This window comes from Kogia breviceps, chromosome X (genome assembly GCF_026419965.1).
Source record: "Kogia breviceps isolate mKogBre1 chromosome X, mKogBre1 haplotype 1, whole genome shotgun sequence".
In the NCBI taxonomy this organism is placed as follows: Eukaryota; Metazoa; Chordata; class Mammalia; order Artiodactyla; family Physeteridae; genus Kogia; species Kogia breviceps.
Window position 1 is genome coordinate 114,605,070 of NC_081330.1, and position 135,739 is coordinate 114,740,808.

The following is a 135,739-nucleotide window of genomic DNA, read 5'->3' on the forward strand; positions in this document are numbered from 1 at the left end:
ACGCTTGCTGCCATTTCTAGCAACATACTGTGAATTTGAATTTTATGATTTAATATAAATAAAAAGTAAGAAAATAACTGGATGCGAAGCTCAAGCTTCACATGGAGCCAGGTAAAGTTTATAAATAACCACATTTCATGTCACTTGAAATTAAACTATAACATTTTTCTAGTTTTAACTTACACATTTTAGGTAACACATACACATTATATAAAGTTATAAAATAGACACAAGAATAAAAACATAATATTCTGTGGTAGACAGAATAATGGGCCCCCTCAAAGATGTCCACGACCTAATCCCTGGAACTATTTACATGGCAAAAGGGATTCTAAAGATATGACTAGGGACTCCCCCGGTGGTTCCGTGGTAAAGAATCCACCTTCCAACGCAGGGGACGTGTGTTCTATCCCTGGTCAGGGAACTAAGTTCGCACATTCAGTGGGGCAACTAAGCCTGCACGCCACAACTACGGAGCTCTTGTGCCTCATCTAGAGCACGCGTGCCGCAAACTACAGAGCCCATGCGCTCTGGAATCCACACACCACAACTACAGAGCCCACACACCACAACTAGAGAGAAGCCCGCACACCACAACGAAGAGCTCACTTGCCACAATGAAAGATCCCATGTGCCTCAACGAAGATCTCAGGTGCCACAACGAAGACTCAACACAGCCAAAAATAAATAAATAGATTAATTAATTAATTAATCTTTTTTTTTGGAATTTCATTTAATTTATTTTTTTATACAGCAGGTTTTTATTAGTCATCAATTTTATACACATCAGTGTATACGTCTCAAACCAAATCGCCCAATTCATCACACCACCATCCCCACCCCCTCGTGGCTTTCCACCCTTCGTGTCCATACGTTTGTTCTCTACATCTGTGTCTCAAATTCTGCCCTGCAAACCAGTTCATCTGTACCGTTTTTCTAGGTTCCACATACATGTGTTAATATACAATATTTGTTTTTCTCTTTCTGACTTACTTCACTCTGCATGACAGTCTCTAGATCCATCCACGTCTCAACAAATGACCTAATTTCGTTCCCTTTTATGGCTGAGTAATGTTCCACTGTATGTATGTACCACATCTTCTTTATCCATTCGTCTGTCGATGGGCATTTAGGTTGCTTCCATGATCTGTCTATTGTAAATAGTTCTGCAATGAACATTGGGGTGCATGTGTCTTTTTGAATTATGGTTTTCTCTGGGTATATGCCCAGTAGTGGGACTGCTGGATCACATGATAATTCTATTTTTAGTTTTTTAACGAACCTCCATACTGGTCTCCAGAGTGGCTGTATCAATGTACATTCCCACCAACAGTGCAAGAGGGTTCCCTTTTCTCCACACACTCTCCAGCATTTATTGTTTGTAGATTTTCTGATGATGCCCTTTCTAACTGGTGTGAGGTGATACCTCATTGTAGTTTTGATTTCCATTTCTCTAATTATTAGTGATGTTGAGCAGCTTTTCATGTGCCTCTTGGCCATCTGTATGTCTTCTTTGGAGAAATGTCTATTTAGGTTTTCTGCCCATTTTTGCATTGGGTTGTTTGTTTCTTTAATATTGAGCTGCATGAGCTGTTTATATATTTTGGACATTATCCTTTGTCTGTTGATTCATTTGCAAATATTTTCTCCCATTCTGAGGGTTGTCTTTTCGTCCTGTTTATGGTTTTCTTTGCTGTGCAAAAGCTTTTAAGTTTGATTAGGTCCCATTTGTTTATTTTTGTTTTTATTTCCATTACTCTAGGAGGTGGATCAAAAAAGATCTTGCTGTGATTTATGTCATAGAGTGTTCTTCCTATGTTTTCCTCTAAGAGTTTTATAGTGTCCGGTCTTACATTTAGGTCTCAAATCCATTTTGAGCTTATTTTTGTGTATGGTGTTAGGAAATATTCTAATTTCATTCTTTTACATGTAGATGTCCAGTTTTCCCAGCACCACTTCTTGAAGAGACTGTCTTTTCTCCATTGTATAACCTTGCCTTCTTTGTCATAGATTAGCTGACCATAGGTGCATGGGTTTATCTCTGGGCTTTCTATCCTGTTCCATTGATCTATATTTCTGTGTTTGTGCCAGTACAATATTGTCTTGACTACTGTAGCTTTGTAGTGTAGTCTGAAGTCAGGGAGTCTGATTCCTCCAGCTCCGTTTTTTTTCCCTCAAGACTGCTTTGGCTATTCGGGGTCTTTTGTGTCTCCATACAAATTTTATGATTCGTTGTTCTAGTTCCGTAAAAAGTGCCATTGGTAATTTGATAGGGATTGCATTGAATCTGTAGATTGCTTTGGGTAGTATAGCCATTTTCACAATATTGATTCTTCCAATCCAAGAACATGGTATATCTCTCCATCTGTGTCATCTTTGATTTCTTTCATCAGCGTCTTATAGTTTTCTGCATACAGGTCTTTTGTCTCCCTAGGTAGGTTTATTCCTAGGTATTTTATTCTTCTTGTTGCAGTGGTAAAAGGGAGTGGTTCCTGAATTTCTCTTTCAGATTTTTCATCATTAGTGCGTAGGAATGCAAGAGATTTCTGTGCATTAATTTTGTATCCTGCAACTTTACCAAATTCACTGATTAGCTCTAGTAGTTTTCTGGTGGCATTTTTAGAATTCTCTATATATAGTATCATGTCATCAGCAAAAAGTGAGTTTTACTTCTTCTTTTCCAACTTGTATTCCTTTTATTTCTTTTTCTTCTGTTATTGCTGTGGCTAGGACTTCCAAAACTATGTTGAATAATAGTGGCAAGAGTGCACATCCTTGTCTTGTTCCTGACTTAGAGGAAATGCTTTCAGTTTTCCACCATTGAGAATGATGTTTGCTGTGGGTTTGTCAAATATGGCCTTTATTATGTTGAGGTAGGTTCCCTCTATGCCCACTTTCTGGAGAGTTTTTGTCATAAATCGGTGTTGAATTTTGTCAAAAGCTTTTTCTGCATCTATTGAGATGATCATATGGTTTTTCCTTTTCAATTTGTTAATATGGTATATCACCTTGATTGATTTGCATATACTGAAGAATCCTTGCATCCCTGGGATAAATCCCACTTGATCATGGTGTATGATCCTTCTAATGTGTTGTTGGATTCTGTTTGCTAGTATTTTGTTGAGGATTTTTGCATCTATATTCATCAGTGATATTGGTGTGTAATTTTCTTTTTTTGTAGTATCTTTGTCTGGTTTTGGTATCAGGGTGATGGTGGCCTCATAGAATGAGTTTGGGAGTGTTCCTTCCTCTGCAATTTTTTGGAAGAATTTGAGAAGGATGGTGTCAGTTCTTCTCTAAATGTTTGATAGAATTCACCTGTGAAGCCAACTGGTCCTGGACTTTTGTTTGTTGGAAGATTTTAATCACAGTTTCAATTTCATTACTTGTGATTGGTCTGTTCATATTTTCTGTTTCTTCCTGGTTCAGTCTTGGAAGGTTATTCCTTTCTAAGAATTTGTCCACTTCTTCCAGGCTGTCCATTTTATTGGCATAGAGTTGCTTGTAGTAGTCTTTTAGGATGCTTTGTATTTCTGTAGTGTCTGTTGTAACTTCTCCTTTTCATTTCTAATTTTATTGATTTGAGTCCTCTCCCTCTTTTTCTTGATGAGTCTGGCTAAAGGTTTATCAATTTTGTTTATCTTCTCAAAGAACCAGCTTTTAGTTTTATTGATCTTTGCTATTGTTTTCTTTGTTTCTATTTCATTTATTTCTGTTCTGATCGTTATGATTTCTTTCCTTCTGCTAACTTCGGGTTTTGTTGTTCTTCTTTCTCTAGTTCCTTTAGGTGTAAGGTTAGATTGCTTATTTGAGATTTTTGTTTCTTGAGGTAGGCTTGTAAAGCTATCAACTTTCCTCTTAGAACTGCTTTTGCTGCATCCAATAGGTTTTGGATCGTCGTGTTTTTATTGTCATTGGTCTCTAGGTGTTGTTGTTTTTTTCTTTTATGGTACGTGGGCCTCTCACTGGTGTGGCCTCTCCTGTTGTGGAGCACAGGCTCCAGACGCGCAGACCCAGCGGCTATGGCTCGTGGGCCCAGATGCTCCACGGCATGTGGGATCTTCCCGGACCGGGGCACAAACCCGTGTCCCTTGCATCGGCAGGCGGGCTCTCAACCACTGCACCACCAGGGAAGCCATCTAGGTGTTTTTTGATTTTCTCTTTGATTTCTTCAGTGATCTCTTGGTGATTTATTAACATATTGTTTAGCCTCCATGTGTTTGTGTTTTTTATGTTTTTTCCCCTGTAATTCATTTCTAATCTCATAGCATTGTGGTCAGAAAAGATGCTTAATATGATTTCAATTTTCTTAAATTTACTGAGGCTTGATTTGTGACCCAAGATGTGATCTATCCTGGAGAATGTTCTGTGCACACTTGAGAAGAAAGTGTAATCTGCTGTTTTGGGATGGAATCTCCTATAAATATCAATTAAATCTATCTGGTCTACTGTATCATTTAAAGCTTCTGTTTCCTTATTTATTTTCATTTTGGATGATCTGTCCATTGGTGTAAGTGAGGTGTTAAAGTCCCCCACTATTATTGTGTTATTGTTGATTTCCTCTTTTATAGCTGTTAGCAGTTGCCTTATGTATTGAGGTCCTCCTATGTTGGGTGCATATATATTTATAATTGGTATATCTTCTACTTGGATTGATCCCTTGATCATTATGTAGTGTCCTTCTTTGTCTCTTGTAACATTCTTTATTTTAAGGTTTATTTTATCTGATATGAGTATTGCTACTCCAGCTTTCTTTTGATTTCCATTTGCATGGAATATCTTTCTCCATCCCCTCACTTTCAGTCTGTATGTTTCCCTAGGTCTGAAGTGAGTCTCTTGTAGACAGCATATATATGGGTCTTGTTTTTGTATCCATTCAGCAAGCCTGTGTCTTTTGGTTGGAGCATTTAATCCATTCACGTTTAAGGTAATTATTGATATATATGTTCCTATGACCATTTTCTTAATTGTTTTGGGTTTGTTTTTTTAGGTCCTTTTCTTCTCTTGTGTTTCCCACTTAGAGAAGTTCCTTTAACATTTGTTGTAGAGCTAGTTTGGTGGTGCTGAATTCTCTTAGGTTTTGCTTGTCTGTAAAGCTTTTGATTTCTCCATCAAATCTAAATGAGATCCTTGCTGGGTAGAGTAATTTTGGTTGTAGGTTCTTCCCTTTCATCACTTTAAGTATATCATGCCACTCCCTTCTGGCTTGTAGTGTTTCTGCTGAGAAATCAGCTGTTAACCTTATCGGAGTGCCCTTGTATGTTATTTGTCATTTTTCCCTTGCTGCTTTCAATAATTTTTGTCTTTAATTTTTGCCACTTTGATTACTATGTGTCTCAGCATGTTTCTCCTTGTGTTTATCCTGTATGGGACTCACTGTGCTTCCTGGACTTGGGTGGCCATTTCCTTTCCCATGTTAGGAAAGTTTTCGACTATAATCTCTTCAAATATTTTCTCGGGTCCTTTCTGTCTCTCTTCTCCTTCTGGGATCCCTATAATGCGAATGTTGTTGTTTTTAATGTTGTCCCAGAGGTCTCTTAGGCTGTCTTCATTTGTTTTCATTCTTTTTTTCTTTATTCTGTTCTGCAGCAGTGAATTCCACCATTCTGTCATCCAGGTCACTTATCCGTTCTTCTGACTCAGTTATTCTGCTATTGATTCCTTCTAGTGTAGTTTTCATTTCAGTTATTGTATTGTTCATGTCTGTTTGTTTGTTCTTTAATTCTTCTAGGTCTTTGTTAAACATTTCTTGCATCTTCTCGATCTTTGCCTCCATTCTTTTTCGTAGGTCCTAGATCATCTTCACTATCATTATTCTGAATTCTTTTTCTGGAAGATCACCTATCTCCACCTCATTTCATTTTTCTGGGGTTTTACCTTGTTCCTTCATCTGGTGCATAGTCCTCTGCCTTTTCATCTTGTCTATCTTTCTGTGAATGTGGTTTTTGTTCCACAGGCTGCAAGATTGTAGTTCTTCTTGCTTCTGCTGTCTGCCCTCCTGTGGATGAGGCTATCTAAGAGGCTTGTGTAAGTTTCCTGATGGGAGGGACTGGTGGTGGGTAGAGCTGACTGTTTTTCTGGTGGGCAGAGCTCAGTAAAACTTTAATCTTCTTGTCTCCTGATGGGTGGGGCTGGGTTCCCTCCCTGTTGGTTGTTTGGCCTGAGGCGACCCAACACTGGAACCTACCTGGGCTCTTTGGTGGGGCTAATGGCAGACTCTGGGAGGGCTCATGCAATGGAGTATTTCCCAGAACTTCTGCTGCCAGTGTCCTTGTCCAGTCGGTGAGCCACAGCCACCCCCCAACTCTGCAGGAGACCCTCCAACACTAGCAGGTAGGTCTGGTTCAGTCTCCCCTGGGGTCACTGCTCCTTCCCCTGGGTCCTGATGCGCACAATACTTTGTGTGTGCCCTCCAAGAGTGGAGTCTCTGTTTTCCCCAGTCCTGTCGAAGTCCTGCAATCAAATCCCACTAGCCTTCAAAGTCTGATTCTCTAGGAAATCCTCCTCCCGTTGCTGGACCCCTAGGTTGGGAAGCCTGATGTGGCGTTCAGAACCTTCACTCCAGTGGGTGGACTTCCGTGGTATAAGTGTTCTCCAGTCTGTGAGTCACCCACCCAGCAGTTATGGGATTTGATTTTATTGTGATTGTGCCCCTCCTTCTCTCTCATTGTGACTCTCCTTTGTCTTTGGATGTGGGGTATCTTTTTTGGTGACTTCCAGTGTCTTCCTGTCGATGATTGTTCAGCAGTTAGTTGTGATTCTGGTGTTCTCACAAGAGGGAGTGAGAGCTTGTCCTTCTACTCTGCCATCTTGGTTCCTACCTCCAATAAGTCTTTAAAGATGTGATTGGGCTTCCCTGGTGGCGCAGTGGTTGAGAGTCCGCCTGCCGATGCAGGGGACACAGGTTTGTGCCCCGGTCCGGGAAGATCCCACATGCCACGGAGCGGCTAGGCCCATGAGCCATGGCCACTGAGCCTGTGCATCTGGAGCCTGAGCTCCGCAACAGGAGAGGCCACAACAGTGAGAGGCCCACGTACCACAAAAAAAAAAAAAAAAACAAAAAAAAAACGATATGATTAAGTGAAGGATCTTTTAAAAAAAATTTTAAAAATAAATTTATTTATATTTTATTTATTTCTTTTTGGCTGTGTTGGGTGCAGCCTGGTGTGCGGGCTTCTCATTGTGGTGGTTTCTCTTGTTGCAGAACACGGGCTCTAGACATGCAGGCTTCAGTAGTTGCAACATGTAGGCTCAGTAGTTGCAGTGAGTGGGCTCTAGGGCGCACGGGCTTCAGTAGTTGTGGCACGCAGGCTCAGTAGTTGTGGCTTGCGTGCTTTAGAGCACAGGCTCAGTAGCTGTGGCACACGGGCTTGGTTGCTCTGTGGCATGTGGGATCTTCCTGGTCCAGGGATCGAACCTGTGTCCCCTGCATTGGCAGACGGATTCTTAACCACTGCACCACCAGGGAAGTCCCGATCTTTTAAAATTATTATTATTTATGTATTTATGTATTTATTATTTGGTTGCACCAGATATTAGTTGCAGCAGATGGGCTCCTTAGTTGTGGCTCATGGGCTCCTTAGTTGTGGCTCGTGGACTCCTTAGTTGTGGCATGCAAACTCTTAGTTGCAGCATGCATGTGGGATCTATTTCCCTGACCAGGTATCAAACCTGGGCCCCCTGCACTGAGTGCCACCAGGGAAGTCCCTATGTGAAGGATCTTGATGGAGAGATGATCCTGGATGATCTATGTGGGCCCAATGTAATCACAAGTGTTCTTATAAAAGGGAAGCAGGAGGATCAGAAGGCAGAGAAGGTGATGTGATGATAGAAACAGATACTGAGTGATGTGCAGTCAGAGCCAAGGAATGCTAGGAGCCTCTAGAAGCTGGAAGAGGCAAGGAATGGATTCTCCCCTTGAGACTCCTAAAGGAACCAGCCTCACAGACACCTTGATTTTAGTCCCATAAGACTCATTTTATACTTCTGGCCTCTAAACCTGTGAGAGAATAAATTTGTATTGTTTTAAGCTACTATTCTGTGGTAATTTGTTTCAGCAACAATAGGAAATTCATAAACAACCCCCTCCCCCGCCAGCCAAAACAAAGATCCACCATTGTTAACACCTTAGTACCTGTACTTCGAGATATTTTCCTATCCTATAATATGTGTGCGTATGTATTTTTTACAAGAATGGATCACAGTGTACATGCTATATTATAGCCTGCTTTTTTAAAGTCAACAAACTCCGTCTTTCCATTTCATCAAATACCTAGACTATATTAAAAATTTCCCAAATAACACAAAAATGTCCTTATCAGTTGTTTGGTCCAATCATGATCTGTTCAAGGACCACCCATAGCATATAATTATTAGGTAACTTTCATTATAGTGTTGACTATTGGAGAGATGGTCCTACAGTTGTTCTGAGGATATACCACCTTCTGGGTTTGTTCAGTTGCTACCTCTTGGTGCTATTTAGTTTGTTCTTCTATTTGTTATTTTCTGTAACAGTCTTATTAAACATTTTTGGCTAGACTATTTTATAGGCATGGGTATTCATATTGAATTGCATCAGGGGAAACACATAATATATGGTTAATCCATTAATAATTTTGAGATTGATTACTTGATTAAAGTGATGACTGCTTAATCCCTCCATTTTACAATTATATTTTTGCCCTGAAACTAGGAAGTGACCATTTTACTTTTGCATTTTAAAAACATCCAATGCCATCCATTCATTTTAACACCAGTTGATAACCATTATGATGATGACAGTGATCCTGATAATTTCATTAAAGTTTGTGATGTTTTTCAAAATCTATCATCTTGTCTACTTTTGCTAATTGGCATTCATCTGTGAAGTAGAGCTTCCCTCATCAACTGGGGATATTTGGTTACCTGAAACACAGATTCTACTGAAAAGGCAGGATAAAATGCTTACTTCTTTACTATTAACTACCAATTTTCATAGTAAGCAGTTGATTTAATAGCTGCCTCAAATGGTGACAAATAAAATTTTTCAGACTTTCTCTATTTTGAACACCATTATCAAATCACGGGTTTTCATAGAATCCATTTGTTTCAATTAATTGCCACCATTCGTCTTTATAATGTTCTAAATGTCATGGCTGTGGCCAGTGCAACATAATCCCATTGATCTTTAAGAACTTTATGGATTTCTAGCACAACAAAATGTCCCTAGCTCTCCTTGTACTTTCCGTGTCCCAGCCCTGGAATAAACTACTTCTCTAAAAGCACCCAGCTTCCCTTTAAGGCAGAATGGCTTTTCAGAGGCCACAACCTGAGCACGAGGGGGTGTTCGTTATTACTGAGGTGACGTTGCTTTTAGGTCATTTCAACGGACAGAGCTAAAAAAAATACACATATTGTGGCAGACAGACTTTAGGGTGGCCCCAATGAGCCCTGTCTTCTGGTGTTGATATTTTTGTGTGCTCCCCTCCTCCTGAAAGTGGGAAGAACTATGACTTTCTTCTAGTCAGTAGTATATGCCAAAGGTGACAGGATGCACATGATTATACACACACACACACATACACACACACACAAATATATATATGATTATAGTATGTATGATCAATGCCAGCCTTACAAGGAGACTATCTCCCTTGCTGGCTTTAAAGAAGACAACTGCCATGTTGTAAGCTGCCTATGGAGAAGGCCACTTGGCAAGGAACTAAGAGCAGCCTCTGGCTGACAGCCAGCAAGAAACTGAGGCCTTCAGTTCAGCAGCCTGCAAGGAATGAATAAACCTGCCAACAACCATGTGAGCTTGGAAGATGTGATCACAGCCTCGGCTGACACCTCGACTGAAGCTTTGTTAGTCCCTGAAGCAGAGAGTCTAGTTAAGCTATGCCCAGACAGCTGACCCACAGAAAGTGTGATATAATAAATGTCTTGTGTTAAGCCTCTAAGTCTGTGGAAATATTGCTATGTAACAATAGATAACAAGTACACTATTTAATGATGGATTTACATGAATATTTTCAATTCCATTTTAATATTACAATGTTTTCAATTTCTTGGATTTTATCCTAAAATTTTTACCAATAATGGAACTACTGGTCCTATCCCCTGGAGGACTGCACACCAAATTGTGAATGCAAAAATGAAAATGAGGGATCTCCTCTCCTTTCTATTTTTCCATTCTTCCTCTCTTTGAATGGGAACATTTATTCATTCATATTTTTTTGTCTTATGGCCTTGCTCATTTAAGTAAACTAAGTCTATGAAATCACTTCATAATACTTTTAGCCCTAGGATTCCTTTAAATTGTTATTACAAACTGTAATATTTCCTGTTAGTATAGTACTTCATGGTTTAAAACAAATTTGTTCATGTATAAGTTTCTCTACTAAATTTTTGGAATAGCATTAAATTAACAGAAATTTGATTTAGACAAAATTATCATACAAATTATTTGCTTCTCACTAACAATATCTATTTCCCCAAACAAGGCACATCTATGCTTCAAAAAAAATTTTTAACAGTTAAATACACTTTGATTCTTCATATTTTTAATTAGCATATTAAACAGAAATTCAAAGTCCAAGCGCTAAACAACCACTTATGATGAATAAAGATGTCCCTAACCTAACATCAACTTCTTTGTTTTTGTTTTGTTTTGTTTTGTTTTTTAATTTTTTTGGCTGCGCCGCATGGCATGTAGGGATCTTAGTTCCCCAGACAGGGATTGAACCCGTGCCCCCTGCAGTGGAAGCATGGAGTCTTAACCACTGGACGGCCAGAGAAGTCCCCACAACCTTTGTTTTGAATATTTGGTAACAAATATTTAATTTTCAAAATTATACAAGTACATTTATATTTCTATCTGCTCAAAAATTAAATGTTGTCAAACGTCCACTTGAAATGGTATTATTAATACTCATCGAAGAAAAAACTCAGATTCATTTTGAATACTTGTCTATTAATACTTTCAGGTTCAACACAAGATGTTATAGAACAAATAATTCAGCCTGACAAAACAACATTTCCCAACAGTACTACTTCCAGTAACAATTTCTCTGCTGAATGAGACTTGACAGTAAATATTGTAAAATATCTCACAAGCATCCTGCACATGGATCAATATTACTATAATGTATTTTTATTTATTTATTTATTTATGGCTGTGTTGGGTCTTTGTTTCTGTGCCAGGGCTTTCTCTAGTTGCAGCGAGCGGGGGCCACTCTTCATCACAGTGCGCGGGCCTCTCACTGTCGCGGCCTCTCTTCTTGCGGAGCACAAGCTCCAGACACACAGGCTCAGTAGTTGTGGCTCACGGGCCTAGTTGCTCCGCGGCATGCAGGATCTTCCCAGACCAGGGCTCGAACCTGCGTCCCCTGCATTGCCAGGCAGATTCTCAACCACGGCGCCACCAAGGAAGTCCTACTGTAAAGTATTTTATAGAAAGTAGCAGGACTGGCTTTATAGAAGATTGAGGAACAAGTTTCTCCTGACCAAAATTATCATACCCACTAAGAAAGAGATTAAGTTATTTAATACACATTTATTTTTTAAAATTAATTAATTAATTAATTTATGGTGTGTGCGGCTTCGTCGCTGCACGCAGGTTTTCTCTAGTTGCGGTGAGCAGGGGTTACTCTTTGTTGCGAAGCGCAGGCTTCTAACTGCATTGGCTTCTCTTGTTGGGGAGCACGGGCTCTAGGCGCGCAGGCTTCAGCAACTGTGGCATGTGGGCTCAGTAGTTGTGGCTCGCGAGCTCTAGAGCGCCAGCTCAGTAGTTGTGGTGCACGGGCTCAGTTGCTCCACGGCATGTGGGATCTTCCCGGACCAGGGCTTGAACCCGTGTCCCCTGCATTGGCAGGAGGATTCTTAACCACTGCACCACCAGGGAAGTCCCCAAATTATTTAAATCAAAGACTTTCTGGCACAGCTTCACATGTTCCTTAAAACTCTGTTCTACATCATGAAATTTCTCTCTGGATTAATAATGCATTGAAGAGGCTGAGGGAACCCTGAGAAAAGGGTCTGGGTTTTATTTAGTTCTGTCCCCTGGTCTAGTATAGAAACTGGCATATTAACTCAATTAATGTTAAATAAATGAATGGATAATTGGGAGGAGGGAGGCAAATGATCCAATGAGATGGCTTTAAGTTACTCTGAAATATATTTAAATACCTTAAATGGAATAAAGAAATACAAAGCAATTAAGGACTGAAGGAAGCTAGCCAAAACCTTAAGCGAAAGCTGCAGATTTCCATGAATCAGTGAAAGAAATAGGGATTAATAGGCTATAAACCCAGAAATGAAGATTATATGGTCTGCAGATACAACCCCTACTTTGAAATTTTGGAATCCATGTTATTTTGTCTATAAAAAGGGAATTAGTCTAGCCTTTGAGACCATGAGAAACTGGAGATCTACAGCCCAGATCTCACAACCCAGCCAGTCTATGATCAAACAACCTCAGTCAAGAGACAGTTTTCTCAAAAGTGCTATGGGCTCAACAGGGACAATACTGCCCTCTAGGGAGAATTTTAGAAGCTTGTGGGTACTTTTTCTTTGATAAAGGGAATCTTGAAAGCCAGAAGAGAAAAAAGGCATTACCACTAAGAAATGAAAATCAGAGTATCAGCAGACTTTGCATCAACCATCAACTGATACCAGAAGACAGTGGAATGATATTTTCAAAGTGAAAAGGGAAATTATTAGCAACATAGGATTTTATACCTAGGTAAATTACCATTGTAGAGTAAAGGCAAAATAGAGATATTTACAGACATACAAAGAAGTAATTTACCACTCACAGACTCTCACTAAAAGAAATATTGTGGATGTACCGATTTCTGCTGACAGTCAAGATAGAGTAAGCCCACTACAGTCTATCTCTCCCACTTCAAGCAACTAAAATCTCTGGGAAAAAAACAACACAAAAAGCAACTACTTGAGAATCCTGAAAAGCAAAGGAGGTAAATTGAGAAGGGAAGTCAAAACTTGAAGAAGTGTCTCATACAGGGGTGATTTACCGAATTTTAATCTACATTCTATCCCAACACTGATCAGAGAAGTCTCTAGCAGAGCTGCTGTAGGCAGTACAAGGAGAAAAACTCCAAGGAACCCCATACTTCTGGCCAGAGGTCTGAGAAAACGTGCCCCCGAAAGCTGGAAAGTGTAGAAAGAATCACAAAGAGTGAGCTGGAGAAGGGGATCCATTAATTCTGTGTATGAACCAGCAGAAATTCCAGGCTCACCTGTGAGCTGAGCATGCATGGGGCAGACCGAAAGCAACATAGCAAAGACTTTGAGAACTGAACTACTATATGAAACACCACTCAAACTAACCCTTGAGGAGCGCATATGTAGGATAAGCCCAAAGTATTAGCGCAATGGCTTTGAAAACTGAACTGACGCTGGGACCACTATGCACAGAAGGTGAGCAAGAACTTGTAGACTGAACCTAACTAGGTTGATTGCCTGCTTTAAAAAAGAAAAAATCTCATCCATCAGAGGACTTTAACAGGACCCAGATTCTTATTTTAGGTTCAAAATATCCAGTATACAATCCAAAATTACTTGACGTACAAAGAATTAAGGAAAATGTGACTAATTCCCAAGGGAAAACACGGTCAACAGATGCCAAATCCAAAATGATACAGATGTTGAAATTAACAAAGACTTTAAAGCTGTTATAATTATGCTCTGTGAGGTAAACACACCGTTCAAACAAATGAAAAGGTAGTTCTCAGCAGAGTAAAAAGAAACTATAAAAACTAACCAAATGGAAATTTTAGATGATAAAAATATACAAAATTAAAAATTCACTGGATGAGCTCAATAGAAGTAAATGTGTAATACATATATAAAAATATATATGTATAAAATCCTCATTATATATATGTGTGTGTGTATATATATATATATATATCACATATCTACTTCTACTGAGCTCATCTAATGAATTGTGTTTATATAAAATGAGGATTATGTGGATTGCAGGTACATCCCCTAGTTTAAAATTTTGGAATCCATGTCTATAAAAAGGGGATTAGTCTAGCCTTTGAGACCATGAGAAACTGGAGATCTACAGCCCAGATCTTACAACCCAGCCAGTCTCTGATCAAAAAGCAACCTCAGGGCTTCCCTGGTGGTGCAGTGGTTGAGAATCCGCCTGCCGGTGCAGGGGACACGGGTTCGTGCCCTGGTCCGGGAAGATCCCACATGCCGCGGAGCGACTGAGCCCGTGAGCCATGGCCGCTGGGCCTGCGCGTCCGGAGTCTGTGCTCTGCAACGGGAGAGGCCACAACAGTGAGAGGCCCGCATACCGGAAAAAAAAAAAAAAAAAAAAAAAAAAAAAAAAAAAAGCAACCTCAGTCAAGAGACAATTGTCTCAAAAGTGCTATGGGCTCAACGGGGACAACACTGCCCTCTAGGGATCATTTTGGAAGCTTGTGGGTACAATTTTTTGATACATTGGAGTCAAACTGCAAAACATCAGTGATAAAGAGAATATATATATATATATATATGGAGAGTGAGACAGAGAGAGAGACAGAGACAGAGAGAGGGTTTGATTGACTGATTTTAAGGAATTGGCTTAAGGCAATAATGGGGGCTGCCAAATCCAAAATCTTCAGGGAAGGAGAGCAGGCTGGAGACCCAGGGAAAAATTGATGTTGCAGTCTTGAGTCCAAAAGCAGTCTGGAAGCAGAATTCTTTCTTCCTCAAGGAAGGGCAGTCTTTTCTCGAGGCCTTCAACTGATTAGATAAGACCCACCCACAATTATAGAGATAATCTTTATTCAAAGTCTGCTTATTAAATGTTAATCACATATTTTTAAATATCTTCACAGGAATAGCTAAACCAGTTTTTGACCAAACACTGGGTACCATAACCTAGCCAAGCTGACACACAAAATTAACCATTACAGATGACAGAGGAGTTTGTGAGCTTGAAGATAGATCAATAGAAATTGTCCAATCCAAAAAATGGAAAGAAAATTGAAGAAATTTAGCAGAACTTCAGGTCTGTGAAAAAAATATCAAAAGGTCTACCACTGGGCTTCCCTGGTGGCGCAGTGGTTGAGAGTCTGCCTGCCGATGCAGGGGACGCAGGTTCGTGACCCGGTCCGGGAAGATCCCACATGCCGCGGAGCGGCTAGGCCCGTGAGCCATGGCCGCTGAGCCTGCGCGTCTGGAGCCTGTGCTCCGCAACGGGAGAGGCCACAACAGTGAGAGGCCCATGTACAGCAAAAAAAAAAAAAAAAAAAAAAAAAATTCTACCATTTGTAACACTGGAGTCCCAGGAGAGCAGAAAGAGATTAGTACAGGAAAAATATTTGAAGAAATAATGGTTGAAAATTCCCCAAATTTGAAGACATAAATATATAAAGATCAGCAAACCCACAGATAAACTCACCAACAAAAAAGTTTTGTTCATTCTTCTCTATTACATATAGAGCATTTATAAAAAATGACCAGAGATAAGTGACAATTGAAGTCTCAACAAATTTCAAATAATATTAAACTGACCTCAAACTTCCCTGGTGGAGCAGTGGTTAAGAATCTGCCTGCCAATGCAGGGGACATGGGTTTGAGCCCTGATCCGGGAAGATCTCACATGCTGTGGAGCAACTAAGCCCATGCGCCACAACTACTGAGCCTGCGCTCTAGAGCCTGTGAGCCACAACTATTGAGCCTGCATGCCACAACTACTGAAGCCCATGCACCTAGAGCCCATGCTCTGTAACGAGAGGCCACCATGATGAGAAGCCCACCACTGCAACAAAGAGTAGCCCCTGATCGCCGCCAACTAGAGAAACCCTGTGCGCAGCAACGAAGACCCAACGCAGCCAAAAATATAATTTATTAAAAAATAATTAAATAGACCTTACTCTTTGATGGTTTCAAAAGAACTATAAAAAGAAATTTTAAAAATTTTTAGCCAATTACACTCCAATAAAGCTGAAAACATTGTTTAGAACACTAAAATGCTACTACAGAACTCATGGGGGACTTCCCTGGTGGTCCAGTGGGTAAGACTCTGAGCTCCCAATGCATGGGGACCGGGTTGGATCCCTGGTCAGGAAACTAGACCCCCCTTCCATGCTGCAAGTTAAGAGTCCGCATGCCACAATGAAGATCCTGCGTGCCACAACTCAGACCTGGCACAGCCTAAATAAATAAATAAATATTTTTAAAAAGAAAAGAACTCATGGGTTTAACAATAAATCATGGTTTGGCAAAGGATTCTTAGATGACACCAAAACCATGAGCCACAAAAGAAAACACAGATAAATTGGACTTCATCAAAATGAAAAACTTTTGTGTTTAAAATGACACCACCAAGAAAATGCAAAGAAAGGGGACTTCCCTGGCAGTCCAGTGGTTAAGACTCCGTGCTTCCACTGCAGGGGGCACGGGTCCAATCCCTGGTCGGGGAACTAAGATCCTGCATGCTGCACAGCATGGCCCCCCACAAAAATAAATAAATAGAAAAGAAAAAATAAATTAAGAAAAAGAAAATGCAAAGAAAACCCAAAGAATTGGAGAACATGTCTGCAAATCATAAATCCGTTAAAAGATTTGTATCCAGACTACATAAAGAACTATTACAACACAATAAAGACAATCCAATTTGTTTTTTAATCTTATTTATTTTTTATACAGCAGGTTCTTATTAGTTACCTATTTTATACATATTAGTGTATAAATGTCAATCCCAATCTCCCAGTTCATCCACCCCCCCCCACCGGTTTCCCCGCTTGGTGTCCATACGTTTGTTCTAAAGACAATCCAGGGCTTCCCTGGTGGTGCAGTGGTTGGGAGTCCGCCTGCTGGTGCAGGGGATGCGGGTTTGTGCCCCGGTCCGGGAAGATCCCGCATGCCGCGGAGCGGCTGGGCTCATGGGCCATGGCCGCTGAGCCTGCACGTCCAGAGCCTGTGCTTCGCGGCGGGAGAGGCCACAGCAGTGAGAGGCCCGCGTACAGCAAAAAAAAAAAAAAAAAAAAAAAAGACAATCCAATTTTTAAATGAGCAAAGGATTTGAATAGACATTTCTCCAAGGAAGATATAAAAATGACCAATAAACAAATGAAAGGATGTTCAAAATAAACAAATGGGACTATATCAAACTTAAAAGCTTCTGAGCAACAAAGGAAACCATCAGCAAAATGAAAAGATAACCTACTAATGACAGAGGATATTTTCAATTCATATATCCAATAAGGAGTTAATATTCAAACTACATAAAGAACGCATACAACTCAACAACAAACGACCCCATTAAAAAATGGGCAGAGGAGTTGAATAGACATTTTTCCAAAGATCACATACAGATGGCCAACAGGCACATGAAAAGATGTTCAACATCGCTTATTATTAGAGAAATGCAAATCAAAACTACAGTGAGATATCACCTCACACCTGTCAGAATGGCAACTATCAAAAAGGCCAGAAACAAGTGTTGGCAAAGATGTGGAGAAAAGGGAGCCCTCATATACTGTTGGTAAGAATGTAAATTGGTGCCACCACTATGGAAAACAGTATGGAGATTGCTCAAAAAATTAACAATAGAACTATCACATCTATCCCACTTCTGGCTATTTATCCAAAGAATACAAAAACACTAATTTGAAAAGATATATGAACCCCTATGTTCATCACAGCATTATTTACAATAGCCAAGATATGGAAACAACGTAAGTGCCCATCAATGGACAAATGGATAAATAAGATGTGATATATACATGTATACACACATATAAATACAATGGAATACTACTGAGCCATTAAAAAAAGATGAAATCTTGCTATGTGCAACAATATGGATGGACCTTGAGGGTATTATGCAAAATGAAATAAGTCAGAATGAGAAAGACAAATACCGTATGATTTCACTCATATGTGGAATATAAAAAAAAAAACCTAAAAAAATGAATAAACCAAACAAAAACAAACACATAGATACAGAGAACAGAAGAGTGATTACCAGAGGGGAAGGGGGTAAGGGTGAAATGGGTAAAGGGGGTCAACTGTATGGTGATGAAAGGAAACTAAATTTTTGGTGGTGAGCACATCATAGTGTATACAGAAGTCAAAATATAATGTACACATGAAACTCATACAATGTTATAAACCAATGTTACCTCAATAAAGAATAAAATGAAAAAATAAAGTTCAACAGCATTAGCCATCAGGGAATGCAAATCAAAATGATAAGGGATACCACTTCATACCCACTACGATGGCTAGAATCAAAAAGCCACAATAAGCAACAGGAACTCTCATCATTGCAGGTGAGAAAGCAAAACGTACAGCCGCTTTGGAAGATAGTTTGGCAGTTTCATACAAAACTAAACGTACTCTTATGTGATCCAGCAATGACTCTCCTTGGTGTTTACCCAAATGAACTGAAAACTTATGTCCACACAAAAAATTTGCACATGAATGTTTATAGCAGCTTTATTCACAACTGCCAAAATGTGGAAGCAATCACGATGTCCTTCAATAGATGAATGGATAAACAAACAGTGGTTCATTCACACAATGGAATATTATTCAGTGATAAAAAGATATAAGCTATCAAGCCAAGATGACGTGGAGGAACTGGTGTTTTTTTTTTTTTTTTTTTTTTGCGGTACACGGGCCTCTCACTGTTGTGGCCTCTCCCATTGCGAAGCACAGGCTCTGTACGCGCAGCCTCAGTGGCCACGGCTCACGGGCCTAGCCGCTCCATGGCATGTGGGACATTCCCGGACCGGGGCACGAACCCGCGTCCCCTGCATCGGCAGGCGGACTCTCAACCACTGAGTCACCAGGGAAGCCCGATGTGGAGGAACTTTAAGTGCAGATTGCTGAAGTGAAAGATGCTAACCTGAAGAGGCTACATACTGTAGAATTCCAACTATGACATTCTGGAAAAGGCAAACTATGGAGAGTGTAAAAAGATCAGTGGTTGCCAAGGGATGGAGGGGAAGGAGGAAAGGATATGAGTAGAGGAGCAACGGGATTTTTAGGGCAGTAAAACTATTCTGTATGATAGCATAATGGCAGATATATGTAATTATACAATTGTCAAAACCCACAGAATGTATAACACAAAGAATGAATCGTAACGTAAACCACAGACTTTAGTTTAAAAAAAAAAAACTGTTGTAGCGTAGATAATGTAAAATAAAAAGAATATAGCCAAAGGAGAAAAAAGGTCATAATAATAAGTTTGGTAAGATGTGGTGAAATAAGAACGCTCACACATTGCTGGTAGGAATACAAAATGGTGCAGCCACTTTAGAACACAGCCTGGCAGTTCTTCAAATGATTCAATATAGTTATCATTTGACTCGGTAATTCCATACCTAGCTATATACTGAAGAGAATCAAAAACATGTCTACACAAAAACTTGCATACAAATGTTTATAGCAACATTATTCGTGATAGTCAAAAGATGGAAACCCAAATGACCATCAGTGGATGAATGAATAAACAAAACGTGGGGGCTTCCCTGGTGGCGCAGTGGTTGAGAGTCCGCCTGCCGATGCAGGGGACGCGGGTTCGTGCCCCGGTCCGGGAAGATCCCACGTGACGCGGAGCGGCTGGGCCCGTGAGCCGTGACCGCTGAGCCTGCGCCCCGCAACGGGAGAGGCCACAACAGTGAGAGGCCCACATACCGAAAAAAAAAAAACAAAAAAACAAAAACGTGGTATATCCATACAACAGAACATGATTCAGCAATAAAGAGTAATGAAGTACTTACTGATGGATGCTACAACATGGACGAACCTTGAAAGCATGCTAAATGAAAGAAGTCAGTCACAAAAGTCCACATATTATGACTCTAGTCATATGGAAGTTTAGATTGTGGAAATCTAAAGAACAGAAAGTAGATGAGTGGTTGTTGAGTGCCGTGGCGGGGGTGGCTTTCAGAGGGAGGGGATGATAGCTAGAGGGTACAGGGTTTCTTTCTGAAGTGATGAAATGGTTCTAAAATTTACTGTGGTAATGACTGCATATATCTAATAATATATTAAAAACCACTGAATTGTACACTCTAAATGGGTGAATTGTATGGTATGTGAATTACATCTCGATAAAGCAGATTTTTAAAAAGTAATGAAGTACTGATACCTGCTACAACGTGGATGAATCTCAAAAACATTACACTAAGTGAAAGAAGCCAGACACGAAAGACCACACGTAATTCCATTCACATGAAAGTCCAGAATAGAAAAATCTATAGCGACAGAAAGTAGATTAGCAGTTATTAGGGCTACAGAGTTGAAGAACAAGGGAATGAGAGTGGGTGAGTGATAGCTAAAGAGTATGGGGTTTCTTTTTGAGATGATTTAAACTTTCCAGAATTTACCATGATGATGGCTGCACATTTCTATACATATACTAAAAAACCACGGAATTAAGTTTTAAATGGGTGAATTGTAGAGTATGTGAACTATATCTCACATATATGTTTTTTTTAAAAAAGAGTAAATAGGGACTTCCCTGGTGGCACAGTAATTAAGAATCCACCTGCCAATGCAGGGGACACGGGTTTGAGCCCTGGTCCAGGAAGATCCCACATGCTGTGGAACAACTAAGCCTGTGCACCACAACTACTGAGCCTGCGCTCTAGAGCCCATGAGCCACAACTACTGAGCCCGCGTGTCACAACTACTGAAGCCTGCACGCCTAGAGCCCTTGCTCTGCAACAAGAGAAGCCACCGCAATGAGAAGCCCATGCACCGCAACGAAGAGTAGCCCCTGCTCGCCGCAACTAGAGAAGGCCCACGTATGGCAACGAAGACCCAAGGAAGCCAAAAGTAAATAAATAAAATAAATTTATAAAATAAAATAAATAAAAATAAGAATAAATTTTAAAATTACAAAATATTTATAGCTGATTTAGAATTTAAGTACTACATACTAAAATGTATGGGGTGTGGCAAAATCAGTATTTTTGAGATAACTTTTTGATCCTAAAATGGATTAATTTTAAATAAAAAAGGAAAGCTCCAGAATGGCTGATTCCAAATCTGGGAAGGAAATGTACAAGGCAAACCTGGGACAACTTGCAAGGATGCTACCAGGATGGCACAGGAGTCACACTGAAGGGGCCCCACTGGCCAAAAAGAATGAGAGAATTAGAAAATCAACAGCTTGCCACCCCTAATGAAGTTATGGATTTACGTTACAATTATCCGTGGAGGCTAAAACCTCTAGATGAGAGGTGAAAGGGAAATTTTATAATGGAGAGATCATACTGAGAACACCTAGGTAACACATACTTGATGCACAAAGATTAAATGTTTTACCCCTACAAGCCAAGAAACATCAAAGATTGCCAGCCAACTACCAGAAGCTAGGCAAGAGGTCTGGAACAGATTCTCCCTCACAGCCTTCTGGAGGAACCATTCCCGCTAACACCCTAATCTCAGACCTTTAGCCTCCAGAACAGTGAGACAATTAATGTCTGTTGTTTAAGTCATCCGTTTTGTGGTAATTTGTTATATCAGCCCTAGGAAACTAACCCAAGTACTGACACAGGCTATAACATGGGTGAATCTTGAAAACGTTACGCTAAATAAAAGAAATCAAGTGTAAAAGGCCGTATATTATATGATTCCATATATATTAAATGTCTAGAACAGGCAAATGCATAGAAACAGAAAGGAGATTAGTGGTTACCAGGGGCTGGAGCTGGGAATGACGGCCTACTGGGTATGCGGTATGGGGCTTCAGGTTTCGGAATGACATCGTGATACTAGTTGTACAACTTCGTGAATATACTAAGACCCACTGAATCACACACTTTAAGTGGATGAGTTTAACAATATGTAAATTATATTTCAATAAAAAATAATATAAACACCCTGCGCCTCAAGGAACAGGACAGTTCCAGTGGCTGCTCCTGGGGAAGGGGCTTGATTTAAGAAAAAAAAAGTTGCAAAATCGAAGATAGGAAAGCCTGAGAATAAATGAGTTCCATATTCAGTTCAGGACCCTGGGGTGAAGAAAGTAAACCCAAAAGAAGTAGAAAAATGAATATAAAAATAAAAGATAAGGGGAGTTCCCTGGCGGTCCAGTGGTTAGGACTCTGTGCTTTCACTGCCAAGGGCACGGGTTCGATCCCTGGTCAGGGAACTAGAAAGAAAAAAAAAAGAAAGAAAAGAAAAAATAGGAAAAAATGTATGTAAGGGCACAAATTAGTAATACAAAACAAAACAGTAATCAATAAAACCAAAATCTTCTTCTCTGACAAAACTACTAAACTAGAAAAAACTCCGGGAAGTCTGCTTATCAGAAAGAGAGGAGAGAGTGAGAAAACAAACAACATTAGGAACAGAAAAGGAAGTATAACAAACAGTGACAGCAGATCTTTTTAATAACATATGAGAATACTATGAATAACTTTATTCCAGTACATTTGAAAACTAGGAAGACATGGAGAGATTTCAAGAAAAATATAAATTACCAAAACTGGAACTGACAATCAAATGTCTTCCATGATAAGAAATACCAAGCCCACAGTTTCACTAAAAAGTTTTACCAAATCTTCAAAGGAAAAATAATCTTTCTATATTAAACAACATATTTCATAAAACAGAAGAAGTGGAAAAGTTACTCAGCCCATTTTATGAGCTAACATAAACTTGATATCAAACCAACAAAATAGTAAAAGAAAATAACATTTTAGATCAATCTTGCTTATTAATATGCATGCAAATCTTCTGAATAAAATAGTAACAAACCAAATTTCAGCAGCGCATTAAAAAAAGTAATGTGCTCTGACCAAGTAAAACTTTTTGAGGAACGCATCAAGAAGAGTTCAACATCGGAAAATCTAGTAATATGATATTTTATAGATTAAAGGCAAAAATATAGTCATTTCATGAGATAGAGAAGAGACGATGAACAATTATTCACTACTTAAAATAAAACAAAAGAGGAAATTCCTTGGCACTCCAGTGGTTAGGATTCGGCGCTTTCACTGCCATGGCCCGGGTTCAATCCCTGGTCGGGGAACTAAGATCCTGCAAGCTGCGTGGTGCAGCCAGAAAAATAATAATAATAAATAATAATAAAAAATAAAACAAAATAAAAACTCTTAAGAGAATGAGAATTAAAAGGAAACTTCTTTAACCTAGAAAAAGAAAGTTATGTTTTAAAAAAAGACTACAGTAGAGAAGGGAAGGTGAAAGACAAATTCTTTCCCAGAAAAGCAACCATAAAGTTGGATAACATTGACAAAAACCATTTCAGTGTTCTAGAAATCAACCGAAGAGGGGAAAGGGAGGGAGGACACAAACTACCACTATCAGGAATGAAACGGGATATGACTACAGACCTTAGAAACATAGAAAGGATGATAAGGGAAATTACAAACAATTCTACACACAAAAACTTGACAACTAAGAGGAAATGCACCAATTCCTCAAAAAAACCACCATACTACCATAATGCACCTAATATGAAATATATAATTTTAATAGTCCTGTAACTCTGAAACAAATTGAATTTTTTTTTGCGGTATGCGTGCTTCTCACTGTTGTGGCCTCTCCCGTTACGGAGCACAGGTTCCAGAGGCGCAGGCTCAGCGGCCACGGCGCATGGGCCCAGCCGCTCCGCGGCATGTGGTATCTTCCCGGACCGGGGCACGAACCCGTGTCCCCTGCATCGGCAGGCGGACTCTCCACCACTGTACCACCAGGGAAGCCTGAAATTGAATTTTTAATCTAAAAATCCCCCAAAAAGAAATCTTGAGGCCTAGATGGCTTGATTAGAGAATTATACCAAACTTTTAAAGAAGACTTAACATCAACTACATACAATCTCTTTCAGAAAACAGAACAGGGAACACTTCCCAATTCATGTTATGAAGCTAGTATTTCCCTGACCAAAATAGTACAAAAAATGAAAACTACTGCCAATATCTCTCATGAATATAGTTGTAAAGTCATTAATGATATTTAGCAACATATAAAAAGAATTACATAGGTTCTAGTATCAGAGTATATTTAAAAACCTTCTACAACTCAACAACAAAAAGACTCACTTAAAAAATGAACAAAGGACTTGAATAGACATTTCTCCAAAGAAGATATACACATGGGGACTTCCCTCGTGCCGCAGTGGTTAGGAATCCACCTGCCAATGCAGGAGACGGGGGTTCGAGCCCTGGTCCAGGAAGATCCCACATGCCGCGGAGCAACTAAGCCCGTGAGTCACAACTACTGAGCCTGCGCTCTTGAGCCTGTGAGCCACAGCTACTGACCCTGCGTGCCACAACTACTGAAGTCCCCACGCCTAGAGCCTGTGCTCCGCAACGAGAAGCCACCACAATGAGAAGCCTGTGCACTGCAACGAAGAGTAGCCACCGCTCCCCACAACTAGAGAAAGCCTGTGCGCAGCAACAAAGACCCAACGCTGCCAAAAATAAAAATAAATAAAGTAATTTTTAAAAAAGATATACACATGGCTAACAAGCATATGACAAAATGCTCAACATCATTAATGATTAGGAAATGCAAATCAAAACCACGAGACACCACTTTACTCCTACTAGGGTGGCCATAACAACAACAGCAAAACAAAAAATAACAGGTATTGATGAGGATGTGAAGAAACTTGAACCCTCCGTCATAGATTCCTGGTGGGAATGTAAAATGGTGTAGCCACTTTGGAAAAGAGTTTGACAGTTCCTCAAAAAGTTAAAACATTGAATTACCATAAGACCCAGTAATTCCACATCTAGGTATATTCCCAAAAGAACTGAAAACAGGTGTCCAAACAAAAACTTGTACATGAAAGTTCACAGTACCACTATTCACAATAGCCAAAAGATGGAAACAACTCAAATGTCCATCAACAGATGAATGGATAAACAAAATATGGCGTATTATTCAGTCATAGAAAGGAATGAAGTACTGACATGCTATGACATGGATGAACCTTGAAAACATTATGCTAAGTGAAAGAAACCAGACATGAAAGGCCACATATTGTATAATTCCATTTATATGAAATATGCAGAGCTGACAAATCCATAGAAACAAAAAGCAGATTAGTGGTTGCCAGGGGCTGGGGTAAATGGGAATGGGAAGAGATTGCTTAATGAGTACGAGGTTTCCTTCTGAGGTGATGAAAACATTCTGGAATTAGACAGTGGTGACGGCTGCACAACACTGGGAATGTACTTAGCAACAACTAATTGGGCTTCCCTGGTGGTCCAGTGGTTAAGAATCCGCCTGCCAATGGAGGGGACACGGGTTCGAGCCCTGGTCCAGGAAGATCCCACATGCCGTGGAGCAGCTAAGCCTGTGTGCCACAACTACTGAGCCTGTGCTCTAGAGCCCGCGAGCCACAACTACTGAAGCCCGTGCACCTAGAGCCCATGCTCCACAACAAGAGAAGCCACCGCAATGAGAAGCCTATGGGCACCGCAATGAAGAGTAGCCCCCGCTCGCCGAAACTAGAGAATGCCCACATGCAGCAACGAAGAACCAATGCAGCCAAAAATAAATAAATATAATAAATTTTTTTTAAATGCATAAGAAAAAACAGTAAAAAACCCCAATTAATCGTACACTTTTAAATGGTAAATTGTATGCTATGTGTATTGACTATTTTACCGTAATAATTTTTACAAAAAGAATCATACATCATGACCAGGAGGTTTATTCTCTGGATGCAAATCTAGTTTAATATTCAAAAATCACATCAACAAGCTAAAGATGAAAAATCACATAACCATATCAACTGATGCAGAAAAAGCATTTGGAAAAAGTCAACACCCATTCCTCATTAAAAAAATCTCAGAAAACTAGGGATAGGAGGTAAATTCTTCAACCCGATAAAGAAAATCTACAAAAAAACTTACAGCTAACATTATACTTATCGGTGAAAGACTGACTGCTTTCCCCCTAAGAACAGGAATAAGGCAAGGATGTCTGCTCTCATCACCTTACTCAACGTAGTACTAGAAGTCCTAGTCAGTGCAACAAGACAAAAAAAAAAAAGGCAACTTGTTTGTACACAGAAAAATAAAGCTGTCCCTATTTACAGATGACATGCATGTCTATGTAAAAACAATCTATAAAAGAACTCCTAGAACTTATAAGTGAGTCCAGCAAGGATGCAAGAGAAAAGATAAACGTATAAAATCAACTGTATTTCTACATATTAACAATGAACATATGGATACCAAAACTTAAAAGACAATACCATTTACAATCAGTCCAAAAAAATGAAATGCTTAGATGTAAACCTAACAAAACATATATAGGACTTGTATGCTGAAAACTACAGAGCACTGATGAAAGAAATAAAAGACAAATAAATGGAGAGACATTCTGTGTTCATGGATTGGAAGACTTACCAAAGAAAAGATGCCTATTCTCCCCAAATTCAGATACAGGATTAATGTAATTCCCATTAAAATCCTAGCAATATTTTTTATAGATGTAGACAAGTTTATTCTAAAATTCAGATGGAAAGAAAAAGGAACTACAATAGCTAAATTAATTTTGGAAAAGAGGAATACAGTGGAATGAATCAGTCTACCTGATTTCACGACTTATTAAATAGCTACAGCAATCCAGATTGTGTGATATTTACAGACAGACATAGATCAATGGACAAAATACAGAACCCAGAAACAGACCCACACAAATATGCCCAAATGATTTCTGACAAAGGTGCAAAAAGTAATTCAGTGGAGGTAGGAGAAACTTTTCATCAAATGGTGCTTGATCAACTCAACATTGATAGGTAAAAATATGAACCTCAACCTAAACCTTATACAAAAATTAACTCAAAATGGATCATGGACTTAAACATAAATCATAAAACTATAAAACTTTCAGGAGGGCTTCCCTGGTGGCGCAGTGGTTGAGTGTCTGCCTGCCGATGCAGGGGACACGGGTTACGGGAAGATCCCACATGCCGTGGAGCGGCTGGGCCCGTGAGCCATGGCCACTGAGCCTGCGCGTCTGGAGCCTGTGCTCTGCAACTGAGAGGCCACAACAGTGAGAGGCCCGAGTACTGCAAAAAAAAAAAAAAAAAAAAAAAAAAAAACCACCAAAAAAACCCCAAAAAACTTTCAAGAAAAGAAATAGGAGAAAATCTTCAGGATCTAAGACAAAGTGTTCATAGACTTAACACCAAGAGCACCATACAAGGAAAAATGGATAAGCTGAATTTCATTAAAATGTAAAATTTTCCTTTGTGAACAACTTTAACTAGAGGATGAAAAAGTCAAGCCACAGACTGGGAGAAAATATTTGCAAAGCACACATCTGACAAAGGACAGTATTTCAAACTCAACTGTAGAAAAGTAAATAGTCCAATTACAAAATGAAGAAAAAACATGAACAGACATTTCACCAAAGAGGATATACAGATGGCAGATAAGCCCATAAAAAGATGTTCAAAATCATTACCTTAAGAGATGCAAATTAAGACAACAATGAGGTATCACTACACACTTACCAGAATGGCTAAAATGAAAAACAGTGACAACATCAAATGCTGACGAGGATATAGAAAGACTGGCAACCTTCCTGGTGGAAAAGTAAAATAGTACAACCATTCCAGAAAAGAGTTTGGCAGTTTCTTGAAAAACTAAACATGCAAGTACCACATGACTCAGCAATTGCACTCCTAGGCATTTATTCTGGAGAACTAAAAATTTAAGTTCACACAAAGACCTGTACATGAATGTTTATACCAGCTTTAACTGGAATAGGCAATAACTGGAAAAAACCAATGTCCTTCAATGGGTGAATGGTTAAACTACGGTATATCCATACCACGAAATACTATTCCGTAATAAAAAGAAATGAACTACTGAACTATTGACACACACAACAACTTAGATGAATCTCCAGAGAACTATGCAGAGTTAAAAAGAAAAAAAAAAGAAGCCCATCCCCCAAGGTATGATTCTATTTATATAAACATACTTGAAATGACAAAATTATGAAAACAGAAAACATATTAGTGGTCACCAGGACTTAAGGACTGAGGGGGAGGGAGAGCAGGAGGAAAGCAGGTATGGCTGCATGAGGGCAACATAAGAGACCCTTGGTGATGGCAAAGCCCAGTATCTTGTCTATGTCAATGTCAATATCTTGGTCGTGAAATGCTATTATAGTTTTGTAAGATGTTACCACCAGGGGACACTGCATAAAGAGTACATGGTTATCTCTCTGTATGATTTCTTAGAACAGCATGTGAATTCACAATTACCTCACAGTAAAATGTTTAACCTTTAAAATAGGATGCTATGGGGCTTCCCTGGTGGCGCAGTCATTTAGAATCCGCCTACTAATGCAAGGGACAGGGTTTGAGCCCTGGTCCAGGAAGATCCCACATGCTGCGGAGCAACTAAGCCCGTGTGCCACAATTACTGAGCTGGCGCTCTAGAGCTCGCGAGCCACAACTACTGAGCCTGCATGCCACAACTACTGAAGCCCATGCACCTAGAGCCCATGCTCTGCAACGAGAAGCCGCCACAATGAGAAGCTCGTGCACCGCAACTAGAGAAAAGCCTGTGCACAGCAACGAAGACCCAACGCAGTCAAAAATAAAATAAATAAATTTATATTTTAAAAAAAGGATGGTATACAGAGAAAACAGTGCTTACAGGGAAATTTATAGTTTCAAATGCCTATATGAGAAAAAAGATATCAAATCAATATTCTATCTAATATTTAAAGAAGAAATATTACCAATCCTTCACAAACTCTTTCAGGAAACAGAGGAGGTTAGAACATTGACCAATTAATTCTATGAGCCTAACATTATCTTTGTCTGGTATGGACCAAACAAAGCCATCACAAGAAAAGAAAACTAAAAATCAGTATCCCAGGAATTCCCTGGTGGCCCAGTGGTTAGGACACCGCACTTTCACCACTGAGGGGCAGGTTCAATCCCTGGTCGGGGAACTAAGACCCCGCAAGCTGCTTGATGCAGCAAAAAAAAAAAAAAAAAAAAAAAAAAAAAAATCAATATCCCTCACAATATAAATGCAAGAATCCTTAACAAAATATAAACCAACTGAATTCAGCAACATAAAAAGGATCATACACTATGACCAAATGGGATTTATCCTGGGAATACAAGGTTGATGTAACATGCAAAAATTAATGTAATACACTGTGTTTAAAAAGAATAAATGATAACACATATTCATCTCAATAGATGCAGAAAAAAATATTTCACAAAATCCATCACCCATCCATGATAAAAACTATCAACAAACAAGGAATCAAAAGGAGCTTCCTCAACCTATAAAACCCACAGCTAACATCATACTTAATGGTGATAGACTGAATGCTTTCTCTCTTAAGATCAGGAACAAAACAAAGATGTCTGCTATTGCCAATTCTATTCAACATTGATCTGGACATTCTATCCAGTATAATAAAGAAGAAGAAAAAAAGTTAAAGGTAACCAAACTGGAAAGGAAGATGTAAAACTGTCTTTATTTGCAAATCATATGATCCTATTTGTAGAAAATCCCAAGGAATTCCCAAAAAAAGATTAGAACCAATAAACGAGTTTATCGAGGTCACAGAATATAAGATCAAAATATGAAAATCAAAAATCAAATAACCCAATTAAAAAAATGGGCCGAGGAACTGAACAGACATTTTTCCAAAGAAGACACATTGATGGCCAACAGGCACGTGAAAAGATGCTCAACATCACGAAACATCAGGGAAATACGAATCAAAACCACAATGAGATATCACCTCACACCTGTCAGAATGGTTATTATCAAAAAGACAACAAATAACAAGAGGTGGCAAGGATGTGGAGAAAAGGGAACCTTTGTGTACTGTTGGTGGGAATGTAAATTGGAGCAGCCACTATGGAAAACAGTATGGAGATTCCTCAAAAAACTAAAAATGAACTACCAGACAATCCAGCAATTCTTCTCCTGAGTATTTATCTGAGGAAAATGAAAACACTAATTAAAAAAGATAACATGCATCCCTATGTTCATTGCAGCATTATTTACAATAGCCAAGATATGGAAATGACCTAAGTGCCCATCAACAGATAATGGATAAAGACAACGTGGTATATTTATAAAATGGAATATTACTCAGCCATAAAAAAGAATGAAATCTTGCCATTTGAGACAACATGGATGAACCTAGGGGGTATTACACGAAGTAAAATAAGTCAGGCAGAGAAAGACAAATACTGTATGACTTACATGTGGAATCTAAAAAACAAAACAAAGGAACAAACATAATAAAATAGAAACAGAGTTATAGATACAGAGAACAAATAGGTGGTGGCCAGAGGGGAGAGGGGTAGGTGGAGGAGACAAATAGGTGATGGAGATTAACAGGTGCAAACTTCCAGTTGCAAAAAAAATGACTCACAGGTATGGAATGTACAATGAGGGGAATACAGTCAATAACCATGTAACATCTCCGTACAGTGATGTAACTTAACTAGACTTATTGTGGTGATCATTTTGAAATGTATAGAAACATCAAATCAAATGATGTTGTGTAACAGGAACTAACATAGCACTGTAGGTCAATTATACTTCAGAAACAAACAAACTCAAAAAAAAAAAGAGGTCAGATTTGTGGCTACAAGAGGTGGGCATTGCAGGGAGGGGGAATTGGATGAAAGCAGCCAAAAGGTACAAACTTCCAGTTATAAGATGAATAAGTACTAGGGATGTAATGTACAGCATGAGAAATATAATTAACATTGCTGTACATTACATATGAAAGTTGTTGAGAGCAAATCCTAAGAGTTCTCATTACAAGGAAAAATATTTTTTTCTATTTCTTTTATTTTGTATATATAGGAGATGATGAATATTCAATGAATTCATTGTGGTAATCACTTCAAGATGTATGTAAGGCAAATTATTATGCTGTACACCTTAAACATGTCAATTATATCTGAATAAAACTGAAAGAAAAAAAAAAGATCAGGAGTTTCCTGGTGGCCTAGTGCTAGGATTTGGTGCTTTCACTGCAGAGGCCCGGGTTCAATCCCTGGTCAGGGAAACCTCCCACATGCTGCATGGTGCAGCCAAAATACATTTAAAAAAAAAAAAAAAAAAAAAAAAAGATCATATCAACTGCAAGGGAAAAAAAAAACAACTAATTTTTACATATGAGCAACAAACAATCCAAAAATGAAATTAAGAAAATAATTCTATTCACAAACATCAAAAATAACTAAATAGGAATAAATTTAACAAAAGAAGTGTAAGACTTGTACAGTGAAAACTAACAAAACATGACTGAGAGAAATTAAAGAAAATTTAAATGGAGAGAATTCCATATTAATGAATTGGAAGAATCAATATTGTTAGGATAGTAATTCCCTCCAAATGAAATCTATAAATTTAATATGATCCCTATCAAAATTCCAGCAGGCTTTTTGGAAGAAATTGACAAGCTAATTTATATGGAAATTCAAAGGACTTAGAATAGTCAAAGCCATTTTGAAAAAAAGAACAAAGTTGGAGAATTTTTATTACCTGATATAAAAACTTAACTGTGAAGTTGCAGTAATCAAGACAGTGTGTCATACAGATCAATAAAAAAGAATTCAAGAAATCAACCTTTACACCTATGTCAACTGCTTTTCAGTAAAGGTACCAAGACAATCCACTGGAGAAAGGATAGTCTTTTCAACAAATGGCTTGGGACAACTGGATACCCATATAGAAAAAAATGAACTTAAATCTTTACCTTATACCATAAAAAAATTAACTCTAAACAGATCAGATTTAAACGTAAGAGCTAAAACTGTAAAACTTCTAGAAGAAAACATAGGAGGAAAAAAAATCTTTGTGAACTTGGGGTAGGCAAAGAGTTCTTAGATATGATGCCAAAAGCATAATCCATAAAAGAAAAAAAGAAAGAAATTGGACTTCATCAAAATCAAAAACTTCACTTCAAAAGATACCATTGATAAAATCAAAAGACAAGCCACAGAAATGGAGAAAATATTTGCAAATCATATATGTGATACCGGATTTGTATCGAGAATATACAAAGAACTCTTACAGCTCCGTAATAAAACAATCCAATCAAAAAGTAGGCAAAAGGGCTTCCCTGGTGGCGCAGTGGTTGAGAGTCCGCCTGCCGATGCAGGGGACATGGGTTCGTGCCCCGGTCGGGGAAGATCTCACATGCCGTGGAGCGGCTGGGCCTGTGAGCCATGGCCGCTGAGCCTGCACGTCCAGAGCCTGTGCTCCGCAACAGGAGAGGCCACAACAGTGAGAGGCCCGTGTACCACCAAAACGAAAAAAAAAAAAAGTAGGCAAAAGATTTGAATACACATTTCACCAAAGAAATATGGATGGCTAGTAAGCACATGAAAAGACGCTCAACACTGTCATTAGGAAAATGCAAATTAAAACATTGAGATACCACTGCATATCCACTAAAATTGCTATAATAAAAAACAGATAATACCAAGTGTTGGAAAAGATGTGGAGAAACCAGAACCCCCCATACATTGCTGATGGGAATATAAAATGGTACAGCCACTTTGGAAAACAGTTTAGCAGTTTCTTAAAAAGTGGAACAGTCTTATCATACAACCTAACACTCCATTCCTCGAAATCTACTCAAGAGAAATGAAAACAGGGCTTCCCTGGTGGCGCAGTGGTTAAGAATCCGCCTGCCAATGCAGGGGACACGGGTTCGAGCCCTGGCCCGGGAAGATCCCACATGCTGCGGAGCAACTAAGCCCATGCGCCACAACTACTGAGTCTGCGCTCTAGAGCCCACGAGCCACAACTACTGAGCCCACGTGCCACAACTACTGAAGCCCGTGTGCCTAGAGCCCATGCTCTGCAACAAGCCGTGACAATGAGAAGTCCACGCACTGCAACGAAGAGTAGCCTCCACTCACTGCAACTAGAGAAAACCCGCGCACAGCAATGAAGACCCAACACAGCCCCAAATAAAAACAAACAAATAAATAAATAAATAGAGAAATGAAAACATATCTACACAGACTTGAATGCTAATGTTCATAGCAGGTTTATTCTTAACAGCCAAAATGTGGAAGTAATCCAAATGTACATCAACTGGTGAATGGATAAACAAAACATGGTTTTATCTTTACAGTGTAATACTATCCAGCAATAAAAAGAAACAAACTACTGAATCTCAAAAACATCCTAATTAGAATTCAGATGCCAAAAGACTATGTATTGTAGGAGCATGAGAATTTTCTGAGGTGATGGAAATGTTTTATATTTTGTTTGGGCTGATGGATACATGGGTATATAAAATAATCAAAACTCATTAAACTGAGCACATGAGATTTGTGCATTTTATTAAATGCAGATTATACCTAAATAAATAAATAAAGATTTGTTTGATTCTGCTATGAAAGTCCCAAGTGGAAAATGCTTGGCCTTCAGTGTTTATATTAGAAAGAAGAAAAACTAAAAGAAAATTAAATAGCGAAATAAATCCAAAGAAAGTGGAAGAAAGGAAATAATAAAGGTAAGAAATCAATGAAATAAAAAGCACAATAGAGACTCAACAAAGCCAAAAACTGGTCCTTTGAAAAGGCCAATACAATTTTTGAAAAAATAGTCCATGAGGCATAATAGTAGTTGATGAGAAACTTTTGAGACAAAAGATTGTTGGAATAGTGCTCTCGAGAATAAAAACCATTGGACTAATCGGTTTGTTTTATTTTTTACAAACCTTTGGAGAAGTTTGAAGATGATTTACAAACCATAAAGTCCCTAAGACTTAAGAGAATTTGAAAGGGATAAAGATTTTCTTTAAGTTTGAGCTATAATCTGCATCTTGCCATCATTAAATGCATTCCTGGTTAATTGAGGCTCCTACTGTGATATTCTTGACATACCTATCATTTATAAACAGTTGATTTTTAATCTTTTGGAGTATACTACTTAAAATTATGATTTCTGCTTAGTCTTTTTATGTTTGTTGTAGGAAATATATTAGTCACTGTATGCTTGTAATAGGAAATTATATTTTATAGAATGTATTTATTGTAGGAATATAGATTGCAATGGATATACCAGCCTGATAGTGATAAACTTTAATGTATAATTTCACTATTATGTAAGTGGCATGAATTCACTTGCTGATCTTGGCTTTCCCCAAAAAAACTTGTTTGAGAAAATAAACTTGTGATTCTAATAGATTCAGTGCTAACACCGACAAGGAGCATGTTCCTTTGACACTCCTCTCAATTCTTTTTGCTAAGGTGAGCAACAACCAATACTGTATTATGAATTCTCAAAGCACTTTAAGTCAAAGAGATTATTCCCTCTCGGGATTTTCATAAAATACCTTTGGGACCAATATTTTCACCTTTCATTTTAACCAGGGCTGAATCAAAGGTGGCTTATGGTTTTATTTCATAACAGGATAAATGTACCACAGAAGCTACTTAATGATCCCCTTTTGACTAACATTTTGGTGTCCTACAATTGCTGCCATACTAAACAATGCTGGAATAAACATCCTTCTACGTAGGTCTTTGTGAACATGAGCAAATATTTCATTACGATACATTCCCAGATACAGAATTCTGGGTCGAAGGGTGAGATATTTTAAATCTCGATAGATGAAATCAAACTGTCCTCTTTAGAGAATGTACCAGTTTATACTTCTCACCAACAATATATCCTCACCAACACTGGCTGCTATAAATCCTTTTAATTTTCGCCAATTTTAATGAGTGAATCACATTTTTCATGTTTCTTATTACTAGACGGGCTGAACACTTCACAAATGTGTATTGGGTACTTGCATTTCTTTTATAAACAGTCTATACATATTTGCGAGCTGGATTTTCCCTGCTGCCAAAGAGCTGAAGTCAGACATATTGTTTAATAATGCTGCTTTATCCTCCAGAATAGTGTAATTACCCTGCTGCCCAATGTTTGTAAACATTCCTTTAAATGCAAGCATTAAGTATTTGTCTAAGTTCTTCCTGAACAGTGATATGATCCCTGAGTACGAAAGTCAATGGCTCAGCACAGAACTAATTTTCTCTGCTCTGGCAAGACCCTACCTTGTAAGAGTCACTGGCAGCAGCACAGCCCTCCCCTGTTGCGGAGCCTGAGACACAAAGAAAACTCTATGAAGATGAGATGCCTGTGTCTGCTCCTGCCTGTGGGAGTTCACTGCCACTAACTTCCATCTTTGCCCAAATCAAATCATCGGCACTGTGTGCTCATGAGTCTACATGAGTCCTCTTCCTACTGGTCTTTAGCCCATCTAAAGTGATTCAATATGTATTTTGTCCCATTTCTATTCTATCTTACTGATTTGTACTAGGAATATTAATCTTTCACATTTCATGTAAGTTTTAATTATTTTCTCTCAACCTATCATCTTTTAAATCTGTAATCTCCTTGGCTGTAAGTTTTGAACTTTTTATGTATCAGACCTACCAACTTTCTCTTTACGCTTTTGGGTTTGTTTTGCCTTCCTCTCCTAAGATTTCTTTGTTCATAATTTTGTCTCAATAAAATATCTTAAATAAGGTTTTAAATAAAAGATCTTTTATCCCCAAATGGCTCACAATTTTGACTAAAAAAGTATTCTTTTTCTCACTGACATAAAATGCTGCCTATAGCATGTATTATTAAAATTTTATATCTGGTTGTAAAGTTTGTTCCAATGATTCATCTACTTCTGCATCAATACCATACTTCTTATATATTGTGGCTTTATCATATGTTCTAAAACATGTCAACTCTCCCATCATAATCCTTTTAAACATGCTTATTTACTACTGCCCCCAACCCCGTCAAGAACACTTACATTTTTATTCATTCACTTTATTTATTTAGCTGTGCTGCATGGCTTGTGAGATCTTAGTTCCCCGACAAGGGATTGAACCCGGGGCCTAGGCAGTGAGAGCGCAGAGTCCTAATGGACCGCCAGGGAATTCCGGTTTATTTACGATTCTTGTGAATCTTACTTTTCCAAGTCTTTAATATCAATTGGACAAGTTCTTTAAAAAAACCTTATTGAAATTTTTATTCAGAATGCACTAAACTGGGCTTCCCGGGTGGTGCAATGCTTAAGAATCCACCTGCCAATGTAGGGGACACGGGTTTGAGCCCTGGTCTGGGAAGATCCCACATGTCACGCAGCAACTAAGCCCATGCACAACTACTGAGCCTGTGCTCTAGAGTCTGCATGCCACAACTACTGAGCCCATGTGCCACAACTACTGAGCCCACGCACCTAGAACCTGTGCTCCACAACAAGAGAAGCCATCACAATTAGAAGCCCGCTCACCACAAGAGTAGCCCCAACTCGCCACAACCAGAGAAAGCCCGTGCACAGCAACAAAGACCCAACACAGCCAAAAATAAAAATTAATTAAAAAAATAATAAACTATTAAAAAAATACACTGAATTTATAGGTGGGAAAAAAGGAGTCATCTGTACAATATTGAGTATTCTTATCTAAGAGCATTGCCTATTTTCTCATTACTCATATGCTCCTCTTGTCCTTCAACAAATTAGTTTTATTCATATATATCTTGCATAATCTTGTTAAAATTTATACCCGGTAGGTTTATACCCATGGCATTTTCTGATTTGTGTGTGTCTGTGTGTACGTGTGTGTGGTGTAAACTAATTAGTAAATTATTTAGTAAACTAATAATTTTTGCATATTTATTTTGAACTGTCACCTCACTGAACTCTCATAGCAGTTCAAGTTTTTCAGTTTCTGGGTTATTTTCTAGGCAGACAATCTTATTATACCTTGTAAGTTAACGTCCTGTCGCTTCCATTCTCAACATTTCTATCTCATTTGCTAAGCCCCAGAGAAAAATATTGCAGAATTCAAGTGGTAGCTGATATTCTTGACTTGTTCCAGACCCTAATGAGAATATAGAGAAACCAAACAATTATATGAATTCCAGTGCAATGCAATTGATGACTACTTCCCAATCCTCTGAATTTACCCTTATTTCATTAACCTCACAACCCCACATTTTACCCAATTGAAACTTTATCCCACCTACAGCATTATGGAAGGATGTTACTGTGCTCCAGTGTTTCCTCATTAAAATCTATGATTCTGATAGTTCTCTAAGTACCTTATATCAAGTTAATAGTGTCCTTCTCTACATTGCCTTCATTAAAAAAATTTTGAATTGTATCAAATACATCTTCAAGGTATGCTTTTTCCTTTCCACCTCTAAAAGCTCCAGGTACATACAAGAATGCTTTACTCTTTCAATAGAATGCTGGACTTAATTTACTAATATTTTAGTATGGATTTGATAACTTTGTGAGAATGGTCTCTAGTGGTTTGCTTTTGCTTTGTTTTTGGTAGTGTTCTCTCCACGTTTGGGCAGCAAGGATATAATTTTGAACAATGAATTAGAATGTCTCCTTTTTTGCCTCCTTTTTGTGTCCTACATTCTGGTGCAAATTAAACAACAGGGATTACCCATTCCTTGTATTATGAGTTTGTGGAAACTTCTGCAGAGGAAATTTTTTAATAACCTCAGTTTCTTGATTATCAATATTTTAAGGGTATCTGCTTCATCTCTGGTAATTTAAAAAATTTTTATGTATTTCCAGAGAAGCATCCATTTCCCTTCACCATATTAAATTTTTCTAGAAATAGAATTTCAGTTTATAGGAGTGCAGCTATTTGCACACTTATTGAAAGAAAAATTCTTTTTTGCTCTGCAAAAACCAAAAACACACACACACATCATTATCATCATCTTTGGAGATTATATACAAAGAGTGAAATAGTACAGCGAACTTTCTAAGTCAGCCTGGAAATCATTTGGAAGATGTCAAAGCTACTGTCCTGATGCCCCCCATTCCTGTCAGATGAACTTTATAATTTATCACAGTGGTGCACAGCATTCTCTCTTACAAAAAGGTTAACTCTGGCTGTGTTGAGAACAGACTGCAGTGGGGCAAGTGTGGAAGTGAGGAGTTGTTACAGGGCTATTCTAGGTGAGAGCCACTGGTGGCTTGGACTAGGACAGTAGCAGTGCAGATGGTGACAACTGGTTAGATTCTGAAAATACCTTAACAGGACAGCCAACAGGATTTACATATACAGTGTACTTTCATCAATAACCTCTCCTTACAGGCAGATTCTCAACCAGGTACAACTTTTGCTGAGAATCACTGTTCTATGAAAACAAGGCCCACTGTTTTCATATTTGCGTATTCCCATTTACACTAAGCACAGTGCTTTGCAAATTTGTTGAAATTCATGTGGATGTTTGAAATAGAAAAGACTTCTGATTTCAGTTCTGACATGAGATTAATTACAGTAAATTAGTAAACTTGGGTCATATGTTACTCCAGAATTTCTGGTAGAAGGTGCTTACAAAACACATGGGGACATGTTAGACATAACATTAATGTTTGGATTAAAACCTTGTTTCATTTAAGTGTGTTCTCCATGCTATAACACAACCCTTCAAAGTCAAGGAAGTACGTAACATTAATATGTTTCCCCAAAACTGATAAACTTACATAACAACCAGAGCCACAGCTTTTAAACTTCTACAAGGCAGCAAGTCCAACGCCCCAAAGAGCACAAGGTTACAACTATGGCATCAAGTCCCACATTAAATGCAAATTTAAGAAAAGCAAACAAGAGTATTATCAGACTACCAAACCTTAGTAAGATTCTGTTATTTGATACTCCTACTTCTCAACTCTCTAAATTTGTTACTCAACACAGGGGAGCTTTAAAAATTAATGCCTGGGCGCCACCCAAAGCCAATTAAAATCAGAATCTCTGTGGAGCATCTATATTTTTTTAAGCTTCCCCAACAATTTTAATGTCAGCCAGAGTTAAGAACCACTGCTTTAACAGAATTTTATGAAACAAAAATAAACAAAAATTAAAATGCACAACACAGGAAAAGTGCAAGAACACGGAGAATAAGTTAAAAGCGAAAGGGCTCACCCTTTGCTGTGTAACATTTTTTGCCTCCTGAAAGTTCCAAAGATTACTAATATTAGAATCTACATCATAACCTCATCAATTAAGCAGTTAAGAAAAAACATAAAATAAGGCCTGGAAAGATCTTTGTTACTTAACTAAAATCATCTGGTGTTAACAGTACTTTCCAATGGGGGAAGGCTGTAGGGTTTCAGGCGTAAAGCAACGCAGAAACAATCGCAGGGCATCACAGGGAGAGGATGAGAACTTCGGGCTCTAGCTTCCTGTGTTCTAGTCCAGAAAAAAAGGTGAAAGAAAGGTGTGTCCATGGGAACAAGCCCTCATGCCTGAAAGGACAATTTTATTTGAACCTATTAATTTGTCACTCAAAATTAAAAAGATAAAAGCAACATAAAATATGGGGTAAAGGGAAGTTGGTCTTCAAGAATTTGTCTTCAAGTTTTTACTGATAACAATAATCCTTCAAGCCTGGAGCTACTCAAAGACGAATCATGAAAAGTAAGAAGAAAAATTTTATTTCAAACAGATTCAGTGGTATGTGTGCTACAGCAAAGGCTGGTTGTAGCAGTTTCCTTTCAAACCTGCACTAATGTATAAATTAGACATTATTTGGGAATGACTAATTTCTGGTAAAATGTAGATGCAATATCCAACATTATGTCAATTTTTACATTTATTGTAGCCCCTATTTTAGTACCAGAGGTTAAATTTTCATCACCAAAAAATGAGAATAACCTTACAGCTACTCCTAAGGTAATGAGCTGTGAAATTAATTCCTCACTATTGCTTTGAAAATATACCCCTAGGTTGTTAAGATAAATTCCGACTTCATCCAAATCTTTTATTTAATTCTTCAGTCATCATCTACTGTTGGCTTGATTGTCACTCCTCTTCTTATTTGACCCCAACCAATTAAACTGCAAAATGAAAGTAAAAGAAATCATGAATTTTATATCCATTTCATTATCATTACCACATAATCACATGACATAACTAGTTTTACTGGCCTATTTGCTAAATCTAAATTTGTTTCCAAAACCTGCTCCTTCAGAAAGAAAGCTCACACTATCTTCTTAGACCCAGAGAGATGGGCTCTAGCCAGAAGGAATGATAGGAAAAGCAAACGAAAAGGTGTTAGTATACACATGCTCATCTTCACTCTTATCAAAATATACCTGCCCCTCAGAACCACTAATGAAGAACCTTCCAGTCTGCCCAAGGAACCATGCTTATACATAAACCACCTGTCTGATTTTTTTTTTTAAATTTCATTCTCTTTTCCTCTTTGAAAAATGTTTTTATGTTTCATTCTGTTTTGTTTTTTAACCATTCACAGCACTTCAACGGATCACCATGGCTTGCTTTATCATGACTTTAGCTGGTAAAGGAAATTAAGAGAAGACCTAGAGGACTAGACAATCTATAAACAGATTACTCCCAAGAGCAGAGGGATTCCTGCTCCTTCTCTCTTTCAATGTCTGCTCTAGTCACCGGGCAGACCAGACTGCTATCTCAACTGTAGCTTCTAGAACAGAACTTACCTAAGCACGGGTTCAAAACAACAAATCTAAAGAACATAAGGATCATTCAGATGCTTTCATTTCTTTTAACATACTTGCTAATTTTTAAGCAACGTATAAAATTTCATTTGGGTAGAATCCTCTTACAATATTAGTAGACAGGGACCTCACTGGTGGTCCAGTGGCTAAGACTCTGTGCTCCCAATGCAGGGGGACCGGGTTCAATCCCTGGTCAGGGAACTAGATCCCACATGCTGCAACTAAGAGTTCACGTGCCACAACTAAAGCTCCCGCATGCAGCAACGAAGATCCTGTGTGCCACAACTAAGACCTGGCGCAGCCAAAAAAAAAAAAAAGAAAAAAAAGGGAAAAAGACACAAAAAGATCATTCCCTTTTTTTTTTTTTTTGCAGTACGCAGGCCTCTCACTGTTGTGGCCTTTCCCGTTGCGGAGCACAGGCCCCGGACGTGCAGGCTCAGCGGCCATGGCTCACAGGCCCAGCCGCTCCGCGGCATGTGGGATCCTCCTGGACCGGGGCACGAACCCATATCCCCTGCATCAGCAGGCGGACTCTCAACCACTGCACCACCAGGGAAGCCCCATTCCTTTTTTTTAAAATACACTGTAAATCAGTATGTCTATAACAGCAAATAGTATAATCACACAAGAAAGTAAAATCAAGCTGGCATAAATCATGATGAAGCAGAAATGATTTACTTAAAAGAGAACAAAAAGTTTAACTCTGTCTAAATTAGAGAGTAATAATTCATATCTTCTGAACAGTAAATGGTGAGAGACCATCCTGAGGCACTGTACCAGGGAAGCCTTAATAAGGGAGGTAGGTAATGAGAAAAAAACAAAGGCAAGGGTGATTTGAGTAATTATGGGGACAATCAGGACACAGAACAGTCTAATTTAGAGGGTTTATATGAGACAAAGCAGGAGAAACTTAAAATTCGTTCAAGCAGGCTTCCAGAAAGGTCCTAAATATCAGAAAGTAGTGGGAAGCTACTAAAAATTACTGAGTACAGCATGAAAAAATGTTTTACAAGATTAATTTTGACTGAGTGCTTAAGTAACAGTGGAAGAGGCAAATTAGGAATCTTTTGCTATAACTTTTATGTGTGAAATGATGGTGGTATGGGCTATAATGAGGTCACACAGAATAGAAAGGAAAGAGGAGATTCAGTAACTAACCAGGAAAAGAGAAAAGAGACAGGAGTCAACAATATGTGCATGTTTCCTAGCTCTATCCACTCAAAGTGCCCCGAAGCAACAGCACCTTAGGAGCAACAAGCACACACAGCACCCGTATCTGCATTTCTAATACCATTTCCCACTAAAAGGAACCAAGGCCCCCTCAGGAGAAATGACCAATTTTAAACTGGAGCAGGGGAGAGATACAAGATGATTCCAGAACATCTTGTGCCACAAAGTAAGGAACTGTCCAAAAAACAAAAACAAACCCAATGGGGAAATATTGAGGCTTGCTAAGTCCCAACCTGTCCATGGGGTTGCTATCTGCTTCGTAAAACAAAGCAGAGGGTTTGTCTTCTAAGAAAAGTCATCTTCTCTGAAAAAGCCTCTTATGTATTTGGCTTTGGCATCCTCCCAAGGTAGGAGGGCAGGGACTGATTCTGGGTTTTCAGTTGAGGTAGAGAAGACAGTGGCTATTACCAGAAAGTCCAGAGTGGGATGTAGTTACCTCCAAAATGCATCACTGCTAACCTAGCCTGGGTTTCATGACAGTCATAGAAATGGATTCCTTAATAATAGGTTAAAAAAAAAAAAGGGGGTGAAATGTCAAAAGGACATAGGAGTCACTTAAAGGGTCTCTACTGGACAAATCCTCAACAATTTGGGTATCAAAATAAATAAGAACAGGTTATCACCTCACACCAGTCAGAATGGCCATCATGAGAAAATCTACAAACAATAAATGCTGGAGAGGGTGTGGAGAAAAGGGAACCCTCTTGCACTGTTGGTGGGAATGTAAACTGATACAGCCACTACGGAGAACAGTACGGAGGTTCCTTAAAAAACTAAAAATAGAACTACTATACGACCCAGCAATCCCACTACTGGGCATATACCTGAGAAAACCATAATTCAAAGAGTTATGTACCACAATGTTCATTGCATCAGTTTTACAATAGCCAGGACATGGAAGCAACCTAAGTGCCCACTGACAGAAGAATGGATAAAGATGTGGTACATATATACAATGGAATATTACTCAGCCATAAAAAGGAACGAAATTGGGTCATTTGTAGAGACACAGATGCATCTAGAGACTGTTATACAGAGTGAAGTAAGTCAGAAAGAGAAAAATAAATACGTGTATTAAAGCATATATGTGGAACCTAGAAAAATGGAACAGATGAACCCGTTTGCAAGGTAGAAAAAGAGACACAAATGGAGAGAACAAACTTGGCGGGGTGGAGAGGTGGTGGTGGGATGAATTGGGATTGACATATATACACTAATATGTATGAAATGGATAACTAATAAGAACCTGCTGTATAAAAAATAAATAAAATTCAAAAATTCAAATAAATAAATAAGAACAGTAATGAATCATAACCTACTGAATAAAATAGGATGCCATGAGTGCTTATTGTAACTAGATAATAACGGGGTAGAAAAAAAAAAAATAACGGGGCAGAAAGAATGACAAATGATAAATGAGGAGTGGTGGAGCTGGGGGATGTTTACACCATCTTGTAAACACTATAATCAAGCTCAATTCAGACAAAAATCATCATCACTGGATGCTAAATCCAGCTGGGTGGGATTTCATGAGGAGCAGGCTATTTGCATAGAGTCGCCCCACAGAACACTTATTTACAAGGGTAAAAAAGAGTAACCATATAGTGGAGAAACTGGCTAACACCTTGACTGCATGATCAAAATTAACTTCAACAAGGAGGAATCAGATATCACGTGTCTTTGGCTGTGACTCCCTAAGGAGAGACATCACCACCTACACGAAAGTATTCCAACCAAGAATACATGACCTGAACCTACTCTTAGGAAATACCAAGTAAACCCAAACTGAGGAGCAGTCTAGAAAGGAACTAGCTTGTATTCTTCAAAATTGCCAATGACAAGACAAAGAAAGGCTGAGGAAGTTCCAGATTAGAGATCAAGAGACATAAAAACCAAATGCAATGCATGATCCTAGACGGGGGACACAGAGGATATTACTGGAAGAAGTGATAAAACTGGAAAAGACTGTAGATTTCAGTATTTTAACAATGTTAAACTTGTTAAGTGGTTATATAAGAGAATATCCTTGTTTTTAGGAAATATACACCAAAGTATTAGACATCAAGGGGCAACCTATTCCTCAAATGGTTCAGAAAAAGATAAGGGAGATATTAAACCTAACTTCACTGGTTTTCACATAGGTTGTGTCTATCACAAATCAGGCCTAGAAATACAGATTTCTAAGTCATTCGAATAAACAGTTGAGAGTTGAAACCACAGTACAGTAACTGATGCGTTCAAGGTAAAGTGTGTTTGTGCGTGTGTTAAGAAAACTGATTCTGACTTTTTTCTTAGACACTGACAAAGGCTAATAAACTTACCGCCAGTGCTTCTCAACTCTTCGGCTAAGTGCAATTTTTTCTCCTACTTCTGTGCACACAGGATTAGTCAAAACGATTTTGCCCAAATCAGCCTTGACTGCACTAACTCTTCCTCCTGTCGACAGGGATCCTATGTTCACCATAAGCACTTCATTCTTAGACAGCTTTTGCACCTAGGGAAATCAAGGGGGGAAAAATAAACCCCAAAATTAAGAAAATGCTTTCCAAATAACTGCTTATTTTCCTACAACCTTGCCAACAAAAGATGTCAGCAATTTTCCATCTCTGCCAACCTGATCTCAGTAAGACTTTTTAAAAAAATCACATGGATAATAGGCATTATCATGTCACTGTCATACATGACAGACTGTTTCCTGTTTTGTTTTACTTTGAACTGACTGCCATATAGAAGTCCTCAATTTTCAGGAAGTCAAATTTATCTACCTCTTCTTTTTTCTTAGTCCCATGTTAACTGAAAAGAAATGAACCTCAAAACTGGTCTTAACTTCACTGTCACTTTTTTTGGAACAGGAATCACAGAAAGCACTTACTTTTGCTGCTTTCTTGTCTCCTTCAGTGCGTACACCTAGAAGCCGTCTAAGCAGGAAATAGGAAATTTCCAGTTCTGTGAAGATCTCAGGTAAAGCTCCAACTGCACCAAGTACCTGCCCCACCATTCTGTCAGCCCGGCACAAAGTGGGGTCAATTTTTGTTCCAACTCCTAATACAAAATAAGATATACATTTTATTGTTCAACATTTTATTTCCTATAAAGCTGTTTACCCAAAAAACTTAGTCAAACGAGTACAGCATATACCTATACATTTTAATACACACTTATATTTTCATACTCATGTATTAGCTACATAGATGTGACAAAATATCTGTTTTATGTGAAGAAACAGAACTGTAAACTCATGGGTTAGCTGGGCATTTGAGAACAGAAAGATTCTCTTGATTTAAATTCTAAGCAAAGGACAAACAGAGCTAAGAGCCTAACTCAAAAATGAGCCTGAATATCCTTAATGAAGGTTGAAAAGATACGAAATTCACAATGAGTAGTTTTCAGGATATTTGCTGCCATTTCTCCCCTGGAAGGCTGATCAAAAAGATAGCGTAAAGACTTTATATGATTCCTGGGATCCACTTCAAAATAATTTAGCTGTATGTCTTTCAAGGAGAAGAGGGAAGAAGATACAAAGATGAGGCAAGAATAGTAAAGTGCTGGGAATTCCTGGAGGTCCAGTGGTTAGGAGTTGGTGCTCTCACTGCCGTGGGCCCAGGTTCCGGGGAACTAACATCCCGCAAACCGCGTAGCGTGGCCAAAGTAGAAAAAAAAAAAAAAAGAGTGGTAAAGTATTAACTGTTGAACCTGGGTGGTGGCTACATGACCACACATTACACTACATTACACTATTCTCTCTACCTTTATGTTTGAAAAGTTCCATAAGTTAAATTTTAGAAGTCTCCAGAGTTTCCTTGTTTACAAAACAAACAAAAAGGATAAAATTATACACGGTAAACTCCTAATTACCAGATACAACAGAAAAATGAATTATATAGTCAAACACCAGAGAAAAAAAGACAAACTCCTTTACCAAATGTTTTCCTCTTTAATCCAAAAGTTATAGTACCTCTAATTCTCACTGTATCTTGCCTTTTTCTGGGTATCTGGTAATACACTACTGTATGAGATCAGAAGATCCATAAATTATCTCAGTAATTCCAACATAACGGAAGTTATCTTCTTTAATTCCCACCTCAGTGTAACTATGATCTGACATAATTCAGCTGACATTTGTGGGTAACTCTCCATTTGCAAAACATACATTAAAAAAAACAAAAACAGGGGGCTTCCCTGGTGGCGCAGTGGTTGAGAGTCCGCCTGCCGATGCAGGGGACACGGGTTCGTGCCCCGGTCCGGGAAGATCCCACGTGCCGCGGAGGGGCTGGGCCCGTGAGCCATGGCCGCTGAGCCTGCGCGTCCGGAGCCTGTGCTCCGCAACGGGAGAGGCCACAACAGTGAGAGGCCCGCGTACCGAAAAAAAAAAAAAAAAAAAAACCCAAAAAAACAAAAACAAAAAACCACCACCACTCTACCCCCAAAACCATGTAGGCTAAAAAATAAGTATAGTTAGGTATTTTAAATGATAGGACATAAAACTTACTTTGTTACTGCTAAAAAGGAGCTACTTTAAAAAACTAAACCAAAATTCTACTTTATGTTTAAAAATAATTTTTACAAACACATGAAACCATCTTATGACCTAAAATCAACAGCTTAACCACATGTTCCTCTACCCCATTCAATTATTAAACATCAAATTAAAAATCTATAATATATCTTTATGAGTAATATGTTTCTCATGAAAAGTACCATGAACATCCACAAATTAAAAACGCAGGGATGAGAGAAAAATCTTTACCAATAAGACCTCCTGGAGCAGCATACTGGAGATCATTATGCTCTGCAAAAAGTGATACAATTTTGGAAAAGATGGGTTTACACATGAGCTTTCCTTCACTATCTTTGGAAACAATACCAGGTCTGACTTCTATCTCCTGGCCCACCTGTAAAAATACAAATTAGTGATTAGAATTTGTGGGACAACACGATTTCCATTACATACAAAAAGTCCTAACAGGAAGACCACAAAACTGAAAAGCAATCCTTTCTCTATTTCAAAGATCACTATTTTTAAAAAAAAGATGTGGGCGAGATCTTCAAAACCAGAACCATCCAAATGTTTCAAACTACCTACCACACAGGCCTATCACCACATAAATTGTGCTCCATATTCATAGAAGCCTATAAAGTTAGAGGTCAAACACACTCAAAAGATATAATAGTAAACAAAGAAGTCTATATCAAGTACTAGACACCAGGAATAAAAAAATTATTTTTCAATTTGGAGTGTTCATACTATTTTCCTAATTAAGACAAGAGAAAACCAAACAAAATAAAAACACAACAACCAAAACCTAGTTTACCTTTAATACTCCTTTTAGAATACTACCACCAGCTACACCCCCCTTAAGGTCATCAACTTCACAGCCAGGTTTGTTGACATCAAAGGATCTAATAACTAAAAAAAAACACAAAAGAAATTAAAGCCAATTCTATTCACTTTAACTTCAGAAAAATTTGATTAAGTTAACTTCTCTAAAATAGTAGACACGTAAGATTTATACAAGGGGGACTTTGTGACAAAATCTAATATTATCCCAACTAAGTATACTGCAACCTTAATTACAATGGAAAAAGTGGAAATAACTTAAAAGTCCATTGATAGGAGGCATAAAATGGTACACCCATAGTATGGAGTATCATGCAGCTATTAAAAAAGAATGTTAGAGCACACGTAATGATGTGGAAGGATAACCTTCATATATTGTTAAAGGAAAAAGAAAAAACTAGTTATGCATAGTATGACCCCACTTCCACAAACAAAAACTAAAACAAGAAATGTGTATATGTTTATACATGATGATATGAACAAACAGAAAGGTGCGGGAATAGTACACACCAACTGTTAACTTTGGTTACTTCAGGGCTAAGGGGCGAGGCAGGGAGACTATAGACCTTTTTCTTCATATACCTCTATATTGTATGATTTCTGCATTAAAAATGTAGTTTTAAAACTTCAAAACAACCCTAGGATTGGACTTCCTTGGTGGCGCAGTGGTTAAGAATCCACCTGCCAATGCAGGGGACAAGGGTTCGATCCCTGGTCCGTGAAGATCCCACATGCCATGGAGCAACTAAGCCCGTGTGTCACAACTACTGAGCCTGCGCTCTAGAGCCCACGAGCCACAACTACTGAGCCGGTGCACCTAGAGCCCATGCTCCGCAACAAGAAGCTCGTGCACCGCAACGAAGAGTAGCCCCGGCTTGCCGCAACTAGAGAAAGCCCACACACAGCAACAAAGACCCAACACAGCCAAAAGATAGATAAATAAATAAATAAATAAATTAAAAAAACCCCCAAAACAAAAAAACCCACAACCCTAGAACTATGTGACCTGCAATTTGGTCTTGAGAGCAGTTATTATTAACAAGGGGTACACATCACAATCACCCAAGAGAACCCTTCTCACAATACACGGTGGGGGGGGTGTCTGGATGAAGGGAGGGGTTCAAATGTCTGTTTTGAAAAGGCTCCTATATCTATGTAGAAATCACGAGTTTAGATGATCAAATTATACCAATATTGGTACTATGAACTTAAATAAGTTCAAAGACATGAAAATCTTCATTAATGGTACAATGAAATAATTTGTATGGAAATTCTAATATCCTGCTCCTGACTAAAACGTAATTCCATACAGAATAATGCATTACTCCATCTCAACCGCGTAACATATCACATACCAAGCACAAAAAGACTAAAAGTTCCTTCTGTATTCAAAACTTTCTCTCATCAGTAATGCAATCTAGCACTGCTAATACAATCTCAGAATTGAGTTAAAAAAATTTTTTATGGAGATTGTAATTTATTATCACCTCTGCAGAAATCATTGCTGATTCCCTTAAAGAGGAATCACCAATGTGGAAAAGATCAGACAAAATCCTATCACTTACCAATAAGTCGGGGTTCTGAAGTAAAGTCTCTTGGGGGTACTGGAATTTTCTTTACTATGTACTCGCAGACAACTTCAATATTGTATTTCAGCTGAGCAGAAATTGGAATAATAGGAGCTCCTTCTGCTACTGTACCTATAAGACAAAATTCAGAAAGATCAAAATTCTTCAGTTTTACAGAACTTGTTCTTTACATATTACAGGAAACAGTTAAGATTACTAAAATAGATGCCTAAACATCCCCCAATGCCAGCAACAGGTAGAAAATGATAATTCCTTTTAGAAAAGTGTCAGTATTCTATGTTTGCTTTTGCTCCTGAAAATGAATATTATTGCATTTAAGGGGAAAAAAAGTCAAAATATATTAACAGATATATTTAATACACCAAAATGATAAAACTGCTCAAAGGAATAAAATACTAACACTCCTGGGAAAGAGCACTTTACTAGTTGAAAGATTCCTAATAACATGTAATTAACTTCCCAATACATGTCAAGATAAAATTATAGACTCTGCTAATCAAAGACTGATGGCATATATAGTATTTACTCCTTATTAATTAAATGTCAAACAGGCTGGTGAAAGAAATGGACCAAACACAATGAGATTTTAATCAAAATGATGTATTCTTTTTTGTTATGAGAGAACTAGGTGCATAGGAAATCAACCTTTCTAACAAGAAAAACAAGGCTAAGAGAGGGTCAAATGTCAATAATAAGATGTCTTCCCTGAAATGAAAAACACTGCTGTTAGAGGAAAGGAACACTAAAAGATAAAATAAATCATTGTCAGTTTCAGTTCTAAAAGTAGCTACTCAGTAAGAACAGTGTAAGACTGAAGTGTCTTTTTAATGGATTTTTTAAAAATTAATTAATTTTTTTGGCCATGCTGCGTGGCTTGGGGGATCTCAGTTCCCCGACCGGGGATTGAACCCACTCCCTCGGCAGTGAAAGTGCAGAATCCCAACCATTGGATCGCCACTGAATTCCGAAGACTTAAGGTTTTGTTTTTTTAAATGCTTTGTTTATTTTACTATCACTGAGGAGGATTTTTATTAAATATTATGGCTTCTTACCTTGTACAAATGCAAGGATCTGTTCATACTGTTCTTTAGCCTGGCTTTCCTTTACCAAATCAATTTTATTTTGTAGAATCAAAATATGCTTCAGTTTCATAATTTCTATAGCAGCCAGGTGCTCAGAAGTCTGGGGCTGAGGACAAGACTCATTACCAGCTAAATGATAAAGAATAAAAAAGATGCATGAGAATTAGCTAGAAATATTTGTCAGAATAGGCAAATCCATAAGAGACAGAAGGCAGGTTAGTGGTTACCAGGGACTGAGGGAAAGGGGGATCAGAGTAATTGCTTAATGGGCACAGGGTTTCCTTTTGGGGTGATGAAAATGTTCCAGAACTAGACAGTGCTGACACTTGTAGAACACTGTGAATGTACTTAACATCACTGAATTGTATACTTTAAATGGCTAAAATGCTAAATTTTGTGTTTTGTGTATTGCACTACCAAAAAAACACTAGCTGACATCTAAAAAAGGAAACGCTTGAATGCCCTAGCCCTACTCAAGGCAAAAGTCCTGGATCGTTGCCGAGCATCCACCTTTGCCCCTGCTTCATCCACTGTGTCTGGATTCACTGGAGCCTCCTGTTCATTTGGCTCTCTTCCCTGGTCCTAAGCCAAAAGCTTGGAACCCACAAGTTTGGCATCTCAGGGTCTGCCCTTAGCTTTTGCTCAGGCATAAGGAAGAGCCCTCTGGCTGTCGAGTCTTAGAGACATTCTGGCCCAGTCAAGCTCCTGAGAGGCAGAGAGTAATTAAGGGAAGACACTTAACACAGTCCATGAATTTCAGCTACTATCAGAGGCTACTCCCTAACAAACCGAGGGAAGAACACTAAAAACAACCACTGGTATTATAAAGAAATAGGTATGTTTTTTGGGCACCTAAAGCATCATCCTAAGTGATGATGTTCAGGTGTCCTGTGCTATATCCACTCGGCATACTTTTAAAAATTGTATCCCATAGCAACAAAATCTCTTCACAGCTCACATAAGGAAGGTGGCACAACAACAGCCTTGAAAACCCGAATTCATCTAGACATCAGCATTTATTATGAATGATTTGCATCTAAATAAAACCATTATACACCAGAGCTGCAGTAGACAACTCAAAGATGCACACACACACAAAAATACATGTACTTTTACATGTAAATATAAAACTAATAAGTCATTTCATGTGATCTAAGGGGAGGAAATGCACTATTGATTTTTTTCAAATATATACTACCAAAAGAATTCTCACATCTGTCCTAGGTCTATTTTTAGTATTTTGTGATAGCTGGTAGACAAGGATATCATCCTGGTTGACATGTTAGTTCCCATTTCCGTCACCTTTAGGTAATGGATGTGGCCCTTAAAGGCCTTAGTTTCCCTTTAAATAGTCCATCTTGGATTTGCTCCACAATGATTTGTCCAAACCACTTCTAACATATTTACCTATCAACAGAAGAGCTGCATCCATCACTGCGGCACCGTTCAGCATAGTAGCCATCAAAATATCGTGGCCAGGACAGTCAACAAAGGAAACATGTCTAACAATTAAAAAACAGCAATCAGTCCTAAGATCAATCAATACTTCAACATTCGAGTTACAGATTTCCTAAAATTAAATCCCTTTAAATATAGAATATGAATATTACATATAAATATGAAATAAGAATATGGAAATAATTCTTATTTCTGTAAAGTCAAGTGGTTACAGGACTTGGTGCTTCTAGACCTTAAAAATAAGATTACCTACTGGCTCAATTATACTTCAGAAACAAACAAACAATAAAACTCATAGAGAAAGAGATCAGATTTGTGACTACCAGATCTGTGGTTACCAGAGGTGGGGGATGGAGGGCAGGGGAATCGAATGAAAGCAGTCAAAAGGTACACACTTTCAGTTATAAGATAAATAAGTACTAGAAATATGACGTACAATATGATAAATATAGTTAACACCACTGTTTGTTATACATGAAAGTTGTTAACAGAATAAATTGTAAGAGTTCTCATCATAAGGAAAAAATTTTTTTTCTACTCATTTAAGTTTATACGAGATGATGGATGTTCACTAAACTTATTGTGATCATCATTTCACGATGTATGAAAGTCAAATCATTATGCTGTATACCTTAAGCTTATACAGTGCTGTATGTCAATTATAGCTCAATAAAACTGGAGGGAAAAAATAAAATATAAAAAGAACAACAACAAAAATTACCTACTGGCTGAGAGTAAACTCACTGCAGATCATTACAAAGCAAATGAAATTAGCTATGTGTAGAAATAACGGGATACAAAAACTCCCAAATCCAATCAAAGTGAAAATGGTATAAAGTATATACTGGGAATGTCATTGATTTGAAAGCTAAACCAGTGTTAACAGAATGGGCAGTGCCATCTAAAAAAATTTCCAAAAACTTCTCTAGTATCTTGAAAAGCTGGAACTGCCCATCTGAAGTGCAGACGGCAGCACCATTTAAACAAAATTATGCTACTCATTCGGAATCATTATTTTTAATAATTGTATGCTCACACTCACGATCTAAAATAGGGGCAGCAGACTGGCCCACTGCCATAACCACTCATGCACATCATGTCTGCTTTCACAACACAAGAGCAGAAATGAGTAGCTGCAAAGAGAATCTATGGCCTGCAAAGCTGAAAATATTTACTATTGGGCCCTTTGCAGGAAAAGTTTGCTGACATCTGATAAGGGCCACAACTAGGGTGAGGCAAGTGAGCCACTCGCCCTAGGTGCAAAATTTAAGGGGGTGCCCAAAAAAACCCAGTAATCAAACCAAACAATATTTAAATTTAATATTTAAAAAAATCAAAATTCATGCAAAAAATCCATGATGAACAAAATTCAAAAATTTAAATGAAAACAGGATCAGCAACAATGCCATGCCAAAAGCAAATCAAACAAAAAACCCCAAGTGATAATGAAAAGGAAAACACTAGTAGTTTGAGCTGTCGGGGAACTAAGATCCCACAAGCTGCACAGTGGGGCCAAAAAAAATTTTTTTTTAATTTAAATATAAATGAATAAATAATACTATTTATCTTGATTACCGAGGCCCTTTTTCTTTTCTTTTCTTTTTAAAGCTTCTCCCTCCCCTTAAACTTTGGGCTTCATTCGCCTCTCCCTAGTCCCAGCTCTGCCCCAACCTACAATTTCTTTGTGGAATATCCCCAAACCCCATAAACATTGCTGGGTGGATGACAGTATCCTCTAATAAAGAATAAGTATATGCAACCATATTCAGAAAACAGATGGGTAACAAGCCAGTGTATTTAAAAAATGTGATTAAGAATGGCTTTGTTCTCCTCTAAGAAACAGAAACAACACTGTTTAAGAGAAATTTAGGAGGCCTGGCAAAAAGAATCCCTTAAATCCATTGAGCTGTGTTTCCCTCCATTTCATTCTGCTTATGTAATACTTTTCCTTTGGAGAACTTACATGTACATCTCTTAATGTACGTTTAAATACGTGACTTTTCAAATTATTGTCATTATGGACAAGAAAAACAAAATAATGCAAAAAAAAAAGCCATTCAACAATTAGGTTCACTGTTTAAAATCTCAGTGAAATATTTCAAAAAGCACAAATCACACAACAACAAAATATGAAGTGTAAAGTGTTTTTAGCAGAAAAGAGGTCACCTGACTAATTTGAAGTTCCCTTTGGTCCCTGGAATATCTGTAGGAAACTCATCGGGTGTACTACTTCCACAGGATCTATAACATTCTGGCCGAGGACAACTTGGGTCGTCAAGTTTATAAATCTAAAAGTTCCAATGAAAAAAAGACTTGGATTTGTTATCTGCACATTCAACAATTGAAGTTAGTTTCTAATTTCACTGTACACAGCTCACCTTAGCATTAGCATAGCCAAGTTTGATTGTAATATTTCTTTCTAGTTCATTTTTGAACCTGACAGTGTGAACTCCAGAAATAGCTTTTACAACCGTAGACTTCCCATGAGCTACATGACCAATTGTACCTATAGACAAAGTACAAAAAAATTAATTCATGTGCATTCAGTTACACAACATATTTTTTCAGTTTTAGAGGAGAAAACCCAAAGCCATAACTCACTGTAAATATCAAAGTAAAACTAATAGTGACTTCAATTTCTCCTCCTACACATCCTTGATTACAAAAAACTTACTCTGATACAGGACTGAGGAGAACTTTCCATGTAACCGACAACCTTCTTTTAAACCATACTCAGCATAATAAAAGCTATCCATCTTATGTTTTTACTCACAGAAAAGAATGCCTTCATTTAAAATAAACACTTGGTAAAAAGTACATGAAATCTTGTATTTCAAGAAACTTTCCAGCATTTTCAGAGTGAAGTAAATAGGTATGAGGAGCCCTCACATAACAAAAAGGAATCCATGAAAACAAGAAAACAACTCAGGTATCATTACGGTAATGCTGTCAAGGGTAGCACATATCTTATAAGTTTTTAAAAGCCTCATGGAAGAGTCTTACTTTTAACTAGGTTTTACTGTGTTGTTTGTGCAGACTCTCAAATACTCCAAATTTACAATCAGTCAACATAACTTCTTCTCCAAAGTTCTATGTGCCAATTAAGAAAAAAATTGTCTAGTTAATAATAGCTTATGTATCAAACAAAACTTCAGCGTACTCTGCCCTTGCAATAACCCTGTGTGGCAAGTACAGTCGCGTTTCCCCATCTTCTTCAAAATGCTACATGACTACAATCACCTTATGCTATTAAACTTTTCTTATGTATTTATTGCTTCTTCTCGCCCAGTCTGTAAACTAGGCACGGGCAACATGGGCTACCCAAAAATATCTAGTAGGTGCTTGGCTCGCAAAAGCTGAACATCTATTTATAGAATATCTGCATCTTCATGTAATTCAGGTAATCACACAAAGGGAGAGGTTAAAATTAGTGGCCGGAGATCAATTAAGTCAGGTCTCCAAGTTATTCTTATCTTACCTATATTAATCGTGGCCTGTCTGCTGATAACTTCATGTGAAAGTGGCGTCAACTTGGTAACATCCTGCAATCGAACATTTTTATTTTAAATCGCTGTACATAAGACAAATCACAACTTCGACTTCACATTTGCTACCTACAGCTCTCCACCATTTGAGTAGCCCTGTTCTACTTCTAAAGCGCTTTTTCTGTACAAGCAACCTTGGACTCTGATGACTGGAAGCTGTAAAAGTCCTTCATCGTTACACACTGACTATGGGAGATGTGGAAGCTTGAGGTCCCCCAACCTTGAGAGCATTTTAGCACTGACAGTGTAGATACTCCCTTCCCAGACCTTCCAAACTGAAAAGCCTTAATGACACTGAACACTGTGACTTTCCAGCCGAATCATTCGGGAGGCTCGGGGTCCCACGACCGCATAGCCTCATTCCCAGCTCGCATACTAGCAGAGGCGCGTGGGGCGGCGCGAGCACGACTGAGGGCGCCGGGCTCCGAGTCTCCCGACAGCCCGGCACTGCCTCGTCTCAAAGCTTCCCGGAAGGCCCGGTCATCCCCACTCCTGAGCCCCTTCAGCATCCTGCCAGAGCGAAGACTTACCAAAGTGTTGAGATCTTGCCGAGAAAGGTGCGGCTGCCCTAAAGTCACACCAGCCTCGCCCCCCGCCATCTTGCCCGTAGAGGAAGGAAGTCGTCCGGGTGGCTGCCTGACCGTTCGCAAGCCCCCTTGTGCAGGGCGGAGCAGCGGAGGCGGGAGGGCCGACTAGGGCCCAGGCCTGGGAGAGGAAGAGAGCCGGTGCAGCGGAGGCCTCAATGCTTGGACTTTTCTCCCCATGGATTTGTACAGTGCCTGCCGCCAGGCTGACTAAAAAAACACAAGGCCAGTTTCAGGATTTATTCGCGTCAGACCTGTTGCATATTTGTGCAGGCAATGGTGAGGGCAGCCCTGAAAAAGGCCCCTTGCTAGGCTGGCGATGCAACCGACGCGCGCGCTGGGGAGGGTGTAGCCATTTCCGGTTCCCGTGGGGAGGGCTGAAAGAATTTCCCGAAACCTGGCATTCTTATCTGGGGTGTGAGGATAGACAGTGGGAATGTCCTTCTTTACCGATTTCTATAATTTAGTAAGGCGAGATCAGCTCCGGGTCCGGCCGGGGCCCTTGGCCGGAAAGTGGCCGCGCACCGAGCTGGCGGTGGAGAGGGCGCCCTCACGCGGAGGTTCCGCGGCCCAGGGAGGGCAAAAGCAAAGTCGTGTTCTCGGAGGGAGGTTTCTAGAGCCAGGGAGGCGGTCCATGATGGAGCTAGCACTGGATAGAAGTTAGGTGTCGTGAGAGCGCCCCAAATTTTTTTTAAGCCGATCCGAATTTCCATCTCTATTTTCTTTACTCTTGTTTCTAAATATTCAATGTACTTTTTCTGCAGCTAATGAAAAGTGAAGGTCTTCAAATGTCATGTTTGAGAGTACAAATAGTATTCAGTGGAAATTGGGAGTCATCAAATATGGTTTTTTATCCCAAGAACATAAAACAATCTGTACATACTTTTTTTTTTTTTTTTTTGTGGTACGCGGGCCTCTCACCGTTGTGGCCTCTCCCGTTGCGGAGCACAGACTTCCGGCGCGCAGGCTCAGAGGCCATGGCTCACGGGCCCAGCCGCTGCGCGGCATGTGGGATCCTCCCGGACCCGGGCACGAACCCGTGTACTCCTGCATCGGCAGGCGGACTCTCAACCACTGCGCCACCAGGGAAGCCCCATATACATACATATTTTTTGTAAACCTTAAATGTAAGAAAATATAGTTAAAAATCACCTGCTCTAAAATCAAATGTAAAATTATTCTTTGGGGATTTGTTTTTTAAAACAGTGAAAAAAGGCTTCCCTGGTGGCGCACTGGTTGAGAGTCTGCCTGCCGATGCACGGGTTCGTGCCCCGGTCCGGGAAGATCTCACGTGCCGCGGAGCGGCTGGGCCCGTGAGCCATGGCCGCTGGGCCTGCGCGTCCGGAGCCTGTGCTCCGCAAGGAGAGAGGCCACAACAGTGAGAGGCCGCGTACCGGGGGAAAAAAAAACAAAAAACAGTGAAAAAGGCAAAGAGTAGTGAATATACTAAAGATATTTATAATCTCTGACTTATTTTAATATACTTGGAATTTTGTTTCTGGTAAGAGCTATTGCTTTCTTGACTTCCTGATTTTCAGTAAAATGTGCATATAATAACAAACTATTCTGTATGAAAAAAACAACTCCGAGAATACCCACTTCTTCACTGGAACGATTACCAATAAATCGGTATTTTAAAATTTAAAGATTTTTGAGACTTTCTTAACCCCTTTTTCGTCGTGTTAAAAGGAATTACAGTAGGTTTCATTTCTCTTCATGCATTTCTACACTTTACAAATTTTCTATCATGTACAGGTCTTCATTTCTAGCCAGAAAAAAAATGTAAGGAGAAATGAGTAAGTATTTCAGTTACCTGTGGTCATTGAATACTTAAGCAAGATTAAAATTAATATATGTTTTCTATCAGAGAAAGACAAATACCACATGATATCACATATGCGGAATCTAAAATATGACAAATGAACTTATCTACGAAACAGAATCACAGACATAGAGAACAGACTTCTGGTTGCCAAGGGGGAGGGGGAGTCGGGGAGGGATGGATTGGGAGTTTGGGATTAGCAGATGCAAACAATTATATATAGAATGGATAAACAACAAGGTCCTACTATATAGCGCAGGGAACTATATTCAGCATCCTGTGGTAAACCATAATGGAAAGGAATATGAAAAAGAATATATATATGTATAACTGAATCAGTTTGCTGTACAGCAGAAATTAACACATTGTAAATCAACTATATTTCAATAAAATAAACATTTTGTACACATATATGTTTACATATATAAAACATATATATATGTTTTCTATCACACAAGTTTTGGGTACAACAATTAACCTAAAATAGGAAGTTACATTTCAATAAATGCATTCATTGGTTAAGTGATGGTAGAAACTGTACAATATATTGTACATATATGTATGTACATGTATATTGTATATATACAATATATTTGTATATTGTATTTAATTCCTAAATTTGAACAAATTTAACTTCTAAATTTCGAATTTATCTTACATTCTCAATAGTTATACTGTACCAGCCAATTCAGAAAACCCACTGAGGTAATAAAGATGTGGAATTAGTGGTGATGGTTACACAACTGCAAATATACTAAAAAACAGTGAATTGTACTGTTTAAAAGGGTGACTCTTATGGTATGTGAATTATATCTCAATAAAAAATATAAAATTTGTTGGTAACAGTATATAATATGCTTCACTGTCAGAAACTTTTATTGGAAGTAGAAATGTCACTGAAAATAATGCTATTAATAATAGTATTAACATTGGCTCCAACTTGGGGAATTCCCTGGCGGTCCAGTGGTTAGGATTCGGCGCTTTCATGGCCGGGGCCTGGGTTCAATCCCTGGTCGAGGGGAACTAAGATCCCACAAGCTGCAAGGCGCGAGAAAAAACTAAAAGTATACAATTCAATGCTTTTAAGCAAATTTACAGAGTTGTGCAACCATCACAATCCAGATTTTGAACATTTCCATCACCCCAAAGAGATCCCTCATGTCAATCCCATTTGCAGCCCATTTGCAGTCAATCCCCGTATCCACCTCTGGCCCCAGGCAACCACTAGTGGTCTTTCTCTATATATAGATTTGCCTTTCCTGGACATCTTATATAAATGGAATCATACAATATGTGGTCTTTTGCTTCTGGCTGCTCTCACTTAGCATAATGATTTTGAGGTTCATCCATGTTGTAGCATCTATCAGTAGTAGTTCATGCCTTTCTATTGCTGAATATAATTCCATTTTATGGACATAACGCTTTTGTTGATCCATTCACCAGTTGATGGATATTGGGATTGTTTCCACTTTTGGGGTGTTGTGAATAATATTGCTATGAACATTTGTGTACAAGTTTTTATGAGAACATATTTTCCTTTATGTTGGTAAATATCTAGTTGTGCATTTGCTGAGTCCTATGGTAAATCTATGTTTAACATCTTGAGGAACAGCCTAATTTTTCCAAAGTGGCTGCACCATTTTACATTCCCAGCAGCAACATATGAGAGCTCATTTCTCCACCCCTTACCAATGCTTGATATTGTCTCTTCTTTTTATTGTAGACATTCTAGTAGATGTGGTTTTAATTTGCATTTCTCTAATGACTATGTTGAACATCTTTTCATATACTTAATAGCCATTCATATCTCTTCTTTGGTAAAATATCTATTTAAACCCATTTTAAAATTGGGTTGTTTATCTTATTATTGAGTTTTAAGAGTTCTTTATATATTCTGGATACAAGTCTTCATCAGATGCATGAGTTGCAAATGTTTTCTCCCAGTCTGTAGCTTGTCTTTTCATTTTCTTAATGGTGTCTGTGAAGAACAAGTTTCTACCTTTGATGAAGTCCAATTTATTTCTTCTTTTATGAATCTTGCTTTTGGTGTCAAATTTAAGAACACTTTGCCTAACCCAAGGACACAATGATTTACTCCTATGTTTTCTTTTTTAAAAAAATTTATTTATTTATTTTTATTTGTGGCTGCATTGGGTCTTCGTGCTGCACACGGGCTTTCTCTAGCTGTGGCGAGCGAGGGCTACTCTTCTCTACGGTGCATGGCTTTTCATTGCGGTGGTTTGTCTTGTTGCAGAGCATGGGCTCTAGGCGCGTGGGCTTCAGTAGTTGTGGCTCATGGGCTCTAGAACGCAGGCTCAGTAGCTGTGGCACACACAGTCTTAGTTGCTCCACAGCATGTGTGATCTTCCTGGACCAGGGCTCGAACCCGTGTCCCCTGCATTGGCGGGTGGATTCTTAACCATTGTGCCACCAGGGCACAATGTGCCCCTACTCCTATGTTTTCTTCTTAAAGGTTTATGGTTTCAGCTCTCACCTTTTGGGTCTGTGATCTATTTTGTGTATAGTGTGAGCTAAGGGTTTAACTCCATATTTTTGCATTTAGTTATCCAATTGTACCAGCACTATATACTGAAAAGACAATCCTTTTCCTATGGAATTGCCTTGGCACCTTTATCAAAAATAAATTGACCAAGGACTTCCCGGGTGGTCCCGTGGCTAAGCCTCTGTGCTCCCAGTGCAGGGGGCCCAGGTTTGATCCCTGGTTGGGGAACTAGATCCCACATGCCGCAACTAAGAATTTGCACGCCGCAACTGAAAAAAAAAAAAAAAGATCCTGCATGACATAACAACGATCCTGCATGCCGCAACTAAGACCCGGTGCAGCCAAATAAATATTTTTTAAAAAGAAATTGACCATATAAATGTTTACTTCTGGACTCTCTATTCTGTTCCATTGATCTACATATCTATCCTTACGCCAGTACCACAATGTCTTGATTTCTGTAGTTTTATAGTACATTTTGAATTTGGAATGTGTAAGTCCTTTAACTATGTTCGTTTTCAAAACTGGTTTGGCTCTTCTAGAGCCTTTTTATTTCCATATAAATTTCAGGATCAGCTTGTCAATTTCTGCAATAAAGCCTGCTGGGTTTTTGATAGGGATTTTATTTTGGGGGGGATTATATTTTTTATTCCTTTGGATGCGCTCCTCTTCCTAAATACCCCCAAATTCTTAGCATATATTTCTTAGTAATAATAATATAAATCAATATTTACTGTTTACCAGGCATGGTGCTGAGTGGTTTACAGTCCTTATTGCATTTGTTCCTTACAATTACCCTTGGAGGACCCACCACCGATCCACCGATGGATTGCCCATCTGCCCAGCTCTCGCGTGCGCCATGTCTGGTTCCTCCAGCGTCGCCGCTATGAAGAAAGTGGCTCAACAGCTCCGGCTGGAGGCCGGGCTCAACCGCGTGAAGGTTTCCCAGGCAGCTGCAGATTTGAAACAATTCTGTATGCAGAATGTTCAACATGACCCCCTGCTGACTGGAGTAGCTTCAAGTACAAATCCCTTCAGATCTCAGAAAGTCTGTTCCTTTTTGTAGTAAAATGAATCTTTGCAAGGTTTTTAAACCACTTTTCATAAACCGGTGAATATTCAAAGGAAAGGTAAATTTGAAGCCTGTACAAAAGCCTGTCTCTATAACATGTGCCATACTATACAAACTTCTACTTTTGTCAGTCTACCTCCCTGAATATTCATGAATTTGTTTCACAAGGGTCATTATTTTATACACACTGGTGGCAGCATACAATAAAATACTTAGTATATATAAAAAAAAGAAAAACAATTACCCTTGGAGATTGTCCATATCCTTGGAACGGTGAAATTAATTGACATGTACACACTGCTATATTTAAAATAGATAACCAACAAGGACCTACTATATAGCACAGGGAACTCTGCTCAATATTCTGTAATAACTTAAATGGGGAAAGAATTTGAAATAGATACATGTCTATGTATAACTGAATCACTTTATTGTACACCTGAAACTAATACAACATTGTTTATCAACTATACTCCAATATAAAATAAAAATTTTTTGGAGGGCTTCCCTGGTGGCGCAGTGGTTGAGAATCTGCCTGCTAATGCAGGGGACACAGGTTCGAGCCCTGGTCTGGGAAGATCCCACATGTCGCAGAGCAACTAGGCCCGTGAGTCACAACTACTGAGCCTGCGTGTCTGGAGCCTGTGCTCTGCAACAAGAGAGGCCGCGATACTGAGAGGCCCACGCACCGCGATGTAGAGTGGCCCCCACTTGTCACAACTAGAGAAAGCCCTCGCACAGAAACGAAGACCCAACACAGCAAAATAAATAAATTAATTAATAAACTCCTACCCCCAACATCATCTTTTAAAAAAATTTTTTTTAAATAAATTGCCCCAAGGCATAAAGCAAAAAAAATGGAGGATCTAGGATTTGAACCCATGCAGCCAGACCCAGAACCCACATGTTGAAGCACTGTGCTGCACGGTCTCCTGCACTGCTCTCTGGTGAAGCTGACCAAAGTGTCACAGGCACATGGTGTTTGCTTGTATACGGAGGACACTTCTGATAGGGATTGTTTTAAATCTGTAGATAAATTTGAGGAAAATCACCATCTTCACAACCTTGAGACTTCCATTCCCAGAGGGCCAGCCTGCCCCACTTATGTTTAGCATTCCCGTGTCCCTCCCAAGTCATGCTCCCAGAACAGCGGAAAGTTCAGCCATCCTTTCAGCCAGACCTGGGCCCCGGTTGTTCACATGTACCTCCCCTGCTTCCACTTCAGCTACCCCTGCCCCAAGCTGAAGAGGCCAGAACTGACTTACCTGAAGTCCCTCCATGCCCTGTATTGACAAAGACATTTTGTCCCAAGACAGCTATGCATAGCTGTCTCTTTGCAGAACTTAGTTTTAGAACCAGTAAATAACCTCAGAGCCTAGATTCAATCCCGTCTCTATCCTTAACCACAGTCCCCAAACCCTAAAGCTGTGCGCTGGCAACAGTAGTTACTGGAGGCTTTTCTTCACTTCTTCCATCAAGCAAACACCATATAGCAGCTCTTCATTGCTCCCACTCACCTCAACTCTGGCGTTCACACTTAGGATGTGTGTGTGTCTGCATGCACATCTACTGAAGTGCAGTATTGATGAATATGCGGCTTGTGTCTTGAGGCTTCTCAAGCATAGTGTTGCTTTTCACTGGTTCATAAAGAACATAAACATGATTAACTTTAGGGGAGGATTTGTTCTTTTCAACATTTTCATTTACAAGGGGGTATTGTCTACACTGTGTTTCAAAGTAAATACATTTTATTAAAACGATGGCATTAATTTCATCTTTGATTGATAGTGGGTGTTTTAACAACTTACAGTACTTTTCTAGCCAGCTTAGCATAGCACGCTCTGTTTTACTCTTGTGTCACTGGCTACTCCTTCTCTGTCTCCTTGGCAGCTCTCTATCTTCTCCCAGATGACTCCCTAACGTTGGAGTGCCCCAGAGCCCAGCCCTTGCTCTACTTACCCTCAGCCCCTTGGTAATCTTCCAAACACCTCATGAATATGTGACTTGCATGTTGTGGCTTCTGAAACACAGTGTTATTTTTCATTAGCTTGTAAGGAGCACAAAAGTGGTGAATTTCTTTTAAAATTTTATTTTTAAACATTTCCATTTGCAAGGGGGCATTGTCTAGACTGCATTTCAAGGTAAATATTTTCAGTTAAAATGGACCTAGAGATTGTCATACTGAGTGAAGTCAGTCAGACAGAGAAAGACAAATATCACATGATATCACTTATGTTGTGGAATCTAAAAAAAATGGTACAAATGAACTTACTTACAAACAGAAATAGAGTCACAGATGTAGAAAACAAACTTATGGTTACCAAGGGTAAAGTGGGGGGGAGGGATAAATTGGGAGACTGGGATTGACACATACACACTGCTATATATAAAATTGAAAACCAACAAAAACCTACTGTATAGCACAGGGAACTCTACTCAATGCTCTGTAATGACCTATACGGGAAAAGAATCTAAAAAAGAGTGGATATATGTATAATTGATTCACTTTGCTGTACAGCAGAAACTAACACAACATTGTATTTTTTGTTTGTTTGTTTGTTTTTTGGCCGTGCCTCGTGGCTTGCCGGGGTCTTAGCTCCCCGACCAGGGATCTATCCCCAGCCCTTGGCAGTGAAAGCACAGAGTGCTAACCACTGGACCGCCAGGGAATTCCCTAACACAACACTGTAAATCGACTACACTCCAATAAAAAATAATTTTAAAAATGGCGACATTCACTGTATCTTTTGTTGACGGTGGATGTTCAGCAACTTACAGTACGTGTCTCCCCAGCTTGTAGCGTACCACACTCTAGTCTCCTAGACCAGTTCCTGATGTTCTCTGGGATGGCTCCCTACCCTTGGCACGCCCCAGATTCTACTCCTTGCACCTTCTCCTTTTTCCCCCATTCCCTTCAAACCTGCTTCTTCTTGAAGTCTTCCAGATCTCAGGAAATGAAAATTCCATCCTTCTTTGCTACCTTTCTTTCCTTTATCCCTACATCCAGGAAATTCTGTTGGTTCTACCTTCAAGAATATTTGCAGACTTCTGGCAAGTTCTCACCATCTCCACTGTGGCCCCCATTCCACTCCATCGTTGGAAAAGTCCGTCTCCTTACCCATCTCCCTGCTTCCACACTTGTCTGCCTAATTCTTTTTTTTAACTGCTCATTTTATTTTTTTGTGTGTATTATCTTCCAGTGTTTTTTTCCCCTTTCAGTTGTATTGAGATGTAACTGACATACAGCACTGTATAAGTTTAAGGTGTACAGAATAATGACCTGACTTACATATATTGTGAAACGATCACCACAATAAGTCTAGTTAACATCCATCATCTCATACAGATACAAGGGGGAAAAAAAAGAAAAAATGCTTTTTTCCTTGTGGTGAGAACTTTTAGGGTCCACTCTTTAAGTAACTTTCAAATATACCGTACACCAGTGTTAACTATAGTCATCGTGTTGTGTATTATAGTACACCTAAATTCTCTTCTACACAGCAGCCTGAGTGTTAATCTTATTACTCCTCTTCTCAAAACCTTCCAAAGGTTCCTAACTTTTCAAAGGCCAAAGACCTAATAATGGCCAACAAGGCTTTACACAGTCTGGTCCCTCATCTCCTTGAAGTCAAGGCTAAAATAACAGAAGGAAAAACAAAAGGGACTTCCCTGGTGGTCCAGTGGTTAAGACTCTGCCCTTCCACTGCAGGGGCATGGATTCGATCCCTGGTAAGGGAACTAAGATCCTGCATGCCCCGCAGTGTGGCCAAAAAAAAAAAGGCTAAAATGACTACCCTATCATCCCAGTTAAAATTGGAACACCTCTCCCCCTCGACACTCGTAATCTCTTTATCCTGCTCTATTATTTCCCATATGGTCACATTCTAAGAGAGACCACATAATTTGCTTATTTATTTTGTTTATTGCCTGACTTACGCAGTCTATAAGAAGGCAAGGATTTTCATATGTTTTGGCCACTGATAGATCCGCAGTGCTTAGAACAGGACTTGGCACATAGTAGGTACTCATAAATATTTATGCCATGAATAAATAAATTAGTATAGTAGATTATAAGTGAACAATTTATTGAATTAAGTGGGAGTAAAAAAAATGCAACTGTAAAGATCACTGAATATGTTAATCAGTATAATAACATAATATAGTGGAAAGAGCATGGGGTGAGAGGCAACACAGGAGGGGAGAAGCCCTGTCTGCCAAGGTCTATACATGCCAGCCTTCCTGATTTTTGCTTCTTTTCCTCTGCCCTTCGGGTCCTACTGTAACCCTACCTGAATTTTCAGTGGTTCTCTAAATAAAGGTGCCTCGCTGCCTCTTCCAGGATCAGAAGGCACTGCCCTGCGAGTATCCTTTACTCTTTTTCCCTTTCCTCCTTCCCTTTGGACTGAACTTAGCAATCACTGCCTCCAAGTAACCTTGCTTGACACGCCGAAGCCCAGATTACATCCCCCCGTTTGTGCTAGCTCACACAACACCCCATGTTGTCTAAATCTGTCACAATGTGTTAGGGACTCTGAAACCAAAGCTGAGTGCTTTTGAATCCTTGTTGGCTGGCCACAGGTGCAAGGCAGTTACTCTAACAACTGCAGGCAGAGAATTGTTTGCTCGGGCTTTAAGGATGGAAGTGAAATATGAAGAAGCATTTGGTTCCTGGAAGAATTACAGTGTTGAGTCCCCTTGACCATAAAGATATGTTATCACTTCATTATCCTTGAGGTAGCTTCCCACATTGGTGAAATAACACAAATGAAAATATTTCAGATGCACCTGTTTCATGGGGGGAGTGCCCTGTGAAGGGCCTTTGCTTGTTTTTCTGCCCACATCCCTTTTGGATGTTTAGGAATTTCATATTCTCCTAGCTGGGCCCAGGGGATGGGTCTGGGGGCTCATAAGATTGGGGAAGAGAGAAGATGGGAGAAACAAGTGATATTTTTAAGAATGGGTTCCCACCAAATAGTACAGATCTGACTTAGAGATGACCAGAAAGAACCTCCATGTGTAAGGATCTCTAGAAGCCATGACCTGTTTAAAGAGATTGCAATTTCTTTGTGATGGCTTTAGGTTTTTGCTTTGCTAGGGAAGTGGAGGGAGAATTAAGTTTGAGTCATGAAGTGCAAAGAGAGAGTTGGAGAAATATGGAGAGGTGGTGAAAGATCAGAAGGCCAGAAGTAATAATAGGAGAGAGGCTAAGAAGAGCCACTCTAAGTGACAGGTGACCAACGATGCCCAAGATGTGTAAACATTAACCAGGATTCCTCCAACATTCATGAAGACATTGATTTCCTATTAGTCATGCAACATAATATTCTGTTTGGCTGTTAAAACAACAAACTTTCACGGCTGGAAAAGTTTGGGATCAAACAGCGGATCTTGATTGCATTTTGAAGGTTCCATCTGGGATAGGGACCCGGAAATAAGGCCTAGGACAACAGTCACCATCCTGTTGGAATGTGTCAGTGTACAAGTCTTGGTGTGGACCCGCAGAAGTTTGTACTGATTTGGGGGATACCGGTATACCCTGAGGGGCTTAGAAAACCCCCCTGAAGAGCTACAGAGTACTTGGCAAAAGTTTTCAAGAGGAAAGAAAATATATATGCAGCTTTATTAGAGTTTGCTGAGGATGTAACTTTGATTCCCTGACACTGGGATGGAGGCTAGTTACATGAAAAGTGATTACCAAGATAATTACCATAGACTCTGTGGATTTCTGAAGAGCCTCAACTTCTTTTTTAAAAAAAGAGGGAGGGGAGAGGGTATACAGTATCCTAAATCCTCAGAACCCCCGGCTATGAACTTCCTTCTAACTCCACTACCGCTCCCAGCCCCAAGCCTCTAGCATGCCTCCGGACATCTCTGGACTGCTAGATATCGGGTTTGAGGACTGTACTCTCAAATACTTAAGCTAGATGGCTAGGAAAAGACAGCTTCCAGTTGCCCCATGGGGCTTTTTCAGTGTGAAAGGATGCCCTCAAGGCATTTAGGAGCTCCCATTACTTTCCAGTAATTGGTGGGAAAAGTAATTGAAGACAGGAATTACCTGGAGGAGTTAATTTAAATAATGTGGTTTTATTTTGCTTGGTCTTGGAGAAGCAGAATGCTTCTTATTATACTAGACCCGTCTATAAAACACTCATTTTTTAAAATTTATTTTTTATGTTTCCTTAAAAAAAATTTTGTTAAAAACGCTCATTAAAAAAAGATAGTAAAGGAGGCATCACTGATTAAAGATAACTTTTTTTCGGGGGGGGCTCTACATAGTAATATATAGATTGGTGGAAAGACACAGCCCAGTTTCAGAAACTGTATATATATACACACACACATAATTTGGACTTAATGGAATGTCACCAGACCGTGTCATGTCATAATAAGGAGCATTGTGATGACAATGGCTCATGACATCACTGTAAGTATATATACACGTGCTACTTAGAACATAGACACATTTCAGTCTTTGCTTGAACAAGTATGTATACACGTGCTACTTATAACACAGACACAGACACATTTCAGTCTCCTCTTGAACAAGTCTCCAGACAGATCAGTGCCACACTATGTAATACATAGTTCAAAATGTATGTCTATTAGCTAATGTACAAAAATCAAAATCCAGCGCTTTTAGATGTTCAAGAATAATGCATGAAAACTCAGATGTTCAAAGTTGAATCTATAACTTTAAAAAAAAATTTATTTATCTATTTATTTATTTATTTTTGGCTGAGTTGGGTCTTTTGTTGCTGCGTGCGGGCTTTCTCTAGTTGTGGTACGGGGGCTTCTCATTGTGGTGGCTTCTCTTGTTGAGGAGCTTGGGCTCTAGGCGCGCAGGCTTCAGTAGTTGTGGCTCGCGGGCTCTAGAGCGCAGGCTCAGTAGTTGCGGCGCATGGGCTTAGCTGCTCCGCGGCATGTGGGATCTTCCCGGACCGGGGCTCGAACCCGTGTCCCCTGCACTGGCAGGCGGATTCTTAACCAGTGCGCCACCAGGGAAGACCTCTATAACGTTTTAAAGTTATTTTATGGGGCTTCCCTGGTGGCGCACTGGTTAAGAATCCGCCTGCCAGTGCAGGGGACACGGGTTCGAGCCCCGGTCCGGGAAGATCCCACATGCCGCGGAGCAGCTAAGCCCATGCGCCGCAACTACTGAGCCTGCGCTCTAGAGCCCGCGAGCCACAACTACTGAAGCCTGTGCTCTGCAACAAGAGAAGCCACAGCAATGAGAAGCCCGCGCACTGCAACAAAGAGTAGCCCCCACTGGCCGCAACTAGAGAAAGCACGCGCAAAGAAACGAAGACCCAACGCAGCCAAAAGTAATTTATTTTTTAAAAAGTCATTTATGGCTTACAGTTTTTTAAAGCTTGTTTTATAGTTTAAATCAGAAAAGGGACACGTTATTTCCCTATTTTCAAAAGATTAAAGTGAGTCACTATTTTTTCCCACGTAGTAGTCTACTTCAGCAAAATGGTACACAGTGTGCTATTTTGGCCTCTTGGGAAACATGACATATTCAAGTTTGCTAGAAAGAGATTAATGATCGTTTTTAGCCATACATCTCCCAATATCTTCGGGATATTGATCTACAGAGAAAATGGTGGCAGGGGGTGGGGGTAGGAGAAATCTCTCAGTTTAGGATCAGAAATGGGCAATGGATGACTTAATTTAAGGTTAGTTGTAGAACCAGTGGCCTCCAACTGTGTTTTTCTGTCATCTACACTTTTCCCTCAATGAGATTTCACAGCAATAAATTTACAAAACAGTCCTGTAATGTAGTTTTAAATTCTTAAATCAAGAAAAGGCGGTATGTGAAAAGCATTAGCTACAACTCTAGAACCGATTTGTCAAAAGCGAACAACCACCCCCAAAATCACTGCCCTCTGAATGTTCGTTCTTGCCATCTTACTTTGACGCAAATAGAAACAGAACAGCGTTTTTAGATCCGGCATTTCTGTGCGGTGCAGACATGCCGTTTTCTATGAATTTTCTCACCTCTGGGAAATGTATTTCTGAAACGTATAACTGTTGTGCAACTAGCCAAGTGGAACTATGACGCAACAACCCCCTGCAAGTTGCCTTTAAAACAATGATGTCATTTGGCGCAGATGTAGTCACGTTTATAACACAGGTACATACCGCAAAGCTCCCTCCACGTCGTCCCTGATTCCCCCACCCCCACCGTGTGCAAGATGCAAAAAGACATTTCCCGGGTTTCCTAACCCTCAACTTGTCGAGGGTGGGCGCACCCCACTGGCTCGAGCCCACCGCTCGTGCAAACGAAGTGGGACCGCGGCAAGGGAACCAGCATTGCCGAGAGTTCCCAGCCCCGACGGCGACGCCACGTCGGGCCGCCTTCTTCCCTCGGTGAGGCCCGCTGGCGTGGCCTGCAGAACGTGGGGCCCCGCGGGCGTGGGACAGCCCTGCCCCCACCCCGCTCCCACACCCGCTCCCGCTCCCGCGGCGCCGGAAGTGACGCGCGCTGGGTGAAAGATGGCGGCATTGGCGCTCGACCAGGGGGAAGGTAAACACCCTCCGGGCCGCTCCCCGCGCGCGGGCCCCCTCGAGGCGCCGGTGGGGGCCGAGGGCGCCTCCCAGGCCTCCGTTCCAACTCTCAGCTTCCCACCCCACGACCTCCCTACCCGCGTGGCAGGCTTCCGCTTTGCGACGACGGCGAACGGAGCCCCATGCCGGCGGGCCCCGCCTCCCTGGGCGGACCCCGGGCGGCTCCCGTGGCCCGCAGGGGGCGCGCGGCCCGGAGCGGCCCCTGGCTCGTGGCCCCGCACGCTCCGCCCCTTGCCCGCCCCTTTTCCGCCTTCCTCCACCCCCGGCGTGGGTGATCCTGAGGCTCGGCGCGCTTCGGGGCAGAAGCCCAGAGACGCCGTCGTCGACGTCGCCAGTGCCTGCGCCTCTGTTGCTGTCTGCGACCCCCCAGCCCCTCTCTCCGCCCGAGGCCCCGAGTCGGCCCTACCGCCGACCCCAGCCGGGCGCTGCGAGGCCCCTGGCGTTGGCAAGGCCGGGCCCGGCCCCGACGCCGCTCCGCCTCGCGCAGATCCCGACTGTCTCGAATTGCGTCTCAGCGCTGTCTTCTTTCCCAGGACTGGTTTCGTGGGGGCCGCAGGCGCGCAGACTCGCCCCCCGCCGGAGCGCCCCGGCCCGGCCCCGGAGCGGCCCCTTGTAGACGTTCTAGAAGCCTGCTGAGTGCCGTCCCGGCGCCCGACCGCCCACCGTCCGGCCCGCTGGCCCGCTTCTTCCTGATGCAGACTGCCGTCCACTAGAGGCTGGACGGACCCCCGAGGTGCGTAGCCGCCCCTGGCCCTCCGGCCTGCGGGAGCCCGGGCTTCGTCCGCGGCCCCGCGCTAGGCACGGATTCGGTAGCCCTTTCTGCACCGACCCGAGTCAGACATTTGGTTGACGCCGGCATCTAATTTGTCTTTGAGTTTACTTAAATTGTTTGAAATTTAATTTTTTTGAAGGAGGAAAAAAAAAAAAAAAGGAAGAAGCATAATTCAGCCATTTTTTGCAGCACACAGCTGCAGGTACCATGATTATTTTCTCCCTAACCCGTTTCTTTCCTTTACAAATTCTGTGTGTGCCTGAAATAGAACTATGCGAAATGCGAGGCATAAAACGCGGAATCAGAAGGTCTGGGTTCGACTGGGTGACTCCGAGAAAATCGCTTAGCGAACCTCGGTTTCTTATCTATGAAATCTAGTCAGTTATAGCCACATCACAGGGTAGCGAGGACTGTATGAGGTCATATATGTGAAAATAATCTGTAGCTGTAAAGTGTTGTAAAAATGCAAGGCAATTTTTAAAGTAACCTTTGCCAGAGTGGTGAATGTTGTAGTGGCTAACTGTTGCTGCCTCTTTATTTCTATATTATAAGTATAAGGAATAAGTGCGGGATAGGAAGCAGTGCTGTGAATCGACTAGATATATAATAGTCACGTTGCTTGGCCTTGTTCCTACGAAATGCTAACTGCTTATTTAAATAACGGTATTCTTTAATTCAAATTTAACGTTACTGTAGTGGTTTGCTTTTCATTTTTCTAGGCCGCTTATGCCCTTTTTTTTACTTGGAATATTAAGCACCTTGCATTTGTTCAGTCTTTTCTATTTTTTGAATTTACATTTTCTTTTGGTAGTCTGATTAAATTGTAATTTAGAAAATGCTTTTAAGATATATATCCTAATTTTAATGCCTGTTTTTCATATCTAGGAAACAAGATGTCTGAATATCTCTAGTAATTTGAAAATTGTTTTTGGAGAGCTTGTAAATGCATGAAGATTTCTGTACTTAATAGATCTAGAAATGTATAGAAAATTTCAATTGGGGGACACTTAATTTCATATTTATGTAATTTAATTCTCTTTTTTAATCATCACAACACTTAGTAGGTGCTTAGAGCCAGGTTTTCCGTGGTAAAGGATGTTAATTTGCACTTTTTATTGCCGATTAACTTGGGGGGGATACTAGGATATATAAGCTATAAATATTTGTGGTTTGAAAATCGGACTTATTTGTCAGAATTTATGATACATATGTGTAACAGATCAGTATGAAATCATTTTTATTTGGCACATCAAAAATGTATGGTTTTTTAAAATGGTCCACAAAAAGTGAAAGAGAAGCTTTTTTTTTAGTATATTGTTATTTTTAGCTAACAAATGGTTTTCTGAGTTTTTTTCTGAAATGTTTTATTAAATTTATAATCCAGTACGAGTTGTCTTTCCGAATATGCTTTTTTTAAAGCAGAATAATATAAGGCGGACAGGATTAAATTAGCAAAAGGAAGAGCCTATTTTAATGTGCTAGCTTTTATACATTGGACTTATCGCTTGTCCTGAAGATAAAATTTTGACAAATCAGTGCTTCATTAGGAACTTCAAGGTTTGGCCTTCTCTCTGCCTTGATTTGGGTTACCTGGGGCTAAAACCTTGGAACCAGGGCTGGCGTGGCTTCATTGGTGTCCAGAAGGACCCCAAACTTAGTTTAATAATCTGCGCGTAAAACTGGCATTGTACAGTATAAAGGTGAATGGTGAAATTCGTGGTAATGTAAATTTTTTTTTTCTTTACTTAGAATGCATTAAACAGCAAATAAAAAAACACCATGACATGTCGAGAGAGACCTCAGAAGAAAGGAGAAAGCTTTGTACTTTACTACCTTTAACGACACTTTTTTCCTGCTTTTGAGCGAGGGGCCCCACATTTTCATTTTGCCCTGGGCCCCCAAAATGATGTAGCTGGCCTGTTCTGAAACTTGCCCTTTCCTATTTTAAACGTTTTCAGAGTGAATAACATTAACTGTGAAGAGAATGAATCTATAGCTTATGAAGGGTCAGATTAATTTATTAGCATATATTTCCTCTGAATTGGAATGCTGTAGCTGTTGTGGGCTTTTTTATTGAAGAGAAATGAAAGGCAGTTATTGCTGAAGCATTGCAGGATAGTGCTTAAACTCGGCTCTGAAATCAGACTGACCCCAGCTTATGAAGAATCATAGCCTTGGGCAAGTTACTTAACGTCTGTGAGCTTTGATTTTGTTTCATCTCTAAATCAGGGATGGTTACGGAACATGGAGGGTTGCAAGGGTTAAATTTATTTATTCATCCCACAAATATTTATTAAGCACTTATTATGTGCCAAGCACCGTTCCTAGAAAGGTTGTGGGGATACAACAGCCAACGAAACAAAACAAAACAACAAAAAAGTAAACTAAATAAGGAAAATAGCCTTATCTCCATTTAATATACTACGGAGAAAAATAAAGCAGGAAAGGAACAGGAGGATTTTCTGTTGGGTGGGGTGGGTGGGAGTAAAGACCTGAAGGGAGCCTTATATATTGGGATTAGTGATCCAGGCAGAGGGAATGGCAAGTTCAGAGGTCTTAAGGCGGGTGTGTGGCTGTTTTTCAAACAACAGAGGCCAGTGTATCTGGGACAGGGTGAACAAGGGGGAGGAATTAGGAGATAACTATTATTGCTGTTCTAGGAGTCTTTGGAGGAACTCTCATAGTTCATTTTTGCCATTGGTATATGTTGTACTGCTGCTGGTCCGAAAGCGGAAGGCCTTTTCAGAATTAGAAATTTTAACTTTGGAATAAAGAAACCAGAAAAGGCAAGATATTTCCTCAGACGTTTTGTTTTTAACATAAGACCTTTAAAACGCATCTGGCTGGGCTTCCCTGGTGGTGCAGTGGTTGAGAGTCTGCCTGCTGATGCAGGGGACACGGGTTCGTGCCGCGGTCCGGGAAGAAACCACGTGCCGCGGGGGAGCTGGGCCCATGAGCCATGGCCGCTGAGCCTGCGCGTCCCGAGCTGAGCCTTCGCGTCCCAAGCCTGTGTGGCGTACGGCAAAAAAGCAAAAAAAAAAAAGAAAAGAAACAAAACAACTCATCTGGTTGATAAAAACAGATAGAAGATGTATTCTTTGTCTCTGATAAGATCATTGAATTTAGTTAATGATTCTGCATCATTTTAAGATTTGCAGGAAATCTGTATGGTAACATCAGGACCTTCCAAAAGGTTCAGTTTAGTTGTTTATTTCTTATGTAAAACTAAGGTGTTAACATTATCGTATTGATTATTTCATGTTAGGAAGTAACTTATTAGAAGATTTGGGGTTTTATTCCCCAATAGAGGCTTTTCCTAGAATTCTCACTGGATCCAATCTCTAAAGGCTAGGGAAGCTGTTTTCCATGACATCACTCTTGGACTACTTTTACTTGTAGTGAAGAATAAGCAGAGGAGCATTAAATTAAAATCTTCTGATGAAAAAATAGCATTGAAACAGGAGTGGCTTTTTCTTATAAGGTTTCTTTTATTATAGGATGACTAAATGCTAAACATACCTGAAAAGTTAAGTAATTTAGATATTAGGTGCCAACCGGGAGGCTGGAGGACCCAGAGCCTTTCTAAAAGCTTAGTTAGTGGTCATTTGCAGTTTGGTACTGAGTTATAAAAACATTTTGATGGACAAGAAAGAATTTCCAGTACTAAACAAATTAGTTAACTTATGCAGCCTTTCTGCTAGTATTAGACTTAGTTGTTTCTCAATTTGAGTAGTATATCTCAGGGTAAAATGACTGCTAATAGAGCTAATAAAGTTAGTCTGTTTGGGGAATTTCTTTCCTTTTAGATTGAGAAGTTGGTTGCTTTGAGATTGTTCAATAAAAGTTTTACTTTACAGGTTACAGAAATTGTGAGAAATTTTACGATTCAGGAATTCTATTTTTATCCATAGTAAGCTTTGCATTTTCTTTTTAGTATGCAAGTATCGCATTTTCTGCATAGGCATCAACATTGGTAGGCTAACAGTTTGAGGATGAAGGTAGTATGAAATAATTCAAAGTTTTCATTGGAGATAAGTATATCAACCTCTGAGAATCTAGCTTTGGACTGAATGAATTAGGGTTTAGTATGAATTTTCAAGCAGCTGTAGAAGGAATGTGAAAGCATTAAATTATTACTTATGGCATAAACATGGAGGTTAGTTAATTTTGAAATATCTTCTACTTAATTGCCCAGAATTTTGCCTTCCAATCAGAATGACAGCCTTCTAACTGAAAAGGAAGCATTTAATTTCTTTGCCTTTAATTTCCTGTCCAATTTTACTCCCACCAGACTTCTTTCTTTACTGGTCACTAGAGAGTTTGAACTGTTAGAAATTTCTGTGATACAAATAGCAGTAATGGTCTTCCAGGGCAGAGGTAGGAAGAGGTTGCTTTGTGTATGTGTGTGTTGTTATTTATCTCTTGTACAATCAGTGGTACTTAAACTTTTTGGTCTCAGAATATCATTATACTCTTAAAAATTACTGGGATCTCAAAGAGCTTTTGTTTATGTGGGTTGTGTCTATTTATATTGACCATTAGAAATTAAAATTGGGAAGTTTAAAAAAAAACTTGTAATTCATTGTAAAAATCCATTACATGTTAATAATTAAAATTGGGAAGTTTAAAAAAGTACTTACTTGTAATTCATTCTAAAAAAACCCATTACCTATTAATCTAAATAACATTTTTTAATGAAAAATAGCTATTTTCCAAAGCAACAAAAAACTTGGTGAGAGAATGGCATCGTTTTACATTTTTCAAATCTTTTTAATGTCTGGCTTAATAAAAGACAATAGACTTCTTATTGGCTTCTGCATTCATATCGCATGTAGTATCTGGAAAACACTGAAAGAATGAAAGTAAAAAAGAAAACTCACTTTTAAAATTATTATTATGAAAATTGTTTTGATCTCGCGAAGTTGTCTTAGGGGACTAAGGCCCCAGTTATACCTGGACCACACTTTGAGAAATGCTATACCAGTCATTCTCATACATAGAAAATGTGAGGCTTTCTTTTTTCTTTAGTCTGTGCCAAGTTTATGGAACAGGACAAACTCCAGTATTTTCTTTCCTCGTAGTATCAGTATGCCTTATCATTTAGTTTAAGTTGGTTCCTCTTTTGAAAAACCCTAACGTTTGAAATTCTGAAGGCCAGGTGTAGAATACAGAAGTGTAGAAGGCCAAGGGTATACAGGTTTATAAACCATGATTTCTCTTAACCTGATGATGTGTTTTGAAAAGTTAGGATAGGGCTTCCCTGGTGGCGCAGTGGTTGGGAGTCCACCTGCCGATGCAGGGGATACGGGTTCGTGCCCCGGTCCGGGAAGATCCTACATGCCGCGGAGCGGCTGGGCCCGTGAGTCATGGCCGCTGAGCCTGCGCGTCTGGAGCCTGCGCTCCGCAGCGGGAGAGGCCACAACAGTGAGAGGCCCGTGTACCGCAAAAAAAAAAAAAAAAAAAAGGTAGGATACATAATTTTTGTACATTGAGCATTTTGTATGTCAGTAAATATCTTTTCTCAAAGCCCCTTAGCAGATTATTTTTCTCCAGCCCTCATTGATTTATAGTTATTTTTGTTTACTTTTACAGTGATTAGTTCTTATGATTGTTAATTTATTCCTTAAATTCCTATAATTCTCTATTTTACACTTAAGATTTTGTATATTTTTCTTTTTGTATTCTTCTTACACTTACCTTTTTCTTTATTTATTTTATTTGCTTACATGTGTGTTTTTGTGTTATTTTTGTTTTATTTTAATCTAAGCCTCACTTTTTTTTTCTTTTCTTTATAGCTTCCAGGGTATGGATTGTGAACAAGTTGGTTTTGTTTCACATGTTCATTTGTAAGTTTGGTTGTTTGACACCTTAAACATTTATGTTATAGATCTGTGCTGTCTGATAGAATATAATGCAAGCCACAATATGTAATTTAAATTTTTCTCATAGCAGCAGCGTTAAAAAGTAAAAAACAGGTGAGACTAATTTTAATGTTTTATTTAACTCAGTATATCCAAAATATTACTTCAACATGTAATCAGTATTAAAAATTTGTATAATGAGGTATTTTTCTAAGTCTTCAAAATCTGGTGTTCATTTTACACTTAAAGCACATCTCAATTTGGTCTAACCATATTTCAAGTGTTCACAAGCCCCATGGGTAGTGGCTTTCATATTGAACAGCACAGATACAAAGAGTAGTTACTCTTGCTAGGGCAGAAAAGCCTAAGGAGCCCTGAAAAGCTGGAAAATTATACTTGTGTGAAGAGAAAAAATGGAAAACAATGCCATTGCAAATGAGCGAGGTCCAGTGTTTTGACTACCAGCACATCTCCTGATCTCTTATAAACTTGCATTGTGATAAACCTTAGGGAGGTATGGCATCTGTAGAGGGAAGTTTGAAGGGTGTTAAGTTCCTGTGGTTCTGTGGGTGGTAAGGAGCATTAGGTAAGAGTTGGACAGGGAAGGCAGCATTGATTGACCTCTGGTGGGGTGCCTCCCTCTGGGCTAGACATTTAACTTATTGATCATCACCCCAACTCAGTAATAATAGTTGATGATTATTCCTAATATATGGATGGAAACTGAGGTCAGGAAGTTAAATTTCTCCAGGTCACACCGATGGTAAGTACTAAAAGCGCTCTGGTTTCAAAGATTCTGCTCTTCCTAACCATACCATTTTGTACTTCTTGCAGATCTAGTCTTAACTCTATTTCTAACTAGTTGTATGACTTTGAAGAAAAATTTCACCTGTGGACATTAGTATCTTCATCTCTCAAGTTAGAGTTGGCCTGGGTCCTAAGAGACTTTACTGAGAAAAGGAGCTGGGGTTTGAAGTGCTGTTGCTAAGGGGAAGGGTTTCTCCAGAATTAACTGGACTATTAAAGGGTCAGGTTTATTTTATTGGTTCCAGTAGCACCAAGTGAAGGGGCATAATAATAATAAGCCCTAACATTATGGTGTACTTAAGGGCCATATACTGTTTGAAGTCGTTATGTGTATTAACTCGTTTAATCTTCACGGCCAACTGTGAGGTAGATTCTATTAATATTAGAATCCCCTTTTTACACATAAGGACATGAGAACGCAGAGAGGCTAAGTAGCTTGCCCCGAGGTCACAGAGCTAAGAAGCGGTAGAACCAGGATTCAGACACAGGCATCTCACTCCAGACCTTTACTCATAACTCACTACCATTTACAGACTATATCATATTGGTCAGTTAATCACTGAGTATCATTTTCTACTTACATACATGCTTCCTATAAAAGTGTAAGATGTTGCTGCTTCTCTAAAGCTGTCTTATTGATAGATGCACCAAGCTTTATCATGTAGAAAAAAAATTACTGCAAATTTCTCAGCTATTACAAATTAGTTTTAGAAGAACTTTAGATCAGATAAACTTCAGAAATGCATTGCTAAGACTTAAAAAAATAGCTATAGTTTATTTACTTTGCATATCTTTATAAGTGATTTACACATCAGTAAAATCATATAAAAAATAGAATAAGAGTTTTATGACTAAAAATTTTTAGAAATCATTGTGTTGAATGCTTTTATTTTATAGGTGCAAAGATAAGGCCAAGAAAGTTTGAGTAACTTACTCAAAGTATAGCTATTTCTGCTCTAAAACTGTATTAGTTAGGTACCTTGGTTATATGTAGGAAAAACCCACCTGAGGTAGTAAGGGGGGGGATCTCTTCTGAGCATGTAAGGATTTCTCTCAGCACCCATGGGTAGGAATAGAGCTGGGCCTAGGAAGTGGAAAAATGAAGAAGTTACGGAGCACTCCCTGTCCTCTCGTCTTGCCTTTCCTCTTTCTCAGTTGACTGCCTTTCTCTGATACTCAGCCCACATGGCAGGCAGAAGTTGGCGCCCACAGCTGCTCTTTGACATGTTCTAGTTCCAGTCATACATAATCAGTGCACGTCTCTTTTTCTCTTTCTCTCCTCTTCTTTCTAAATTCTTGACACAGGAGCGTTCATCTTGATTCCTATTTCCCACCCCAATCTGACCATATGTAACAGGACAAGATCACAGGGTGGATGCCTGTCTGCTAGGAATCCCACTTGGTGGGCTGGGTGCCCAGAGGAGAGTGGGTGCTCTCCTGACATCTTTAGGGTCTTTTGCCTCACAGCTTATCAATTCTCCTCATTCCCCCCCGCCCCCGGCTTCTTTGCCTTATGATGTTACCACCATATTAAGTATCTGGAACCTAGGTTACTTTTTTTGAGAAAGCATAGTATCTATCTCCTTTAAAAACTTTCCTTTAGATGGAATCTTTGTCCGAAAGGTGAATATTAGCTGTTTGAGACCATATCACATAGTGATAACTGTTGGATAGAGAGGGTTACTTTGACAAGAAGTGAAATGTATGGTACTTTAGGCACTGTCAAAATAACAGATTAATGAAACAAAGTAGTTTCCTCTCAAGTATATGAATGCTCATGTCCAACCTTCTATTAAATCCACATTAACTGTGACCAATAAATCTTGATGAGTCAGGGTGATAGTTGGTGTCCTTAATGATCCTGAGAAAGATAATGAAATATCAAAATTTTCATCCAGTTTGATTTGTTTTTTATTCTGATTATTTTGAAAATTGATAATTAGTGTGATGTTAGCCTTCTACTAACCAGAATATTTGATTATTCAGATATGTTCCTTTTGTTCACAGTATGCATTTGTGTATATGTGCTTTATATCACTTCGAAAATTCTAAGTTCATTCATTTTACCTTTAAAAATAATTCAGTAGGGCTTCCCTGGTGGCGCAGTGGTTGAGAGTCCGCCTGCCGATGCAGGGGACCCGGGTTCGTGCCCCGGTCCGGGAAGATCCCACATGTGCGGAGCGGCTGGGCCTGTGAGCCGTGGCCACTGAGCCTGCGCGTCCGGAGCCTGTGCTCCGCAACCGGAGAGGCCACAACAGTGAGAGGCCCGCGTACCGCAAAAAAAAAAAAAAAAAAAAATTCAGCAAATAAAATCTGATAGCTTACTTTAGTCTTGATTGTGTTAGTAAAGTAGTTCTGCCAAGCATTGATTACAGTGTCTAAAATATTTTATACCTATTTTCAAAATTATAAACAGCCCTCTTGTTTTCTACCTTTCCAAAATGAAAGTATATAGCTTTTGGATTAATGGAGTGCTAATAAAAATTTTGATATTAATTTCATCTTGTGCATACTTTGCTGTCTTAGGTAAGTGAACATATTATGTGGGATAATCAGTAAGACTTACAGGTAAGTTAAGGACAAAGGGGGAGAAAGTGGCACGTAGAATGCCTCTTGATAAGACGGGGAATACAAAAGAACTGATTGGGGAGAGAGTAGAGTTATGATTCTGTTTAGACACAATTTTGAGATCCCTGTGGGGCACCCAGAGGTATCTAACAGGAGATTTGCTATGTATAGTACTAGTGTAAGGATAGAGATTGGGACAGTGATGGTGAAGGCACTGATAAGGTAGGAATTAGTAGAAACCGTGGGTTTAGATGAGATCATTGAGAGAAATACAGTGTTTGGATGAGAGGAGGAAAGGTGCAAGAATAGAATGCTGGGGAACACCAGTGTTTAAAGGATGGCTCTCTTAGATGAAAATCCACCTTCTATTGCTCCTTGTTACTTATCATATACACATATCCTGATCTCTCTCTCTCCCCTCCATAATCACTGATGACTGTGGTACCTGGCTAAGAGTCATTTTCTCCACCTCTTCAACGTTCACATAAGACCACTCATCCAAAAACTGAGAGGCAAAGTTCCCTGACTACCTAAACTCTTATAACCTCCCCCCTTGCTCCATTTTAAAGACTTTTTTGTTGTTGCTGTTGTTGGGGGTAGGAGTTTATTAATTAATTTATTTATTTTTGCTGTGTTGGGTCTTCGTTTACTGTGCGAGGGCTTTCTCTAGTTGTGGCAAGCGGGGGCCACTCTTAATCGCGGTGCGCGGGCCTCTCAGTATCGCGGCCTCTCTTGTTGCGGAGCACAGGCTCCAGACGTGCAGGCTCAGTAGTTGTGGCTCACGGGCCTAGTTGCTCCGTGGCCTGTGGGATCCTCCCAGACCAGGACTCGAACTCGTGTCCCCTGCATTAGCAGTCAGATTCTCAACCACTGCGCCACCAGCGAAGCCCCCTTGCTCCATTTTAAAACCTTATTCTCAAACCTGCTGGGCCTTGCCACAATCAGGAACTGATCCACACCTGAAATCTTTAACTGTTGGCTTCCCAGTCTCTGGCTTAGTCTCCTCTCTTTTCATTTGGTCTGTCATCTCCAAACTTTACCTCTGTCCTTCTCCAACTTAGACCTTCTTCCCTTTCCCTGGTTGAGTGTTTGGGTGGGCCACGAGCCCTACAGCGAAGCAGCTGGTGCCACAGTCACTGCTGGCACCTGCTCTACCTCCTTCTTCAGGGAGGATCCTGGCAGCTTCACCACTCTATTACCAGTGCCTTCCCCTTTGGTAACCAAAAGAAGAGCACCTCTGTGTGGCAGGCATTACGTTAGATATAGTGGTATATGCCTTTCAGGAATCCCCTCTGCCATATTTTAGAAAAAGGACAGTAGAAAGCTAAGAGAAGGCTTATTAGAAGGTAGGTCGTAAACTATAGAAGAGCATTTTGTTCTAAGAAGAACATACAAGAGGGTTATTTTGGTTTTTGTTTTTAAATTAGAAAGCAGAGAAAACTTTCTGTGACCGGCATGAGCCTGTAGGGGAGTTTGTTTACACTGAAGCAAGGTTCCACAGGGCACAGTGGAAAGGGTTGGGAGGGAATTCTTGGATGGGAAGATGTGTCATTGTGGAGGAAGCTTGGAGCTGTGTGAGGATGAGAGTTGAGGAGAGGTTGGCCTGGGGGTGTTGTGTGGAAAGAAAATGACTTTGCTTCATAAACAGTCTAGTAGACTGAATTAGTTTATTCTGCTTAAGAGATCTAATTATAATCCCACTATTTGGCTTCATTTCTCTGATATGCAAAAATGTGGTTTAATTTCCTTTAAAAATTATGTATTTATGTTTTAAATATATAAACAATACATGATCATTGTTTTTAAAAATAAGGTTAATGAGGTAAGTAAGAAGGAAAAGATAAACCTCAAAATTTCCTTAAGTCTCACTACTCCAGGGACATCATTTTGGTATATATTCCTCCAGACTTTTTCTCATCTAAACATATATATATATATTTAATTTTTGAAAATATACTGAGTGTACTGCAGTTGCCTGCTTTTTTTCCCACATAACAACAATACCTAGTAAATATTATTTCTCAGAATAGGTAGATTGCTGCCATCATTTTTAGTTGTTATAGTAATCCATTGTAGGACTGTACCATATTTATTTCTGTTGTTGGGCTTTTGAATACTTTCCAGTTTTTTATTATAAATAAGGTTAGAAAGAAAAACCTTGTGTGTGTAAGTTGGCATATGTATCTGATTATTTCCTTTGGGTAAGTTTCTAGGAGTTTTCAAGGTCAACGGTGTACTTCTTGGTTTAATTTCTTATCTCTTTTTCTCATGATTTTGTATTTAGCTGAGAAATCCTTTTTGGTTGATAATTTGGGGACGTTTAAATATATTTGGTAAACAGTGTAAAATCAGTGGGATAGACATATATTTGTAAGTTAACAATTTACCATTGTTGAATAGATATTTAATAGATTGTTTTCCCCCAGGGAGGGAAGCCAAAAATATTAGCCCACAAACCTTTAAGTTGTTTTTTCCCAAAGGGTTTGTACATGTAGGACTTAGGCAGTGGAATTGAGATAATTATAAAAACTTTTAAAGCTCTAAGTTAATGATGTGTTCAGAATGCATGGAAATGATTAACACAGTTTTCTTTGATTACTTTTTTTCCAGGTGATTCATGGCAGGGGACGTGGAAGGATTCTGTTCCTCCATCCATGACACCAGTGTCTCTGCTGGGTTCAGAGCACTGTATGAGGAGGGATTGCTTCTTGATGTCACTCTGGTTATTGAAGATCATCAGTTCCAGGCCCATAAAGCACTCTTGGCCACCCAGAGTGATTACTTCAGAATTATGTTTACCGCAGACATGAGGGAGCGAGATCAGGACAAAATTCATTTAAAAGGTCTAACTGCTACCGGTTTCAGCCACGTCCTTCAGTTTATGTACTATGGAACTATAGAACTGAGTATGAATACTGTTCATGAGATTCTTCAGGCTGCCATGTATGTTCAACTTATAGAAGTGGTGAAGTTCTGCTGCTCTTTTCTATTAGCAAAAATCTGCTTAGAAAACTGTGCAGAAATTATGAGACTCTTAGATGATTTCGGTGTAAACATCGAGGGAGTCAGGGAGAAGTTGGACGCCTTTCTGCTAGACAACTTCGTACCACTCATGTCCAGGCCTGACTTCCTGTCTTATCTGAGCTTTGAGAAGCTCATGTCTTACTTGGATAATGATCATCTGAGCAGGTTCCCAGAGATAGAGCTGTACGAGGCTGTGCAGTCTTGGCTGCGGCATGATAGAAGACGCTGGAGACATACCGATACCATCATTCAGAACATCAGGTTTTGTTTGATGACCCCATCCAGTGTTTTTGAGAAGGTTGGTGCATTTGAAAGCAATAGACAGGACTCATCGTTTAGCTAATAAGGCAGTGTGTCTTTGTAGATAAGATTCTCAGGCTTGGTCAGGAGCCAGAAAGAATGAATAGTTTTTAAAAATAGTTATGTGTAAGAAGTCTAATTTGTTGTAGCTTGTGTATTTAGGTTTTTTAAAACACATTTTGTGGGTGAAAGATGGACCAGGTAGGTAGGTGGTAGAATAGTTTCATTTTGAAAGTACTTTTAAAGTTGAAGCATAATTATTTAACTCCAAATATTATGTTTGCTTTAGCTTCTCTTTCTTTTCACAGAGTAATTAAATTTGAACTGGGTCCGTCTAGCTCTCTTTTTAAAGATGAATTTAAGTGATACATGCTGAAATTAGAGTTGAGAGGAGTTTTGTAGTTCTGAATGATAAGTATTAACACAATTTTGTATTCCTCTAAAATGTAGTGAGGAAACATAAATAGCTCTTGAAAACCAATAGGCCCTGGTGGTGATTTTCTTCCCTACTCTTGCCTAGTTCTGTGCCTCCCCGTCCTTCCTCCCCACTCCCCTTCACTGTGAATACTAACTGAATTTAATCATGAAAACGTATGTTTGTCTAAAACCATTGTTTTGGCATTTCTAAACAAATAGACTATAGATCCTCTGTCTACATTGATCAAACATCCCTGTGCACATTTTACCACATAATAGTTCTGCTGTCTTAAAATTGTCTTTCTCCAAAACAGCCTTGGCCTTTTCATTTTTATATCAGAGTCTCAGTTGTGATGCTCTCTTGGCCAAAGGAGAGAAAGCAGTTTCAGTAATTGCTTAACTTAATTGGTTTCTAATCACATGGTTACCTCTGGCGCTCTCTTTACCTCTTGCATCTTTTCTTCTTTCTAGAAAGCACACTTAAAGCTTTGGTCAACACCCTTCATGTTAGGTGGTTCCTGAGCTTTAGTTACCAGACCTGGTGATAAAAATATAATATTTGCAAAGGAGGGTTGTTCACACCATTTGAAAAATAAACAGATTTTGCGCCTTCGAATAACACTCAGCAGCCTGGCATGTCTTTTTTTTTCCCCTCTGAAATGCTGTGAAATATCATTAACTTAAACTTTTACTAGATAACTCAGTTTTGTGGGATTTTATCTTTATTCTCAGAATGTACTGATATGACAGAAATAATTGAAACTAAAGAATATATTTCTTAATTATTTTTTGTTCAGTGATAATCAGCCCCACATCAACAATGTGTATCATTTTTCTCTGATGTTTTGATTTTTTTCCTTACTTTTTTTTTCCTCCAGTACGCGGGCCTCTCAATGTTGTGGCCTCACCCGTTGCGGAGCGCAGGCTCCGGACGCACAGGCTCAGCGGCCATGGCTCACGGGCCCAGCCGCTCCGCGGCATGTGGGATCTTCCTGGACCGGGGCACGAACCCGCGTCCCCTGCATCGGCAGGTGGATTCTCAACCACTGCGCCACCAGGGAAGCCCCCTTACTATTGTTTTTATTGCTTTCTTTTCCTGGGGAATCCTGTTTTGTCTTTACATGTTAGATGGAAATGCTTTCCCACTATTAAAGCAAACAAACCCCCCTCAACTTCAGTCTACATCTAAGTGCTCGTGAAATAGAGAATAAAATTTTCCCTCTTGTAGGACATTATGATGGATAATTGATAGCAGTAAATGATTAAGTGCTGAGCTGCAGAGCCTTTTTATATTCCAACTATCAGTTCAGGGTGGTCAGTAGTGACAGTGGCTGGAAGTTAATACCATTAGGTAATTTTGTAGTTGTTTTTTTTTTCCATAATCTTCTTTCTTTTTTGACCACACTGCGCAGCTTGTGGGATCTTAATTCCCCGACCAGGGGTCGAAGCATGGAGTCCTAACCGCTAGACCGCCAGGGAACTCCCAATTTTGTAAATCATATAAAACGACACTTGTACCTTCTGATGGTTCTGTTTGCATATATAGCGTAGGACGTGGTTATTACTTATTGGCCAGGTATTGGGAATCTCATCAGAATAAAAATGTTAAGGCTTCCTTCTTGAATTAATTTCTTACGAAAACTTAATAAGGCCCTGGCTACAGAGAAATCTTTCTGTTTTTTATAATATAAATCTGCCAGTTTTATTTGTGATACTAGTAAGGTAAATGGAAGGGAAGGTAGTTGGTGATTCTTGTCTTAGCAGTGTATGAGAGATAATGTTTATCAAAGGAATGTGTTGTAAAACACTAAGTTAAGCAGATCTGAGACCTTATCTCTAGAAATTAAACTTCAGAAACTAAAATGGAAAATTTGGTTGGGAAATAAGAATTTGGACTATTTTACACCATACTGTTTTGAGCTCCTTGAAAATAGGGCCCATCTATTTTTCCTGTACTCAGCACTCTGCAGGTCTCAAACAAGGCCATTTTAAAACCATTATATATGCATGGAACCAGAAAGGGCACAGAAATAAAGACATAGTACATCTGTGCTGGTCCTTTTTTAGTATGAGGATCTACATGGGGGAAAGTGTAGGCAGTTTTGATTTGTGGTTTTATCCTATTTGCTGAAATTTAGAAAAATGGAATGTTAATATGTACTTTTTAGCTTTCAGTTTTTGAAAACTGTCTATTAGACTTTGTAAACAAACAAAAAAGCTGAAGGAACAGTAGAATGATCACCCATAAACCAATCTTGTAGGTTAATAGTTGTTGTCATTTTGCCACCCTGGTTTTAGATAGAGAGGAGAGTGTGTGTGCCTTTATGTAAAATTTTTGTTTTTTGCTAAACCATTTCAAAGAGAGTTGTAGATGTGACGTTTCCTCGTTGACTACTTCAGCAAGCATCTTATCTCCCAAGTGTGAGGAAATTCTACATAATCATAATACCGTTATTGAAATTAACAGTCATTCCTTAATATCGTGTAATACCCACTTCATTTTCTGATTTTCTCAGTTCCAAAAATGTCTTTTTTAAGCTGTTTCTTTTTTTTTTTTAACCCCACATTTGTTTATTTATTTATTTGGGGCTGTGTTGGGTCTTTGATTCTGTGCGAGGGCTTTCTCTAGTTGTGGCAAGCGGGGGCCACTCTTCATCGCGGTGCGCGGGCCTCTCACTATTGCGGCCTCTTTTGTTACGGAGCACAGGTCCAGACACGCAGGCTCAGTAGTTGTGGCTCACGGGCCTAGTTGCTCCGCGGCATGTGGGATCTTCCCAGACCAGGGCTCGAACCCTTGTCCCCTGCATTAGCAGGCAGATTCTCAACCACTGCGCTACCAGGGAAGCCCCTACGCTGTTTCTTAAAGATTTAATCAAGGTTCATACAGCACATTGGTTATTATGTTTGTCTTTTAATCTGAAATTGTCTCTCCTTTTTCTCATTTATGATGAGGATGCTGAAATGTACAAAAAGTTGAAAGAATAGTATAATGAATACCTATAATAGCTATCACCTAGATTCAAGAACTGTTAACATTTTACCATATTTTCTATATGCAGATTTTTTTTCCTTTGCTGAACGTTTGAAAATAAGTTGAAAACATCATGACATCTCGTCCTTTAATACTTATTAACATGCCTCTCCTAAGAATTAGGACTTTTTCCTACCCAGGTTCAATACCATTCCACCCAGGAAAATTAACAGTAAGACCCTGATAATCATCTAACAGCTAGTTCATATTCAGAGTTGTCCCCCAAATGCCCTAGAATCCAGTCATGGTTTACACATTGCTTTTGGTTATCATGTCTGTTTAATCTTTCTTAAAGAATCTAAAACAGTCCCCCACTTTTTTTTTTAGAAAGATCAGATTACCAATTGTCCTAGTATGTCCCCACATTCTGGATTTATCAGATTATTTCCTTGTGTTCGTGTTAACTTAGTTCTTCTCTTCCTTATATTTCCTGTTAACACACCTACTTTTTAGCATCGTGTATTTTCAGGAACAATTACAGGAAAATATTGTTGTAATGCCAGAGAAAGTCTTGGAAAACCACTTAGCAACTCTGATCAAACTTAGAATTTGCCATTCTTTTTTGTATTAGGAGGCTAAGTAGCCCAATCCTATGACTAAAATCATCAAGGACTTTATTCACACTGCTCTGCATTAGGTTCCTTTTAGATCCATAAAATTTCCCTCCCTTTTAAAAAAATTTGGAGCCCTTCCATTCAATTTATTGGAATTAAAACTAGCTAAAGTGTCAAAGTTAAAAGATTATTCTTTCTTATTAAAAAAGTAGTGTATCTCTAGAACCATGCTGTTCAATACAGTCACTGCTTGGGGCCTTTGAATACTTGAAATGTGACAAGTCTGATTTGAGATTTCAAAGGTGAAGATGACAAAAAGGATATAAATTTCCTCATTACTAACTTATATATTGATTATATGTTGAAATGATATTTTGGATATATTGGGCTAAAATACATTATTAAAGTCAACTTCACCTTTTTGCTTTTTAAACTATGGCCACTAAAAAGTATAAAAATTACATCTTTGGCTCACATTTGTGGCTCAGATTATATTTCTGTTGCACAGCGCTGCTCTACAAGTTCAGGGAGTAAATTGTGCTCTAGAAACTCTAAATATGCATACGTTAAACAGCCTTTCTCACTTATTTAACCCTCTCCTGAATCCTTAGCCTTTAGAAATGTTCTGTACAGTTTAGTGTTAAGTGAACCTTCCTACTTAACTATTCTGTGGAATGGCTGATGAAGATAACTTAAGTATAGCATCTCTTTGTCAGAATCCTTTCCCTGGCCTCAGGAAAATAAAAAGTGATTGAACAAAGCTTCGTGAAGAAACCTTTAGAGATTTTAATTCTTCCTTTGGTAGTAACGATCAGATCTGAGCAGTGGCTTTGTAAGGGGCCATTCTGCCTCTCCCTAAGGAATAGCCCCCACTGATTCCAGGGACCCGAATCATGCCCTCTAGATGTGACAAAATCTTTGGGTTTATTCTTCTGCAGTATCTTTTCCCCTAGTTGACTACTGGATTTTCTCCCCAGCTGAAAACAGACTGTCTTAACTTTTGTACTGACTGTGGGACAGGATCATCACCCAAGAGACCAAGACTTCCCAGATTTCCTCACCAAGTTCCTTAGAGGCAGTGATTGTACTTATCTGAACACCTTACACTTATATGCCAGGACTTGCACTGAGTGCTCTACACGTAGGTAGAGTCTACGGGTTATCTCTGTTTTGTAGGTAAGAAAACAGGCTCAGAAGAGTTAGGAATCTTATCCCAGAGTAAGTGGCACTGTCCAGACTGGAACCCGGGTCTGCTTGCTTCTCAGTCCAAGCTACTAGAGTAGGGAGAGGACCATGTGCAGGAAGCATGCAGTTAACCCTGTGGCCCTGCTTGGGTGGTTTAGAAGTTGTTACAGACTTGTGAAAATTCTAACATGTTTGCATGAACAAAACATAGCCTAAGGGCTTCCCTGGTGGTGCAGTGGTTGAGAGTCTGCCTGCCGATGCAGGGGACACGGGTTAGTGCCCCGGGCCGGGAGGATCCCAGATGCCGCCGGAGCGGCTGGGCCCGTGAGCCATGGCCGCTGAGCCTGCGCGTCTGGAGCCTGTGCTCTGCAACGGGAGAGGCCACAACAGTGAGAGGCCCGCGTAATGCAAATAAAAAAAAAAAAGCACATAGCCTAAGAATTTTAATGGCACTGAAAAAAGTGTAAGATGTGGGAACACTTTAAGGTGTGAAAGCAGAATTCTGGAGTTTTTGCTGTATAATCGAGGAAAGCTGAAAATAAATTTAAGGATCTTGTCCTTTTGACATAGTTGGTTAGGAGTATGATTCATTTTAACTATAGTCCATTCTCAGTTTTAATACTAGACTTCAATCTCAGTTTTTACGTAATGCAAATGTCTGTGTCATGTATTTTTACTAACTCTAATGGTCTTTGCATCTGTTAACAGAGATAAGGCCTGACATTTGTCATTCTGAATTTCAGTGATGAGAAGATTTAAATAGTTTAAACTTTGCTCTCTTCGGTCTTTTGGTTTTTAAAAAACAATTATTGCTTTATTGAAAACATTTTATTAAGTAAATGTATGTTTGGCAAAATGCCTCTTTTACTTTTTTGTACCGAAAAGACCTTTTTCGCAAAATTGTTAAATTATTCATTAAAATACCCATATGTTGATTTTTTAGTAAAGTGACATTTTAATATTTTTGAACCCAGGGCATCTTCGGTATCATAAATATGCATAAGGTAAGATTTAGCATACCAATGATTCCCTTAGAAATTATATTAATCATAATCATAAGATCTGATAATTTTTCAAAAGGAAAGAAAATTATTTTTTAAGGAATCAGATTATATAGATGAATTCTGCTTTTTTCCAAATATTTTGTTTTATAAACTAGCTCATGATATTCAGATACCCTAATGTGCTTTTTTTTTCCCCTAACCTGTTAAATGTAATTCACCATATCCCCCCAAATTAGGTTTATTTAACTTTTGAAGAGCAAAACTAATGTTTTAATGAGAAAAGATGTTAATTCTCCTTCCCTGAGAATATATTTGGATTTAGCAAATCATATCTGCATTTTATAAGTTTGTTGTTATAAGGATATTTACAGCCTTGAGATAATTTTGATAGTCCATTGAAAAAAGATAAGTTCATTACTAGTGAATATTAATCCTAGGATCAGAGTGAAAATGCTTCAGAAAGGCTAACGCTTATTTTTTTAATGTTTTTTACTTAAGGACCAGAATTTGTGGCTTTAAAAGCTACAGTTTAAAATGGGGTAAGATGTCCTGGACTCACCTTGAAACTGATAGAATTTAAGAATTACAAATTAAGTATCCAGGTATACCTTACTAAGACCCTTAGTACCTTCCTAAGAACGTGGTAGCTCTCAGAACTGGTCTTCACAAAGCAATGATAATCTTCCAAATATTTCTCTATCAGCATAGTTGGTTTATATAGCATTAACAATGGACTACGACACATAAGGAAATTTATTCTTAATGTGTCTGTCGTGCTTGGGTGGTGCGATATTTTGGTTGAGGCACAACCCACTTGGTAGTGAAATTGCCTGGGCAAGAACACATCTATGTAAAATGTAGGTGCTGTGTACCCCTCGGAATTCCTTCACTTAGGCACTGCAACATGTTTTGACTAATCTAGCGCTTGACCAGTCCAAAATTTCTGTCCAGAAACCAAACCATTAACTTTAGTGTTACCACAGTTTAGCCCCAAAACTCGAAAAAAGTAATTATTTCTAATGACTTAAACTACAGCCAGACAAATCTAGAGGAGAAAACAAGTTTCCCTCTAACCCTCACAATTTTAGAAGAAACAAGCAGTGCTGTATTTGACAATAAAAATATTTTTTAGAAGACAGTAACCTGGATTTCCAATGTGAAATTTGATTAGAATTTCTAATAAGCTTGAGTTGTTTTTGAAAAAGTTTAAAATCCCCTTCATATATTAAATAGTACTTATACAGCTATAAACTTGAAATTACTTAACAATCAGCTCACTTGCCCCTTGGAGTGAAAGCACAGAGATTAGCAGGTTTTTGTTTGAAACTAGGTCAGTGGGTTAAGCGTACTTTCTCAGTCAATGTCTTTTTCTGCATCAGTCTCTTTTTTACCGACCCCTCCCTCCCAGCCCCGTGGACTTGGATGATTGTAATTAATACATGTGCACTTTAAAAATCACCCAAGGTGTTTTTCTCCAGTCTTCTGCCCTTTGTGTATAGATATGGAGTGCTCTTATTTTCCACCTTTGACTTGCATTCCCTCCAGGTTCCTGGAGTTGACTAGGTGTTGACTGCTGTGAAATCCCCTGGGAAGGAGACTATTGGAAGGTTGTATTAAGCTGGTAGGAACCTATTGAAAATGGGAGTTAAAAAATTCAACCTTACTTGCTGATTTTCCTTTTAAATAAAAGGGAGATGAAAACGAAAGCATAGAATTGGAAATTGACTGTGGAGTAACAGGAAAGGAAGACATGGAATGGGGACAGCCATATTTACTTGTAAAAGGAGAAAATCTTTTTAATGAATTGGGAAATAAAGAGAGGGAGAGAAACCAAGTGATAAGCAGAAATCGAAAAGGGTCAGAGAATTCAGAAAATGACTGGAGGAAAGGTTAGGAGCAGGAAAGGAACCAGGGGTGTGTATTAAGATTTTAGGCTTTAAAGTTTTAATTCTCAAATGTAATATTTACCCAGAAAATGTTACATGTGTCATAGGTAAGCCTTGCTCATTCGGAAGTTAGTTCTAGGATTAAACCTTTTAGTTGACTTTCCTTCTGCTCTTCCGTATTTATAAATAAAATATTGACATAGTTGAGAGTATTTCCATAAGTAGGGAAAAAATTGTGTAAAAAAAGTTGTACTATCTAAATATTAGTGTAATCAGGTGATAAGATATTCTTAAGTCTTTTACATTATTTTCTACTTTTTAGGCTTGTGCACTCATTTAATTTCTAGTGGTGCTCTGTTACTGTTGTACCAAAATTGGAAGGAAATTAGACTTTCTAAGCCCATTTATTTATCTATCTATTTATTCATTTTTGGCCTTGCAGCGCAGCTTGTGGGGTCTTAGTTCCCTGACCAGGGATCGAACCTGGGCCCTTGGCAGTGAAAGCGCCAAGTCCTCACTCCTGGACCCCCAGGAAATTCCCTAAGCACATTTATTTATTTATTTATAATTAATTTTTATTGGAGTGTAGTTGATTTACAGTGTTGTGTTAGTTTCTGCTGTACAGCAAAGTGAATCAGTTACACATACACATATATCCACTCTTTTTTAGATTCTATTCCCATATAGGTCATTACAGAATATTAAGTAGAGTTCCCTGTGCTATACAGTAGGTTCTTACTCGTTTTCTATTTTATATATAGTAGTGTGTGTATATGTCAGTCCCAGTCTCCCAATTTATCCCTCCCACCCGCCCACCTTTCCCCCTTGGCAACTGTAAGTTTATTTTCTACGTATGAAACACATTTATTTTTGAGTGAAATATTTTTCACTATCTATAGAAAAGTTGAAGGGATAGAGGACTCACCAAATTGTGCTGAAACTCTTATAAGAATATTGTCCTGAGGGAGTCCTTTCCCTTGCTCCCATTTGCCCTGGTCACTTGCCTTCTGAAGCTGTCAATACTTTAGACTCTTGCCCACTTGGAGAAGACAGGATGTGTAAATCCTTTTTAAAATTTGTTTTAGGGCTTTCCTGGTGGCGCAGTGGTTGAGAGTCCGCCTGCTGATGCAGGGGACGCGGGTTCATGACACGGTCCGGTAAGATCCCACATGCCGCGGGGCGGCTGGGCCCGTGAGCCATGGCCGCTGAGCCTACGCGTCCGGAGCCTGTGCTCCGCAGTGGGAGAGGCCATAACAGTGAGAGGCCCGCGTACTGCAAAAAAAAAAAAAAAAAAAATTTAACTGTTTGGTATTTGACTGCAATTATAGTGTTATTGAGAGGATTTGTGCTTAACAGGAACTAATTTTTTTAAATAGCCTTATCCCTGGTCATTATTCAGTTTTTCAGGACAAAGGGATTAATTAAAGGCATTTTGTAACTAGCTTCTTTTGTGTCACATAAATCAATACAAGCTTCAGTTCTGAGCATGATTTTATAAGTAAGCCTCTGATATCAGGGTAGATGCTTTTGCAGTACAACATATAAAGACTTCCACATGTTACTGAATATCAAAATTCATATCAAATGTAGCTGTGGTTCCCAAAGACATAATTTGTTTTCGCACTAACGTTCCATGACAGTAACTGCTTTATTTCTGGGTATTTCTTTTGAGAATACTGAATCATGGAGGAAGGATGATAAAACTGACAGCCAGGACTCAGTCTTCCTTCCACATGACACCTTATACTCATCATTGCAAAAATTAGGTTAGCAGTTTTGGATGTAGGAGGGCCAGAGAGATGTCTGTTCATGCAGCTTACTCCTTTATAAAGGGAAGATACCTAAACTGGAAGCTCCATGGTCACACAGTGACTTGGGGACGGTGTCAAGTCTAAGACCTGGGATCTTGAGTTCAGAGATTATTCTAATCCTCAGTCCTCACCCCTCCCACCTCCCTACAACTGGATAAACTAATAAAAGGCCTTTTGTTTCTTTGGTTTAGTATATTGGGCATTTAAAAAAATCCTTTTGGAAGGTGAAACAGCTGATAATACCTTAAATTGGCTGGCTGAAAGGCTAAAATAATTTTTAAAACTGTAGCCTGTTTTAGTAGATACTTTTAAATTGTAGATTTTTAATCAAAGGTAGTAAGCTCTATGGAAATGCCTGCTTTAATTATATTGCCTGCTTCATTTTAATTCTTTCAAAATTAAGAGCAGTATAAACAAATTACCTTTGAAAGTTAATTTAGTAAGTGGATTATATAACATTTGACAGTGAGAAGAGAATCATGGAATTTTTATCCAGTGCTAATGGCTAGCTATTATTTCTTTGACTTAATAAATATATTTAGAGGAATCACATTCAAAATTATTAATTTCTCATATTTTCTCTACATGCATATGTGCATGCACACAATTTCATTAAACCAAAAGATTAGAGGAGGAAATGGCCAATTTAAATTTTTCAGATCACTGTTTTTAAGAGGTAATAAATACTTTCACTTCAAAATGCTTTTCATAATACAATTTTTTAAAGTATCAAAGCGAGAAAAGTGATAATCTTTCCAAGTTTTAAAATAGGACAGCTTTTTAAATCCTAGAAAGGATAAGGAAAGTAATTCAGAACATGAAAGAAATGTCATTCTTTCCATATCTTTCTTTTGAGAGAGCCTGATACACAGATAGTTAAACTGTTATATGAGGAGCAAATGATGAGAGAAATGCTTTCTCTGTGAAAAGATGAGCCACACATTTCTTTTTGGATAGGTCCCTTCATTAATGCATTTTAAGTGATTCCATTCACAAAGAAGCTTTTGGCCCTACACTTTGTTTTAAAGCAGAGTGTATCTAATTACTTTGTCCAGGATTATCAGAGATTCATTAATTTCCTGTTTCTATCATGAAAGGAGAAGCTACTTATGCTTATTGATATTGTGTGGTTTTAGAGGAAAATTGCAGCAATAAGTAGCCCTGGGAAAAGGCAAGGTAGATCTAGAACTTCTAGCCTTGGCAGAGAGAAGTAGGAGCTAAATTTCTTTGGTTAGAATATCTCTTAGGGTATAATAGCTATCTCAAAAGGCACAACTTCCAGTATTGTGGGCTTAGAGGTAGAACAGATCAGGTAAAGATGTAGCTTTGACTGGGACTTCAACATAGTGCTGAAGTGATTCTTGTAAACTCATTGGAACCCAAATATCAAAGGAGCACAATAGAATGAATAGGGAGAGAACAAAGGGACCAGAAGATTGGGTATATAAAAAAAAGAAAAGACGAGGAAGTGACTCTAGGAAGCCATTAAGCTGGCCCAGTTTGACGTGATCTGCAAGAACCTGGGGTTGGAAGGTGGAAAGACATTATAGGCCATTCTGCCTAGTCCTCGTGTGATGCTGGAATTTCTCTCCAGCCCTCTGGATAGGTGGCCACACCTGGACTATCTTCAGTGGCAGGATGCTAGACTCCAGAAGTAGACAGTTGTTCACTTTGGGAACACGTACCCGTTCCCTTTTTACTGTAGTCCCTGTAGGAAAGCCCAATACAAACCAATTTCGAATCTAAAAAGGGCAAGCCCCTCAAGAGCTCACTGGTAACTATATGTTGTACATGTAGTATATACATTTTCCCCCTGCATATACTGCTGACTGTGCAAAACAGTCCATTTTTATTTTTTGAGAGTATTATATATACAGTTCTGCAGGTTTTGTCATTTTGCCATTTTGAATGTCTGTGTTACTGCATGTGGATTAATCTCATTCCTTTTAGTGATTGCATGTTATATGCCAGAGTTTGGTCAACCAATTTCATATTAATAGATAGGTGAGTTGTGCCCAGTTTTTGTGCTCTTACAAATAATAATGCAGTGAACATCCATTATGTTGTCAGTCCTAATTGCAAAGCTTTTCCTTATATTGGCCTAAAGTCTTTCTCTTAACTTCTACTTATTGGTCCTGAAAACAGTTGCCATCTTTCTCTCCTGAGTCTTCTGTTGGATTGAAACATTCTTCATCTGTTTGACCACTCTTCCTGTGATTTGGATCTCTTTGCTGTCTTCTCCACATGATCCACTTTGTTGTCTAAAGTACACTGGTGGAATTGAACACTGTCTTAGTTGTGGTTTCACCTGAACAGAGAGGGTGGGACTGTCTAATTCAGTCCATGATTTTATTAGTTCTTAAGACTGTCATATCACATTGTTGGTTCGTAGTGAGGATAGAGTCAGTTAAAACGTTACATTTGGAGTTTGTGGATCCCTGGAACACCTGATACAAGCTGTGGACTTCCTCCCCCCCCCTAAATGCATGAACATAATTACTGTTGCAATTTCAGGTGGTTCAGGGGTCCCTAGTGTTTCTGTTTTGTTTATGACTTTGTTGATTACTTTGCTGAAGTCATAGGTTCTCTCTTCTCTAGCAGTGTTGTTACATCATCAAAAATTAAACCAGAAATGGTCAGTCTTGGCATTACTTGGTGAGTCTGTGTTGCCTCCTAGTTTGTAGTGCTTTCTTATATGCAAGTGCTAACTAGTTTTTAACAATGCAGGATCAGGCTCAAGCTAACCAGTCTTAGTTCGGAAATCTGTCTGGTTTCTAGTCCTCTGCCATCCTTCATGATTCCACACAGATTACAGAAAGCAGTTAAGCAGCCTTATCTGTGAAGGCTCCTAGGATCCCAGGACGTGATTTGTGAGGTCAGATGACTTGAACTCGGTGAGAATATCTAGCTGGTTTTTCTTTTTTCTCAGCCATCTTGGATTTAAGTTTTTTCTTAGTTATTGTGTTTGATCTTCAGATTAGAAAGAATATAATATTCTTAGCCGAGAATGGAAATAAGATAGGAGGCTGTTTCTCTTTATCTTTGTTTTTTTTTTTTTTTTTTTGCGGTATGCGGGCCTCTCACTGCTGTGGCCTCTCCCGTTGCGGAGCACAGGCTCCGGACGCGCAGGCCTAGCGGCCATGGCTCACGGGCTTAGTTGCTCCGCGGCATGTGGGATCTTCCCGGACCAGGGCACGAACCCGTGACCCCTGCATCGGCAGGCAGATTCTCAACCACTGCGCCACCAGGGAAGCCCTATCTTTGTTAATATTACATTAACCACCTCATCCAGGGGGGAATTCACTTTTTCCTCTACTTTTTTTTTTTTTTTTACTTTAACCTCTAAAATGCCATTTATTCACTGTCTGGCACTTTGTAAAGTCACAATTCCTCCTTAGGCTTTAGCTTTGTTCACAATATTCTTACAGCTCCATTTCACTCTTTATAATACTTGTTTTATGTGCCTGTTTTTTACCATCTGTCGTAAGTGGTTTTTTAACATCCAAATTCCAGAAAGCTCTCTGCAGCACATCAGATTTTTTAGATACTTTACCCCTTTCTTCCCCTCATCAGTATGTTTTGCAATTATGCAGTCAGCATTATGCTTTTGAAAGCCTCCAAGCCTTCTCGAGCTTCTTTACACAGTTTCTGATCTTGGAATTGATCCTAATTTTCCTTTGAAAATCTTGAAATCTGCCTATCCATTATGGGCAGCATTCCCCTTCTTTTCTTTCTTGATCTCCAAACAACACCGCTGCTTCCTCTAAAGCTTCCTCCTACTTGCATGTCATCAGTCATGCTTTTCTGGTGAGGATTAGGTACAAAGTAACAGTTTTTCTCATTTCTCCTCTACTTTCTGGAAGACTGAATATTTACACAAACAAACGCACATCATCAGATGCATTAACGTAAATTGAGTGACACTTCCACAGATGTCCCCTGGTCAGTAATAATAGCTAATAACAGCCGTAATTTTTTCTGAGCTGCCACATGATAGGCACCATACTAAGTCCTTTCCGCCTAGGATTTTCTTGCCTGTCTCCTACCTTAGGTTTATGAGGTGTAGGTGCTATTGTCCCAGTAATACAGATGAGGAAACTGGCTTAGAGATACTGAGTCACTTGCCCCAAATCACACAGCTTGTGAGTGGCAAAGTCAGATATTTCCTAAATCGAATTCTTAATCACCGTACTGGGCTGCTTTGTTGTGCTTAATTACTGTGCTGATTCTGTTCGTTCAAAACCTGTGTAGCAGTCAGACTACTGGCTGTGCACAGTAGGCACTTAAATATTTAATTTGTTAGCCTAACGACCCCTCTAAGAGAAAAGATAGTATAATTGTTCTTAATACAAAGAATTAATCATATGATCACAGTGATTGGACATACAACCTAGTTCTTCCTAGCAAAATAACTGTGAAAGAAATCACAGCAAATAATAATAATGAACAATTTCAATAAAGAGAAAAAGTATAAAATCTGTCGATTTTATCTCTGCAGGATCCAAATGGTAACCATCCAAATCCTAGCCCTCTTATCTCACCCTTGTCATTATGATTCAGGCTGTTTCTGCTTGGTTTCCAACTTCCTACCTCTTTCACAAAATATCCCTTGAATGTTTTGGACCAGTTTGATATGTTCTGTATGTAAAGTTCGTAGCACTCACAGATGTGCTATACAGCTTCATACCTAACTGTCAATTGCCTCATTTACTTAAAACTGGTAGATGTGTATTTGTTTTCATTTCCTGAAATATACTCTCAGTTCTTTGAGGTAATGGACCACATCTTATACTCTTTTTTTAAATCTCTCCACAGTAGTTAGCATGATACTTAGAAGTGCTTCATAAGATGTTAGCAGTCATTATAATTAGGTAATTCCAACCCCAAAAACAAAAAGGAAAAAGTTTGACCTTTTCTTGTCAACTGAATTATTACTATAGGAGTTAATGATACCAGACCAAGTTTTTATGTCAAAAACCACCTGAGAAAATTGTGTGTGTTAAAATTTTTACTAACTCACTAACTTCATTCCCCAAATTATTCAGTCATGGGTGTTCTTACAGTGTTCCTTGTGGTTAAGAAAACCAAGGCCAACGTTTCCTTTACTGTGAAACCCCTACTTGTCCTCGTATAGCCACCACTTGTAGCCCAGGGCCTGACATATATTAGAGGATTAATACATTTTGTTAGAGGAATTTAGCTTGTGCTTGGAAAATAGCTTGTTTACTTTTAAAAAGATTGGGAATGTGCATAAATTAGTACAAATACAAATTACAAAAACAAATATGATAAAAGCTTTGTAAAAAAATAATAAAAAGAAAGTATGTGATCTTAACAGGAAATCAGTTTTAGTAAAGTAGCTTAAAATCATAAGCTAATCATCTTAGTGGGCTTTGATATTTTGTTTGCCATTGATGTTTTGTTTTTTGTTTTTGTTTTTTTGTTTTTGTTGTTAAATTCTTTTACTTGTATTCTTAGGTTAAGACATCAGAATTTTATAGATACTCCCGACAGCTGCGTTATGAAGTTGATCAAGCCTTGAATTACTTTCAGAACGTTCACCAGCAGCCTCTGTTGGACATGAAATCAAGCCGCATCCGCTCTGCCAAACCCCAAACTACAGTATTCCGAGGCATGATTGGACATAGCATGGTTAACAGTAAAATACTTCTCCTAAAGAAACCAAGAGTCTGGTGGGAACTGGAGGGCCCACAAGTACCTCTGCGTCCGGACTGCCTTGCTATTGTGAATAACTTCGTGTTCTTGTTGGGCGGGGAAGAACTGGGCCCGGATGGCGAATTCCATGCTTCTTCCAAAGTGTTCAGGTATGACCCGAGACAAAACTCTTGGCTCCGGATGGCAGACATGTCTGTACCACGTTCAGAATTTGCAGTTGGTGTTATTGGAAAGTTTATTTACGCGGTAGCAGGCAGAACCAGAGATGAGACTTTCTATTCAACAGAGAGATATGATATCACCAATGATAAATGGGAATTTGTGGATCCTTATCCAGTTAACAAATATGGACATGAGGGGACAGTGCTCAATAACAAGTTGTTTATCACTGGTGGAATCACCTCATCTTCCACCTCCAAACAAGTGTGCGTGTTTGACCCCAGTAAAGAAGGGACCATAGAACAGCGGACCAGGAGAACTCAAGTAGTTACCAACTGTTGGGAGAATAAGAGCAAAATGAATTACGCTAGATGCTTTCACAAGATGATTTCTTACAACGGCAAGCTTTATGTCTTCGGTGGTGTCTGTGTGATCTTGAGGGCCTCTTTTGAGTCTCAGGGATGCCCTTCCACAGAAGTGTACAACCCAGAGACTGATCAGTGGACCATCTTGGCGTCCATGCCAATTGGTAGAAGTGGCCATGGTGTGACTGTGCTGGATAAACAGATAATGGTTCTTGGAGGCCTTTGCTACAATGGTCATTACAGCGATTCTATTCTTACTTTTGATCCGGATGAAAACAAATGGAAGGAAGATGAGTACCCGCGGATGCCCTGCAAGCTGGATGGTTTACAAGTATGCAACCTGCATTTTCCAGAATATATACTGGACGAGGTCAGACGTTGCAACTAATGGCATCTTTCTCCCTTCAAAAAAGCCAAACAGAAAATTTGAGACAAAGTAGTTAATTTAAAAATATAAAGAAAAACCTCACCAGTTTTACTATCAAAGCCATTGGTCTAATACATAAAAATATTTTCGTTCTGTTCTCGCATCCTTTTTTTTCTTTTTAGTGGCCTCAAACTCATGCAATAAGTCAATTCTAAGCACTAGCTCTTGAAACTACTTCCAGAAGCAGTTTAATAGAACGATTCACTTATCTGGGAAGTTGATGTTATGCTTTAAACATTTCTTTCAAATGTCAGTGTAGGAGTCATGCATCTTCTAAGAGAAGACCTGATAAGTGTCACTGGATGTAATTTCAGTTCCTATCTCTATCTGAAATCTTTTTGAACATTTATTTCGGTGTATTGCAGTCTGTTAGACTTTTTGATTTTATTTTTTAAGTTTAAAACTCTTGACCTTTTTGCATGGCTTTTTGCTGAAAATGCAAAAATATAAATTTTCTACAAATTTAACTTTTTTATATTCAAAACACTATTTCTAAGCTGCCTTCTCTTATCTGCATTGTGTTAGTGAAAGCATATCCATACTTGCTTACATCTTATGAATATATAAGGCACATCCCCTTTTATGCGTGGTTAGGATTCTATATTTTTAAGCTAGTGCACTTGCACACACGGTTTGCCATACTTGTTGTATTCTAGATGTAACGTCTTTTCATGTGTTAACATTTTTAGAAAGTTAAAATAACTGGAGTCCTCGTTTGGTATCAGAGTAGCCTATCTTCAGTCCATACTGATTCAGTAATATTCAAACTTATATTCCTGAAACATGTATGGCTTTATGAAAACTAACATTTTATGTTTTATTTTCAAAAGTAAACGTTAGTGTTGCTTATCGATGTATGTCTTCTTTTTGAAAATGTTTTTCTTTGCAGTCTGTTTAATGTTACCCTCTTTTTAGTGAGAATTGGAGTGGTATATGACAAGCCCTGGCCCTGCAGCGTGCAAGCACTTTTAAAGAGAATTTAGGTAATACCAGACTCCTAAATAAAGGCCCCTTAAAAGTAAGTGCAACTCCCATTCTTTACATTCAATAAGGCTGCTGCATCTGTTATTGAATGGAAAGTAGCAACTTGGGGAAAATTTGAGCTCAGTTTTGACTTAGGAATAGAACTATAATCTTAACTGGTCATATCTACTTGTTTATTTAGTACAAAATATTTAGTGGCACTGGGGATGTAAGCCCTCAGCTTTTGTTTTATTTACTGAAAGCTACTAGCATGAAGGATAGTAACCTCAAAGTTCAGAATGGATCAAGAATAACTGTTTAAAAGCATTTATAATAAGTGTTTTAGGATTATTAGCCGCACCTTTAAACTCGAAGAAAAAACGTATAGTTGTCAAAATTAAGCAAGAATAACCAGGGAGTGGATCCTTCAAATTGATGCCATTTTCTTCTGAGTAGACTCTATATATGATACAGACTAGATCTACACTGGCAAAACTTGCCAGATCTTAGGATATTGGTGCAATATTGCAATGCCTTCTATATGGCTGTTGTATAAATTTTCTAGTTTCACTTTTTTTTTTGCTGCTGCCACCACTGAATATAAAATGGAAGAGTGAAGTCATGGAAATGTGAAGACTTATTTCATTTTTGCAATTAAAATAGACAACTATGAAAAAAACCTGATTTTAAAACTCTACAACTGGAGGCTAGAAACAGTCAGGTACATAAGTAGTTTTGTAAAAAGCAAAACATTGGGGTTGGTTTTAGAAATCAAGTTAATATTCTTTTGTATATGAGAGTTAAATTTTTTTTAAGTGGTCCTATCATTTACTTTCAGTTTCTAAAAACGAAATTCAGTATCCTGTTTCCCATGGTAATATGGGTAAAAGTCTTTTTCTACATCTTAAAAATCATTTTTAGTCGTTTTATTTTTGAAAGCTAGGAGTTAGATTAGCCGTTTAATTCTTTTTCTAATATATTAGTTGGCTTAGTGTTTTATATGTGTGCCATCTTGCTTTAAAGAAAATAACAGTAACGTCTTCATTATTTTCCTCATTGTTGTCTTTTGCTGGAAAAGACCGAGAACAGGGTACCCCATCAGGCTTTTACACTCCAGTGGTGGTTCTCTTTAATTGCTTAGATATGACTTCGTAGTCCTAGTTAAAGTAAGATCTGGGCAAACAATTGAATATTCTTGGTCTTCATTGTAAAAACACAAGACCAAGATCAAAGTTCATGTTTTGGAAAATTTGTGAAATCTTTTAACTTGAACTAACTCTGGGTTTAGCTTCACACGTTAAGTCATGTCTGACCTGATGTTAGCTGTAATCAGTTTTGAGCTTTAAGAATAGTTGTTATTGCTTGGGTTCTGAATGTATGAGAAAACTCTTCTGTTTATATGTAGTGCTAATTTAGGTTATTTTGAATCCATGATTAACTTACATTCCCTTTTAAAATTATGGTTTAATTGCTGAAAGAGATTTATTTTTGTTATACTAAACTATGGAAAATTTTTTCATAGAATTTTTTTCAAGTTTATTTTTTGTGTGCTTCATTTGGAACCATTTTTGTTTATATACATTATATGTGCTCAAAATAGTTTTTTTTTAATTCAGTAAGATTTAAAACTATACAGTGTAATTGCTGTGATCTTTGTGTGTTAATTTTCACTTTACATTTTAAATGCCAGACTTTACAAAAATAGCTGATCTTTGTTGATTGCATCTTAATTAGAAACATTTGTTCTCTTCCATGTCTTTGACCTTCTAAGTTTTTATTTTAATCTGCTTAAAGAAAATCCTTGCACTACAACCTTTTCATAAAATTCAAGATTCTCACGTTGAAGGTTTTGTATTGGAAGAAATACTACTGGTTTTTAAAAAGTAAAGCTTAATTAGTAGAATTATTAGCTTTTCTTGAGACAACTTTCTCTGTGTCCTCATTACTCTGTGTGAGTGTTACTATAATTTGTGAAATATTGACTGAGCCCTTCACTTATCTTTTCTAAAGCAGCACCTTTGGACACCTCATTCTGGGAAGCCTGCTCGAGTCATAGTAAAGGACACACACATTTGTGTGGGGAGAAGTGGTAAAAATGGTTTTGTCTTAATTACATGAAACTAAGCTTTAAAATATTTTATAACAAATTATTTGAGCTGCATTATCTAAACATGTCAAACGTTCAGTGGGACTATTTTTATATATGTATATGTGGTTGTAGGTCATAACATTTCAGTTTATAATATAAATCGTTATTTCAGTTTATAAGCTATCTCTCAGAAAAGACTAGCTCTTTTGAGAATACGTAATTTAAAATTTTAGACTGAAGTAAAACACAACATAGATAATAGTGTAAATTAGATATAAATGAGGGCTATATGGCAGTAAAACTGCTAGTGCCATTTTTCCTGTTTGCCTATTACACATTTTTTATTTTTTTTTGTACTCTGAACATTTTTAGGGATCATGTGTTCTATCAGATTAGAGTTGGTTTAGGGATAAATATCTTCTAAAAAGAGATTTATCTTAAAAATGAAAGTTCTGAAAAATTAGTTTATCAAGAGTTTATAAAGTCAAATATTCAATAGACATAGACTGGAATAGGTAAACTCATGGAAGTCGTTTCCTTTCAGTATACCAGTATAACTTCAATATTACACGAGTAACATTGAGAGAATGCCATCAGCTTTGTTTGTTCCTCCTTAATGTTCTTAGATTTTCTTTTTACATCTTTGGGAACAACTACATTAAAAACCTTATTAATCAGTGTATCAGTAAGGATTAGGTGTTTGCTTTCTGAAGGAATGTTCCAGTGAGGTGATCAGAGAGGTTATTTTCTATCTAACTTGTATATGCCCTATACCCCTTGGGCATATTTTGTCTATAGAAAAAATATTTTGACCTTTAGGTACATTTTGGGCCAGTAGTCAAATAATCCTAGGGCCGATTTAAAAATCTTAGAATAATTTAAGGTTTGCCTTTTATACCTGTTTTGGAAGCCTTTACATTTTTGTCAGGTAATTTTTCCCAAGCCGTGAATATAATCTATTCAAAACATGTTTATGCTATCCATTCTGTTTTTAAATTGAAAAAAAATGTTAAAAGTGTTTATGAAGAAAAGTTTAAATAAAATATTTTTAATCTTTAAAATATACTTCATCTCTTATTATTTACTATCTTGATATAATCTATCACTTTCAAAGTCGCTCATGACTTAACAGTATACATTTTGTTTTCCTTCAACGTGACAAGGAAGTGCCACAAAAATGTAATTTCTACCGATGCTTTCAGCCACAGATTGAAATGAGAGCATTTGAGTGAAATTATTTACACTTACATGCAATGGAAATTTTATAGTGAAGCCAAGTAATTAAAGTTCCACTAACAGAGTTTTGGAGAATGGAAATAGAGAACTGAGAAAAAGCATTTATAAGCCCTCAAGCCTTAGTTTGGTGATTTTTAGATTTCCTTTAGCATTTTTGATTCATTGTTCTTAAAGGCATTTCTGAAATTAGGGAATCCGGTAGAAATGAATCTGCTACAACACAAGCACTTGGATATATTTAGGCACGTGTGTGCCTTCTTTAAAATGGACTCCTGAGAAACCTGGACAGGATTCCCTGGATCCTGGCCTCAAGCCACCTTTCCCGCCTGTTTCTATCACTTCCCGCACTCTGTTCTGTTGTGACCTTTGCTAATTTCCAGCTTCAAATCGCTTGCCTTGTTTCCCATTCCCTGCTTGCAAAGTCCACTTATCTTGCAAAGCCCAACTCAAATGCTCTCCTCCCCTCCTGAAACCTGTTTTATCTCTTCCATTGAATTAATTGCCTCTTCTATGCTCAACACATTTATAGCTCTTATTTCATTTCATTTTGCATACTAGTTGGGTATAATTCCTTCCACAATTAGATCATAGTCTCCTTGGATGAAGGGACCTTCTTTTATTCCTCTTTGTACCCTCATATCTAGCATGATACTTTTTGTACATAATAGGCACTGAGCTAACTGTTTATTGCTATATGAGTTGCAAAAAGATTCTGTAGGCATTTGGAAGAGGGAGATAATATAGTTCCTCAGGGTTTTTGTCTCTGCTTTTTTCTCAGTCTATACGTTCCCTGTCCAGTTTCACCCACATCTATGGCTTCACCTACCACTTTTATTGATACCTGTTAAATCTCTATTTCTCACCTCATCTTCTGAACATCTCTCACATTTTATCGGAATCTCAAACTGAACAAGTGCAAGCCTCAATACATTATCTTCTCCCCCCCAAACCTGCCCCTTGTCCTGTATTCCATGTACTATTATGTGGCGCTACCATTGCCTCTCTCCCGCTTCACCCCAACATCTTACTTCACCCACTCCTATCACTTTAAACCCTCAACTGCCTTCACCTTGCCATCCATACTGGCCTCCTGGAGCTTTCTCTCTGATTTTCTACCTCCACAATCCACTTTTTACACTGCTTTCAGAGTGAACTTTCAAAATGTAAATCTGATCCTGAGATTCAACAGCCTTTAGTAATCCCCCTTCACCATGAGAATAAGATTCAAACTCCCTAGCATGCCCTTCATACCTGTTTAGTCTCTCTTGTGCCCTGTTCTCTAGCTATGCAAGCTGCTGGGAGTTCCCTGAATATGCCATGTTCTCTCCAGCCTCTCTGCCTTCACACATGATCTTTCCCTCTTCTTTTCCTGGCTAACCCTTTCTTGGCCTTCAAGAACCAGCGTGGGCATCATGGCCTTTGTCATCTTTTTAAAATGTCCCCTTGGTCTTACCATAGCACCTTGTGGAGACCTAGACCCCACCTCCTCTAAAACTTGATTATAAATGTCTTCTTTACCTTACCTTTAACTGTACTCATTGAGGACAGATGCTGTCTTTTTATTTTCCAAGAGTCTGACTTAATGTCTGGCACATGATAAGTCTGCCTTAATAAAAATAGAACCCAGAAACTTGGAAGATCACCAGTGAAATACTCCTGGTGAGGAGGGGCAGCTGTATTAGAGAGCTAGGTTGTCTGCCAAAACTGACCTCCCAGAGGAATTTCCCTCCATTCAGTTTCCACTACCATCGCTCCTATGTCTAAAAGGTTGATGCATACAGCTATCACAGTTGTCAACAGATAGTTCTTCCCTTAATATCCAGTATTTCTGACCCAGGCTGAAAATGTCAAATAAAACAAGACCAAAGGGTGTTTTGCAGATCATTAATCCCCTGAAATGCTCGGGGGGTGGGGGGCGGATAGTGTTCAATGGTCACGAAAATCTGAGGAAACCCTACATATCATTTCTCTTTCTTAGAGAATCTCAAACATTAGCATGTTAAAAGGCTCTGAGAAGTCCTTATGTAAATTCATTTGATTTTGTTTAGCTAGTTGTAAATCAAACATTTGACCACGGAGCTCTTTTTTTCATGGAATATATATGATCCATGAATGCTCTTGAAAAAGCCTGGCTAAGGAGTAACTGGAAGAAAACAAGCACAGAAGACCACTGATTCAGGCACTCTGGTTTACAAAGTAGGAATTAACTCCTGCAGCTCCAGTTAGCTTCCAGGCTTGAAGTGAAAATCTTGCCAAGGCAACATTACCCTGGTGATTTCACATCCCAAGGAAGGTCTTACCTTCTCCCCCCAGGAGTAGGATAAGTTTGTGTAGTTAATTTGTACAACTTGTATGATTTAAGAAGCAGGATTTCCAGAATGGCCAATTTAGGAGCTCAGCAAATCCTCTCCCTAAAAAACTATGATAAAGGTGAACAGACTTGTCAAAAAAATGTAAAGACTCTGGAAATTGACAAAAGGCATCCAACAACTTGAGAAGCACTTATTCAAGAAAATGTACTGAACCTCAGTAAGAACAGTGGGAGTCTGATGTTTTAGCCTGGGGCTGTTCTCATCCTAACTCCTTGTCCCCCAGCTCTGTGGCATGGAAATTCTACCAGGGCCATTGGAGGGGTCTGCCTTTCTTTGGAATGGAGTGTGGAGTAATCCCATGTGTCAGTGTGGCCGACACTGCAGCTAGCCTGAGGTCTCAATAGTGATTGGGTTTAGCAATAGAGTAGTGGACAGACCAGGAGATCTTGTGAATGAGATATTTACTTTAACCCTGGTGGTCTAGGAAGCTGTGCTCATGGACAAGGCTGTGTGTAACTAAGGGGAGACCTAAGAGGGCCCTAGCAAGCTACTTGACCCTGGCTGGATGTGAGGCTTTGCAGACACAGAAAATAAAAGCTGTAATAGACTTGGAAACTGCACAGACTTTGAATGCATTCTCCAGGCCACACACAGATTTCTCAGCAAAGGGCAGAAGCTTTACTGGCTCAAGGTGTTTTAAGTGTAACTTCTGACCAATCATTGGCTGACCACAAAGCTGTGATGACTCCCGTGATCCCTGGGTATCCCAGTTTAAAAATAAAAACAAGAGTTAAAAAAAAAAAGAAAAAAAGTGAGCTGAGACATCAGTGGTTGTACATGGGGTGGGGTGGGGGGGGGCGGGGCGGGGAATAGCCACCACAATTCCTCCAGGCAAGTCACTAAACAAACACACAACAAACCAAAAAAACAGCAAAACAACCCCACAGGCTACAGAGTTACTACAATATATTATCTAAAATGTTTCTAATGAAAAGTTGTGAGACATGCTAAGAAACAGGAAAGTGACTCATACCTAGGAAAATAAGGAGTCAATAGAAAGCTGTCTCAGGGATCAGAGTGTTATGGAGATGAGTGAGATTAGTTTTGTATCCCGTATTCCACATAAAATTTTATTAGAAACAATTTCACAAGTCATTAAAATTTCTTTGAAACTATTTGTAGTGATTGCTTAGTGTTCCATAATATGGCTGTACCATAATTTATCTAACCATGCCCCTCTTGTTCCTATACTACATTTAAAAAATTTCGTTCATTTGATATGTTCCAGACTTACAATTGTTTCCTAAATGTAGTTTTGTAAGATGGAATAAAAAAATGAACTGAAGTCCCTGACAAATATTGCTAGGTTAAGCTCCAGGAAATTTGTACAGTATTAAACTCACATCAGCAGTGAATATGAATTTCTCTATTACCATACCCTGTACTTAGAAATAAATAAATTAGCAATTTAATAGATGAAAATTGTATTTTAATTACTATTTCTTTGATTATAGTGAGTATTGAGAAATTTTCACATGTCTATTTGTCATATATGTTCTATGAATTCCTGTTCATGTCACTTATGCATTTTTCAATGATATTTTGGTGTTTTATTATGGATTTTGAAGGATTCTTCATCAACAATGCTTTGTCACTCTTCAGTATAGTATTTCAAGCGATGACTAGGTATCTTTAATTATTGGCAATTATTAAAAATCATATCATCACATTTCATTAAATATGGAAAGCAAATAAAACAATTTAGAGAAAACAAAGGGATGGAAAATATACTAATGGAACAAAATGATTAAGAATCAAATATATTTGAGAGATAAAATATTGAGAAAAGCGTGGTGTACATCACAGATTCAAAAGAAACCCTGAACAGCATTCTCCTTAGATCTGGATTATGAGAATTTTCTTTGTAGGGTTCCATCTTCTGTAATGAAAACATACATCCAAACTTTTATTGAATACCTGCTATGTGGGTGCTAGTGGGAGTGAAAGAAAAGATCTACTTTGCTCTCAATCTAATGAGGAAACATAAACACCTAATAATCACTGAAGACGCGGTGCCAAGTAGAAGGAAAAACAGGAAGGCTGTGGGAGCTCAGCCTTATAGTTACTATTGATGAGAATCAGTAAAAGGTTCATGGAGGAACAGGCATTTCTGCTTGGTCATGGAGATTAAGTTGGATTTCTCTAGGTGGAGAATATGAAAAAGGCTTTTTAAGAAAGGATGTGCCAAAAAGCACAGGATGTCACATGAGGCAGGAGGTTCTGACCCAGGCATGCACCCAGATCCAATCTATCAGTTTTCTGTTCAAGTGGACTCTAGTTCTGGTAGAAATAATCAACATAGAATAGCACCTAGTAAAATTCGTTAAGATGAAAAAATGGCTCGTTTTTATTTAGGGGCTCATTTATTTTAACTCATTAAACTTTTTTTAATCTCTGGGAATTAAAAAAAACACCAACCATGGAAAATTTAGACTCCATACAAATAATCAACAGTATAACTGACAATGGCAAAAGCTTTATACAATAATATTGGTAATCTTAGGTTGGACTCCCTGGAAGCTGACTCCATCTGAGGCTAGAATGAGAGTATTAGAATGATCTAAGAGGTCATTCCAGAAAGCATCAGTAGGGAGGTGGGAAATAAGACAGGGCTGGGGATGAGCCAGTAAAGGGTATATCAGCAAGCAGTTTTTCACTGGGGGTGACTGGAGGTCAATCCCACCCCCTTCCCCGGGGTACTGGGAAAAACTGTGTAGAACTCACCTGAGTCATCTCACCAGAGGCCAAGGAAGCTAGGGTATTTATCCTCCAACTGCTGTCCGTCATTGGCTCAGGGTTACTTCCAGGCACGTTAACTCCCCAGCACTTCTGGCTCAGGGTGTCTGGCTGAGAGAAAGCCCTCAGGTGGGGAGCTGCAGGTATACTGAAGGGTGAGTGCCAAGGGAGTATGGGGAGGGTCACCACTACTATCTTCTACATTTGTTATTGGCTCAAAAGTATCAGAAGAATCACGTCTTGGCAAAATTTAGGGCCACAAAATTTGCATCTCAGGAAACTGGTAGACAAAATTGCCATAAAAGTAAACTCACTTGTAAGAGGTTAAATTTTTTTATTGGGACAAATTTTAAAAGAGGTCTCCATGGTGACAGTTTTATGAACAAGAATTTTCCAGATGAAAATAATTTCAGTAAAATAAAAGCAAATAAATTTATGTGTACTAGAAACATTTTACCTGCATTATACAGAAAAATGATATCAAGGAATTAAATTGATTTGAGTTTGCTCAGGAAAATATGTTCTTCATTAAATTTCATCAATTTTGGCATGATTCTGATTAGAATGTTTGTACTCACAAACATGGAGTCACAGTGTCCTCGGCTCAAAAGAAGAGGAGGATCGAAACATCCTGTTCTTGAATTGCTAGAGGCCAAAAAATGAAGAGGATTTGTGCCAGGGGAAATTGCATGGGTAAATGCAGAGTGGAAAAGCATATGGAATGCTTTGGGAATGATGAATTCCTCACTGACAGAGCTATGGGAGCAGATGTTAAGAAAAAAAAATCATATTCATGAATATTCTGTGGATCTGCAGAGTTCTTTGTTGAAAGCGGATAAGAGAAAAATTGGATATTACAGTCCTCCAGTGAAACTCCTCGCAACTTTTCACTAATATCCCATGACCTTACAGAAAAGAATAAAAACCCATCAAAATAATGAAAGATTGACAGGCAACATAATATAAAATTGTGAGCAGCCCTGAAAATAATTTTAAGGCAGATGGAGTTAGACTGAGAAAAACAGATCCATACTTCACATTATGGAATAATCAGGCTTCCCTTCATGAAAGACAGCAAGTGAAGAAATATATTTTTTTAAGATATATTGTTATTGCTCCACCACTGTGTCCTGACTCAGAGATTCGGGCCTTTACTAGCCAGAGAACTGGGCCTTCAATTCTCTTGATTCCAAGGAGCTACACTGTAAGTGAGGCAGTTTTGTTCCTGAGTTTTGCCCCTTGCTTTGAAACCCCTCACCCCCACCAGCGCCCTCTGACCCCTCCAGCCCCCATCCCCACCCCTCAGTCTACCCAACTGTCTTTTTACATTTTCACATTGAGACAGAACAAGCCCAGCAATCAGCTAGGCAGGAAGTAAGGACCAAGTGGCCGTGGTATAAAGCATATCCTCCCCCATTACTCACTCAGTGTAGGCGACCACAGACACAGGAAGAACAGTTTCACTTACTGCCATTGGCTTCCAGTACCAGAGAAGGAGACAATGAGAGGAGGGCAATAACCACCAGAATTCAACAGGTGCAATGAGAGAAGGCCTATTAGAAGCTGAAATGTGGACTGGAAACTCTGCTCATCAACTCACCCACTTTCCAACTACAGATGTATCAAAGGGATGGAACCGCTACCCAAACGGATAGAAGTTGAGACTAAAGGCAACCCATGCATTCTGTTGACACACTGAGTCTGGAAGGGTCTTCCCTTATTTGTGCGTGACTTAAATGAAAAAACAAGTTGGGGTTTACAAACAAAGACTATGGGATAAAATAAGTAGTTGGAAGACTCAGAGCAAGGAAAGATTTGTGGAGAATTATTTGCTTTCAGGTCCAGAAGAAGAAAGTCACACTACTTGGCATCTTCAAAAGATTGCAAGTAATCATAACCTCTGTGCGTGGCGAGCAAAAGGTCACAGGAAGATGAAGAGCAAAAGACGAAAAGGTAGTTGACTCAAAGACTAAGAAAATTCCAAAGGCAACAAGAGAATTAAAATCCATAGGAAGTCAGTAAAGAATAGAAAGGATGTGGTAGAAAATTCACCTGCTCATGTGAGAGGCATCTTTGAGATGCTTTCCCAGAGTGCAGAAGAAAATGACAAGGAGATTCAGTTCTTCACCACACATGTTTCATGAACACCTATTACGTGCCAGACACTGTGCTAGGTGCTAGGATCTAAAGGCTTTCATATTCTCTATCTTCAGAGTACGAGAGGCAGCCATTAAACCCTTAAATACAAATTAACATGTAATTGCAAATTGTGATGGCTGCTACCATTGGCACTATAAAGATTACTCAGGAGAAGCCAGTTCTGATTGGGTGGTTAGGAAAGGTCTCTCTAAAGAAGGAATATATAGCTGGAGATATAAAGGATGAGTAAGAGAAGATCGAAAAATAGTGGGCAGGGGTGTGTAGCTCTGCAGCAAAAAAGCAGGTGGGGCAGCAGAGAGACTAAAAGAGGACTGAGGAGAGGATGGTGGGAAATGTGGTGCAAGATGTAATGGGAGAGGTACTAGGGCCAGATCACACAGGCCACCTAAGGCTGGGTGAGGAGTTTGTATTTAATTCTAAGGGAAATGGGAAGTCATTGAAGGGTTCTAAATAAGTGGCCGATGTGATTTATATTTTAAAGGGTCATCTGGTCCCCAGATGGCAATAAGGATGCAGTTGGGAATCTCACTGAGTGGGTCAGGGGAGTGTGAAGGGTGATGATGACTTGGAAAACGGTGGTGGCTGACACTGCAGACAGAGAAGTGAATGGTTAGGACATGCTCTGGAGGTTACAACCGGCAGGACTTGGTGATGGGTTGGGTACAAGAGGTGCTGGAGAGGGGACCATCTTCAGTACAGGACATATGATGATGCCATAAATTACAATGGGAAGGATGGGTAGAAGAGCGATTTGGGGAGGAAGTAGCGGGAGTGCAGGTTCAGTCCCATCAGGTCTCAAATGCTTGTGAGGTGTTCACAAGTGTAAAGGTCAAAAAAATCCCTAGATATAAATCTAGATGAAGTTTAGAAGAGAGGTCGGAGCTGGAGAGATACATTGGACAGTCATCCACTATTACATTACAGACCGTACTTATTTATTTTGTTTTTACGTACCTTTTCCTGATGGAAGTATGCAAAGGTACACAAAAGTAGACAAAATTGTATATTGAATTTCTATATACCCATTATAGTACACGTAATATTTTGTCATGAAAATGGAAGTACCCTAAAGAGAGAGAGAAAGATCCCAATTCCAACTCATCCAAAAAATGGGAATATTTGAACCTACTTGATGGAGTTACAAGAAGATTAACCATGTCAACGGTGTGTGGTAACCAATGTTAGCCATTAATATTTTGTTACTGTTGGGTGGGCAATATTGATCCAGTACTGGAGAAAGAAAATATATCAAGGTTAGTGAGTGGAAACAAATTAGTTAAGTTTCTAAACTCCAGGAGAAAGTATTCAAATCATTGAGCTCTTTTGGAGAGAAGAACAAAACAGAAGAAGCTGCTGACACAACTATGGCAAGGTGAGGCGAGCCAAGGACACAGCAGGAATCTGACCTAGTAAAGTTAAAGTTTCAGTGAAGTGTGGACTGTGCATATAAGACTCCTAGTCCCCGGCAATGGAGCCCCCACTTTATGATAACAACATTACATTAAGGGAAAATGCACATGAAGATGAAGTAAGCAATAAAGAGAACATGACATGATCTGGTCTGGTGATAAAGTCTGGGAAGGTTTTTGCTGTAAAGAATGACTTTGTGAGTAGACCAAAAAAAAAAAAAAAAAAAGGATTATGAACTAAAGGGTTAAAGTGGCCTGTGCTCTGGAGCAGAGCTTCTCAAAGGTTAATGGGCACACCAATCGCCTGGGGATGTTGTGAGAAACGCTCCTTGTGGTGCAGTGGGTCCTGAATGGGGCCTGAAATTCTGCATTTCCTCTGAGCGCCCAGGCTAGGCCTGTGCAGCAGTGGTCTGTGGGATCCTGCAGAGCTGCCGCTCCTCCCCCGACTCTGCCTCAAGTCTGTCACTGAGAAGTCGTGTATGGCAGGTACCTGCCAGCACTGCTGCTAGAAAGACAGAGGCCCTGGCCCGGGAAATGGCCGAAGCCCATCCCCCGGGGGACCCCTCCGGGTAGAGGGGCTGCCTCGTGGCAGTCAGGGGCTTCGTCCTCCCAGGCCTTGTGTGGCCCGGAGGGTTGGGGGTAGAACAGGGAAGGAGTCAAGCGCTCTTGGGGTTAACACTGTCACCCACGTGCACGCCCCCAGGAGCTCATCGGGCAGAGGTGGAGGAGAGAACGGCGAGAGAGAGACGATCGATGCACACGGAGAACATAGAGGGAGCGCCAGCGCCCAGGTACTCGCTGTTCCCAGCCAAGACACGCAATGAAAGATCTTCGAGAAAAGGGTCTTCCTAAGCTGGAGGAAGATCTGTACCTGCAGACTGCAAGACCTTGCCACACTTCAGGGAAAATGAACTACCTGCACGCAGAGGCACTTGGCAACAACTTTTAACAAGGGGAAAAAGCCCTGCGATCATTACGGCGGGAGAAAACAAGTCATCATTAATTGAGGGCTTACCTTGGTGCTTTCCGTGAACGCTCCCATTTAATCCTCATAGCATTCCAGTAAAGTGGCGGCGCTGGCCTTTAAGTGGACTGGATTCCGAAACTCGGACGAGCTTGTCAGGGCACCTGTGCTCTCCGGCTGCCTCAGCTCTCTCGTTCCGCGTGGGAGCAGGTAGGCTTCCCCCAGAGCGGCACACGCAGCGCCGCGCTCACGTTGTCCCAGCTCAGTCACCCCAGAAGAAAGGCAGGGTCCCTATTCTGGTTTCGCCACAGAAGGACACCGGTTGTCCTTACGTTCTGTGCTTGCCCTTGGATCCACCACCGGCGGCCGAGAGGAGGGAGGAAGACTCTTGGCCGGGGGCTGAGGGCACTATGATGAGGCGTCCCAGAACTAACAGGTTAGAGTGAGAAAAAATAGACAAATAAAAGAGAGGAGGGATGGTTTGGCTAAGAAATCCAAAGGGTCCACGACAGGGAGGTCTAGGAGCTGCCCCACTTTACAGATGACGACAGTAAGAATTAGACAGGTCGAGCAACTTGCCCAAGGTCGCACATCCAGGGTAAGCTGAAGAGCCAGGACACAAACCGAGGCAGTCTGACCAGAGCTCTTAACCACCCTGCCATAGGGCAACAACACCAGTTTGGTTTCAGGCTTCTCTGCAACATCAGCTTTCAGAAGAAAATGGAGCAACAGCTAGACTTTGTGGAGAAAAAGATAGTAACCAAAGATTTGCGTGCTCTGCCAAATTGTCTTTCACAATAATACGGAACAGATATTAAACACACCCTGCGTGGACTTCCCCAGTGGTCCAGTGGTTAAGAGTCCATGCTTCCACTGCAGGGGGCACAGATTTGATCCCTGGTCCGCATGCCACGCGGGGCGGCCCCCCCAAAAAAGAAAACCACACCCTGTGTGACGGGCACTGTTCTGCTTTATATATATTGACTCATCCACTCCATGGACAACCCTGTAACACAGAAATTCTTATTATCCTCATTTTACAGATGAGGAAACTGAAGCCCAGAGAGATTGAGTACCTTATCTAAAAGCCAGGATGGTGCCTAGGCAATCTGATCTTCTAAGCCCATGCTGGGAACTGCTCTTGCACAATGTCAGGGTTCAAAAGCATATCAACAACACACACTTTTTATTTTATTATATTTGTTTTGGCCATGCTGCGTGGCATGTGGGATCTTAGTTCCCCAACTAGGGATTGAACCTAGGCTCTCTGCATTGGAAGTGCAGAGTCTTAACCACTGGACCACCAGGGAAGTCCCAAAACGTACTTCTTGAAAAAAAATTTAATAAAAATATATGCCACAATAACGAGAGTAAAGAAACAGAGTTCAAAAAACGTACAAAATCGTGTAAAAACGACAAAATTTTTAAAAGTCTAAATGATTCATCTGCAGCTAAATGTAAGATTTTATTAACAAAGAGAAGAGGGAGGAAAGTAAAAGTGAGCTCAGCTTGGCTGAATCAGGAGAAACTAAAAGATTACTATTTCATTTTTAAAATTCTGATAATTTAAGAAATACAGGCCACAGAATGCTTTTTTTAAAAAAATTCTTGTTCTGCTTGAATATTTTATTTAGCAGTTTTCCAAATACAGCTGGGGCCAGAAACATCTCTTAAAAAAAAAACAGTAAGTTTTTTTTAAAAAGGTAAACAGTAAAGGTTTTTTGGTAATATGAACTCATGGATTCAAACATATTTGATGTGTTTCACACCACTGCAATTATCTTTACTGATGTTAAAATTATCCCCACTTTAGCTAGTGGGAACTTGAAGTTGGCTCCTGAATCGTTTTGACATGATGTATTAGTCTCTGATAGTTTTATTGCTATCAAAACACCTTGTATGCGTCCTTCCCCAGATCCACAGAATGCTTAAAGGTCATACTTGCTAGTCCTAAAGGGAGTATATATGCCTTCCAAAGCATCAAGAAGTTAAAGCAAAGGAAATACTCATAAGAGAAAAATCATAAACCAAAGGAGATGGCAAAAAAGCCCACTAAAAATAGCATAGAAAAAGATGAAACATAATAAACTAAATGTATTAGCAATAATGATAAATATAAGTGGAATCTGCTCCCATATTTAAAAATAAAATTTCCCAGACTGGATTTAAAAAAATCATTTCTATGTTATTGAAAAGAATCACACAATGGCACCAAAGGAGAACTGGAAAAATATGCAAAACAGATACAAATGAAGGGCAACCAAGATCAAGATACTTGAATTAGTAGAATTTGAGACCAAAAACTGAATGAAATGGCTTGGAAATGTATAAAACTAAAATATGAAGGATAGCGCCTCAATAATAACAGTAAGTCTTATCTAATAGCTCCCTGGAAAGAAACGTGTATACCAAACAATACATCTTTTTTCCTAGTGCCCATGGAACACTTACAAAAATTGAATATATGCTGCACTAACAGTGACACTTAAACAGGGTTCAATTGCTGAAGACTCACAGGACCCAAAATGGCAAAGATTACAAATGTACAGTTTAGTACAGGGAAAGGACACAGTATAGCAAGAACGTGAAAGTCAGAACATACATCAGAGCAGATGACTCACAGCAGGGGTCTGGAGGCCAGGTGCGGGCTCCTATTGTCCTCTTGCTGGAAAGGCCAGGCCAGATGTCTTGTGGATCAGGAACCAATGATGTATGCACAGAACACTTCAGAACCAGGGAGCCTAAACTGAAGTCTTTGCTGTGGTTGTTCACATTTTGCTCACCGCGTAGGCAAAGCCCTGCTGCAGAACCAGCAGGACCGTGGTGCGGGGGCTGGGGAGTATTACACCAAACCAGGTGCGACTCTTCAATCTCACTGTTAATAAACAAGGCAGACGAGCGGGGCCAAACTACCCTGAAACTTTTTGGATTCTTGGTTACACAGAGACACTCTACATCAATGTTTTGTGCTGTGACCAGGAGTCAGTGTCAAACAGGAGGTTTAATTTTACCAAACAGCTCAGGTTAATTGCAGTTCTGCTGTGATTAACCTTTATAGTGCAATAGCAAAACACAAAGTATAACTCAATAATTTCCAAAATGCTGAAACCATACAAACCCTATTTTCGGACCATAATTCAAAAAATGAATCAATCCGGTGAGTACAAAGTTATCAAAAATGCAAATTATAATAAGGTACTTTTTTGAGAATATAAGTCTGATGAAAAGTCACAAGAATGTTAACATCTAGTGTTAGTAAGGGTCCAGGGGAACTAGGCTTCTACATTTACTGCTCCTGGAAACATAAATCTGTAGACCCTTTCTCAGGTACATCTTGGTATCTGTATCAAAATCCTTAAAAAGGATTCTCCTGGCCCAGAAGTTACATATTTGGCTTTTCGAGTAAATAACTGAGGATATGGGCAGGCAAGGATGTTTACTGCAGTGCAGTGTGTAATAGCAAAATATTGGAAATAATCAAAATGTCCAGCAATATGGGGACTGCTTCACTAAGTTATATACATGTCTAATTATTCAAAATAATTTTGTTGAGGTCTATTGTGGCAGGCTTTGTTAATTGCATGTCTAAAATCCTTTCCCCTCTTCCTCTATAGAGACAGAACCCAGATATTTTTCAGGGCAGCAATGCTCACTTTGAAGGCAGAAAATCATTTCAATCCTGTTCCCACTTTCCCAGCTTCCCTTGCACCTAGGAGTGGACAAGTGATCCGGTTCTGGTCAATGAAATCTAAGGAGAAGTCTATTGGGGGCTTTGAGGAAGTTTTTTGCTTTCCTGATCAAAGGGAAAGATTCTGCTGATGCCACTAATCATCTACTGCAGAACTTATGTTAAGGGAGAAAATTTTAACTATTTGTTAAGCAAGAGTTGCTTGGGTTTTCTGTTTTTTGGAGCCCAAAGTGTCTCTAACTTGATGGATGTTGTGATGTGCCTCCTCAGATCTCCCTTCAGGGCTCCCAGATACTAGGAGTGCTCCAGGCTGCCAGTCTTCACCTGCCAGCTATCTCCAGGAATTGCACTCAGGTGAAGTTGGCTGCCTTGCTCAATCTCACATTCCCCCTCCTGGGAGGCAGCCCACATCAACCTGTCCACAGAAGTGTAAAGACCCAGCCTTCTTTCTTCAAGTTGCAGGGCCCTCCCAGCCCCAGAGCTGGAGCCCTTGCGACTACTGCACCATTGCCTAACTTCCCCTTCTGCCTAGTCCTACTTTATTCCCTTTCCCGATGGTGTGGATCTTAAGAGTTGTCCCAGATAAACTTCCTGCACTCAAATCTCTTCAGAGTCTGTTTCCTGGGGAACCCCGCCCACAGCACTGCTGACACATTTATTCACGTGAAAAAGATGTTCAAAATATATTGCTAAATGACACAACAACAAGTTATAAAGCAGTGTGCATGGTGTTTTCTTATTATATAGATGACATATCTGCATGGAAAAACTTTCTGTAAAGGAAAACACTAATAATTTAACAGCAGAACTTGTGTTTTCCAGCAATATGCTGAACTCGATATTTACAGAAACTCCTAGTTCAGAAGACATTAAATGCCAAAAAGAGAAGTCTTAACATTTTATTTTTTGGCCATGTAGCGTGTGGGATCTTAGTTCCCTGACCAGAGATTGAACCCGCACCCTCTGCATTGGAAGCATGGAGTCTTAACCACTGGACCGCCAGGGAAGTCCCCTAGTTTTAATATTTTAATACATAGAGTAGTGGTGGGAAAGTAAGGGAATTCCTGGGGTGGGGGCAGGAATGATAAGAAAGCACAAATCCACAAGAGTTAGAGATCATATTACTCTGGAGGTATCTGCTGATTCCTGATGGTCTAGAGCCAGCTTTTAATGAGCCATTGCTGTGGGGGACAGGAGACAAATCCTAGAGCCCAAGCAGTGTGAGAGGTCAGGATGGAGACGCTTGCATAAAGGCCAGAGAGCCAAAGAGCAACAGACTCAAGAAGTTCAGCTGGAAAAAGCCCACCCTGCAGATGGAACTGGGGGAAGTAAACTTCATGGGAACAGCCACGCACAAGCGAACTCACATGAGCGTGGGCCAGATCTAAACCTGAATCGCTGTGGCCAAAATAAACCCCATGCCCAAAACAGAGTTCAAAGTGGTCCTTGGTAGTGCCCTCAGAAAACTGCCAGAAGAAAACAAAAATTTTTCTTTGAAGGAACACTTTTACCAGCTTTAAAGAATTGCCATAAAGTTACTAATTCAGAATAATAAGTAAATCACTAAATCCATGAGTCAGTATGAACATAAAAATTCAGACTCAGCTACAAACACACACAAAACAATAGATATGGGATATTCATGTACCAATTATAAAATAGCAATGTTTGTTGTATATAAAGAATTAGGGACTTTCCTGGTGGCGCAGTGGTTAAGAATCCGCCTGCCAAAGGAGGGGACACGGGTTCGAGCCCTGGTCTGGGAAGATCCCACATGCCATGGAGCAACTAAGCCTGTGCGCCACAACTACCGAGCCTGTGCTCTAGAGCCCGCGAGGCACAACTACTGAACCCCAAGCACCTAGAGCCCGTGCTCCGCAACAAGAGAAGCCACCACAATGAGAAGCCCGCGTACCACAACGAAGAGCAGCCCCCGCTCGCCACAACTAGAGAAAGCCTGCATGCAGCAACGAAGACCCAACACAGCCAAAAATAAATAAATAAATATATTTTTAAAATAAATAAAAACAGGCTTGACAATTAAGGGCAAAGAGACTATCAAAACTGACTAGGGTAAGTCTGAAAGAAAATCAAATAGGAGTTTATACAATAAAAAAGTAATAATTTAAATTAGAAACTCAAAGGATGTTATAAACAGTAGATAGAACTAAAGATAAAATCAGAGAACTAGAAGATAGATCTAAATAAATTACCAATATAGGAAAAAAGAGAATGATAGAAAATATTAATTAGAGGTTAAGAGAAATAGAGCATGGAAAAGGTCCAATATATGTTCCAAGTGGAATTCCAGAAGGAGAGAAGAATGATAATAGAGGAAAATGCAATATATGAGATGAGTTTTCAGTTATTATGAAGGATACCAATCCTCAGATGCAGAAACCTGAGAATTCTAAGCAGGATAATTAAAATAAATTCACACTTAAACACGTAGTAATAAAACTCCAGTATACCAAACACAAGCAGAAGACTTTCCAGTAATGGTAGCCAGAAGAAAATAAAATAGCATATTTGAAGCGGCAAGAGAAATAACTGGGAACCTAGAATTTTATACCAGCAAATGAACTTTTAAAAAAGTTAATTAATTTATTTTTGGCTGCGTTGGGTCTTCGTTGCTGTGCGCGGGCTTCCTCTAGTTGCGGCGAGTGGGGGGCCACTTCTCATTGAAGTGCGTGGGCTTCTCCTGTTGTGTAACACAGGTTCCAGGTGCGCGTGAGCTTCAGTAGTTGTGACACACAGGCTTAGTTGCTCCGTGGCATGTGGGATCTTCCCGGACCAGGGATGGAATCCATGTCCCCTGCATTGGCAGGCAGATTCTTAACCACTGCGCCACCAGGGAAGTCCCAGCAGCAAATAAACTTTTATGAATTATGGTGAAATAGAGATATTTTCAGACATAAACAGACATCATTAAAAGAACAAACAGACATCATTAAAAGAACTTTTAAAGAATATATCCCAGAAGGATAAAAATGATTCTAAGAGGAACATCTGGGACATTGCCAGTGAAAAAAGGCAAGAAAAAGAAATAAACAACATACATATCAGAAAAGAAGGGCTTCCCTGGTGGCGCAGTGGTTGAGAATCCGCCTGCCGATGCAGGAGACACGGGTTCGTGCCCTGGTCCGGGAGGATCCCACATGCCGCGGAGCGGCTGGGCCCGCGAGCCATGGCCGCTGGGCCTGTGCGTGCGGAGCCTGTGCTCCACAACGGGAGAGGCCACAACAGTGAGAGGCCCGCATACCGCAAAAAAAAAAAAAAAAAAAAAGAAAAGAAATAAAATCATTTATATTGACAAACAACCCTTCCATGTATAAAAACCCAAAGAGTCTACGAAAAAACTACTAGAAACAATAAATGAGTTTATCAAGGTCATAGGACAGGAGGTCAATATGTGAAAATCAACTATATTTCTGTATACTAATAATAAACAATTGGAAATTGAGAATTGAAAATAGTCCTATTTACAAGAGCACCAGAAACATGAAATCCTTAGGTATGATTCTTATAAAATATGTGCAAGATCAGTATGCTGAAAATTACAAAATATCAGTGAAAGAAATCAAAGAAGACCTCAATACATAATGATATATTATCTTCATAAACTGGAAGACTCATTGTTAAGATGTCTGTGGTAGGCAGACTTTAAGATGGCCCTTAAGAAGTGGCTACATAGCACAGGGAGATCAGTTCGTTGCTTTGTGACCCCCTAGAGGGGTGGGATAGAGACGGTGGGAGGGAGACGCAAGAGGGAGGAGATATGGGGATATATGTATACGTATAACTGATTCACTTTGTTATAAAGCAGAAACTAACACACCGTTGTAAAGCAATTATTCTCCAATAAAGATGTTAAAAAAAAAAGATGGCCCTTAATGATCCCTGCCTCTGGTACTCACGCCCTTGTACTAACTCCTCCCCTTGAAGGTGGGCTACATAGGGTCATGCACATCTAATGAACAGAACAGGGCAAAAATGATGTTGCTTCCCAGATTAGGTTGCAAAGATTCTGTGGTTTTGTCTTGAGCACTCTGTCACACTGTTGCTCAGAGGAAAACAAGCTCCCATGTTGTGAGCTGCTCTTCAGAAAGGCCCATGGGTAAAGGAACTGAGGGAGGCTTCCAGCCAACACCCCAAAAGGAACTGAATCTTGCCAACAACCACATGAGTGAGTTTTGAAGGAGAACCTCCACAAGTTGAGCCTTCAACCAAGCCCTGGCTGACAACTTATTGCAAGCTGGTGAAAAGACATGAGGCAGAGGCACCCTGCTAAGCTGAGACACCTGATCCACAGAATCTGTGAGGTAATAAATATTTGATGGTGTAGACTGGTTACTTTTAGGCTAGTCTGTTATGCAGTAATAGATAACACTATGTCAATTTTCCCCAAATTGATGGATAGATTCCATGCAATCCCAACCAAAAATCTCAGAAAGACTTTTTGTAGAAATTGTCAATCTGCCTCTAAAATTGATATGGTAAAGCAAAGGAACTAGAATAGTCAAAATAATTTTGAAAAAGAAGAGCAGAGCTGGAGGGCTCACAGTGCCTGATTTCAAGATGTGATATAAAGCTAGAGTAATTAAGTGTGGTATTGGCAAAAAGACCCATAGACCCATGAAATAGAACAGAGAATCCAGAAATAAACCCACACATATATGGTCAATTGATTTTTCACATAGGCACAAAGGCAATTTGTAAATAGATAATTTTTTCAACAAATGTGGCTGGAACCACTGAATAGTCACAGGGAAAATAAACAAGAGAACTTCATTGTATACCTCACGTCATATACACAAATGAATTAAGCATAGATCACAGACCTAGATGTAAAATCTAAAGCAGAAAACTTTTAGAGTGAAATCTTTGTGACTTTTGTTAGACAAGGAATCCTTATCTCTGACACTAAAAGGACAATCTATAAAAAATTGATGTTGGACTTCACTAAAATTCTGCTCTTTGAAAAACATTTTGAAGAAAAGGAAACAGACAAACCACAGTCCGAGAAAAATATTTGCAAAATACATATCTGATAAAGGAATTGTAGGCAGAACACATAATGAACTCTGAAAACTCACTAAGAACACAAACAACCTAACTAAAAAATGGTCAAAATATTTAAACAGATACTTCCCTAAAGAAGATATATGGATGACGAAAAGCTGCTTGACATCATTAGTTATTAGGGAAACGCAAATTAAAACCATAATGAAATATCACTCCACTCCCTCTAGAATGGCTAAGAGTAAGACAACTAATAATATCAAGCTCAAAGCAAGGCTGTGGCGCCATTAGAACTCTTATACATTGCTGGTGAGAATGCAAAACGTTATGGCCGCTTTGGGAAAGAGTTTGGCAGTTTCTTATAAAGTTAAACATACAAAGTTAAACGCACATAGGCTGAATAATGACCTTCCAAATGTGTCCACATCCTAATCCCTGGAATTTGTGAAAGTTACTTTACATGGTAAAAGGAACAAGTTGCAGATGTGATTAAATTAAGGCTGTTGGGTTGAGGGAATAATCCTGGATTATCTGGGTGGGCCTCACGTAATCACAGTGGTACTTGCAAGAGGGACGCAAGAGAAGTCAGTAATGTGCTGATGGAAGCAGGGAATTGGAGTGATGAGCTTTGAAGATGCAAGAAGAGACCTTCATCCATCCTTCTGTATTCCACCTGAAGAAAGAATACAAGTGGCCACTAGAAACTGAAAAAGGCAAGGAAAAGGATCTCTCCTCATAGCCTCCAGAAGGAATCAGCCCTACTGACGTCTTGGTTTTAGCCACTTAAGACTCATTTTGGGGACTTCCCTGGTGGTCCAGTGGCTAAACCTCCACTCTCCTAATGCAGGGGGGCCGGGTTCAATCCCTGGTCAGGGCACTAGATCCCACATGCCGCAACTAAATATCCTGCATGCCGCAACTAAGACCCGGTGCAGCCAAATAAATAAATACTTAAAAAAAAAAAAGACTCATTTTGGACTTCTGACCTCCAGAACTGTAGGGGAATAAATATGTGTTGTTTTAAGCCAGTGAGTTTTCGGTAATTTGTTACAACAGCAATGGGAAACTAATACAACTTGCCATACCACACAGCAATCCCACTCCTAGATATTTACTTAAGAGAAATGAAAACATATGTTTAGACAAAACCCTGCATGCAAATGTGTACGGTAGCATTATTCACAGTTGTCAAAAACTGGATGTGGGCTTCCCTGGTGGTGCAGTGGTTAAGAATCCGCCTGCCAATGCAGGGGACACGGGTTCGAGCACTGGTCCCGGAAGTTCCCACATGCTGCAGAGCAACTAAGCCCACGCGCCACAACTACTGAAGCCTTTGTGCCTAGAGCCCGTGCTCCACAACAAGAGAAGCCACCGCAATGAGAAGCCCGCGCACCGCAGCGAAGAGTAGCCCCCACTCGCCGCAACTAGAAAAAGCCCATGCACAGAGAAGATACAGTGCAGCCAAAAATAAATAAATAAAATTAATTAATTTTAAAAAATAAACGGGTGAATTGTATGGTATGTGTCTTCTTAATATTGAAGACTCAATATTAAGATGTTAATTCTCTCCCACATTGATCAAAAATTGAATGCAATCCCAAAATCCTAGCAGGATTTTTTTGGGGTAAAATATTGACAAATAGATTAATGGAATAAACTAGAGAGTTCAGGAATAAATCCACACATATATGAACAACTTATTTTTTACAACGGTGCAAAGGCAATGCAGTGGAGAAAGAATAGCCTTTTCAACAAATGGTACTGTAACAGTTGGTTATCCACATGCAAAAAACCCCAAAAAACAAAAGGAACTTGGATACATGCCTCACACTATATACTCACCATATACCAAAATTAATTCAAAATGGATCATATACCTAAATGTAAAACCTATAACTATAAAACTATAAGAAAACATACGAGAAAATCTTTGTGACCTTGAGTTAGGTGAAGATTTCTTAGATAGGACAACAAAAGCATAATCCATTAAAAACCGAACTGATAAATTAGACTTCATCAAAATTAAGAACTGGTCTTCAGGAGACTTCCCTGGTGGTCCAGTGGTTAAGAATCTGCCTTCCAATGCAGGGAACGTAGGTTCAATTCCTGGTCATGGAACTAAGATCCCACTCCTGCGGGGCAACTAAGCCTGCATGCCACAACTAGAGAGAAGCCCGTGCGTGGCAACAAAAGATCCCGCGTGCCACAACTAAGACCCCATGCAGCCAAATAAATAAATATTAAAAAAAAAAAGAACTGGTCTTCAAAAGACACTTGTGATGAAAAGACAAGCCACAGACTGGGAGAAAAATCTCTTCAGAGAATATATGTGATAGAATTTGTATCCAGAGTATATAAAAACTCTCAATATCCAATAAGAAAACAACCCAATAAAAATATGGACAAAAGATTTGGCAAGATACTTCACCAAAGAAGATATATGAATGGCAAAAAAGCACATGAAAAGATGTTCAACATCATTAGTCCTTGAGGAAATGCATATTAAACTACAGTAAGATATCACTTCACACTTACCAGAATGGCTAAAATTAAAAAGACTGATGATGTCAAGAGAAATGAAAGTCTATGTCCTCACAAAGACTACATAAATGTTCAAAGCAGTAGTTTTATTTGTAATAGCCCCAAAACTGGATACAACACAAATGTCCATTTACAGGTGAACTACCCAACATGGGTAAACAAATTGTGGTCCATCCAAACAATGAAATACTACTCAGATGAGTACGTGCAACAACACAGATGAATCTCAAGATAATTATGTTGAGTGAAAGAAGCTGGGCAAAAAAAGAGCACATGTCATTTGATTCCACTTATATAGAATGCTAGAAAATGCAAACAAATTTATACTGACAGAAAGCACATCAGTGGTTGCTTGGAGATGGGGGCTGGGAAAGGCATAAGGGAGGGACTAAAGTGGCGTGAAGAAACTTATGGGGATGGAGGACATGTTCACTACTTTGACTGTGGTGATGGTTTTATGGGTATATACATAGGTCAAAACTTCTCAAATTGTCCTTTCAATATGTATGATTTATTGTATGTCTAGTACACCTCAACAAAGCAGTTGCAATTTTTAAAATTAAGATTTGTGTATTGTGTAGTTTTTAATAATTAATTAATTAATTAATTAATTAATATTTTGGGCTGCGTTCGGTCTTCATTGCTGCACACGGGCTTTCTCTAGTTGCCGCGAGCGGGGGCTACTCTTCCTTGCAGTGCACGGTCTTCTCATTGCAGTGGCTTCTCTTGTTGCAGAGCACGGGCTCAGTAGTTGTGGCACGTGGGCTCAGTAGTTGTGGCTTGCCGGCTGTAGAGCGCAGGCTCAGTAGTTGTGGTGCACAGGCTTAGTTGCTCTGTGGCATGTGGGATCTTCCTGGACCAGGGCTCGAACCCATGTCCCCTACACTGACAGGCGGATTCTTAACCACTGTGCCACGAGGAAAGTCCCTGTGCTGTGTGTTGAGAATATTTTTCCCTGGCCCAATTTTCTATGTGAGGATTATAACCATAGTCATGCTTGACCAGGCACTCGCCATTTATTAGTTATCAGAGGCAGAAAAACAGGGATTGAGAGGCTAAGGTATTTTTCTCCTCTTTGAAAATTATTCATCTTTTATTTGCAGAATTAAACTTCTTCAATCAATACACTTCAACATTTGGCTAAAATGTGAAACATTTTAGTAAAGTCAGGAAGGAAATAAATGAAAGAATAAACTTAAATTTGAAAAATTTTACCATACTGCTTTGTCCATTATCATTGTTGATCTCTCATCTCAATCTGACCAAAATACTATTAAAGTATTATTAATTTCACTAGCATGGAGCTTCAAGTCTAGAACCAAATGATCGAAAAAAATGGAGTTCTGTCAGAAAAGGAATGTGACTCTATAATTCAGCCCCTGTTCCAGCTATTCTTCATGCACAAAGGCAAACATTTCAGACATTTAAGGGGTCATGTCCCTTTCTGAAAAGACAACTGGAAGCAATAATAATGGCATATGAAAAATTAATCAGAGTGAAGCAAGCTCGAAATATGGGAAACATTGATGTGAGGTTCAAGTTAACGTTCTTCTATTTTTGCTTATGGATGTCCAATTGTTCAAGCACCATTTGTTGAGATGACTCTTCTTCCTCTATTGAATTGCTTTTGCATGTTTGTAAAATATCAACTTGGTGTATTTATTTTGGTTTATTTCTGGGTTCTATTTTGTTCTATTGATCTGTGTCTTTTCCGTCACCAATATCACACTGCCTTGATTACTGTAGCTATATAGTACGTTAACATCAGGTAGAGTGATTATTGCCACTTTATACCTGTTTTTCAAAATGTTGTAGCTATTTCAGTTCCTTTGCCTTTCCATATAATTTTTGTATTTTTAAAAATAAATTTATTTATTTGTTTTTGGCTGCATTGGGTCTTCGTTGCTGCACGCAGGCTTTCTCTAGTTGCGGCGAGCGGGGGCTACTCTTCGTTGGGGTGCGCGGGCTTCTCATTGTGCTGGCTTCTCTTGTTGCTGAGCACAGGCTCTAAAGCACAGCCTCAGTAGTTGTGACACACAGGCTTAGTTGCTCCCAGGCATGTGGGATCTTCCCGGACCAGGGCTCGAACCCATGTTTCCTGCATTGGCACAGGGATTCTTAACCACTGAGCCACCAGGGAAGTCCCATATAACTTTGAGAATAAGCTTTTCCATATCTACAAAAAAGTCTTACTGGGAGTTTGACAGGAATTGTGTTAAATCTGTATATCAATTTAGAGATAATTAACACCTTTACTATATTATCTGCCTATTCATGAACACAGTATGTCTCTCCATTTATTTAAATCTTTGGTTTCTTTTATCCATATTTTTAAATTTTCAGCGTACATATGTTTTACATGATTGTTTAGATTTGCACCTGGGTGGGGGTGTTTTCAGTAATGATATGAGATGGTATTCTTTTTCAGTTTCCACATGTTTCTTGCTAGTATATAGGAATAGATTGATTTCAGGGTATTTATCTTGTACTCTGCAACCTTGTTGAACTCATTAGTTCTATAAGTTTTTGTGGTAGATTCTTTGGGATTTTTTATGTAGACAATCAAGCCATGTGCAAATAGGAATAGTTTTCAGTCTTTCTTTCTGATATGTATGCATCTTATTTCCTTTTATCGTTTTATTGCACTGGACTCACAATGCTGCGTTGAATAAGAGTGGTGAGAGTGGACATCCTTGCCTTGTTCCTGATCCTAGGGAGAAAGCATTTAGTTTTTTACCGTTATGTATGATGTTAGCTATAGGGGTTTTTTTCAATGCTCTTTATCAGGTGAGGAAGTTCCCCTGTATTCCTAATTTGCTGAGTGTTTCTTATGAATGAGCATTTAATTTTGTTAAATGCTTTTTCTGCATCAATTATATTATCATGTGATTATTCTACTTTAGCCTGTTCATATGATTTTTAAATATTTTACCTTTACATCCTGGAATAAACCGCACTTGATTATGGTGTATATACTTCTGTTTATATATTGCAGGATTTGATTTGCTAAAAAAATTTTTTGAGGATTTTTGTGTCTAAGTTCATGCGTGATATTATTCTATAGTTTTCTTTTTGCGCTGCTTTTATCTGGTTTGGGTATTATTATATTGTCCTCAAAATGAGTTGGGAAGCATTCCCTCCTCCTCAACTTTGTGGAAGAGTTTCTGTAGAATTGGTGCTAAAACTCATAGAATTTTAAAGCTGGAAGTCACCTTTGAAATCGAGTACTGACCAGGACCTTGATTTGACTGTTGGGACACCAGAGACCCCATTTTTTTCTCTCCAGGTAGCCAAATTTAATTGTAGATTTCTATACCTTGGAGGATTAGCAAAGGAATTAAAATGACTATTCTTGACACAGAATAGAAAGAAGACAGTATGCTCAGAAGGAGCTGAAAAGTCATTTCCTAACAAAGGTGATATTTGTTCTCTTCATTGCACTATAAAACCAAGAAACGACAAATAAATTCAAATGTTGAGGAAAGAATGAACCAAAGCAGTAAGGACTGGTCTTTGGTTGGTTTTCCCCAGAAGCTGACTCTGCGGCAAGGATTCCAGCGCAGGTAGCTTATTTAGAAGGTAGAAAAACAAACAAACAAACACCTCAGTAGGAGAATAAGGAAGTTATTGGGAAAGTAAGAGAAGGAAGGCAGGGCAGCCAATAGAGTGAATTATTAAGTCCATTGCCACTGTGGGTGACTGGAACTTAATCGTGCTGGTGAAATTCTGAGAACCAGTGTAAGGCACACACACACCTCAGTTACTCCACCAAAGACAGAAGGAGCTGGGATATTTACATACCAAGTTCTTTCAGGCATTGCATTAGAGTCACTCTTGAGAGGCATTAATTCCCTAGCACTTCTGGCCTGCTATGTAAAAACCAGCAGCAGAATGCCCTAAACAAAGATCAGTCTGCTTACCAAACAAAAAGCCAAGCACACACAAAACAAAAACAAAAGCAACGGTTTTACCTGTTGGTCCCAATATTTATTATTGTTCCAGGTTTTGCATTCCTTTCTTAATCCACTCTTCTCTTCTTTTTGTGGTTCTTCATCTCTCTATACTGACAATTCTCAAATACATTCTCCCAGGTTTAAATTTTAGAAGTTGTTTGCCATTAGTACATTGCAGTGGTCTTCCTAATGATGATATTAAATATGAATACAGAATTTTATGAATAAGAGCAAAAAAAGTGGTCAGGGGTTGGTAAGTTGGAAGTTAGGCTGTGTGCACGGAAGTGGTAAAGGGGAAGGGATACACACAGCACATCTACAGCATCTGCCATAGCTGGGAAGGGGAATCGCATTTTGGAGACAGTGAAATTACCTTGCAGAGAAAGATTTGTGTGATTTTCGAAGGAAAATATGAATATCATGATTTAATTTATCCCCAAATTACTCAAACTATAGGAACATATTCCTGGGAGTGACACTATAAAATTTTTGTGAAAAATAATAGCCCTTTGATGCTATGCCTTCAGAAATAATCTGTGAAGGCAGTAAGGGACTGGCAATGCATAGTCTTTGCATAGAGCATTTTTATTCACTTTAAATTAATGCAAACCTGAATATCATCATCTGATCCTATTTAGCATGTTAAAAGAATTACATCAACTTATGTGCACTAAATGAGAAAGTACTTTGAATGAGGAAAAAAAGTAATGGATTCCATGCTGAGAATAACCTATGGATTAATATTTAAAGTTTCTCAAGAGATGATGTCATAATAAAACTCCCTGGGACAGATAGTATAATGGCATTAGTCATAGATTTCCAGAAATGCTGATCCAACGTCTTTTAACACAGGAGGATTTTTATTTATAGAAACTCTTTATAATTATTGATCCAAAATAAGCTCAGATTGTGTTTGATTCTTTCTTAATATTTCATGATGGAATGGTATAATTTTTGGTATTTATTTTTTTAATCTGGTCCATAACCATCATTGATATTTTCACTTTCAGAAGTTTCTCATATCTCTGCAAATGTTGGAGAGTATAATTTGACAGGTTAATTTTAATGCCAAAGATTGTCAAAATTTAATATTACCAGGGAGAAATGAATATTCACTTTTCCAAAAATACAGAAGGAAATGACTTACTCTTGGAGAACTTTAAAAAATGATACACATGAATATTTTAAACTTAATGTCATTCCTATGAATCATAGCTGAATATAATGCTGTAAATTTATAGAATAGGGTTGAAATTTTTTGGTATTTTGGCAATCTTCATTCTTCCTTATCTTTCTGGTCCACAGATCTGAGCATCTCACCTTACTTCCAAGCAAAGATTGAATAGTAGAGGTGAAGTAAATTCTTCTTACTAAAACTTCATTAATTTTATCAGCATAATATACATATGTAAAACATTCACTAGTACACTATGAAAATAAGCCACAAAACTATTCTAAATTAAACCACACTTTAAATAATTTTGCCTAGTACTGTTTATGAACAGGAAGCCTTGATGTTTGACTTAAAGCAAATCAACAGTTCTTCAAGTTTCAATATTATTCTAGAAATAATTAGTATTAGTTAAGGAGACTGTATTATTGCTTCATTATGGGAAAAAGTTACAGAGAGCGTCAAGTTATAGAATCTTACTGTTCTGTGTTCTATTTTAAACTTAAGGTTCTGATTTTTTTTTTTTTTTTTTTTGGCCACGCCACATGGCTTGCAGGGTCTTAGTTCCCCGACCGGGGATCGAACCTGGGCCCTGGCAGTGAAAGCGCCAAGTCCTAACCACTGGACCACCAGGGAATTCCAAGGTTCTGATGACTTAGAACTATGTAATCAAATTTCCTCCTTTTCTTTTAAAAAGTCCTTTACTGCTGAGTTCCTACAAACTGTTTCTATAAAATGTGCAATCATTGTCAGTGGTGTCTGGTAAATGTACTAGCCTTGAAAAAACAGACACAGGTTTCTATACTAGTGGTTATGCAGTTAATAATTTCTTCAGGAAGGCATTGTTGCATTACTGCTATGCTATTATCAGGAGTCCCTCTGTCAGTTAATAAACATTTCATATATAAAACCTCACACTTTTGGAGATGCATCCTGAGCTGGCGACCAAGCTAATGCTATAGAGTGAAGTATAACAATTTGTCCCTCAAGAAGATTCTGTCAGTTACCTGAAAATAATGAAAGTCCTTAAAAATTACTTCGTATTAAAAAAAATTACTTCGTATTTTTATAGCATCCCATTAAGGCATGTAATAAATGTTCAATATATATTTACTGAATTACTATTTTTGTTGTTGTCATTGTTGTTAATAATAAAGAGCGAGTCTCTAGATCCACCTACCAATTTATAGGAAATACACAGAACAGAAGAACATGTTAAGCTACCCCATGGGAATTCAATCAGCCAAATCCAGATCATGGGAGATGCTAGAGATAAATGACCCAGTTTTGTCAACAAATTGGAAGGGGGAGAAAAAGATGTGGATGGGGAACCTACAGATTAAAAAGAGGTAAAAGCCATATAAAAATAATAGATGAAACTAAACCGTAGTGTTCATGGATGCATGCTTAGGTGATGAAACTATAAAGTAATGAAGTGACTACCATAAAAGTCAGAAGTATGGTTACTCTTAGAAGGGGAGCAGCTGGAGAGCTTCTGGGGTGGTTAGCCATGGTTCTTTTTCTGACATGGATAGTAGTTACAAAGGTGTTTTGGCTTCCAATAATTCATTAAACTATTTATTAGTCTTATATAGTTTTCTATAGATGTGTTATATTTAACAATAAAAAAGTTTAAGAAGTAAACAAGAAATACATATATTTTCAAGTTACTTTCCAACATGATACCACAACGCGGAGTTCAGAAGAGGTGTCCAGTAGTGCAACATTATATAGCATTTCTACCAGACAGATAAAATTGATATAAATAACAGCAAGGTCATAGATCATAGTAAAATGTAGTAAGATAAATAGGAAGTGATGAGTTTTGAGTAACTAACTGTGCTTTTATTTATTTATTTTTGTGGTACGCGGGCCTCTCACTGTTGCGGCCTCTCCCTGTTGCGGAGCACACGCTCCGGACGCGCAGGCTCAGCGGCCATGGCTCAGGGGCCCAGCCGCTCCGCGGCATGTGGGATCCTCCCGGACCGGGGCATGAACCCGCGTCCCCTGCATCGGCAGACGGACTCTCAACCACTGCGCCACCAGGGAAGCCCTGTGCTTTTAATATAATAGTTTGTTTAATTGTAAGCATATATAATTTAATTTTTAATAATGGCTATATTCAACAACTGGCTTATGAAATTCCTGGAAATTTAACAAACAGCTTGAGCAAGCTAAGTATGAGCTGCTCTGACGCACTACTGTCTGCATCCCAACAATTTTCTTGGTTTCTTGTATTTTTAAAAAAATTTACTTTTTAAAGTCAAATGCATACTTGCACAGAGTTTTAAAAGTCAAATCGTTCTACAATGATTGCTCTAAAATCCACTAGACTGCTCCTCTTTCTCCCATTTTCTGATCCTTACAGGCAACCATTTCAATTCTTTTAACTGATTCTGTCTTCACATGGTTGTCTTCCTATAAAGACACCAGTCTTATTGGATTAGGGGCCCACCCTATTCTAGGATGACCTCATCTTAAATAATTACATCTGCAACAACTCTGTTTCCAAATAAGGTCACATTCTGAAGTACTAGGGGTTAGGACTTCAACATATATTTTCTGTGGAAGAGGAGGGGACACAATTCTACCCATAACAGTGGGAAAGGGATTTGGTGTTTTAATTGCTTCTTTAACAGATTTTCAGCCAGTTCTTTCTCCTTCACTTCACCCCTCACTTCCAAAAATAACCTGTTAGTTGTTGCCAATTCCTGAGTCTTCTGGGGGTCACACGGTGTAAACTGGTTTGCTTCTTAGCTTTCCTTAGCCAGTTTCAGATACAGTTATCTCAGACATGCTACATCAACTATGTCAAAAACTTGTACGTTTTCCAACTGACAAAATTTTGCCACTGTTTTCTCTGATCTCTCTTTATCATTGAAAGTTTATGCTTTAAAAAAATCTTTTTACTGTTATTTTAGTGGGTTTTGGCAGGGGAGAAGAGACTACGATAGATAATCAAGCCAGCATTTTTAGTCAGAAGTGCTTCTACACGTATCTTAATTCTCTCCTTTTCAACGGGAAGAATTCATTAATTCTTTCTTAATTCTCTTGCGTCTCAAACCACAACAAAACTTTTTAGGGAAGGAGTTTCTCTAATCTGTATATGTGTGAATAGTGGCAGAATAGAGAGAGATGGGGTAGGGAGAGAGAAGCAGATTTGGGTGATTTAAACCCATACTCTATGATACTACTCTGCCTCCATGAAGTGGATAAACAAACATCAATATAGTACTCACCACTCAAAATATGAACAGTTATAAAAATGTTTAGGGCTTCCCTGGTGGCGCAGTGGTTGAGAGTCCGCCTGCCGAAGTAGGGGACACGGGTTCGTGCCCCGGTCCGGGAGGATCCCGCATGCCGCGGAGCGGCTGGGCCCGTGAGCCATGGCCGCTGAGCCTGCGCTTCCGGAGCCTGTGCTCCGCAACGGGAGAGGCCGCAACAGTGAGAGGCCCGCGTACCGCAAAAAAAAAAAAAAAAAAGTTTAAAATCTCTGACACAGTAAGTAGTACCACTCTCAACATTTTATCCTAAGGATGTAATTCAACACAATTAAATGACAATGTGAACTTTCACTCATGAGAAAATAGTACACTAAATATTCTGAAAAACCATCCCACTGCAAAACCCACAGAAACCCTAGATAAAATAAAATTTAAAATATTTTAAAAGGCATAGTTGAGGAACTTCCCTGGTGGTCAAGACTCGGAGCTTCCACTGCAGGGGTGGGGGGCGCAGGTTCGATCCCTGGTGGAGGAACTAAGATCCCACATGCCGCGCGGTACAGCCAAAAAAAAAAAAAAAAGAAAATAAGAAAATAAAGAAAAAAAAGGTATAGTTGAGCTTGTAAGAATGAAAATCCTCAGGAGTGAAAAATAAAGAGGGAGCTACACACTAGCACATTTGTCACTACCTGGAACTTAAGGTCTCAGGTTTTAATTTTATTTGTTTACTTATTTATTTTTTGCCACGTCTCATGGCATGCAGGATCAAACCCCCTGCAGTAGAAGTAGGGAGTCTTAACCACGGGACCACTGGGGAAGTCCCTGAAGTCTCAGGTTTTAATGACCTCATGTATGTGGAAGACAAAATCTTGGGCTCAGGTAAGGTTGGAACTGAGACCTCCGCATAAAGCCAGACTCTGAAAGAACAGTGAGGTGAAACAAAACGGAGATGGAAGAGAATGTGGGACAATCTTCTTCAGTACAACTGAAGAGCACAAAATACAAAGAGAAAAGACAGAGCATCTAAAAGGCACAACAACTAGACTGGCAGCAACAGGGGAACAATAACTTCAGATTGCTGAGAGAAAACCATTGTCAATGTATAATTTGATACCTACTGAAATCATATATTTAAGAATAAGGGTGAAATAAAGACATTTTCAGAAAACCAAAATCAGAGTTCTCACCAAATGATGCCCATTAAAGAAGTTTTCAAGACTGTTCATCAGGATAAAGAAAAATAATCTTAGAAAAAAGTCTGAGATTTATAAAATAATAATGTCTAATTTGGAGGTTGAAAACAAGGTGGTGCTAAAATATTGGATAACAATAACTTTTAAGACAAGGGGATGGTGATTAGCATTCTAAGACCCTTGGATAAATTTGGAGAGGGGGTGGAACTATTGATTTAGATTTCAAGTACACATGCTAAACTTTAAGGTTAATCAATCACTAAGAAAAAAATAGAGTTATAACTTCCTAAATAATAGAGGGGAAAATGTGGAATCAAAAGAACAATCTGAAAGAAAACAGGAAATGGGAGAAAAGACAAAAAATCAGGACAGATAGCACAAAATAAAATGGTAAAGATAATTCCACACATCAACAATTAATTAAAATCACAATAAAGTGTAAATGGTCTAAACTCACCAGTTAAAAGAAAGATATCCTCAGCCTGGACTAAAACAAAACAAAACAAAACAATTCAGATATTTGCTGTTATCCTAGAGAAAACCTAAAACACAAAGACATGGTATATCAGCATAATTAATGTCAGCTGCTGTAACAAACCACCCCTAAGATCCCTGGGGCTTAACACAACAAAGTTTATTTCTTGCCCACATCACAATTCATCAGGTCAGGGTGCTGTTTTGACTGTTGTGCCTTTAATCAGTGACGTAGGAATCTAAGATCTTTCAATCCTAGTTCTACCATTTTGGAGTTTTTTTGCCTTGAGCCATGTGAGCAGCTGAAAGAGTACATCGAAGACCATGTATAACATTTTAGGGGCCAAGCCTAGAAGGGGTATACATCACTTCTGCCCACATTCCACTGGTGGTCCCAACATAACTGCAAAAAGAGCTGGGAAATGTAGTCTTGTGTTCCCAGGAAGAGGACATGGAATTAGTGAACATCTAGCCAGTCTCTGGCACATAAAAATGTTGAAAATAAGAAAAGATGCAAAAGAATATGCCAGGCAGACACTAACCAGAAGAATGCTAGAGTAGCTCTATTCATAATGGACAAGTCCTCAAAGAAAAATGTATTATTAGGAATAAAGATAGTAACTATAATACATAATGATAACAGATTCAATTCGCCAGGAAGAGATGCAGTTTCTGAAATTATGTATGTACGTAACGATATTTTCAAATAACATAAAGCAAAAATTCACAGACTTATGAGGAGAAACCAACAAGTCCACCACCATCGTAGGATATAACATATATCTTTCTCAGTAACTGATATCATACAGACCAAAAATTAGTAGCATAGTATAGAAAATATAAATAATAAAATTAACAAGCTTGATCTAAAGGACATGTATAGAATGTTGGACCTAACTATAGAGAATGTACATTTTTCTTAAGAGTACAAGAAAGACTTATAAAAACTGACCATATACTTGGCTAAAAAGCCAGTCTCAACAAGTTTCCCAGGATCAGTCTCATACAAATCATGTTCTCTGATTACAATGCAATTGGGTTAAAAATAAATAACAGAAAGATAACCAAAAGGAAGAAGACTGTGTATGAAGATGTTCACTCTAGTGTTAATTACCTACAATAGTGAAATATTAGAATCACTGAAATATCCAATGATATGGGTATGGTTAAGTAAATTATGCCTCATCAACCCAATGGGGTACATGTGGCTATTAAAAATTATTTTTTAAAAATAGACTATGTTCAAGATGTAATATTAAGTGAAAATTTAGAATCTATATGTTACTTATGATTACAACCATGTGAAAATGTGTGTATTTAGACACATTAGAACAATATGAGCAAATGAAAACAGTTGTTATATTATAGTAATGAGATTATATGTAATTCTACTTTCTAATTTTTTTCCATGT

The 135,739-nt window shown here is 39.1% G+C and overlaps 2 protein-coding genes, 1 non-coding gene and 1 pseudogene across 6 annotated transcripts; 2 read left to right on the forward strand and 2 right to left on the reverse strand.

Annotated features, from left to right (window-relative positions):
* Positions 1–39,434: 39,434 nt before the first annotated feature.
* Positions 39,435–69,482, reverse strand: EIF2S3 (eukaryotic translation initiation factor 2 subunit gamma). 2 transcript variants are annotated; one of them, XM_067023604.1, is made up of 16 exons: positions 69,363–69,482; positions 62,677–62,737; positions 62,235–62,354; positions 61,622–61,743; positions 55,267–55,530; positions 54,670–54,733; positions 53,570–53,697; positions 53,358–53,479; positions 51,141–51,235; positions 49,704–49,862; positions 48,628–48,762; positions 47,037–47,131; positions 46,472–46,616; positions 44,597–44,766; positions 44,046–44,218; positions 39,435–39,852 (listed from the first exon to the last, which is right to left on the reverse strand). In XM_067023604.1, exons 5-16 carry the CDS (start codon positions 55,333–55,335, stop codon positions 39,789–39,791), a joined length of 1,419 nt encoding a protein of 472 aa, XP_066879705.1. In that variant the 5' UTR covers positions 55,336–55,530; positions 61,622–61,743; positions 62,235–62,354; positions 62,677–62,737; positions 69,363–69,482; the 3' UTR covers positions 39,435–39,788. The 2 variants fall into 2 exon arrangements, with proteins under 2 accessions (XP_066879705.1, XP_066879706.1); XM_067023605.1 differs by having other exon boundaries at positions 62,677–62,734; positions 69,363–69,469.
* On the forward strand, positions 60,456–60,869 carry LOC131748524 (guanine nucleotide-binding protein G(I)/G(S)/G(O) subunit gamma-5 pseudogene; annotated as a pseudogene).
* On the forward strand, positions 69,186–103,245 carry KLHL15 (kelch like family member 15). 3 transcript variants are annotated; one of them, XM_067023602.1, is made up of 4 exons: positions 69,186–69,244; positions 69,819–70,018; positions 81,904–82,615; positions 97,984–103,245. In XM_067023602.1, exons 3-4 carry the CDS (start codon positions 81,911–81,913, stop codon positions 99,091–99,093), a joined length of 1,815 nt encoding a protein of 604 aa, XP_066879703.1. In that variant the 5' UTR covers positions 69,186–69,244; positions 69,819–70,018; positions 81,904–81,910; the 3' UTR covers positions 99,094–103,245. The 3 variants fall into 3 exon arrangements, with proteins under 3 accessions (XP_066879703.1, XP_058906616.1, XP_066879704.1); XM_059050633.2 differs by lacking the exon at positions 69,186–69,244 and having other exon boundaries at positions 69,455–70,018; XM_067023603.1 differs by lacking the exons at positions 69,186–69,244; positions 69,819–70,018 and adding an exon at positions 70,228–70,259.
* Positions 103,246–114,298: 11,053 nt separating this feature from the next.
* On the reverse strand, positions 114,299–114,371 carry TRNAG-UCC (transfer RNA glycine (anticodon UCC)). The gene has a single exon. It is a non-coding gene; the product is annotated as a tRNA-Gly (tRNA).
* Between the last annotated feature and the right edge of the window lie 21,368 nt (positions 114,372–135,739).

What these genes read in the sequence shown, in the direction of transcription:
- KLHL15 (XM_067023602.1), top strand. Translation starts at nt 81,911, where the DNA reads ATGGCAGGGGACGTGGAAGGATTCTGTTCCTCCATCCATGACACCAGT. An exon ending in CATCCAGTGTTTTTGAGAAG is followed by an intron (nt 82,616 to 97,983) that starts GTTGGTGCATTT and finishes TTGTATTCTTAG; the next exon opens with GTTAAGACATCAGAATTTTA.
- EIF2S3 (XM_067023604.1), bottom strand. Translation starts at nt 55,335, where the DNA reads ATGGCGGGGGGCGAGGCTGGTGTGACTTTAGGGCAGCCGCACCTTTCT. An exon ending in GGGAACTTCAAATTAGTCAG is followed by an intron (nt 51,236 to 53,357) that starts GTGACCTCTTTT and finishes TTTAATTGTTAG; the next exon opens with ACATGTTTCCTTTGTTGACT. An exon ending in AGAGTTGAGAAGCACTGGCG is followed by an intron (nt 39,853 to 44,045) that starts GTAAGTTTATTA and finishes TTCATTTTGCAG; the next exon opens with TTTAATTGGTTGGGGTCAAA.